We start from the raw sequence: 115,705 nt of genomic DNA on the forward strand, positions 1-115,705 counted from the left end.
AGAGCACAACACGTCCTTCACTCTTCGAGATCGAACATGTAGACATCATGCCTCCCCCTGATGTCAATATCTCCCCCTGATTGCTACAATCATGGGAGTTCGGATAACTTTCTCAATCCGATGCTCTTCACATGTTTCTCGAAGGTGGATTTTGGTAACGACTTAGTAAATAAGTCCGCTACATTATCCTCTTATCAGATTTGGTTCACTTCAGTATTTAGAAGTGCATGTTGTCATTTTGATAGAGGGGAGGAGGAGCACGGAAGGTGGCATTTTGCCTTGTGGGGTCCAATCCTACACTTCCGTCATCTCTTTTCTCTGTAGGGGTAGAACAAGCCCATATCAATCGTACCTCTCAAATATCGAAAGATTGTCTTTATACCATTCTAATGGAGTTGCGTTGGCGCGGGGCTATATCTAGCCAACAAGTTCATAATAATTGAGGTGTCCGGTCTTGTATTGTGCTAAGTACAATAATGCGCCTATTGTACATAAATAAGCACTTCTGCTATTAACACGTCTTCGTCATCATCCCTGGGACGAAACGGATCCCTTTTAGGGCCAAGACTACGGACGACCATGGGAGTGCATTTTTGACTTTATCAAAATACCTAAGCATCTATTGACACGGTATACAAGTTCTGAATCTAGACAAAACCGTGTTCTCCCAAGGTCATTCCTCTCAAACTCTGATTTCAGGTGTTCAGCGGTTTCCCTTAAACCTCAAGGGTTCCAATTATGTTTATCAACATAAACCGCGACAATTGCAAATCCGGAACTTGTCATGGAAACGCGTGGGCATAGTTCATCATATCCCTTCCCAATCAAGTAGTCATTTTAGTGAGCATTTCAACCTCGTTGCAAATACGCTCCGTGGTCTAGAGCCACTTGACTTGGGTTAATAAAGTCCATAAGAACCTTCATTATATTCCGTATCTAGATCCCCATAGAGATACGTAGTGACCACATTTGTAAGCTGCATGTTCAGTTATTTGGAAACTACCAAACTGACAAGGTAGTGGAGTGCAATGACATCCATTACGAGAGAATATGACTTCTCGTAGTCCATTCCAGGGCGTTGTGAGAAACCTTGCGGCATGAGGTGAGATTGCCATCTCTTTTTCTCATCACGCTATCTAACGAAGACCTATTAATGTCAATAGGTTTTATGTTAGGAGGTGTTGGCATCTCAGGCCCGAAATCATTCCTCCTCGTTAGTGAATCCAATTCAACCTGGATCGCATCTTTCCATTTAGGCCAAGTTTCTCTACGTTGGCATTCTTCAACGGAGTAAGGTTCGATGTCATTGGTCTCAATAATTCCACGTCTTCATGTACACTAGTGTAGTTCGTAGAGATCTCTATATTCTTAGGAATTGGTTCTAACATTGAGGCGTCCCCCAACGATGTCTCTTGGACATAACCACAATCCAAAATATTCTCATGAGACGGATTTTGAGTATCAATGATCAATGGATCAAGTTGTGCCAAACTCGCTCTCTTCTTAGGGCGAGAATCCATCGAACCTATGGGTCTCCTACTCTCTCTAGCGGAACCCATGGCCTATGACGCCATTATGCCACTTTTGTGGCGTCAGCATACTACCATCCATGGTAGTGGTGCAGTACACATCTTCTCTGGGTGGCACCATGTCCTCTTGTGGGGACATCAATCCTTGCAGGCATGTTTGCAGCAGGTGTATGTGATCTCGTCACTTTTAGGGGATCAAGATGAGACATAGTGGGGACAGATCACGACAATTCCTGTCGTTCCTGTTGAACATTGATGTTCTAATCTCCCCCTAACGACGGGAAGACTGTCTCATCAAAGTGACAATTCGCAAATCCATCGAAATAGAGATCGCTTGTCAAGGGTTCTACATAGCGGACTTATTGTTGGAGACTCATGTCCAACAAATATATATATGTATTCGTTGCAATGACTCATGTTGATGCACTGTGGCGACGCAATTGGCACATGAACTGCACACTCACATATGCATAAATACGAGATATTAAACTCGAACCCAGTCACTAGCTGTAACGCAAATAAAAGTTGAGTGGCTGCTATGAGTCGTAGACGAATTAGCATAGCTGCATGCGTTATTGCATAACCCAAGTGGAAATATTGGTGCGCATTACCAATGTCCGGGCTACCATTGTAGTCGTTTAATGGTGGCTTTTCCGCGAGACCAATTGGGTGTGTACATGGGAATATGATACTTGATATCAATACCCAATGATATGCAATAGTCATCGAAAACTGTCGATGTAAACTCTCTAGCATTATCAAGTCAAATTGACTGAATCGGATGATCTGGGTAGTGAGCCCGTAGCCATATGTTATGTGCTAGGAGTGTAGTATAAGCAGCATTTCGAGTGGATAATGGCACAACACGTGACTAGTGTGTTTGCGTATCAACCAACACCATAAAACATCTATATGGTTCGCAAGTTGGTTGATCAAATCCATAGAATTCCTTTAGATTCTTTGTGAGAATGGAATTATTTCCTCAATCTCCTTTGCATAGGATGGTCTCAATCCTAAATAACAGGCTTTACAGAACGAAATATGGGCTTTATAATCAACCAATGGAGGTTTTGGTTAAGCCATAATGTCACAATAGACTTGAGAAGTAGAGAGAGGAGTTTATGGCGTCAATGCCATGTATTTGCCGCAGGGGGTAGGCGGCACCGGCCATGTATTTGCCGCAGGGGGTAGGCGGCACCGGCCATGTATGGCCTGTCTTTGCACAATCATGGCGCCATGAGGCGCATGTGCAGCTCATCGAACCAATTCTTGGTTCTTACTTTTCTTCGTTCTGAAAATGGATGTCCGTGTAAAGTCTTTAATACACGGATCATCATGTCAAAGCCTATATGTGCCAAGATCCCATAAGTCGTTTCTCATGACATAGTTGGATTCAATAACTCAAATAGTGGTTGCATACAACCCACTAGAGCGACACATAAGTTTCTCTAATACTCGTTTATGTTCGTAGTCATTAGAGGTGATGCAAAGGAACTCTGTCCATTCTTGTAATGTGTTTCCACATGAAAATCATTGGCTTTTATATAATAAAGTTCGAATTAAGGTATGTCCAAGACATTAAAGAATAGACACTTTATTAATAGCCAATGATTACATCAAAGTTTCTTGATCAAATCTAATCCAAATAAAATGAAATGTAGACAAATTGTAGTCACTCAATCCTTTTGGTAATTCCAATCAAATATGACCAGGGAAGTAGAGAGAGATGTCGGTGGAGCGAGGCTCTCTCAAGTACCACTAATCTCAATTACTTTCCTAGACATCATATTCTAGTGAGAAAGAGTTCAAACCAAATGTCATTTATTCATTAAGGCACAATTGCCATTACATAATTCTTGGAAAATGAAAGACTATTTAATCAAAATCTACGGCATCAACATTGTTGTTTTCCTCGCCAGATTTGAAGTACGTAATGATGAGATTGACATCATTGTCATCTCCATCATCTCCTTCGGCTGCAAGATGAGCCTCATGCTTTCTCATATCTTTTATACACTTTGTATTATGCAGCTTTTGTTTTGTCACTCGCATTTTAGTGCTTAAACCAATGCTCTGAAGATCCATATCTATAGCATTACCTCACCCATTAATTGAGATGCACCTTGTGCATTTGGACATCCTCCATGGATCCCACGTTGGCCAATGTTGCCACGTGTCTACGTATCTCGAGGTTTTCCTTCCTTTGTAGGGCTGTTTGTATGGACCCACAAGTCCATTTTGTTATCCTCTAACTTTTAGGGTTCCGCTCCTTGCGCCCTTTTTTCGGTGCGCTATTATAATTCGCCTAGTGAACGCTCTTAGTTCCAACGGGCCTTTGAATTATGGTTTTTCACAAGTATGTTGTCAACTTACTCAGTAAATGACATAAGTTGATGAAACCTCGTAATCCATCTAGCATTGCACACAAGCCTAGTGCTGAGACGGGGAAGGTTGAGAGGATTTCTCAATTAATTCATAGTCTGTGAGCTCTACTCCACAGAATCTCATTAGTAGTGAGGTGATTCTTGACGTTATTTATCCATCGGTGATAACAAATGTCAATTGAATCCGGTTTAGTGAAGTCGGGTTTTTGCATGTTTGCATTCGACATTCAAAGATGAAGGAGAACAAATTAGTTTCGGAGTAAAAACTTCCACGACAACTAATATAAGGTTTCCGAGCCTTAATGCTACCAAGAAACCGATTTCCAAGAATATTTAGATTTTGATCGAAACATTGATGTTTTAATATGGTCACAGTTTGATGCTTACGGACGCTCTTAGTCCAAATATTATAAACACTCTTAGTTCATTGATTACGAACGCTCTTAGTTCGTTTTAGCGTGAATCCCCACAATTCCGCTTATCAATTAATCGAACCTATGTTCGTATTTTTCAAAACCTGCAGCAAATAATAGAATTTAAAAGACAAAAAATGTAGGAACTTTAATCGTAAAATCTTACTTGGCAATTTGAAGGTTTGCTTCACGATTCTTTATACACGCGCGTGTTGATGCAGGCGTGTAGCTAAATTTGGATTGCTGGAATATGGTCAGAAATTGGTGGTTGGTGGGCTGCCCTTCTCCCGCCTTTTTTCTTTTCTTTATTTATTTTCTTTCCGGGCCCAGCCCTTCTCCCCCTTTTTTCTTTCTTCCTTTTCTGTTTTTTTTTTTCGGCCAAGCCCTTCTCCCCCTCTTTTTTTTTCTCTGGGCCGGCCGGGTCCCCTTTTCTTTTCTTTCTTCTTTCTTTTTTTCTTCGGTCTTCTTCTTCTTTCTTTCTGAGTTTCTTCTGGTTCTTCTCCCTCTTTCCTTTTTTCTTCTTCTTTTCTTTCTTGTCTTCTTTTCTTCTTGTTTTCTGGTTCTTGCTTGTGCGCGTGTGGGCAGCACCGGCTGTGCGGGGCTGTGCTGCAAGGCGCGGAGGCTGGCTGGGGTAGCAGTTCTGCACGGGTAGGCTGCGCCGGTGGGCGGTGGGTTGTGGCTGGAGGGCGCTAGGCCGAAGCAACGACAGGATGGTGATCGATCGGGCTAAGCTAGGAGCGGCTGGGCAGCGCGGGCTTGCAAGTAGGCCGGTGGGCTGGTGTGCGGCAAGAGCAGCAGAAGGCTGCAGTGGTTTGCGGCAAGGAGGGCTGCAGTGGTTTGCGGCAAGGAGGGCTGCAGTGGTTTGCGGCAAGGAGGGCTGCAGCAGGTGGGCTGGAAGCTGCAGGGGAGGATTGCAAGCTCTGCAGGAGGCCGCTGCGGGGACGTTGCTGCTGCGGGGGAGCTGCTGCGCAGGAGGCTAGCACAGGCTAGGTGCAGGGCTGCAGGGGGCAGCAAAGCTGGGCGTAGTGCTAGGTGGACTGTATGGGTAGCAGCTGTGCGTTGGGGAGGCTAGGGTTTTCGGTAGGAGGCTGCAAAGCTTGCGGTAGATTTGGTTTTTAATATTTTTTTTTTCTTTTTTCTTTTGGGCTAGGTTAGAACTTGTGCTGATAACGTGTCGTAAGAGAATAGAATTGTGTGTTATCATTGATAATAGGAGCCCTTTAAATAGGGAGTTACAAGGTACCCAAAAGGTAATAGAATCCAATTACAATTAAATACCTAAAACACATTCCTATTACAACTCTAAACCCTAGTTTGTAGAGGCACACATTATGTCGATATCCTTCAACAGATTGGATGGAAATGCCGGTAACTTGCCAAAGTGGTATGCAATTGTTGTGGTAGTTTTCATCTGCACATATGTAGCAGGGTTTGCTCGGTCATGGGGTCCTCTAGGGTGGCTAGTCCCTAGTGAAATATTCCCCTTGGAAATCAGGTCAGCTGCTCAGAGTGTCAATGTCTCAGTCAACATGATCTTCACCTTCATTGTGGCTCAAGTCTTCTTGACAATGTTATGCCACATGAAATTCGGGCTCTTCATCTTCTTCGCATTCTTTGTGTGTCATGTCCGTTTTCGTGTACTTTTTCTTGCCCGAGACAAAGGGGATCCCAATTGAAGAGATGAGCAGGGTTTGGAAACAGCATTGGTACTGGAAGAGATTTGTTACCGATGAAGATTACCCCAACGATGGTTATGAGATGAGCAAGCCAACAATTGTCAACATTGTGTAATTGGTCATGGGCAAATATGCCTATTCATTTACTTGTTTAGTTTTCTTTCGTTCAAATTTGTTTTGTTTGTTTGTTTTTTTTTTTTTTTTTTAAACAAAAGAAAAAAGAGTCAGTCAACCTCTGCTTCAATAACCCAGAGTTTCGTTCAACCATAATGATCTAGGTAGGTATTAGTGATTGCTATTGCAGTTTCCCCTTTTTTCTGGTTTTGCTATTCAATTTTGTTGTTCGCTTGTTTGTTGGATTGATGGATATCAATATCGATACTGAGATGTATCTGCAAGGTGGAGAACCCTTGATGGTCTCCGTCGATTGGCGTAGCTACTTGATGCCAGAATCACGAGAAAGTATGTAATGGTTCTCTTTCAGTAATAGCTATATGTTCTATTCTTACTCTTTGGGTTGAAAATTGATTCTACCAAATGTATTGGTATGGTTAGACACATGTATGAACGTTTTTTTTTTTTTTTTTTCAATTTATTTTCCATTTAAAACCAGAAGCATGTTGGATAGAAGGATATGTGGGGAGATGCTCTTAGTTGGTGACATTCCGTAGCTTTTTGTCATGGTCTGGTATAGAGGCAATCCCAGCATTAGGTAGAGGAATAGCAGTGATTTCAACTATAAAGGCACTAATTGAAAGAATTTAGTCTTAGAGATGTGATGAATATAAAGACTGGTTTTAGCATGAAAGTGGATGGTTAATGTCTATCAAGCATATGAATATATGTTGGATGACTGAAGTTAACAAGCTTAGACACTATATATATATATATATATATATATATATAGGGGCGGGTTCTGAAGCGGACGTCCGCACTTGGCTAAAGTGCGGACGGCGACGCAGCGGCGGCGTTCCAGGCTGCGACGGCGGCTCGGGGCTTGGCGGACGGAGGCCGGAGGCTTGGTGGACGGTTCTGGGCAGCGTTCGAGGTCGGAGGAGGTCGGAGTTGCAGGTTTCTGGGCAGCGAGCTCACCTGCAACTGCAGGTTTCTGGCCAAGGCTGCAACCACGTCGCCGGCGACTCCACCGACTGCAGACCCGTCCGTCTGACCCGTGGTGTCCGTCCGACAAGCTCCGCTGCTCCGTCGCACCCCGAGCCGAGCTGCAGCAGCGCCGTCCGCACTTTAACGAAAGTGCGGACGTCCTCTTTCGAACGCGTCCGTATATATATATATATATATATATATACACACACACACACACACTAGCTCTGTGTGAATTCAAATCAATTTTGTATAATCTTTAGGAGATTTGAAAAAATGTCAGTTGATTTTAGTAAAGAAAAAATTAAATATAATACATGTAGTTTTTTCTAAGAGAATAATCTGCTCTGAGAATTCAGTGTTGCTGTGGATGTATTGAAGCTAAAGGCTTGAATGACATTGAACTCTTTTTGTCCAAGTTGATGTTGTTACAGTCGAATCATGCCATCTTAAACAATATCAGATATGGTCTAGTGATTGGTGAGGTTTGGTTCCATATCTGCTTGTTTTAAATACTGAAACTTCTTCAGCACATCTAAAAAATTGCAACTTTCCTTGTCAAATCTACTGATCGATTATTTTCTGTACTCTTTTGTGGTCAGTTTTATTTCTTTTTGGAAAATTTAGTCAATTTATGTTTAATCAGAAGTCACTTGACATGTATTGCATACAAAGAGCTAATACACTGAAACACGATACATTCATAATAATCCTGAATCCACTTCTAGTGTCCATATTTAGACCTCCATGCCTGAATGGTTATAATAGAAGTTATTATGTGTTGCATGTAAAGACTGGATACATTGAAGAGGCATCTTCCTTTCTCTGATCAAGAAGGATTACAGGAACTCCAGAAAATGGCTTTAAGGTTTGAGGAAAAGGTTTATACTGCTGCCACAAGCCAGGTACTTCCATGACTCTTGGTGTCCTAATTTTTTCATGGTTCATGTAAGCAACTTTGAATTCACATATATAATACATACAAATGGGTATTGATTGCTTGTCTATGTAATGATTGTAATCTAAATTTGGGTGGATCTCTGTTTGTAGTCGGATTATCTGCGGAAAATTTCTGTGAAAATGCTAACAATGGATAGATCAAGTCTCAGAACACAATGGCCAACTCCTTGCAATTCAACTCTGCTGGAAATAGCAACACAACCCCGATCCATGTAAAAACACCAACAAATGATGTTCTCCAATTTCATGCAACTCTAGACTGGAATTCTTTTGCTGTGTCTTGTATTTAGTTCTCAGGCAAAGGATTGAACACTTGGTCTTCTATCAACAAAACAGAAAGAAATATATGTATTGCCTGCTTAATTTCTAAACCCTACTAACAGAATAGAAATCAAATAAATTAACCTCGTTAGCAGCTTTTTCACCTCACACGAAATAGATGTGCAGACCACCAATTTTTTTTTTTTTTCCTGTTTTAGGATTAGAATCATGCCGTTATTTCAGAGAAGTCTAATCCATTTTATACTAGTAGAATCTAGGATATATATCTGTAATTATGGAAAAAGAAGTAAACTAAACTCAGAAGTTGGTAAAATCCAAGGTACAACTCTTGTTCAAGGCAAGCACTCGACTTTGTTTTGGTTGCTTACACCTCATATTTTTTTTTTCTGATGCCCAGTTCAGTCCATGGTGATCTAATCCTTTGGATGATCTGATTTTGGTCTTAATTCAAAAATTCTTGCACTTTCCACTTTTATCTGGTTTTGCAATTCAACTTTGTTGTTTTGTTGGATATTAGGATCTATAATGAGAGGCCTCCTCAACGTGGAGAACCCTCAATGCACAATGTCGATTGGAGAGTCAATTGCTGCCAGATTCACATGAAATAATAGCCAAAAGAATGTCAGTATGTCTGTCCTAAAAGAAAGAAAAGTTAGGAATTCATAAAGTGTACTGGTTGTCTCATCAGCAGAAGATTTTTGTTCTTACTGTTTGGTTCAAATATTGGTTTTCTCCAGATATTTTGGTTTGTGGTTTAGAAACTTGGTCTATTTAATTTTCTTTTCTGTTTAAACTCAGAGGCATGTTACTTGTTTCATGCCTTATATGGGTTTCTATGGAGGTGCCCAGTAATGATAGTAAGTGGCCTTGCTGTTCCTTGGACTTTTGTTATGGTCGAAAAAGGGCAATCTCAGCCTTAAGTATGCTAAATGAAACAATATAGTCTAATGGATATAAGAGGCTGGTTTTTAACATGAAGGTAGATTATTGATGTCTCACAGGTATACGTGCATATTAGTTTACATAAATGTAGCTCTTGCATGTTCATCTATGTGAATGCATATAGAAATGCCTGGGAATCTACTGAAGCTAACAAGCTTGAATACTATATAACCAAGTTTTAACGCTAGATAATACATGCATAATATATTACACATATGCAGGATCATGCGGATGTACTGAAGTTGCCAACCTTGATGATTTATAATTTCTGTGAATAGCAGTTGCCTTCTGGCCTAATACGGACACTAAAGCTATTCTATCTGCTGGTTTCATATTTTTCTTTCCGGACAATTTAGTTCATTGAAATCTGTTTTCTTCACTGTGTTTCTACTTTCTTAGTTAAGGAAATCCATCTCCATGCTTTCATGGTCTATTAGACTATAACTAACTAGCAACTAAAACATACTGCATGTAAAGAACTGAGACGTTTAAGAGGCATATATCTTCCCTTCTCGAATCTAGAGGGTTTACTTGAAATTAGGAGTGTGGCTGTAAGATTTGAGGAAAAGGTGTATGCTGCTGCATCAAGCCAGATACTTCCGTAACTCTTGGTGCCCTAATTGTCCATGATAGTTATATCTTGGGTTATTATCACAAATGGTACCTGAACAATACCTCAATTTTATCGATGGTACCTGAACTTCAATTTTGATCACAACCAGTACCCGAACTTTTCGATTTCATTTTAAATGGTACCTAGAGCCACCCCGGTCACTATTCTGACTAAAAATGGCATGGGAGGCGATCATAGTGATGATTTTTTATGATTTCAAGGGTTGCGATCATATATAGTAATGATTTTTTGGTAATAGACTTGCCTTGAACTTATTTTTTTATTTTTTATTTTTTTAGATTTGGGTTTTTTGGCCTGAATAGTGACCGAATGTGGCCTTAGGTACCATTTAAAATGAAATCAAAAAGTTCGGGTACTGGTTGTGATCAAAATTGAAGTTTAGGTACCATCAATAAAATAGAAGATAAGTTCAGGTAATATTTATGATAATAACCCTTATATCTTACTTGCACAGTGTGGTATTCTTTATTTTCCAACATCCTTTATATAGATTCTAGTTTCCTCTGTATCTCTTTTTCAGTAGGATTATTACGAAAAATATTTAGAAGTCATGGAAGAACTGTTCAGGTGGGTGTCAAAAGGAAAAAAGGAAACATTTGATTAAACAATGGAAATAAAAGCCCAGCCTATGCAGAAGCCCACTAGGGGTACAACAGAAAACAAAATACAACCTTTAATTAGTGCTAAATCCACAAGAAAAGTCCATGGTCCAGTTCTTTATACAAATGCGGGATTCGTCTGCAATTATAGAAATGAAGTAAAGGTGACCAAGAAGTTAGTAAAGTGCACAGCAGAGTTCTACTTCTTCATTTGAGTCAGTTAACCTGTGTCTTCCTCCACCTCTCTCAAGGTAATAATCATTTCAACAACCCAAAGTTTCTTTCAGTCTTGATGATCCAAGTATTGGGATGATTTGATGTAATCTTGGTTCTGACTATTGTTGCAGTTTTTATCTCGTTTTGCAATTCATCTTTGTTGTTTTGTTTGTTAGATTCAGTGATCAGAGGCCTCCACAGGGTGGAGAAGCCTTGAATGGCGCCCGCGATTGGAGAATCTACTTGATGCCAGATTCAAGGCAAAGAATTGTCAGAAGATGTAAGTATGTTTGGAAAGTAAGAATGTAAGAAATACATTGTTCGTTAAGAATTCAATGTTGCTGTTAAGAATCTCTATGCCCTTTGTGTCATTAACTTATTACATGTGATGATTGGATGTACTGATTAGGCATCTCAGTTTCTATGATACCAAGAGGAATTAGATGAAACTAGAGGAAATAGTTGTGAGGTTTGAGAAAAAGATTCATACTGCTGCTTCCTAAATTTTTCATGTTAAACATAAGAGTACTCTAATGTGCACATATACATTACACTTGTATATTGTTTCTTTTTTAATTTTCATCTCTCTATGTCAAGGATAATGGCAAACTAGGTTTTCAATGGATCTGTTATTCTAAAAGCATGTTACTTTGTTCATGCCATAAGTGTTTATCTGGGAAGTAACCAGTAATAGTAGAAGATCGATGGTTCCCTTTCAGTAGCTTTTTATATCAGAGACAGTTGCAGGGAAATCTCAATTGATTTCAATTAAAGAGGCACTAACTGAAAGAGTGCAGCTTGAGGGATATGATGGATATATAGCAGAAAATGAGTGGTTGTAGAACAAACTCAAATGATTCATATTCAAGTGGATGTATTGAAAATACCAACTGAAAGAGTGCAGCTTGAGGGATATGATGAATTATATATCAGTCATTGCCCTTTCTCTGAGTCTACAAATTGTTATCAACTGCTTATTCCTTCTGTTCTGCTATGGAAATTAAAGCTAAAAGAGGTCATGGTTATTATCTTCTCCATTCTGGTTTCCGTACTTTTCTTTTTAGACAATTTGGGCCATTGATGTCTATATTCTTCAGTCTAAATTTTTTGTTAAGAGGTCCATCTCCGTTGATTTGTATGGTCACTGACTTACTAAATATATTGCATGTAAAGAACTGATGTGTTGAAGAGGCATCTTCCCTTCTCTGGCCAAGGGGGGTTACTTGAACGGCAGAGAATTGCTACAAGGTTCGAGGATAAGTTGTATGCTACTGCATCAAGCCAGGTGCTTCCATAACTCTTGGGATCCTAATAATTGTATGCTACTTATATATGTATTTCACTTGCATAGTGTGCTACTGTTTGTTTTTCAACTCTCCCTGTATCGAAGATGTATTAGCTTCATATATAATCTTACTTTTGTGCGGATCTCTTTTTCCAGTCGGATTATCTACAAAAAATTTCTCTGAAGTTGCTTGCCATTGAGACCGCGGGAGTTGCAACAAGTCCCCCCTCCAACCTGAAACGGCATCGTGCCCTTGCTTTTGAAAGAGACTAATGCTAGTTCTGTAACTTGTCCTATTTGAAGTTGATAATATTTACTGTTCTTGTGAAATAAGAAGAAAACTCGGAGCTTCTGAAACTGGAGTGATTATTGTATAATAGCACAAAACAATTCCGTAGCGGTTTGTAATATCTCTGAATATTGAAGTACTTTAGAGCTACATGCAAACACGTACTTGTATCCTTATAGATATAAACTCCGATTGTTCATATTATGCCACTAAAAGCTGAGAATCATCAGAATTAACTGTGAGTATTGATGCATTGTACTGGAATTATGTATGCATTAACAGTAAGAGTGTAGGACTGTACAGATAGATTGCAGTCAAAGTGATCATGCTTTGCACTAGAACTACCGGTACTAGGAATGACTCAATTGTGACATTCCTCTTAGGCCTCTGTTTGTATCGAAACATAATAGAAATCTTAACACAAATTTTTTAATTTGTATTTTTACTCTGACTATAATTTTTGCCAGAATTAAATTACACTCTGTTCTTTAGTTGCTCTTGTGCAGCTCTGGGACCTTGTAACATGAGACTTTAGTGGTTGTCTTTGCAGTAGAGAAAATTGGTTTTTCCATGTTTTTTACTGGAAACTGAGACTCTTGGAGTCTTGGATCAAGTTTCATTTCTTTAACTTTGTGACCTAGAAGAAAGTTACTTGTTACCCTTCTAGTAGCTACTTATAGCAGAGATAGTTCTGTCACAACTTTGCATTTGGCTCTGCCGTAGTTTGTGATAACCTGAACGCCGAGATGTAGAAGGCACTAATTAGCAATGAGTTTGAATATGAAGGCGCCAATTGGAATTCAGAAGAATACGGTTTGAAAGATATGGTGGATATATTAACAGCGCATGTCTAAATGGAAATATTGTAGTTAAATTATGCCTTCTGGTCTGATATGGATGATGAAGTACTAGTGACTGCTGATGTCTGGTTACATTAGGTGGGAACTTTAACATTATTATAAGACAGTTTATTTCACTTTGAATTCACCTTCATGGTTAATATGTAACACAATTACTACGTCTGTTGCATATAAAGAATTGATGTGTCAAAGAGGATTCCCTCCCATAGTCATATGGGATTACCAGAACTCCAGAGAATCGCTGCAACGTTTGAGGAGAAAATATATGCTGTTGCCTCAAGCCAGGTACATCAAAAGCTCTGCTGCAAGTTCTAATATTTCTTCTGAGGAAAAGATACATTACAAATGCAACTGCCATACATAGAGATTGCTCACTTTTCCTTAACTCTCTTTGTATTATGGGGATATATGGCTATTACATCTAAGCTTTTTAGCATTTGCATCTCTTTTTCCAGTCGGATTATCTACGAAAAATTTCTCTCAAGATGCTCAACTGGAACACCAAACCTCATTCTCCCTCCAACCTGAAATGGCATTGTGTCCTTGCTTTTGGTATCTTGGAGCAATCTGCAAGTGATGTGCATAATGGATCAATTATATCAATTTCAAGTCCAAGGAAAAGAACATAACAAGGAACCAAGTATTTCAACTGAACTGCAAGCGATGTTGACATTACTACAGCTCTAATCGGGGGAAGGAAAGTTGTAACAAACCAATCATTATGATGCTATTACATATAAAATACAGTAAAGCAGAATGCATTTCTTCCATTATTTTGGACGATTTCATCTAAAAGTTCCTGGGAATAACTTTCCCGTAATAGTACTTCACTAAAGCTTCTCTGTACTTTACACAAGTTCTATATTTCAACCACATCTATCCCTGCTCAGTCCTAATGGTAAGTACAATCGGGAGATTACCATCACAAGCTCATATTTCCTCTTCTTTGAGGCTCGAGTGTCCTAAATCTTCCCGGCATCCATTAGAATAGTAGCAAATAGATGACATGAACTTTGCCTAAAGTTGATTAAATGCGAATAGTGAGCATATTGAAGATGTTAGGGTAGTATAAGGCAAAACTGATTGTGATGCAATCACCAATCATGTTTTGCAGTTATGAGTCATAACTCATAAGTGACAGATCTGTTGTAGGAGAATAGAATTGTGTGTTTATTATTGATAATAGGAGCCCTTATATAGGGAGTTACAAGGTATACAAAAGGTAAGAGAATCCGAATACAATTGAATACCTATAACACTTTTCTATTACAATTCTAAACCCTAGTTTGTAGAGGCACACTATGTCGACATCCTTCAACACTCCCCCTTGTGCCGCTCAAACTTGGTGATGATGCTTTGATTGTTGCCTCGTTAAAAACCTTGCCAGGTAACAAAAACCCTGTGGGACAAAAATAACCCTAGTCGAAGGACAAAAAGAGCACAACACGTCCTTCACTCTTCGAGATCGAACATGTAGACATCATGCCTCCCCTGATGTCAATATCTCCTCCTGATTGCTACAATCATGGGAGTTCGGATAACTTTCTCAATCCGATGCTCTTCACATGTTTCACGAAGGTGGATTTTGGTAACGACTTAGTAAATAAGTCCGCTACATTATCTTCTGATCGGATTTGGTTCACTTCAATATTTAGAAATGCTTGTTGTCATTTTGATGGAGGGGAGGAGGAGCACGGAAGGTGGCATTTTTCCTTGTGGGGTTCGATCCCACACTTCAGTCATCTCTTTTCTCTGTAGGGATAGAACAAGCTCATATCAATCGTACCTCTCAAATATCGAAAGATTGTCTTTATACCAATCTAATGGCGTTGCGTTGGCTCGGGGCTATGTCTAGCCAACAAGTTCATAATAATTGAGGTGTCCGGTCTTGTATTGTGCTAAGTACAATAATGCGCCTATTGTACATAAGTAAGCACTTCTGCTATTAACACGTCTTCGTCATCATCCCTGGGACGAAACGGATCCCTTTTAGGGCCAAGACTACTGATGACCATGGTGCATCTTTGACTTTATCAAAAATGTCTATTGACACGGTATACGAGTTCTGAATCTAGACAAAACCGTGTTCTCCCAAGGTCCTTCCTCTCAAACTCGGATTTCAGGTGTTCAGCGGTTTCTCTTAACTCTCAAGGGTTCCAATTATGTTTATCAACATAAACCGCGAAGATTGCAAATCTGGAACTTGTCATGGAAACACGTGGGCATAGTTCATCATATCCCTTCCCAATCAAGTAGTCATTTTAGTTAGCATTTCAACCTCGTTGCAAATACGCTCCGTGGTCTAGAGCCACTTAACTTGGGAAAATGAAGTCCACAAGAACCTTCATTATATTCCGTATCTAGATCCCCATAGAGATACGTAGTGACCACATTCATAAGCTGTATGTTCAGTTATTTGGAAACTACCAAACTGACAAGGTAGTGGAGTGCAATGACATCCATTACGAGAGAATATGTCTTCTCGTAGTCGATTCCAGGGCGTTGTGAGAAACCTTGCGCCATAAGGCGAGATTACCATATCTTTTTCTCATCACGCTATCTAACGAAGACCTATTAATGTCAATAGGTTTTATGTTAGGAGGTGTTGGCATCTCAGTCCCGAAATCCTTCCTCTTCGTTAGTGAATCCAATTCAACTTGGATCGCATCTTTCCATTTAGGCCAATTTTCTCTACATTGGCATTCTTCAACGGAGTAAGGTTCGATGTCATTGGTCTCAATAATTCCACGTCCTCATGTACACTAGTGTAGTTCGTAGAGATCTCTATATTTTCAGGAATTGGTTCTAACATTGAGGCATCCCCCAACGATGTCTCTTGGACATAACCACAATCCAAAATATTCTCATGAGACCGATTTTGAGTATCAATGATCAATGGATCAAGTTGTGCCAAACTCGCTCTCTTCCTTGGGCGAGAATCCATCGAACCTATGGGTCTCCTATGCTCTCTAGCAGAACCCATGGCCTATGACGCCATTATGCCACCTTTGTGGCGTCACCATATCACCATCCATGGTGGTGTTGCCGTACCCATCTTCTGGGTGGCACCATGTCCTCTTGTGGGGACATCAATCCTTGCAGGCATGTTTGCAGCAGGTATATGTGATCTCGTCACTTTTAGGGGATCAAGATGAGACATAGTGGGGACAGACCACGACAATTCCTGTCGTTCCTGTTGAACATTGACATTCTAATCTCCCCCTAACGACGGGAAGACTGTCTCATCAAAGTGACAATTCGCAAATCCAGCGAAATAGAGATCGCCTGGCAAGGGTTCTACATAGCGGACTTATAGTTGGAGACTCATGTCCAACAAATATATATATATATATATATATATATATATGCATTCGTTGCAATGACTCATGTTGATGCGCTGTGGCGGCGCAATTGGCACATGAACCGCACACTCAAATATGCATAAATACGAGATATTAGACTCGAACTCAGTCACTAGCTGTAACGCAAATAAAAGTTGAGTGGCTGCTATGAGTCATAGACGAATTAGCATAGCTACATGCAATATTGCATAACCCAAGCGGAAATATTGGTGCGCATTACCAATGTCCGGGCTACCATCGTAGTCATTTAATGGTGGCTTTTCCGCGAGACCAATTGGGTGTGTACATGGGAATATGATACTTGATATCAATACCCAATGATATGCAATAGTCATCAAAAATTGTCGATGTAAACTCTCTAGCATTATCAAGTCAAATTGACTGAATGGGATGATCTGGGTAGTGAGCCCGTAGCCATATGTTATGTGTTAGGAGTGTAGTATAAGCAGCATTACGAGTGGATAATGGCACAACACGTGACCAGCGTGTTTGCGTATCAACCAACACCATAAAACATCTATATGGTCCGCAAGTTGGTTGATCAAATCCATAGAATTCCCTTAGATTCTTTGTAAGAATGGAATTATTTCCTCAATCTCCTTTGCATAGGATGGTCTCAATCCTAAATAACAAGTTTTACAGAATGAAACATGGGCTTTATAATCAACCAATGAAGGTTTTGGTTAAGCCATAATGTCATAATAGACTTGAGAAGTAGAGAGAGGAGTTTGTGGCGTCAATGCCATGTATTTACCGCAGGGGGTAGGCGGTGTCGTCCATGTATGGCCGGTCTTTGCACAATCATGGCGCCATGAGGCGCATGTGCAGCTCTTCGAACCAATTCTTGGTTCTTACTTTTCTTCGTTCTGAAAATGGATGTCCGTGTAAAGTCTTTAATACACGGATCATCATGTCAAAGCCTATATATGTCAAAATCCCATAAGTCGTCTCTCATGACATGGTTGGATTCAATAACTCAAATAGTGGTTACATACAACCCACTAGAGCGACACATAAGTTTCTCTAATACTCGTTTATGTCCGTAGTCATTAGAGGTGATGCAAAAGAACTCTGTCCATTCTCATAATGTGTTTCCACATGAAAACCATTGGCTCTTATATAATAAAGTTCAAATTAAGGTATGTTCAAGACATTAAGTAAAAGAATTGACACTTTATTAATAGCCAATGATTACATCAAAGTTTCCAAAATCTAATCCAAATAAAATCAAAGTAAGACACATTGTAGTCACTCTATCCGTTTGGTAACTCCAATCAAATATGACCAGGAAGGTAGAGAGAGACGTTGGTGGAGCGAGGCTCTCTTAAGTACCAATAATCTCAATGACTTTCCTAGACATCACATTTTATTAGGTTCGCCACATAAGAAAGAGTTAATACAATTGTCATTTATTGACTAAGGCAAATTGCCATTACAAAAGTTCTTGGAAAATAAAAAGGACTAATCTAATCAAAGTTTGCTGCATCCTTGTGCAATTCATTTTCAGCTTTGAAGTCCTCTATGGTGAGATTGACATCTCCACCATCTTCTTCTTCTTCTGCAAGGTACACTTCTTGCTCTCTCAGTTCCCTATATGCCCTGTATCTTTCAGCTAGTTCCTCACTTGCCTTGCATTGCTTGAACCAATGCTCAATTGATCCACATCGATGACACTCATCATTGTGGTTGCCTCCCTTTAATTGAGGTGCACATTGTGCACGTTGCGGGCGTTCCCTAGGAGGGTTGGTGCCACCACCACGACCCATGGCGCCACCATTACGGCTAGGGATACCACTACCTCCTCTCCCACGTGTGGCATTACCACCACGTGTATCCACACCAAACTTGCGGTTTCCTTCCTAGTTAGGGCGGTTATATGGTCCCATACGTCCCTCATATCCCCCATTCTTAGGGTACCGCTCCTTGTGCCCTCCTTTGGGTGCATTATAATTCGCCTCATGAACGCTCTTAGTTCTAATGGGCCTTGAATTATAATTCCTCACGAGTATGTTATCATGTTTGTCAGCTACAGATATGACATTGATAAGCTGATGAAACCTCGTGATCCGTCCAGCATTGACTTCAGTACGGTATTGCTTTGATACCACAATGGCTGAAACGGGGAAGGTGGAGAGAGTCTTCTCAATTAACTCTTGCTCTGTGACAAGTTGTCCACAGAATCTCAACATGGATTGTAGGCGAAGAGCCTCTGAATTATATTCAGCAACAGACTTGAAGTCAGCAAAGCGCAAATTGTTCCATTGAACCTTCAAGTCAGGGAGGAGGGAATCTTGGACATTGCCAAAGCGCTCTTCTAGCGCTACCCATAGCTCTCTTGCATCCTTGATCGACATATACTCCAATCTGAGTGCCTTGTCCATATGGCGTCGCATCAAGATAACTGCTTGAGCATGCTTTGTAGATGTCCGGTTGAACACAAGATCCGGGTTAGGTGCCTGGATTATGGGTAATATTCCCTTTGAAGTGAGATGGTTCTCAACATCGGTTACCCAACTGTGGTAATCCGAGCCTGTTGAGTCAAGCATAGGAAAGTCGAGTCTAGGTTCATTCGACATCCTGAAAATAAGAAGAGAAAATATATTAGTTTCGGAGTTAAACTTCCACGAAAACTAAAATAATGAGATTTCCGAGCTATGCTACCAAGAAATCAATTTCCAAGAATCTCTTTTGGATTAGACCAAACAATGATATTTTTAATATGGTCACAATTTGATGCTTACGGACGCTCTTAGTCCAAGCATTGTGAACGCTCTTAGTTCACACGAACACTCTTAGTTCATTTAATTATGAACACTCTTAGTTCATACGAACACTCTTAGTTCGTTAAGCATGAATCCCCACAATTCCGCTTTGTTAAATAAAATAAAAAAAACATTTGGCAACATATATTCCAATATTTGCAGGAAATAAAAGAAATTTAAATATAAGAAAGCAGCAACCTTAATTATAAAAATTTACGTGATTTGGCTTGAGGACACGCGCGTGTTGGAGCAGGCGTGTTTTTTTTTTTTTTTTTTTTTTTTTTTTTTTTTTTTTTTTTCTCTCTGGGCTTTCCTCCTTTTTTTTTTCTGGCCGGCCGGGTCCCCTCTCTTTTTCTTCTTTTTTTTCTTTCTTTTTTTTTTCTTTGGCCGGGTCCCTTCTCTTTTTCTTTCGGTCTTCCTCTTTTTTTTTTCACGACTTCTTTCTTCCTCTGGTTCTTCTCCCTGCAGTTCACCGGTGTGCAGAGGGGGCTGGTGCGCGGGCTATGCGGAGGGAGGCTGATCGGAGGCCTGGGCTGCTGCTGCAGTTCGACGTGCTAGTGCTGCTGCAGATCGCGGCCTGGGCTGCTGGAAACTGTTGGTGCTGCTGCAGATCGCGGCCTAGTGAGGGCAGGGGGGCTGCAAGCTTGCGGGTAAGTGTGAGGGTTGCAGGCGGGTGCGCAAAGGCAGCAGTGGGTGGCGGTGTCTGGGCACGGGGGCGCTGGGGAGGAGGCCGCCCGGGCTGGGCTGCTGGGTTTGTAGGTACTGCTGGAGAGGTTCGGCCGGTGAGGTTTGGTCGGCCGATGAGGTGAGTCTGAGACCGGAGAGATTTTTTTTTTGTTTTGTTTTGGGTTAGTGGCAGAGAAGAAAAAGGTTTTTTTTTTCTTCTAGGGTTTTTTTTTTTTTTTTTTTTTTTTTTCTGAAGCTAGGGTTAGAACTCGTGCTGATAACGTGTTGTAGGAGAATAGAATTGTGTGTTTATTATTGATAATAGGAGCCCTTATATAGGGAGTTACAAGGTATACAAAAGGTAAGAGAATCCGAATACAATTGAATACCTATAACACTTTCCTATTACAATTCTAAACCCTAGGTTGTAGAGGCACACTATGTCGACATCCTTCAACAAGATCAATATTATTTTTGACCGAGGTATTCTGATCCCAAAGGACATGCATATTACTCCATGATTCAACCACTTTCTGAATTCAATAGATGACATAGATTGAGATTTATGAATAGTTCACCAAAACAAAGCAAAACCTTGCCACTAAAAACAAAGACAATAAAGGATACTGGATGCCAGAATGAAAATGAACAGCCAGTTCCTGTATAAATTTTGGATTAAGAGAAAATTGATTAAAAGCACAATGTATACTAAAACATATACTGCCAACTAGTAGCCATGATTGTTCAAATCACTTGAAAACATCAGCAACATTTCTGTATTGAATCACTGTTCAAAGCCTGTCTTTGAAAAAAGGAAAAAAAAAAAAAAACAAAAGGAAAACAAATTGTGACCTTGCAACAGCTGGGTATTAGGGTATAGTATACACTAGTCATGAACTGCATCCCTCATCTTTTGAATTGCTTGAGTTATAAAAACTGCCATGGATTGCTCAAGAACTATTAAAAAGCGGCAAAAATAATTCTTGACATCAGAAAAGAAGCTTTAGAAACAACAGTGGGAACATGAAGGCATACATAATACAACTACCACTAACAAAGGGAATTGTTCCAGCAAAAAACTGCACAGGGAATTATTACATTTTCCTAAAGGCATAGACAAAGGCGAACAAAAATGTTGGCTGACGTTTTCAATTCTGCAAACACGACAAATGAAGCAAAAGGTCATAAAAACATTCAACACAGCATGGAGGAACAGCGAACTGAAATTTGTTATTCTTTTATTGATTGTTGCCTTTGATGCAGGGAACAACAAGGTCTAATACCTCATTTTCCTTCGGTGGATCTTATTTCAATGGGAATTTGATGATAATAATAACATATGTAGAGTTGTAGACTAGTAACAGGTTAAGAATTTACTGAATGCCTCGCTGTCAACTATGTAGACTAGGATTGAACCTCCTGCTGTTAGGTAAGTGGGAGTACATATATACGATTAAAGAGGGAAGTTTTGTTACATACCCGGATTCAGACAAGACCCAAAATTGATATTTGAATATGCCTCTAAAAGGTCTCCATACAACTCCCAAAAAACCCTCCCATCCCTGTCAGGTTCAAGTTTACCAATCAAGCAAGCTTGCAGGTTGAGTTCTAAGAGTTAGCTTAAGCCAACTTGTTCAAACTTCTGAATTTACACAAATACATACCATCAATACCCTGAAATTTGTAAGCATTTATCAACAGAAAACTGCATCATATACGGAATAGAAACTAGCACTGCAGAAAACTGAGAAGCTGCTATAAAGCCTTCTTAAAACAGTAACAAGCAAGAAAAAAAGGTGGCTAGCTACCATGGCACGCCAAAAGAATCAAATGGAAATCATGATTTAAAGCCCAAATAACTGCAAGGTATAAGCTTTCTCTTCTGAGAAGCATATACTTAACTGCACAGTGGCTGCCTAGATTTAAGACCATTCAAAGAAATCTAAGGTCATAACTCGTAACTGTAGTTGCATATGCTAAGGCCAAGACCAATAACAAACTACGCAACTGGCAGGAGCAAATCCTAATCTGGCAGCACAGAGAGTCTAATTTCCAATCTATAATTCTAAATCTAATCAAGTGAAATAAAAACAGCAATTGAAATGGGAGCAGTGAAGAAATTGACATACCTGAGCTTAATAGAGTACAAATCAACTATATCATGAACCTTTAAACAGCGGCAGCAAAGATGGATCTACAATATCCTTAGACAATAAACCAACTATCAATTCCATAGTTGAAGCATCTGCAGAGAAACCCAACTCCACCATTTCTTGAATAAATTTCATGGCCCATGATGTTTTACTGTTATTTAACAACCCTCGAATAATGGTGTTATAGGTGCAACCATCTGGAGAACAGCCTTTCCCTCCCATTTCTCTCAGCAACTTTTCTGCTTCAATTACTAAGCCATGATGACAAAGTCCATGAATATAGTGTCTGCTCTCACATCTTGCACAAACCTTCAATAACAAGAGTGTAAACTACATTATCAAGTTCTATTTTGTTGGCTTCCATCTCTCTAAGGAATTCTACTGCTGTAGAAAGTTGCTGGTTGTTACACAGGCCATCAAGTATCACAGCATAAGTTTCAACATCTGGAAGCTGGCCACAACCTAGCATCTCAGAGAACAACTTTTCTGCTTCTTGTAGTCTCCCCGCTTTGCAAAAACCATCAATAAGAGTGCTATAAGTAATTGTATCTGGAACTAGTTCCATACGATGCATTTCCTTGAAAATCTTGTAAGCCTTATTGATATTTCTAGCCTTGCAATATCCATTTATCAATATCCTATAGCTCTGAACATCAACCATGGAGCCCTTGCTAATCATCAGATCAAAGACTTTGGCCGCCTTGTCCATTTCTCCCTCAAACAGTAACCGTCCATAAGTGAGTTGTAAGTAATGATGTCAGGCTGAATATGTCTTTGAATCATCATGTCAACCACACTTTCGGCTTCCACAACCATCCCTTCCTTACAGAATGTATCAACCAAGACATTGAAGGTGAAGACATTTGGAAAGATACCTTTACTCAACATTTCATTCAACAACCTCGTAGCTTTTTTCCAGTGGCCTATATTGCAATCTCCTTGAATCAAAGAGGTGTAAGTAACAACATCCGGAGCAATACCTCTACTAATCATTTCTGAGAAGAGGGTCAATGCTTCATCAATTAGTGTATCCTTGCAAAGACTGTGAATAATGATGGTGCTATAGGTAAATATGTCAGGCTCGCATCCTCTTTCTTCCATCTTCCCAATTAGTGTTGTTTCCTATCATGCAAAAGCCTTTTAGTAGTGTGGTGAAAGTAAACACATCCGGCTTACAATGACCTGCCTCCACCATTTTCCGGAACACTAGCGCAGCCTCATCCACTCTATTTTGGAGAACAAAGCCGTTGATCAGAGTGTTGAAGGTAAAGACATTTGGTTGAAGACCCCATTTGAAGAAACTACCCAGGACAGATAAGCTAAACCCCATCTGATTCAAACGGCAGTAGCAATTGATGATAATAGACAGAGTATAGTCATTAGGAACAATTCCACAGAGAAGCATTTGTTTAAACAGAGGGATATATGGGTGCGGAATAGTGTTTCAATTTGACAAGCTGACACAATATCTGATTGAAAGGGATAGCAGAAGGCAGAGGATGGGAGTGAAGCATTTCATGGAATTGCATGGAGGCATCCTCAACATTACTCACAATATTGGGTCGATTTCGTTGATGGGTTTGTCTCGAATGAAACAAAGCCATGAAAGTGTTGATGAGGGGAACAGCAACAAGATGAGTAGAGGGAAGACAAGAAAGTATACCTCTTTTGCGCATCATCTTCACATTCAAGAATTGAGCTTTGCTAGAGAAAGGTCGCTTTCAGCTTTGTTTTTGGTACAAAAGGCTGGCTCTGGTTTTGACTCTACTATTTCTCAGATGTTGTTGCCCTACTTCTGCTAACTAAACAGTTGCGCTGTTAGTCTCTAGCCGACGTGGCACCTTAATCTTCAGAACGAATAGGTCGTGTTAATTCTTGGATTTCTCATACTTTACACGCAAAATTTATGTGGGATTACCAGAACTCGAGAGAATCGCTGCAACGCTTGGGGAGGAGATATTGATATGCTGTTGCCTCAAGCCAAGTACATCATTGAGATATATATGTTGGGTTGTGGCTTTTAAATTATTAGGTTTTAGAAACTTTCAATCCAGTTTATCATTGTAAATCTTCTGCCTCGGATTGTAGTTGACTTTTTGATGGGTTTTGGATTGTATGTGAATCGCAAGCTTTGTATCTTGCACATGGGAATTGAGATTAGCTAACATATGCATGCATGGCAAGCTTTTTTGCTGCTTTAACTCTTGACTGTTCATATTGTGTCACCAAAAGCTGAGAATCATCTGAATTAACTGTAAGTAATGATGCATTGTCCTGGAATTATGTATGGATTAACAGTACGGATTAAAGGCCGGATTAAGAAGAACTGTGCCAGCCTCATCCTCCTGGTATATATTTAATTTACGGAGTTTACAATATAAAGTGGCTATCAAGTATCAACTATATACTAAAGACCTTGATTGCCCTGCATCGAGTGCATCCTATGCTTTTGCCTGCCAATTTCCATCTTCAAGTCCCCTCAAAGAACAGGTAATGTTTTCTTATTTATTCTACCTTGCTCATCAATTTTGATCTTTTTGATTCTGCAATTTCAGATTTAAGATTTTGGTACCTTTTGTTTTCCAAGTTTTCATCCTTTTGTTCCTCCGATGGTAGTCAATTTTTTTTTTTCAATTTTATGTGAATTGCAAGCTTTGTTTTTGCATATGGGAACTGAGGAATTGTGTACAGCATAAAGTCCTGCTTAAAATTGGCTTAATGATGATCATCATTCAAAGTTAATTAGCTGCTTGTGTACAAGATCTTTGCATTCTTTTTGCACTTTCCATTGAAACTTCTCAAACTCGTGTTGTTTTGTTACGCAGATTGTTGGGTTGGTTGATTTAATGGACCCCAATAATGAGAGGCCTCCTCAAGTCGGAGAACCCTTGTTGGACGCATTAGATTGGAGTCAATTTCCAGTAGATGCACGACCTAGAATTGTCAACAAGATGTGAGTATATATGGAGTGGAAAGATTAAACAAAAAATCTTGGACCATGTAACATGAGAGTTTACTGGTGTCTTTGCAGTAGAGAAAATTGGTTTTACCATGCATGTTTGTTACTGGAAACTTAGACACTTGGATCAAGTTTCATTTCTTTAACTTTGTGACCCAGAAGAAAGTTACTTCTTACCCTTCTAGTAGCTAGCTAGTTACTTATAGATAGTTTTGTCACAATGTTGCTTTTGGCTCTGTCATAGTTTGTGATAACCTGAACGCCGAGATGTAGAAGGGAGTAGTTAGCAATGAGTTTGAATATGAAGGCACCAATTGGATGAAGATGCTGCTAGCCTGGAACACCAAGCCTCGTTCCCCCTCCAACCTGAAACGGCATCGTGTCCTTGCTTTTGGTACAGATTAATGCTTACTCCCTATACTTATAGGGTTTTATTGTTTTAGTCTCTGACCTTCGAATTTTACTTAAAAAGTTCTTAAACTCTCAATTTCCTCCCAATTGGTCCCTGCCGTCAAAATTTTCTGTTAAAGTTGCTGAAATGTCTATTATGCCCTCACTTTTTTTTTTCTCTCTCTCTCTCTCTCTTTTTTTTTTTTTTCATTTCACCTCTTGAAGGTCAATGGATTAGAACCATCTTGATGAGAAGATGAACAGAAGGAGGCGAGAGAGCCGGAAGAAGAAGAGGTAAAAAAAAAAAAAAGAGGAAGATATATATTTTTTAAAGTAATTGAGGGTATAATAGACTTTTTGGGGGAAGACAAAGAAGTTTTTGACGGATACTTGACGGCAGGGACCAATTGGAAGGAAATTGAGAGTTCATAGACTTTTTAGGTGAAATTCGAAGGTCAGGGACTGAAACGATGAAACCTTATAAATATATAGAGTAAGCAACATTTAACCCTTAATATAATTTCTGTAACATGTCATGTAAAATAGAAAATATTATTGTACCTATGAAATGAGAAGAAAATTGTGAATTTCAGAAACACTGAGTGCAAGAAACAATTCCCAAGCTGTTGGAATATTTCTGAATGATTGATTCTCCATAGTTATTTATGTACACAATATTCGTATCCATGATCAGATCGATACAAACTCTGACTGCATATTACTGTAATGCACTCTATTAATTTCATGGTTCATCAGGATCAAAATTAATTACTTGCTCGGCATCAAATTTCGATAACTAAGGAGTTATAAATAAACAAGCAATTAGTTGACTGCTTTATACTAGTGGTATACCATTATTAATAAACAAGCAATTAGTGTCATACCATCATCAATAAACGAGAAATTAGTTGACTGCTTTGTTCTAATGGTATACCATTGCTCTAAAAGTACCATGACTAGGAATGACTCATATTGGAGCACCACGTACTGCTCGATCATCATCAACTCAACACAAGGAACATTTGATCTAACCACTGAGTAAATATTTTCCAAACCTACTTTTACCGCCACTGCAGACTTAGTTACTCTTGTGCAACTCTAGTTAGTCTAGGAAAAAACCAAAAAGGACAAAAATGGGGCAGAAGTGCGGCACTGTGTCAAGTCAACTCTGACTATTTAAGTCAGCTAGGAAACCCAAATATTATCTTGTTGCTTGAGTTCACAATAAAAATTGCTGTCAAACAAGAGAAGACTTGATTCATCTGCATCCTGTTCTTGTTTTCCATAGTTCCACTCAAAGAAAACGGTACTATTTTCTTATTTACTCAAGTCTTCTCGTCTATTTAATCATTGATATGTTGGGTTCTGCCTTTTAAATTATTAGATTTTGGAAACGTTCAATCCAGTTTATCATTGAAAATCTTGTGCCTCAGATTGTAGTAAAATTTTCTGGGTTTTGGATTGTATGTGAAGCAAGCTTTGATTTTGTATATTGGAATTGAGATTAGCTAACATATGACAATCTTTTTTGCTGCTTAAACAGTAGCTAAATCCTTAAACACAAGCTTAAAGGATACAAAACAACCCTTTATATCATCATTCAGTGGCAATCTGTGTACAATACTTTTTGGATTTTTAGTGTAATCAGTTTACATTTGAAATTGCTATCAATCTTGTGTTGTTTTGTTACACAGTTTGTTGAGAGTGTTAAGTTTGATGGATGCCAACTATTGGAGCCCTTCTCAAGGAGGAGAACAGTTTATGTATGTAGGTGATTGGAGGAGCCAATTGCTGCCAGATTTGCGGCAAGTGTTTCTTAATAAGATGTGAGTTTGTTGGATTAGCTGATTGATTTATTCACCCTGAATTGACTTTTGATGTTGAGAACTCTATGTCAATAAGATGTTGAATTTGAGTGGATTGATTTGTTCATCCTGAATTTCACTTTTGTTGTTGAAAAAATCCATGTCATTAACTTTTCAATGTGTTACATGTAAAGAATGGATACATTGAAGAGGCATCTGCCTTTCTCTGGTCCAGAGGGATTACTTGAACTCCAGAAAATTGCTGTAAGGTTTGAGGAAAAGGTTTATACTGCTGCCACAAGTCAGGTAATACTTGCTTGACTCTTTGGGATCCTAATTTATCATATAATTACATTTAAACAAGCTTATACTTTTATGGATTTACATATGGCTTACTTGTTATGTGGTTTAACTTTTGTGTGAATCTCCTTGTCAAGTCGGATTATGAACGAAAAATTTCTCTGAAGATGCTCACAATGGAGACCAAGTCGCAGAACACAAGGGGCAGCTCTATACAATTCAACTCAGCCAGCAATAGCAAGAGACTCCCCGATCCTGGTAAAAACCCCGATGAAAACCAAACGTGCTCATATTTATGCAAATTTACAACTTTCAGTTACATTTCCAACTAGTAGCTTCTTTCAGCTTTACAAATTCGATTTTGTTGTTTTTCTCACAGTAATGTGTGTTTGGTTGGATAGTTTTAATGAATACCAGTAACAATGGGTGGCCTCCTCAAGGTGGAGGACCATCTATGGACACATCAGATTGGAGTCAATTGCCGTCAGATGCACAACATGGATGGCAACAGGGAGCTCCCCAACAGCAACGGCAGCAAACCTCAAATTCTCAGCAGTACTATATTTACTCGCAGCAGTATATGTACCAGCAACAGTTACAACAACAACTCCTCCTTCAAAGTCATATTCAACTGCAACAAGAGCAGCAGCAGATTCCACTACAAAAAACTCAGTTGCAATCTTCTCAGCAATCAGCATCTGTTATGCAACCTTCGGTGGAGCCATTGCATCTCTCTGTGCAACCTTCTGAGCAATTGCCGCCAGATGCACGACATAGCATTGTCAACAAAATGTGAGTATATCAAAAGCTAGAATTAGATAGATCAAGTTTTATTATTCTTCCATTTCTTTAACTTTGTGATCCCAAAACAAGTTACTATACTAGCTTTTTTATCATATATGTCATAGTTTAATATAAACTGAATCTCAATGAATGTAGAGAACATTATTTTGGATTCTTGAGTTCCAATCTAGGGAAAGTCACTGAAAGAATACAAGTTTGAGATATATGGTGGATATATAACAAGCAGATTTTTATAGTTAAAGCATGTCTAAATGATTATCATCGGAGTTGAATTATGCAATCTGGTCCGATATGGATGATGTACTACTGACTGATGTTCTGGTCTTGTTCCATATTATTTGTACATTCTTACAGTTTCAGCATAGCTTAACCATGATTATATTCTGTTGGGATTAATCTTCATGGTCAATAACATATATGTATCGCTTGCACTTGAAGAACTAATGTGTTAAAGAGGAATCCGTCCTGTGGTCAAATTGGATTACCAGAACTCGAGAGAATCGCAGCAACACTTGAGGAGAAGATATATGCTGTTGCCTCAAGCCAGGTACTTTGATAATTGTTCGAGTTCTTCTAATCGTTCTTTCAGGAAAAGTTATAATACATTTGTTACATATAGATTGCTTACTTTTGACGAACATTAATAAAATCTAAGTTTGTTTTGTGTGTTCATCTCTTCTTTCCAGGCGGATTATCTGCATAAAGTAAGTCTGAAGATGCTCACCATGGAGACGCAAATCACAGCTCCCCCATCCAATGACAGTTTGGAATCATTATTTGCTTCCCTGGATTTGCAGGACTAGTTTGGTTGGATGCTAGCTTTCAAGTGCTTCACTTATTTTCTGTTCTGTATATGTCAGCACATTCTCATTATGCCAAATTGGCTTCTCTTTAATGAAATTATGTCGAGTGTGAGAGAAGTGATAGCCAAAAGAAAAGATCTGAAGGAAGCAATGCTATATATGACAGTATGACTCAAGAGTTTCTAAAGTATTATTGTGTAACACAAGTGATCACATTTTCAATTGTCATTATTTTTATACTGGGGAATCATTAAATTTAAAGCCAGAATGACAAAGTCCCTTCTGAATAGGGCAAACAAGTGACAGCCTCCTACTCCGAAGTACTGAACCCCCAAACCAAACCCAAAAGTTACATACCTCTTTTAAGGGCCACCCAACAAAGGGAAACTAAAACAAAGCCCAGAGTGAGTAGAAACAACGACTAGTTTTGGGCCCAAAATTGGGAACTCAATTAGCTCACAGGGCCCATTTTTTCTGTCACTGAAGCCGTCGATCCCACCGCCACTAGGGTGTTCGTAATGCTCTCCGTTGTCGATTTGTTGTGCATACTTGCTCATTGCTTAATCCAAACCTTCAACTCAATCTCCAAGGGAGATCTTGATTGATATAGACTCGACTAGGGATGCAAAACACGTAGCCACTAATAAGCATCCGAATCCAAAAATTACATATCTCAATTAAAAAACTACTTCTCGACCTAATTTTTGTGTTACCGACTCAAAAGCTACTAATGCATTTGTCGATTAATTTCTAGCAAAACTTAACCTAGTCTTAACTTTGTCATCCGGCAACCCTTCGACGCCAAACTTGAGAGGTTTCAGGATTCGCCGCTAATCGTCGGTTTGATCAACTTAATGACATTGTTCATGATTTTTTTTTTTTTTTGTCAAACGACATTGTTCATGATTAATAAAAAATAAAAATAAAAAAGTAAATAAATTAAAAAAAGGAAATTCATTTAAGAGTTTGAAAATGATTGAGGTGACCCATACATTGAACTTTTCACTTTTCAGGTTGCGAGGAAAACGCACGCATTTAGTACATCAGTGAGCAAAGCCAGTCTTCGAGCTTCTATATACACTACAGACGAGAATCGGTGATTTCCCGTCGTCTCCAATTTCCTGATCACTGTTTTAAAACCCTTCTCCCATCTTCACAATCCCTCAAAGAGAAAGGTAATGAAATTTTCAATCTTTTTTCTTCTCAGTTTTGTGAAGGTTCTGCCTTAATTTCTGGGTTATTCAATTTTGGTTTTGTGTATATACAATTTCATGATCATCAATTCTATTGCTCAGATCATCTTTAAAGTTTGTTGCTTTTTCGATTGAATGTGAGTTTCTTTTTTTTATTTTTTATTTTTTGCATAGTGAATTCGGTAATTGTATATTGAAATCCTGCTTAATATTGATCAAGAATGGATAGATCAAGAATCACTATGATCAATCAAAGTTAGCAACTTGTGTATATGATATTTCTCAATTTCTGAAAAATTATTTTATGGTCTGGATGGATCATGGTACACGTGGTGGTCTGGATCAATTTCATTGGTTCATATAACATGTATTTGTTGCTGATTGGTTTCCTTAATTTAATTTTTTTTTTTTACCTCCCTGCAATGGTCCCACTAAATTCGAGTGATATTATTGACTCGGACCAGCACGTTGTACTTGGTATTTAATGTTGTCTTGCATTGCTCAAACATGTTGTTGGGTTGGTTAGGTTTAATGGATAACAACAATGGCATTCCTCCTCAAGATGGACAGCCCTCAATGGAAGCAGGAGATTGGAGGAGCAGAATGCCCACGGATATGCGGCAAAGACTTATCAATAAGATGTTAGTATGTTGTATATTGATCTATTCATCCAGATTTCACTTTTGTTAAGAAATCTAGCTGCACTTCATTAACTTTTAAGTGTTGCATGCAAAGAATGTCTACATTGAAGGCGCATCGCCCCATTTCTGGTCAAGAGGGATTAGATGAACTCGAGGAAAATGCTGTAAGTTTGGAGGAAAAGATTTATGCTGCTGCCACTAGCCAGGTACATACTTTAATCTTGGGATCCTAATTAATTTTTCATGCTACATGTAAGCATATTTTGTTTCTGTAATCTAACTTTAATTTATGTTGATCTGTATTTCTAGTTGGACTATCTCTGGAAAATTATGCTCACAGTTGTGACCAAGCCACAGAATACAACATCCAATCCTCTAGAATCCAATGGCAAGGGACCTCTCGATTCAGGTAAAAACACCTCTGTTTCAGTTCGCGTTTATATGTTTATTTTGCATAATTACTGAGTAGGGTCTTCTGGCATGCAACCCCAAGTTGCTGATCAAGGACAATCAGTCTCAATGTCATTGCCAGCCAATCAGTCCCAAACAAGGCAACATTTCGTACCACAGAACATACAGAATAACATTCTGCCTGCCAGAGTTCAAAGTTATGCTGGGTTGTCATCTGGACTTTCTCCTACCATAAACTATCAAACAAGGGAACAATTTGTACCGCAAAATATTCAGAATAGCATTCTGACTGCTGGAGTTCAAAGTTCTGTTGGCTTATCATCTGCACTATCTCCTACCGGAAACTATCATCTGTATGGCCTCCAACCCCCTGCCCCTGGTCAAAATATTCCCGGCTTATCATATGCACTGCCTCCTCCACAGGGTCTGAATAAGTCTGCACTACTTGCCTCTATTCCGTCTGGCTTTTCTTCTGCTCCAGCATCTATTATGCGACCTTCCACACTGCAGTCATCTCTCCCTAGGCTTCAGCAGAATCAACAATCAACTATTCCCCACTCTTCACAATCCATGCTTCAGCAAACAGCAGTGCCACAACAGCAAATGTTGCCCCAACAGCATCAACAGCAACAGTTAACAGGTTCTAGACCACTCAGTTCCTATAAATTTCTTATCTCCTTCACTTGCTTGTTTTCATGTTATGTTTTGATGAGTATGGTGTGAATACAACAGTTTCATGTATTCTTTACTCCTTTACTCTTCAGGATTAGCTCAAAATTTATGTTGTCTAATGGCTTAAAAAAAATTGACTAAGAAGTTATTCAAAACAAAAAAGTAATTGTGGGAACCAGCCAACTTGTATCTATATTTTATCTGAAGTAGCTTTCATCCTTTTGGTTGTGTGACATTTATGGTTATTAATTCTTAAGTTTGATCAATTAGTTTAGAGATCAAGAATTTTCAGTGAATCTTTATGCTTATGCTGCTTCGAAGGTCTGGTTGTCATGTACTCTTTTTTGCCCATGGCTTTATTATCTATAATCTTGTGTATACCCTGTTTTCTTTTAGCCTGTGGAGTTTCTAGTGTGTGATTAGTTTTTTTAATTTGTTTAAAAAAAACATGCATTTTAAACTCTTTCTCTGTAGGATGGTTTTCCCTCTTTCTTGATCGATGTTCTGCAAGTAATGCATTCTCTCGAATTTTATCCTCAGTCATATGCAAATTTCTTATCGTTTTTATGCACTGAAATTCTGTGTCTTCTTTCTCAGGGTCTTCAACAGATCAGCAGAACAAGAAGAATCCATCGCAGTCGATTGCAGAGCTGTTAACCACAATAAAGAACTCACAGCAGCAGGTCCCTATGGGCTCTATTCAACAGACTCCGGTCAGTGCTCCCCAGCAAGCTAACATGAATGTACAGAGTGGGATTAACACATTGCACCCAAACGTTATTCCACTCAGTATTCTTCAGAACCAACAACAATATCAGAATCAACTTCAGCGACAATATCAAATCCAGCTACTACATCAACAGAGTCAACAGCTGCAGTTGATGCAGATGCAGCAGATAAATCAACAACTGCAACAGCAGCTGGCTAGACAGTCGCAGACACACCAAATGCCACAGCTCCACCAAATCAGAGTTGTTGACGCAAACATGAATGCCTCGTCATCACAGAGTGGGAGTAATATGCTGCAGGCAAACATTGTTTCTCCTCTGCCAAACTCTGGTATTGTTGATAACCAGCATCTGAAGCAAGAACAGGAGCAGAAAATGTTTAAGCATCAACCCCAGCAACCATATCAACAGCTACAGATCCAGATGCCGCAGATGCTTCAAGAAAAGCAACAGCAAAAGATACAGCAACTAGAGCAACAAGCAAAGCATCAGCTGTGTCATATTTATTTCATTTATCTCATCTTTCTCACCATTCTGATGGGTGCTCTCATCTTCGGGATAGGCCATTGATGTATTTAGGCCTTGTTCTCCCCGACCGTACTATCTGACTATCCTTTGATGAGCTTTTAAGTTGATCCTGATGTTTCACAGGGACAACTGGACTTTTTAGCTGAACGTAATTTTAATATCTCTTTTGAGGACTATTTATGCTGTTGGTTTATTCAGTCTACCTAATTCGTGCCTTCATGGTGTGCATTGAAGAGGAAAATGCAGTTCGCTTGTGATATATAGGTTTGAAAAGAATTCCCTGGAATTCACCAAAGAATAAAAATAACAAAGCGTGTTATTTATGGGTTACCCGCCCAAGCGTACCAAACGTGTATATATCTTTCTTGGAGACTTAGACTACCAGATTAAGCCAAGTCAGCCCACCCACATCAGAAAATATTAAATACATATATCTATATTTGCTGAAGGCAATTTCTGATTCTTACAGCTAATCGGTCGTTTTTAAAGGAAATCATGTTATTTGTTTTGGTCAAAGTTTCTAAATATATAACTTCATCGCAAGTTTTCTTCCTCAGATTGTTGGAAGTTTGCAAGGTCTTCATCGCAAGCCTCGATTTTTCATATGCAATGGATCAGCAGAACCAGAGGTATCAATCTCAAAGAGCCCTTCCGGAGAGTTCAACAAGTATGTATGTTTTTCTTTCTTTCTTTTTCTTGCAATCATGCAGGTCCCTACTTTCTGTTCCATTTCAAAATTCAAATAATACTGTTTATGTTGTTAAAAAATACATAATTTGTATGAGTCATAACAGTCCTTCAGGTGTCCAAAAGTAACATTTCACCTGGTTTGAAGGAGAAGTTGGGTATATACGAATACGAGAAGCAGATTATAAATTTCATTAATACAAATAGGCCCAGGAAGACTGTTTCTTCTCTACATCTTCCCCCACCTGAGATGCACAATGCACACCTGCTGCAACAACCCAAGATGGAGCAACAAGATTCAAATGGTAGCATTCCTTGATCAATGTTCTGCAAGTAATTACAAAACTTTTGTGTGTTTTGTGCACCTACTAATGTCCTTTTTTGTAGATCATGTAATATATCTTAATTTCTTATCCCCGACTACTGATACAAGTGGCACTGATTGGCAAGAGGAGGTCTATCAAAAGGTGATGTGCCTAATTCGTTTCCCATTAAATGGCATTTGTATATGATAGATTGATAGCGGATTATAAAGAAATTGAAGGCTCAGTTTTGGGGTTTGTTCCCTTATTTAGGGGTTCTTGGAACACATTGTACATATATGTTCTTAATTTGTGATTTTGTGATATAGGATTGAAAAGGAAATTGAAGGCATTGCTTTGGGTTTGGCCATTTGGATAAGGGTGCGGCTATTGCCACCCTACTATTTTCTTAGTTCACCCTACAAATATTTAAATTATTGAAAGACTATATTACCCAAATGCAAAATGACTAATAAGTACACTAATTTTCTAAAATCTAAATTTGTAAAGAAAACTAAATACATAATCAGTTAATTAAATACAAAGACTACTTAATTTCTCATTGGATAACATTAATCTTTTTCTTCTCCACCTAAATTTGAATTTATTACTCTCTTTTTTTTTGTCTTTTTGTTCTCTCCTCATGGTTAATTTGTTATTCAATTCACAAAACCATTAGTGTTAATTTCATCAAAATCTTTGCAATATTCTTCATGAACACTGAAAGTAAAAAATTAAAACACGAAAAAAAAAATCAATATTTTCTTCATTGCTCATAGTTGTTAACTTACTAATCTTTTTATATAGATTGAAATAGACGAACATTGAAATTGAAAGGAAAAAAAATGGAAGTAAATCAAATTATGATTATTAGAAAACTTTAATATATTTTAGTTTTGTTATTGGTATAAATTAAATGAGAGATTTTCGTTAAAAAAATTCTTTTTTAATTGGATATGTCATATAAGGATATTTCTAGAAAGAGAAATGAGTTAGATAAGTAAATTTAATAATTGAAATTAAAATGTAGGGTGTAATGAGCAAATAGGGTAAACAAAGTAAATGATAGGGTGGCAATAGCCGCACCCTTTGGATAATAGTGTTTATATTCAGGCATTAATTAGGAATGTGTTTAAGTATAATGTATTTGAGAGAGATTGATGAGAGAGATGTGTTCTTATTATTGAGAATAGGAGCCCTATATATAGGGATTACAAAGTGCTAGTTCTAATGTTACAAGGAATACCAATCCGTGTAGGATTGGGAAATCTAGAACCTTCTCTCCTATTGCTACTCCTAGTTTGATAAGGCACACTAAATCGATATTCCTTCAACACTCCCTCTTGTGCCGCTTCAAACTTGGCGGTGACGCTTCATCCGTTGCCTCGTTAAAAACCTTGCCAGGTAACAAAAACCCTGTGGGATAAAAATAACCCTGGTCGAAGGACAAAAAGAGCACAACACGTCCTTCACTCTTCGAGATCGAACATGTAGACATCATAACTCCCCCTGATGTCGATATCTCCCCCTGATTGCTATAATCGTGGGAGTTCGGATAACTTTCTCAATCCGATGCTCTTCACATGTTTCTCGAAGGTGGATTTAGGTAACGACTTAGTGAATAAGTCCGCTACATTATCCTCTGATCGGATTTGATTCACTTCAATCTTTAGAAGTGATTGTTGTTGCTGATTATAAAAGAACTTAGGCGATATATGCTTGGTGTTGTTGCCCTTGATGAAACCTAACTTCATTTGTTCAATACAAGCTGCATTATCCTCATAAATGCATGTAGGTTCATCTGTGGTAGACTTCAAACCACAACTTCCTCGGATATGTCTAATTATAGACCTTAGCCATATACATTCACGTACGGCTTCATGTAGAGCAATAATCTCTGCATAATTTGAGGAAGTAGCAACAAGGGTCTGTTTCGTAGACCTCCAAGATATCGTAGTGCTTCCCATGGTAAAGACATAACCAGTTTGGGAGCGACCTTTGTGAGGGTCAGAGAGGTACCCTGCATCAGCAAAACCCATCAAGACATCATTGTCGTTTTGATGGAGGGAGATAGGAGAACGCCGGCCACCATGAGCGGTGGCGGCGCCGGCGGCGGCAACATGGCCGGCGGCCATTCCATGGACGGGGGCGTTTTGCCTTTTGGGGTCCAATCCCAATTTTCCGTCATTCCTTTTCTCTCTGTAGGGATAGAATAGGCCCATATCAATCGTACCTCTTAGGTATCGAAAGATTGTCTTTATACCAATCCAATGGCGGCGTGTTGGCGCAGAGCTATGTCAAGCTAACAAGTTCACTGCGAATGAGATATCCGGTCTTGTGCATTGAGCTAAGTACAATAATGCGCCTATTGCACTCAAATAGGGCACCTCGGCCTCTAATGGTTCTTCGTCCTCATCCCTTGGACGAAACGGATCTTTTCCGGGCTCAAGACTACGGCCGATCATGGGAGTACTCGTAGGCTTTGCTTTATCTTCATTAAAGCGCCTTAGGATTTTCTGAGTATATGCAGACTGATGGATCAAGATTCCATCACTACGGTGCTCGAGTTCTAAACCGAGACAAAACCGTGTTTTCCCAAGATCTTTCATCTCAAATTCGGATTTCAAGTATTTAGCAGTTTCCTTCAACTCATCTAGAGTTCCAATTAGGTTCATGTCATCGACATAAACTGCTACGATTGCAAATCTGGAACTTGTTCTTTTAATGAACACGCATGGGCATATTTCATTGTTAATATATCCCTTCCCAATCAAGTAGTCACTTAGACGGTTATACCACATCCGTCCGGATTGTTTTAATCCATATAGTGAGCGTTTTAATCTTATTGAAAACGCGCTCCGTGGTTTAGAGCCACTTGATTTGGGTAATTGAAGTCCATCTGGAACCTTCATATATATCTCTGAATCTAGATCCCCATAGAGATATGCTGTAACCACATCCATAAGCTGCATGTCAAGTTTTTCGGAAACTACCAAACTGACAAGGTAGCGGAACGTTATAACGTCCATCACGGGAGAATATGTCTCCTCGTAGTCAATTCCAGGGCGTTGTGAGAAACCTTGCGCCACAAGGCGGGCTTTGTATCTAACAACCTCGTTTTTTCTCATTACGCTTTCTAACAAAGACCTATTTATGGCCAACAGGCTTTACACTTGGGGGTGTTTGCGTTACAGGCCCAAATACCTGTCTCTTTGTTAGTGAATCCAATTCAACCTGGATTGCATCTTTCCATTTAGGCCAATCCGCTCTTTGTTGACATTCTTCAACAGAGCGAGGTTCGATATCATCATATTCTATAATTCCTTTTGCAATATGATATGCAAATGCATCATCAATCGCCATAGAATTTCTATCCATCATCTCATGTACACTAGTGTAATTTATGGAGATCTCTCTATTCTCTGGAGTTGGTTCTGACATTAGAGCGTCCCCCAATGATGTCTCTTGGACATAACCATAATCCGGAATATTCTCATGAGATGGATTATTTACATCGATGATTAATGGATTATTTTGTGCCGAACTCGCTTTCTTTCTTGGGCGAGAATCCATCGAACCTATGGGCCTCCCGCGCTTCTTGGCGGGAGCCGTGGGCCTAGCCACAACGTCACCATCATTGAGAGATGGGACGTTGGCGCCATGCTCATGCATTCTTGAGTTGGCGTCATGTCCTCTACTTTTAGGGACATCAATCCTTGCAGGCACGTTTGCAGCAGGTATGTGTGATCTCGTCACTTTAGCGATATCAGAAAACGCATCAGGCATCGAATCTGCTACGTTCTGAAGATCGAGAATTCTCCGCACTTCAATTTCTGACTGTGCGGTTCGGGGATCAAGATGAGACAGAGTGGGGACAGACCACGACAATTCCTGTCGTTCCTGTTGAACATTGATGTTCTTATCTCCCCCTAACGACGGGAAGACTGTCTCATCGAAGTGACAATCCGCAAATCTAGCGGTAAAGAGATCGCCTGTCAAGGGTTCTATGTAGCGGATAATCGTTGGAGAATCATATCCAACATAAAGGCCTAATCGTCTTGAGGACCCATTTTGGTGCGCTGTGGCGGCGCAATAGGCACATAGACTGCACACCCAAATATGCGTAAGTGTGAGACATCAGGCTCATACCCAGTAACCATCTGGGACACAGAGAAGGGTTGAGTGGCAGTGGGCCTCAGACGAATAAGCACAGCTGCATGCAATATTGCATAGCCCCAAGCAGAAATAGGGAGATTGGTGCGCATCACCAATGCTCGAGCAACCATTTGTAGTCGTTTAATGGTGGCTTCTGCGAGACCATTTTGGGTATGAACATGAGGAACAGGATGTTCAACATCAATCCCAATGGACATGCAATAATCATCAAAAGTATTTGATGTAAACTCCCCAGCATTGTCTAATCTTATAGACTTAATGGGATGATCAGGGTGGTGAGCCCGTAACTTAATTATTTGTGCTAGGAGTTTAGCAAATGCAGCGTTCCTTGTGGACAATAGCATGACATGTGACCAGCGTGTCGATGCATCAACCAACACCACAAAATATCTAAATGGTCCGCATAGTGGTTGAATAGGTCCACAAATATCACCTTGGATTCTTTGCAAGAATGGTATATTTTCTTTGGTGTCCTTTGCATAGGATGGTCTCGATCCTAACTTTGCTAAAGAGCAGGCTTTGCAGAACGAATGATGGGCTCCAAAAATAACCAATGAGGATTTTGGTTGAGCCATGAAGTCACAATGGACTTTAGAAGTCGAAATTTGAGTCAGAGGAGCAGAGGTGGCGTCAAAGCCACCCTTGAGCCGCAGGGGGATGGCGGCGCCGGCTAGTGGTGGCCGGACTTGAAGGGGGAAGGCACCGTGAGGCGCAGGTGCTCCTCCTTGATCCAAATTTCGAGTTTTACTTCCTTTTGTTCTGAAAAAGGGATGTCCGTGTGAAGTCTTTAATATACGGATCATCATGTCACGACCTGGGTGTCCCAAACGGTCGTGCCAAAACCTATACGTGTCGGAATCCCATAAATCATCTCTCATGACATGGTTGGATTCAATGACTCGAATAGTGGTTGCATACAACCCACTAGAGCGACACATAAGTTTCTCTAATACTCGTTTATGTCCGTAGTCATTAGAGGTGATGCAAAGGAACTCTTGTCCATTCTCACAATGTGTTTCCATATGAAAACCATTGGCTCTTATATCTTTAAAATAATAAAGTTCGAAAAACATGTCTACGACATGAGATAAAATAAATCGATACTTTATTAATAATATCCAATGATGACACCAAAGTTTCGTGACCATAATCTAATCCAATATAAAAATCAAATTGATTTAAGGCATAATTGCCATGACATAATTCTTGGAAAAATAAAAGACTATAAATAAAAATCTGCGGTATTTTGTCTTCATCGCCAGATTTAAAGTCTTTGTGAACTCGAAGTCTTGATCACCATGATGCGACTACCTTCGTAGGTACATTGCAAATTCAGGTCCATTGATCAGACGTTCCATATCAGAAATAGACACCATAAAGAGGATTCTCCCTTGATTGAGGCGCATTGGCGCAATATGCATAGTCCCTAGGACTGGTGGCGTTGGAAAGTGGTGCCCATGGCCAACGTTGGTTCCATGGTTTCCAACCCTATTTCCCTCAAAATCACGCCTCCTACGGTCGTGGGATTGTCGCCTTGAGCGATTACCTTCTTGAGCATTTCGATCGTATGGATCATGACGTCGATGGCGACTTTCTCTAGCCATAGGACGATGCTCTTGATAGCTATCTTGAAGCCTATCAATTTCTCTTTTCACAAGTTCATTGCCATGTCTTTCAGCAGTGGCCATAGCTGCAATAAGCTGTTGGAAACTTGTGATCCGTCTTGCATTTACATGAGTCCGGAATAAGTCAGAGGACCTCATAGCATAGACGGGGAAGGTATTGAGGGTTTTCTCAATCAATTGGTCTTCTGTGATTGTTTTTCCACAGAGACGCATCATTGCTCTGATGCTGAGAGCTTCCGAATAAAATTGCATGACAGTGTCAAATTCAGAAAAGCGAAGATGTTTCCATTCTGCTTCTGTATTCGGAAGTATGGAGTCACGAACATTGCCATATCGTTCGCGAAGCGCATGCCAAAGCTTTATGGCGCTATCCTCATTTATGAACTCAAACTGTAGGTCACTATCCATGTGACGTTTCATGAAGGCAAGTGCCTTGGAATTATCTTTCTCAGTTTGAGGGTCTGGAGCTGTTTCTATAGGACAAAGCTCTTGGATTGTATGCAATAAATCAAGGGCAATGAGGTGGATCTCGACATCAGTGACCCAAATTAAGTACCTTTTGCCTGCATAATCCAATGGAACAAAATCGAGTTTGTTTGTGTTTGACATCCAGAAAGATGAAACAAAAACAAGTTAGTTTCGGAGTCAATGCTTCCACGAAAACTAAATAAGATTTCCGAGCTATGCTACCAAGAAATCGATTTCCAAGAATAATTGGATTAGACCGAAACAATGATGTTTATATGGTCGTTAATCGATGCTTACGGACGCTCTTAGTCCGAAGTCTTACGAACGCTCTTAGTTCGTTAATTGCGTGAATCCCCACGATTCCGCTTTTCAAGAATCGAACCCACGTTATAAGAAAGGTGGGATGTAGAAGAAGGGAGGTTTTCAAGTCCCCGAGAAAAGAAGAAATATTTAAATTTCGAATTATAGGAACTTCAAAACTTACTCTTTTGAATACTTACTTGGTGAAAATTCGGAGCAGATTCTGTTCTGAACAGCTTGTACCTCGATTGGTGTACAGATCTCAATATGACTCCGATAAGACTGAAATTCGGAGGTTAGATGGAAGAGACAGAGACGAACAACTTTGATGAAGAAAGTTTTTCGATCTGAGCTTCCGAACTAGACGTTTCGAGGCTTGCAAGAAGACGGATGTGCACAGGAACTGGAAAAAGATGCAGTGGGTGTGCGTTGGCTTGTTTGCGCAGCAGGGATGCTTCGGTGGCAGCAGGCTGGAACGCAGGGCTGCAGGGAGGGGGCAGCAGGGGCTGCTGTGCAAGGTTGCAAGCACACGGGTGCTCGGGCTGCAGCGAAGGCTCGGCTAGCTCGGGCTAGGGGCTGCTTTGTGAATGAGTTTTGGTTTTCTGTTTTGTGGTTAGAGTCGTGCTGATAACGTGTTTAAGTATAATGTATTTGAGAGAGATTGATGAGAGAGATGTGTTCTTATTATTGAGAATAGGAGCCCTATATATAGGGATTACAAAGTGCTAGTTCTAATGTTACAAGGAATACCAATCCGTGTAGGATTGGGAAATCTAGAACCTTCTCTCCTATTGCTACTCCTAGTTTGATAAGGCACACTAAATCGATATTCCTTCAACAGAATGCTAATAGCTGCTGGACTAACAGGACATAGTTGGTAATAACCCAGGGATGCTTAAATAATATTGGAAGAAATTCCATTTTTCTATCGTTGTCAGAAAATAGAAACAGACATGGAAGGAAGATTTCGCAGGTTTGGTTGAGATTGTATAAGGCCCTGTCAGTAGCTGCAGGACCAAAACTTGATATTGGTACTGAACTAGGAATAGTTGTGTGGTTGCATCGACAAAATCTTTTCTTTTGGCACTGTCCTTCAAACATTGAGCATGGGTTCAGTGAAATAATCAGTAAGGAAAAAAAAAAGCTTGTGGTACTAGTCTGTGAAAGCATGTAGGCGCAACAGATATCTTTTTAACCATCTTTGTCTTGTTCACTTTGATTTGCAGATCCAAGTCATGAAGGAGACTTACTTGCCTGAATTAAGTGAAATGTTTCAGAAAATTGATAATAAACTCCAGGAGGTATATCATCTCAATTTTTCTCATGTAATTTCTTGCTAAGTTTTAGTCATCAAGCAGTCTTTCTCTTCAAGGTTATGTTAGAGGCAATCTGTCATAGATTCCTCCCAATGAATAGTTCTCCTTTTCAATCACCAAAGCCATGTAGCCTGTGTACATGGCATTGTTATCAGAATACTTAGCTGGCTACAAGGTTTTGCTACGTTTTTTCGGCTGCTGTTATGTGTCTTACTCTCCTCTGCTGTTCTTTATGTTTGCTAGTACGAGTCTGTTCCGCCACAGTCAAATCCAGATAAGCTTGAGAAGCTGAAAGTGTTTAGGACCATGTTGGAGCACCTCATAACAGTCTTACAGGTTTCCAAAAGTAATATTTCACCTGGTTTGAAGGAGAAGTTGGGTTTATACGAGAAGCAGATCATAAATTTCATTAATACAAATAGACCCAGGAAGACTGTTTCTTCTCTACATCTTCCCCCACCTGATATGCACAATGCACACCTGCTGCAACAACCTAAGGTGGAGCAACAAGATCAGAGTGCATCTAACTTAATACCTACTCAAGGACAGCAGTCTCAACCTCATCCATCACAGCAACAATATCTTTCAAATATTCAATCTCAGCTTATACATATACAACAACGACAGTTGAGCATGCAACAACAGTTAATCCCACTACTGCAAGATATGCAGCAAAGGCACAAAGCATCGGGTCAGGTATCGGCAGCCATAATTCAACCACGAAATACAATGGAGCTGCAAAACCAGTTATATCAATCACATACAGCCATTCCGGAGACATCATCAAGTATATTGCTCTGCAGTTGTTCTTTTCCAATCGCTGTCTTACTTTTTTATTTGGGCCTGTTTGTCATATTGAGTTCTGATCAACATCATCATCATCATCATCATTATTTGAACTTATCTGGTTGTGAAATATAAGGAGCCTCCTTTTTTAATTTGTGAATTCTTATTGTGCTGCCATTTTGTTTCTACAACGTTGTGAAAATTTTGTATTCGTTTCTTGCCATTGAGCCTAATCTACGTAGCCATTTTTTGTTATTTTCTTCGATTGTTAATAAACATTTTTCTCATATCAAAAGTTTGTGGAAATACTCACCTGTAGTTCATTTTTTGTACCGTGTAGCATCTCTAGATTCACCTGCCCTGACTGGACATACAGACAAGAGGCCTATCAAAAGGTGATGTTCCTGATCATGTTTGCTCATTAAATGGGATTTACATATGATATAAGAAATTGAAGGCTCAGCTTTGGAGTTTAGACCATTAATCTGTAGGCTGTAGAGATTTTATACAAGTTTATTGGGAGTTTATTAGTAGCCGTAACAACATGAGATCAAATGGATAAGTTTTCAGAATCAATAGAGATCCATCAAAGTTAGCAAATTGTGTATGATTTTCTTGCTTGGATTGTCCATGAACTTTGTTGGGTTTTTGATTCCTGGTGAATTTCAGGCTTTGATTTTGTGTAATTGAATTTAGAAACTTATGTTGGGAAAGTTTAGCAACTTGTGTATCAGGCTTTCATTGAACTTTCTATTGAATGTCTATTGTTTTGTTTCACATTTTTGGTGGTTGGTAAGGTTCATGGATAACAACGATGGGAGTCCTCCTAATGGTGGAGAGCCTGCAATGGATGCAGGAGATTGGAGGAACAGACTGCAGGCGGATTCGCGGCAAAGAGTTGTCAATAAGATGTTAGTATGCTGAAATTTCGAGTGCATTGGTGTGTTCATCTTGAATTCGCTTTTGTTGCATGTTAATAATAGCTTTTGAATTTGTTGCATATGAAGAATGGATACATTGAAGAGGCATCTTCCTTTCTCCGGTCAAGAGGGATTGCATGAACTCAAGAAAATTGCTGTTAGGTTCGAGGAAAAGATTTATACTGCTGCCACAAGTCAGGTACTACAGACTATATAGTGACTTAGATATCTATTGTTTGTTGGTGTGCAGGTAGCAATATGATATAACTTTTGATTCGATCTCGGTTTGTAGTCAGATTATCTACGGAAAATTTCTCTGAAGATGCTCACTATGGAGACCAGGTCTCAGAAAACAATGGCCGATTCTTTACAATCCAACTCTGCTGGTAATACCTATGAAACATATGATAGTAATTCATGCAACTCCATCTTATTGTTTTTTATTTTTTCATTTTAATTTTTATAACTTTTTCTATTATGTGTTTATAACTTTTATATTACTCGAGTATTGAGTACGGTCTTCTGTTATGCAACCTCAAGTCACCAATCAAGGACAACTCTTATCAGAGAACATTCAAAGTAACAATCCGCCTGCTGGAGTTCAAAATTCTGCTGGCTTATCATCTGCACTACCCCCTACCTCTGTGCCCGGCTTATCATTTGTACTAGCTCCTACCCCGGCACTAAATACGTCTGCCTTACTATCTGCACTACCCCCTGCCCTGGTAGAAATATGCCTGCCAGCTTATCATCTGTGTTACCTTCTCCACAGGACATGAATATATCTAGTTCATCATTTGAACTATTTCCTATCTGCATTACTTTTTATTTGGGCCTGTTTTGAGTTCTGATCAACATCATCATCATCGGTATTTGAACTTACCTGGTCATGAAATATAAGGAGCCTTCTTTTGTAATTTGTGAATTCTTATTGTGCTACAGCTTTGTTTCCACAAGTTTGTCAAAATTTTATTTTTGTTTCTTGCCATTGAGCCTAATCTATGTAGCCATTTTTTGTCATTTTCTTTGATTGTTTTCTCATATCAAAAGTTTGTGGAAATACTCACCTCATAGTTTTTTTTTTATACTGTGTAGCATCTCTAGATTCACCTGCCCTGACTGGACATAGAGAGAAGAGGCCTATCAAAAGGTGATGTTCCTGACCATGTTTGCTCGTTAAATGGGATTTACATATGATATAAGATCATAAAGAAATTGAAGGCTCAGCTTTGGGGTTTGGACCATTAATCTGTAGGCTGTAGGGATTTAATACAAGCTTATTGGGAGTTCATTAGTTGCTGTAACAACATAAGAGCAAATGGATAAGTTTTCAGAATCAAAAATCTCTATGATCCATCAAAGTTAGCAACTTGTGTATGATTTTCTTTCTTGGATTGTCCATGAACTTTGTTGGGTATTCGATTCCATGTGAATTTCAGGCTTTGATTTTGCGTAATTGAATTTACAAACTTATGTTGGGAAAAGTTTAGCAGCTTGTGTATCAGGCTTTCATTGAACTTGCTATTGAATGTCTATTGTTTTGTTTGACATTTTGGTGGTTGGTAAGGTTCATGAAGTACAACGATGGGAGTCCTCCTCAAGGTGGAGAGCCTGCAATGGATGTAGGAGATTGGAGGAGCCAATTGCAGGCGGATTCGCGGCAAAGAATTGTCAATAAGCTGTTAGTATGCTGAATTTCGACTGCATTTGGGTCTTCATCTTGAATTCACTTTTGTTCTATGTTAAAAATGGCTTTTGAATTTGTTGCATGTCAAGTATGGATCTATTGAAGAGGCATCTTCCTTTCTCCAGTCAAGAGGGATTGGACGAACTGAAGAAAATTTCTGTTAGATTTGAGGAAAAGATTTATGGTGCTGCCACAAGTCAGGTACATAGTCTGTATATAGTTACTTAGATATCTATTGTTTATATAGTGACTTGGATATCTATTGTTTTTTGGTCTGTAGGTAGCAATATGATCTAACTTTTGTTCCGATCTCGGTTTGTAGTCAGATTATCTACGGAAAATTTCTCTGAAGATGATCACTATGGAGACCAAGTCTCAGAACACAATGGCCAATTCTTTACAATCCAACTCTGCTGGTAATACCTATGAAACATGTGATAGTAATTCATGCAACTCCATCTTATTGTTTTTTATTTTTTCATTTTAATTTTTATACCTTTTTCTATTATGCGTTTATAACTTTTATATTACTTGAGTACTGAGTACGGTCTTCTGGTATGCAACCTCAAGTCACCAATCAAGGACAACTCTTATCAGAGAACATTCAAAGTAACATTCCGCCTGCTGGAGTTCAAAATTCTGCTGGCTTATCATCTGCACTAACCCCTACCTCTGGGCCCGGCTTATCATCTGTACTAGCTCCTACCCCGGCACTAAATACGTCTGCCTTACTATCTGCACCCCCACCCCCCCGGGCCCCCGGTAGAAATATACCTGCTAGCTTATCATCTGCGTTACATTCTCCACATGAATATGTCTAGTTCATCATTTGAACTATTTCCTATCTGCATTACTTTTTATTTGGGCCTGTTTGTCATTTTGAGTTCTGATCAACATCATCATCATCATTATTTGAATTTGTCTGGTTGTGAAATATAAGGAGCCTTCTTTTTTAATTTGTGAATTCTTATTGTACTACCATTTTGATTCTAAAATTTTGTGAAAATTTTGTTTTCGTTTCTTGCCATTGAGCCTAATCTATGTAGCCATTTTTTGTTATTTTCTTTGATTGTTTTCTCATATCAAAAGTTTGTGGAAATACTCACCTGATAGTTCTTTTTTTATACTGTAGCATTTCTAGATTCCCCTGCCCTGACTGGACATACAGAGAAGAGGCCTATCAAAAGGTGATGTTCCTGACCATGTCTGCTCATTAAATGGGATTTACATATGATATAAGATCATAAAGAAATTGAATGCTCTGGGGTTTGGACCATTAATCTGTATGCTGTAGGGATTTCACACAAGCTTATTGGGAGTTTCTTAGTTGCTGTAACAACATGAGATAATGGTTCTGAATTAAGTATTAAAATATAAGAACTAATACATTGCTTTTTTGTGTCTGAATATAAGAGTACACTCAACACTGTTTAGTAGTAGAAGAAATGATAACATATATAGGAAGACATTGTTCACTAGAAAATGTCAGTCAGTTTTGATATAGGTATGAAAAGGATATGGAAGGCATTGCTTTGTGCCTGGCCATTTGGGAATAGAATGGAGATTACATGCAGATGCTAGTAGCTGCTGTAATAACATAGGCATGCATAATTACCAGAATAGATGAGAAAACTTTGGAATTCGCCATGTTATTTGTGAGTAGAAAATCAATCTCTGTGTTCTTTTCAAAAGAAAAGAAATTGAATTCACATTTTCAGATGCAAAAAGGTTGAAGAGAGGTTTGGGTCTTGGTGGGATTGCTATAACTCTTGAATTTATGCTTTCCGGATGCATGGTCATGTGGACAAGTTCTTTTTCTCTTGGCACTGTCAAGTATCAAACTCTATCTTTAATAGGTTATTGAAATAATGAGCAAGCTAGAAACAAAGAGATAGTAATCATAGACTACATTGATCCTTCTAATCTTTAATAGACCACTCTTTTAGAGATGCAACAAAATTTTCTCTAATCATCCTTGTCTTGCGCACTTTGATTTGTAGATCAAAGACATGAAGCAGTTATACTTTCCTGAACTAAGTGAAACGTACTGGAAGATAGCCACTAAACTTCAGCTGGCGGGTATGTAATCATATTTTCCTCATGTGACATATGTCTCCTCATATCTGGCATTGTTACCACAATTCCAACATCACTGGTTATAAGGGTCTTCTTTGCCTCACTCTTTTCGCTGTTCTTTCTGTTTGCTAGCAGGATTCTCATCTACAACAGCAAACATCCGACCAGCATCAGAAGCTGAGCATGTATAAGAACATGCTGGAGCGCCTCATAACTTTCTTACACTATTCCAAAACTGATATTTCACTTGGTTTGAAGGAGAAATTGGTTTCGTATGAGAAGCAGATAATAAATTTTATTAATACAAATAGACTCAGGTAGCCTGTAGCTCCCTCCACCTCATATTCACTCCATACAGGAGCAACAATCTCACGTTACTCGAGTGCAATCTCATGAAAATCAAATGAATCCCCGATAGCATATTTTGATGTTTTGTTTATTTGGTTTTTCTACAGCACGTACAGTTTTCTCTTGATAAGTTTATTCATAAGCAAAGTCTCATGGAAAGTTTTAGAAATTATTTTCTGGTGTGACTGATACAAGAATCCAACAGCACTAGGACGAACCGAGTATTATAATGCAAAGGGCAGATTTCTTGCTGCGTACGGAATAGGATGAGCACGTGCACGTGCACTATAGGGAGTAGACTTGCGTGAATTGTAATTGCCTATCTATTGTGATTTTGGAATGTTCAGCAAGACAGAAAAAGGAAAATAATGAGAAACAAAATCAACGTGCATGCAAGTACATATATAAGAAAAAGAAAATCTCTGAAGAAATTTTGGCAGAGTTACATAACTACACTCAGAAAAGGATGAGAAGAAGTATAGATAGTGTTTCTCGTGGCACAAAAGTTTGGTTAAATGAGCAAGTCTGGGCATAGTTTTATACAAACTTCACTTGTCATTTTTGTTAGGTTTAAAGCACGAAAGCAAAGCAATTGACGTGTGAAAACGACACCCATATTATTTTCTACAAAATATTGAAAGCAGTCTTGGACTTGGGCTATGCTAACAACTTGATGAACAAGCTTTCGACTTCGTCATAGAGCAGGGCAATCAAATTAACATCAACTATTTTAAGTTTATGACACGAACTTAAGAAATAGTGAATGGAGGTACAATCGATTTGAATAGAGCATGACTGTATTCACTAAAATCTAGATACATGTGAGTTGTGGTCAGTTAGTTATTTGTAAGATTAACATTGTGAAGGTCATAGTCATGAGTTCGATAACCAACACTCCTAGATGATATTCCATGTAATAGAAGAATACTCGCAATCTAAGAAACATTGGCGCTACTTGGAATAAAATTTATTTTGTTATTAATAATAGATTTGTAACAAATGAGATATAACAAAAAATAAACTTTTTTCATGATTTTTTTTACAAATACAAAACAGAATTGTTCACCTTAAAAAAAAAAATGAAAGGATATGGCAGGATTGTAATTTCAATCAAAAGTCAGGGGCAAAACCATATTTTCATATGAAGAGTGATAATGGCAAACAGTAAATCATGAAAAACAAAGGGCAAAACTGTCTTTTCATGCCCTTATGAACAGTGCCACGGGCTTTAGAATATTTAGAATATCAAAAAGAGAAGACTTAGTACCTTCATCTAAACAAGTCATGCCACCCATTGTCCATCCGATCAACGATAACTATTGATAGAGCCTAAAAACTTTCTCTTTTTTGGTTACATAAAATGGTGGCGGAGTAAGCTATCACTCTGGGGCCGAGAGCAACATGGGTATGATCTCTCCTCAAATGATGTTTTTCACAAGCTAAGGTTCGAACTAGAGATCTCCTATTACCATGAGAAGTCCTATAGCATCCGCTACACTTGCAGCCCAACATACTTTCACTAAACCGGCCCCAATAAGTCGAGCCTGAAAACTTTTACGATATCACTAATTTGGGCTAAAATAATTTCCTTTTTAGTTGTGCAAATTATTCACTAAAAGTTTTTTGGCTGACAGTGAAACGCACTCCAAATCCTCATATGGCAATATTTCACTCCTAAAACTGGAAAAGCCGAAAACGAAGGAAAATACAGAGCAAGTCTGTGCTTGTTGACGTGAACAATCTTGTCAGTTGACCTGAGCAAGCTTCTATATATATACTACAAACAAGACCCTCGTTGATTCCTACACACAGAGCATTCAGTAACTTCCGTGTCTTGTCCACTTTCCTGATCACTATCTTCAGTCCCTCGAACAAAACGGTAATGCTATTTTCAATCCTCTTAAAGTATTCGGTTTTGGTTTCACCATCGTTAATTTTCTTGCTCCGATTGTCCTCACACGTGGTGGAGTTTTCGATTGTATGTGAATTACAACCTTTGGTTCTGCGTAGTTGAATTCAGGAACTATATGTTTGACCAAAATTCTGCTTAAAATGTTAGCTTAAATGGACACAGTTTGTGTATCAAGAATCACTGTCATCGATCAAAGTTGTCAACTTTTCCTGCTCAGTTTTTCCTCCATATTTGTTGGGTTTGCGATTGTATGTGAGTTGCACGCCTTGTTTTTGCGGAGTTGAATTCAGGAATTGTATGTTGAGATCCTGCTTAAAGTTTAGATCAAGTGAAAACATATCATAAATCACTATGATCCATAAAAGTTAGCAACTTGTTTATGATCCATTAAAGTTTAGATCAAATGGATAAGTTTTCAAAATCAAAATCATCTATGATCCATCAAAGTTAGCAACTTGTGTGTGATTTTCTTGCTTGGATTGTCCATGAACTTTGTTGGGTTTTCAATTCCCAGTGAATTGCAGGCTTTGATTTTGCGTAATTGAATTTATGAACTTATGTTGGGAAAAATTTAGCAACTTGTGTATCAGGCTTTCATTGAATTTGCTATTGAATGTCTATTGATTTGTTTGACATTTTGGTGGTTGGCAATGGTAAGGTTCATGGATAACAATGATGGGAGTCCTCCTAACGGTGGAGAGCCTGCAATGGATGCAGGAGATTGGAGGAACAGACTGCAGGCGGATTTGCGGCAAAGAATTGTCAATAAGACGTTAGTATGCTGAAATTTCGAGTGCAGTGGTGTGTTCATCTTGAATTTGCTTTTGTTGCATGTTAATAATAGCTTTTGAATTTGTTGCATATGAAGAATGGATACATTGAAGAGGCGTCTTCCTTTCTCCGGTCAAGAGGGATTGCATGAACTCAAGAAAATTGCTGTTAGGTTCGAGGAAAAGATTTATACTGCTGCCACAAGTCAGGTACTACAGACTATATAGTGACTTAGATATCTATTGTTTGATGGTGTGCAGGTAGCAATAAGATCTAACTTTTGATTCGATCTCGGTTTGTAGTCAGATTATCTACAGAAAATTTCTCTGAAGATGCTCACTATGGAGACCAAGTCTCAGACCAAAATGGCCAATTCTTTACAATCCAACTCTGCTGGTAATACCTATGAAACATATGCTAGTAATTCATGCAACTCCATCTTATTGTTTTCCTTATTTAATTTTTTATTTTTTATGTGTTTTTAACTTTTATTTTACTTGACTATTGAGTAGGGTCTTCTGGTATGCAACCTCAAGTCACCAATCAAGGACAACTCTTATCAGAGAACATTCAAAGTAACATTCCACCTGCTGGAGTTCAAAATTCTGCTGGCTTATCATCTGCACTACCCCCTACCTCTGGGCTCAGCTTATCATCTGTACTAGCTCCTACCCCGGCACTAAATACGTCTGCCTTATTATCTGCGCTACCCCCTGCCCCTCGTAGAAATATGCCTGCCAGCTTATCATCTGCGTTACCTTCTCCACAGGACGTGAACATTTCTAGTTCATCATTTGAACTATTTCCTATCTGCGGTCTAGTTCCCTCGAAGAAGGACGCAGTCCAGTCAGATTGGAAGGCTCATAGCAAGATTTGCAGGGCTAGTGAGTATAGATGTGACTGTGGCACACTCTTTTCCAGGTAACCCCCTCTCTCTCCCATTTCGAAAAAATACTATTCTCTAAACCACTCATGTCACTAGTTCTTCTGTGTGAGTGAGACGATAATTTAATGTTAATTTCTTATTCTTCTTGCAATAAATGTTAAATTCCCTAGTTTAAGATTAATTTTGATTGATGGAGAATATACATTGAATGCACGCAATACCTGAATTTAATGTTGTATGAGTATGACTGAGTGAATTTTTTCCAAAACAGGAATGATAGCTTCATAACTCATAGAGCTTTCTGTGATGCATTGGCCGCTGAAGAAAGTGCAAGGTTTGGTTCAACTTCAACAGCCACCAACATTAATATTCCGAGCTTCATGTCGGACTCATCTTCTGCTTTACCTCCTGCCTTCAGTCAAGACTTATTGACTAATTATCATAGGCAAATGCAAGGACAGCAACAGCAGCAATCAGGGTATTCACAGCAGCGGATTTCTCAGCAACGGATACAACAAGAACTTATCCGAAATATCCAACAGCAACAAGAGCAGCAGCAGATGCTATTACAAAAAACACCATTGTCATCTTCTCAGCAATCTCATGTACAATCAGCATCTTCTGCAGTGGAATCTTTTCTCTGTAGGCTTCAGCAGAATCAACAATTAGCTATTTCCCAGTTGACACAACCCATGCTTCAGCAAACAGCAATGCCACAACAGCAAATATTGCCGCCACAGCATCAACAGCAGCAGTTAACAGGTTTATAAACCAGTCAATTCCTATAACTTTCTTTTCTCCTTTACTTTCTTATTTTCATATTAGGTATTTGATGACTAATGTTAATAATGCAACAGTTTTGCATATTTTTTACTCCTTCTCTCCTGATCATTAGCTTTGGGATTCATGTAAAAAAGTAATCATGGAATATTTTTGAAGCAAAAAAATAGTTGTGAAACTTATCTCATAACTGAGACTAGCCAACTTGGACGTATGTTTAATATGAACTAGCTTTCATCCTTTTGGTTGTGTGACATTATGGTTATTAATTCTCGAGTTAGAATAAGTGGTTAATAGATCAGAGTTTTTAGTGAAGCTTTATCCTTATGCTGCTTCAAGGGTATGGTTACCCATGGCTTACTATCAAAAATCTCATGCATACGCTGTTTTCTTTTAGCCTGTGGAGCTTCCACTGTGCGCTCAGTCATTTCATGTTTTGTTTAGGGAAGCTTTATCCTTATGCTGCTTCAAGGGTATGGTTACCCATGGCTTACTATCAAAAATCTCATGCATATGCTGTTTTCTTTTAGCCTGTGGAGCTTCCACTGTGCGCTCAGTCATTTCATGTTTTCTGAAATGTTTTTTTTTTCCCCTTTTTTTTAACCAAAAACATATTTGACCTATGTTCTGCAAGTAATGCTTTATTAAATAATACCTTCATATCAAATTTCTTATGGTCTTTATGCAAAGTTAACATCTATTTCTATATATTGCATAGCATCTCTGGATTCCACGGCCCAGATTCAAGATAAAAATGGAGCTGATTGGCAAGAGGAGGTCTATCAAAAGGTGAGGTGCCTGACTTGTAGGGACTATCCACGTTATATTCCAATGTAATTAGCTGTTGTGACAACCTGACATAATTTGATCGAAATATTAACAAATAAGCATACATTGTTGTAGTTGGAAACACTGTATAGCAGATGATACCATGGGGATACATTGTTCCAATACAACAGATAACTTTCTAATTATATTCCTCGCTTTGATTTGCAGATAAAAGTCATGAAGGAGACATACCTAACCACACTAAGAGAGATATACCAGAAAAATGCTACTAAACTTCAGCAGGTATGATATCACATTTGTCGTCATGTAGTTTATTGCTAGTCTTTACTTCTTAAGTAGCCTTTCCTTCAAGGTTATGGTGGTGGTATTTTGATAGATTCCTCTTATCTCCTTATTTACTAAAACCATGTAGCCAGTTTACATGGCATTATGATTGAAATGCTAACCTTGGTGGCAACAAAATCTTGTTACTTCCTTTTTTTCTTTGGCTTACTACTCTTCTTTCTGTTTGCTAGCTCGAATCTTTGCCACAACAGCCTAAGTCGTATCAGCTTGAGAAGCTGAAAATGCTTAAGACCATGCTGGAGCACCTCATAACAGTGTTACAGGTTTCCAAAAGTAACATTTCACCTGTTTTGAAGTGGAAGTTGGGTTTATACGAGAAGCAGATAATAGCTTTCATTAATACAAATAGACCCAAGAAGCTTGATTCTTCTCTGCAACAAGGGCACCTCCCTTCACCTCATTTGCACTCCATAGAGCACTCCCAATCCCAAATTACTCAAGTGCAATCTCATGAAAATCATATGAGTCCCCAACTGCATTCGATGAACTTACAAGGATCTGTGGCAACAATGCAGCAGAACAACGTGACAGGCTTGCAGCAAAACTATGTGTCTTCTTTGTCAGGGGTTTCAACTGCACAGCAGAACCCGATGAATCCATTGCAATCAAGTTCCAACACAGATCCAGGACAAGGAAACCCACTGTACTCATCACAGCAGGTCCCTGTTAGTTCTATCCAAGAAATCTGTGTCAGTGGTCCCCAACAAGCTAACAAGAATGCCTTGTCATCACAGAGTGGGATTAACATGCTGCAAGCAAACATTAATCCCCTTCAGTCAAATTCTGATTTTCTTCATAACCGATATCTGCAACAGGGACAGCAATTGAAACAGATTATTCTCGAAAAACTGAATGAACAGCGACAGCCGCAGGAGCAGTTGATGCAGAAGCAGCAGCAGCAGATATTTCAACAACAACAGCAGCTGCTGCCTGGACAGTTGGATCCCCAGCTTCACCAAATCAGTGTTGTTAATGACATGAACATGAATCCCTTGTCATCATCACAGAGTGGGAGTGATATGCTGCAGGGAAGCATTGATTCCCTCAAGTCAAATTCTGGTATGGTTGATAACCAGTGTCAGAAGCAAGAAACTTTCTCTGTGAACTTCAAGCAACTGTATCCACAGCTACAGATGCAGCAGCAATGGATGCAGAAACCGCAGATGCTTCAAGAAAAGCAACAGCAGCAGATACAGCAACTACAGCAACAAGCAAAGCAGCGGCTGCATCTTATTTATTTCATCTATCTCATCTTTCTCGTTATTCTATACATTGCTGCTGTTTTCGGGAAAGGCTATTGGATTTAATCAGGCCTTGTTCTCCCCTACCTACTATCTGCTCTTTGTAATTCTGTAGCTCGAAGCTTGTTGTGATATGATATTTCTCTGCGAGAACTTCTTTTAATTGTGATATTTCTTTTCAGAACTATTTGTATGTTCTACCTAAATGCCTTCATGGTCAGTTATTTGCTAGCTGTAAGCATTGAATATGAACCCCTCTTGGATGATGACATAGGACATAGTTCACAAGGTAATGCCGTTCAGTTGTGATATATAGTTTTGAAAAGGAAATTGAAGGCATTGCCTTGGGTTTGGCCATTTGGGTAGAGAGAGTAGAGATCATATTCTGGCTTTATTGCGAATGCTAGTAGCTGCTGTTATAACATTGGAGGGTATGCAACTTCATCGGCAAAGGGAACTAGAGCAGGTCATACAAATCCAAAGAGAAGCAAAACCTCTCACACCCCTAAAATTGGACCGACCGACACTACTAGGTGTACTATAGCCTCCATTTTCTTACTCGTTAGTCCAATTCCTCAACACCATAGTCTTTCATCACCTCAACACCGTTGACAGTGTAACAACATTTAACTGTTTATTTCTATTATTGATACAATGATACAGATAAACTGTCAACAACATTTAACTGTTTATTTCTATTATTGATACAAAAACGTGTTAGTATTGTGTTAATTTTTATACATCCACGAACTTACTTATTTTTTATTTTCCTTCTTCAAATTAGATACACGAGACGCGGAACTTTAATTCAATATTATCTAATTGGTTACTATGAGGGAACTTGTAACACACTAGGATTATCAACATCTGTGATCAAAACACTCAAGTGGAATCACAGTCATTGAAACTAAATCTAAAGGTGTGTAGCCACAAATTCTCCGTCACATAGTGACCATATAAATAAAGCCGAAAAAGCTTTAAAAAGTAAAAATAGATTACGTTAGTACCATATTTAAGCTAATCATAGAATATTTGGAAAATAATGTGAAACACTCTCACTTCTTTAGCAAGACTAGCAGTCGGTAAGTTTCATCTTCTCCAATCTTGCTGATCACTTTTTCAACCATTTTCTATCTTCAAATCCCTCCAAGAAAACGGTAGTGTTATTTTCAATCCTTCTGCTGATCGTCTTATTGTCACTGTTTGTAAGCTTCTAAAGTTTTAGATTATTCGATTTTGGTTTTGTGTATACGTTTCCATCATCACCGTTAATTTTCTTGCTCCGATCGTCCTCAAACTTTGTGTATTTTTCGATTCTATGTGGTTTCCCAGGTTTGGTTTTGCAGAGTTGATTTAAGCAACTGTATAAACTGAAGAGTCATTTTCATCGATCAAAGTTAGCAACTTGTGTACAATTTTGAATTTTGTTGCTCTGATTGTTCTTGAACTTTGTTGGGTTTTCGATTCCATGTGAATTGCTGGCTTTGTTTTGGATAATTGAATTCAGGGATTGGATTTTAGCTTAAATAGATATGTTTTCTGAAGGGGTAATTCCCGCATACCCAAAAATCCTTGGTATTTTTCCCAACTGCCCAACACTTTGGTATTTCACTATTGATGAAAGACAAAGACTAACAGGGATAGTTTTAACAAACAAATGCCATCTGTATCCTATGTTGACCTTAGATTCTTCTACCGTTCTATTCAGTCAAAAGGAAACAACAAAAAACATTAAAACAAAAACAAGACTAGCCTTCAACATGCCACATTTCGCCTAACGACTTCCTGTCTAAACGGCTACTCACAGGGCGGAATCACTGCTGCTTGTCCTAATTTTTCTGTTTTAAAACTGATTCTTTTGGCTGAACAGTAAGGCTTTAGAACTTTAGCTTTCCATGGGATACATGCATTCGAATGTTCAAGCTTTGACATAGTAAACTATGCATGATAAAGATGATTACAATATGTAAAGATAATGACATAAACATTTTATAAATTAAAGAAGTGGGTGAACATCCATCTGAATTTATTTATTCAAATATACATATAAAACTTTAAACAATCAGAGCCTCATTCTCAGGTAAACAGCAAAAGCTGTTTAGCTATCCATAAGAATGAGACCAGTTACTTACTTGTAATGGAAGCACACTACTTCACACCTAAACAGGAAAGGAAGCACACTTGCTATTCTATATTTTTTTTTTGAGAGGTTTTTCTGATCTAATTTTCGAATCTAGAATTGATATGGAAATTTTCGAATGCCTTCTAAGAGAAGCTGAAGCTCCTTATATAGGGAGCGGAACTCAAACTAGAATTCAAAATACAAAAATGTACAGGACAACTCCGTGACTTCTGCTTTTCGTAGTGCTCCTGCTGGTGGAGGTCGGTCAGGGAAAAGCAAAAGGAAAAAGTGAAATGTTTTTCACTTAACCTTTTCTTTTTGAAAAGGAAAAAGCAAAAGTAGCTTTAGAAAAGTCTAAAGTTCTACAGTTGCAATTTTGGTGCTGATTCTTCACCTGTAGCTTCACATGTTCTCGTCCGTTTCAGAATGGTGGCCAAAGACAAAGGAGTTGTTGTCTGCCTGGGCCATGCGAGTTGTTGTTGCATTATCCTCGACGTCTGTATCAACATACATCTTGTAGTGGTTGTCATTTTCAAGCTTTTCCACCCAACGCATGCATGCCATTGTCGAGTCTATCTCTTTTCTGGTTAGAGATAGGAATATATCGCTGCTGACTACGTCAGGATGATCGTAAGCAGTGATAATTGTCTTTTCTCCTGCTGCCAGGAATGTGTTGTTGATGTCTTCAGAGATGATCTTTTTGATGTAGTCAAGAGCCATGGCCTTCATCCAGGGAATACTAGAATTCGGTTGGCCGTTGTATGCTACACAGGCTGGTTGAAGATATCTTCTTTGAATAATTCTCACATAATGATATGGAGGAATATATTCAACTTCACCATCTGTCTTCTGGATCCATTCAGGAGGTGTGGATCTGAACTTCAGACGAAGCATACAGTTGTCTTTTCTGATGTTCTTGACCGTGTTGACAATAATAGGCGGCAAGCCTCTTAGATCATCATTAGTTTTAGTCCATAAATTATGGACAAAACCATTTTCAACAAGCCATAGCTTGTGTTCTTGAGGATGTTCACTCTGAACATTTACCAGGTATCTTCCAACATATGGTCCTGAGACAATAAAGAGGGTTGGAGGAACTAGGTTTTCAGGATTGTGCCTTCCTATCAGATTATGGAATTCATACCAGTCTGATTCATTGAGTGCTATGATAGGGACCCTAGCACTTTCTGGACTTTCAAGGAAGGATAGTTTTTCTTTCCTTACAGCACTCTGCTGTGTATGAAGCGTATGAAGCTCTTCACTTTGTGGTCTACCATTCTCGTAGAGTTCTTCAGCTAATGCAAACAGAGCTGGGAACATTAATCCACTGCTTCTTTCTTGAAAGGCAAATAAGAGATTGTCCAGGATTGCCTTCTGGTGATACGCTAGTCTCCTGCCAGTTCTGAACACAGGAGTATCAAAAGTTCTTAATTCGTAATTAAAAACATTTATAACTCCACTAGGAGTTGGTCTGCTTTTTGGCAAAGCAGCAGCCGTCAACGGTCTTGATGTGCCTTTACCGTCTGCCGTTTGAGACGGGCTAGCCAATCCTTTACCCTGGGATTGATCAGTTGAGACCAAGCCTTTTGAGCTTAGCAGAAACCTTTTAAGGATTTTCTCCTTGGTTTCTTTTGGATCTTCTTCAGATTCCTGTTCTTTCCCAGTCCTTCTGCTTCTGGGATTACGACCTTCGTCGTCTTCTCTTTGGCTGAACATTGCCAGTTCTCTGGTCAATGCGTCTGGAAGATAGTTCTTGTTTCCTGCAATTAATTCAACAGTATAATCATATTGGTTAAGAAACAATTGCCAGTTGGCTAATCTTCCTCTATCAGCAGCTTTGTCAAGTTTAAAATTTTTAAAATTCTTTACTCTAGCACAATCGGTGCGGACAGTAAAGGGTTTTCCGAGAAAGGCTGGAGAATTTAAAATTGTTTTTTTGACAGCTAAAATTTCCTTTTCCCCTGTGGGATAATTTAGTTCTGCAGGGCTGAACTTGCCACTACAAAATTTGCAGATTTTTTCAATGTTGGTTCCAGGCGCTTTCGCCAAAACAACACCGGACCAGTAATTGTCGCTCGCATCTGTCTGGAGGATGATTTCATCATTCTCTTCTGGTTGTAGGAGAGGAGGGAGGTTCTTGCAGAGATTTTTTATCTGCTTTACGATCTTTTCATCATCTTCTGTGAAGTTCCATTTTTTTGGAACTTGTCTTGGGGGATAACATTGCTGTTAACCCTGAGATTCTAGGGATGAAATCTCTCCCATAATTTACGACACCAAGGAATCTCTCTAGACTCTTAGCATCAGGAATCTTATCTGGGAACTTCCAGATTTTTTCAAGAATGTGAGGTTGGAGCTTTATGACTCCATTCTTGATGTTTATCCCTAGGAAATCAACTTCATCAAGGATAAAGAAGATTTTCTTCTCACCTAGGATGATTCCATGCTGAACTATCAGCTTTGTTACCTCATGGAGGTGCTTCATGTGTTCTTCTCTGTTTTTGGAGAAGACTAGGATATCATCTATGTAGACGACGCAGAACTCCGCTACATGTTTGAAGATGTTGTCCATCTTTCTTTGAAAGATTGAGGGAGCTTGCTTAAGACCAAAAGGCATTACTAGCCACTCGTAATGACCTTGTGGTGTTCCAAATGCAGTGAGAGGTACACTCTCAGGATGCATCTTGACCTGCCAGAAACCCGACTTTGCATCGAATTTCGAAAAGACTTTAGCTCCTCTGAGCTGGTTGATCAATACTCTGACTTGAGCGATCTGATATCCGTCTTTGACAGTCTTCTTATTGACATCTCTATAGTCAATAACCATTCTAGCTTTTCCTCTTAGATTCTCTGCATGATTTCTCACGTAGAATGCTGGAGCATGATGAGGGCTAGTGGAAGGTTGAATTAATCTCTTCTTCAGGAGATCTTCAATATCACTTCTGAATTCTTTCTGATCTTCCTCTTTGTACTGAGGAATGGCTTTGACATGGCAGATAGCATTCATGTCATGCAATCTCAATTCACAGACCACTGGGTCTTTTTCCCAAAACTTCTGAGGATTTGTATCCACATTCTGCTCGAGTAGTTTCTTGATTTTGTCAAGAGTGGGAGTTTGTTGAGACTCAAGCTTGTTCTGAAAGTGCTTGAGGTTGTGCTCATGGATGAAACTAGCTTCTTCATCTTCGCTAGCTTCTTCTTCTTCTTCTGAAGATTCTTCAACAAGCAGTTCTTCTTGTTGTTTGATTTGGAGTATGGGTTGAAATTTGGGTTTGGGTTTGTAGGGGGTAAGATCACCACTATTCTGTTGCGATCTCTGATACTGAGTAGTAAAACCGGGACCGGCCACACTGAATGCCTGTGTGAGGCGGTCAGCCCAGAACACCCGTTCTCCTTTTCTGAAGCCTATCGCTTCTTCATCCTGAATGAATCGTTGTTGGAGAATAAAATCATTGCCCAACAAGAAATCAGATCCTTGGCCTTCAGATTGCCAAACATTCTGGATGATAAATGTTCCTCCACCAATGGTGATATGAACATTTTTTGCTACTTTCTTCATGGTGAGATGGCTTCCATCGAATGTAACACCAGTAGCTGACTTTTTCTTGTCTTCGTTCCAGAGTTCGTCTGGAATTGCAAATCTCTTTGCAACAGTAAAACCTGATCCATTATCTACAAAAGCATGTAGATGATATTTCCTGTGATCAGGGAACTTGAGTCCGATCTCTATGTAGTTGCTGTATCTACTTGTAGAGACGGCTTTCGATTGGTGAAGCTCATTTTCTTGAGCTTGTTCCGTTGGAATGAATGGTTTGCATTCTTTTGGAACATTTTCCTGAGTGGGTGATTTGTCATCATCATCCCAATCTGTAGGAGTTATCTCTTTGCTGTCTGGATTACTGAACCAGGGGGAGGATCATATCTGACTTTGTAATCAAACTTGCCGGAAGGTTGGCCAAGTAGATCCCATGTATCAGTATCCGCAGCTATCTCTTGTCTTTCTAAGAGATGAACCTTTTCTGGTATTTCAACCAGTTCAATATCTTCATCGATTGTTTCCTCACCGATGATTTCTTCCTTTATTTCTGAGGAAGATGGTTGTTCCATAGTCGTTTCTTGGACTATAGTTGTTGCAACATTCTTTGTTTGTTCCATGGTTTCCTGGAACAGAGTTTCAACTTCTTTCGCTTTCTTCTCAGCGAAATACTCTTCATATTCTTGCTCAACCCATTGGCTGACAAGACCATTCTTGGTTTTTCTTCTTGCTTCAGCTATGAAGCATTCTTTGTGATACGTCTTTTTAGACTCTTCACAGAACATAGGGAGACCATTCTTCTCGTGACATAAGCAGTAGTCACAGACGAATGAACCAGGGTTGACCTGATAAGAAGACATGAAGGATTCTGTCTTGCTTTCTTCCCAGTTTTTGACTTTCAAAACGTTCATTTGTCTGGATTCGAAGTACTCTACTTCAGAATCTATCTCAGACTCTTCTGATGAACTTTCTTCTTCTTCAGACCAGGCAGAATAGACTGACCTGTCGTCATCTTCATCATCAGAATAGGCTATTTCGTAGCCTTTCATGTTTGCTACCTCTACTATTTGCTCATATTCTTCAAAGAGAGCTTTAGTAGATCTGTTACCCTTTTCCGGGCATTCATTGGCATAGTGCCCTTCAGCTTTACACAACCAACATCTGCAAGCTTTCTTGCTAGGTTGTTTATGCTGCTGAGTATTCTTCTTTTTTTTGAAGAATTTCTTTTTTGGATCTTCATCCTGTTGCTTCTTGTAATTGGAGCTTTTCTTGAATCTCCAATTCTTTCTCTGATTACTCTTTCTGAATTTTTTCGAGTAATATTTTTCTTTTTTCTTCTTTCTGTGGAATTTGGATTCATGACATCCCCAGTTTGTGGGCATATCCAGTATTCCGTAACAGAAATTTTCAACTCCTTTGAGTTGCTTCTTAGCCATCTTAGCTCTAAGATTGGCTTTGCATTGCTCCTTCAGTAGTTGCCGGATTCTGTCGGCAATTCCTCCAACTGAAAATCTTTCAATTGGTTTTTCAGCTATGCTTTCTCTCACAGCTGTTCTCCATGGTTCAGGGAGCTTTCTGTGCAACAGATTAACTAGATCAGTATTCTCTAGTTCACCAATTGTACAGTAATATTCCTGAAATTCATTCAGGTATTCTTCGAAATATCTCATGTCACAGATCTTGAGAGCATAGATATTCGATTTTGCCGTTTCTTTGGCTTTCTCACTCAGATTTGAGAGATCTCCACAGAATTGATCGTACAGGGGTACTGCAAAATCATACGGAGACTTTGAATTTTTTATCTCTTCAAGCCAGTCTCTTCCTCTGGTAGTTTCTTTGAAAGATAGGTAGTACTTTTTTGCCACTCCGGTGAGAGTAGTCTCATAGTACACCTGCAAATCTGGTGCTTCAAATTTTCCAAGGGTCAGTGCAGAAGCCATCATCAGGCTATCTACCCATTGGTCAATAGTTTTTCTTTTGTCTAGACTCTTGTCTAGATTCAACCAGATGCCATAGTTCGTGATCGGAACTCTTGGTAGATTGTCCTCGGGGACGAATCTTTGAGAATTTCTTTCTCCTTTTTTACCCGTGGGGGCTTTCTGAACTGGGAGTTTCATTTCCCTTGTTTCTTTTTTTATGAAAGTTCTGGAGCTTCCTCCTTCTTCCATTTCAACATCTTGGTAAGGAAAGACTTTTCTTGTCTTTCTGCATTTGAATTCTTTCATTTCCTCGATTAGTTTTTCTAATCGTTCAGGACTTTCGCAATTCTCAGCTTCTTTGTAAAGATCATAGAGCTTCTCAGCTCTGAGCATATGGGCTGGTCTGCATAGCTCAGCTTCCAGATCTTCTTCTGATATTGGTTCTTCAATAGTGGGTTTTGTACCACTGACACCTGCTTCTCTGGTGCTGTAGCTTCTTCTCAGAAGATTGTTGTTTATCCTGATGTTTTCAGGACAGACATCACTTTTCCTGTGATCTTCAAAGTTGAGGCTGATTTCTCCAGTGCGTCTACTCTCGTAGATTTTTGCTTTTGCTCTTTCCGGCAGCTTTTTTGGACCGGACAGTTTCCATTCAAGAGGAAAAGTTACTTCATTCCAAGCAACCTTGTGAATCTGCTGTGAATGGTTCTTCTGGTTGGTGAGGAATCCAGTAGTGAGACCAGGGATGTTGGAGATCCTTGTCTTTGGTTCCACTGTGGTGCTCATCAGTTTATAGTACACTCTGTATACTATTGCCAATTCTTGCATTTCTTCTTTCATTGAGATCCCGTCTGTCTTGACTCTCAGTCTGAGGCAGTGGGCTGCATCCTTCAAGCTGGTTGAAAAGTTGGGGAAGCAGTTGAAATATGCTACCTGGTTGCATAATGATGCTTCTAAAGTTCCAAACAGACTAGCTTGGAAGTCTGTCAGTCTGTTGTCTTGCAGGACACATAGAACTGAACAGTTGATGCCTTCTCTTGCCAATAGTTTTATGCCGACTTGGACTGCTCCAATGTGCATAAATTGGTATTGCTTTGCTTGTGCTCTGGCAACTTCAGCAGGGGTGATCATCAAGAGATCTGTTTCTCCTGTTGTTGAGGGGGTTGTGAATTCAAGTATTTTGAAATGATGGCTGTCCATCAGGTCAAATGTTCCCCGTCGGTAGATCTGTTTGAAATCTAGCTTTGGAATTGAGGAGTTTTTTACCTCATGCTCGATTTCATTGTATTCAAATTCTTCAGAATTTAGGAGTTGAACTCCTTTCTTTTTTCCAAAGATGCTTAACATCTTCATTTCTCTTTTTTCTGTATTTCCCGGGTTTTCATACCGGATACTAGACTGACTAGTAGATGGTTCCAGAAAAATCATGTTAGGAACACGATTTGAGTCTGGTTTCTCTAATGGTTTGAACCCATTAGTCTTCTTTTTTACTGTAGGCAATTTCTTGTCCTTCAGTATGGATTCCAGCGTTTTTTGCTGTTCTTTGATTTTTCTACTGACACTTGTCAGTCTTTCTTCTTCCGTTTTTGGAAGATCTTTGATATAATCCAGTTTGTTTTCCAATCTTTCTAATTGGTGGATTATAGCAGGTATTGTTTCTAGTGTCGACTGACATCTAGATATTTCTAGTAACATCTTCTGATATTTTTCATCAGAAGCTTTGAGTAGAGAATTTATTTTCTCTAGTAACAATTCTGACATTGTCCCCATTAAGGAGGGGTTCTCCTTTGAGCCTTTTACAAGCTCTGATACCAGTGATGTGCGGATCTAACCAATGCTCAAATAATTCAGAGGTTTTTGTTCCTCTTCCAGAACATATAGGAGATTTTCTATCTCTTCTTCTATCTTATAGATTCTAGTCTGAAGTCTATAAATAATATCCCAATAATTGGGAGATTCTCTATCAAGGCTGTCCCGATAGGTTTTTAATTTTCTCAGTTTTTCTCTCTCTTTCTGCAGTTCTTTAGTAGTATGTTTGCATATAGCAACAAGCTCAAGTCTGTCTACTATTGAAATTATGAATAGTAATTTGTACTGTTTACCTTTCGAATTAGAGGATGACTGTCAGCTTCATATATATATTCAAATGAAACAAACTCTGATGGGCCCACCACGTTTCTAAAACAACATATATATATAAATTTATGAAAGAGACATATGCAGATGCAGACTCTAACAAACCAAAATAACAAAGGGGTACTAATGGTAGAGATTTTGAAAAGACGGGTAGGTAGGAAAGAAAGTGAGAAAAAGTTGTGTAAAAGAGAACAAAAATAATACACTGGGGTGTATGAGAAGTATTTTCCCAAATTTGGGGTGTATGAGCATTAACCCTTTTCTGAATGAAGAATCACTTTTATGAATCAAAGTTAGCAACTTGTGTAGAATATTTTGGCTTTTTTTGGCAGGCTTTCGTTGTACTTGGTATTCGATATTCTTTTGTTTTCTTTGACATTTTGTGGGTTGGTTATTTAGGTTTGATGGATAACAACAATGGGAGTCCTCCTCAAGGTGGAGAGCCTGCAATGGATGCAGGAGATTGGAGGTGCCAATTGCAGGTGGATTCGCGGCAAAGAATTGTCATTAAGATGTTAGTATGCTGAAATTTCGAGTTCATTGGTGGCTTCATCTTCAATTCGCTTTTGTTGTATGTTAATAATGGCTTTTGAATTTGTTGCATGTGAAGAATGGATATATTGAAGAGGCATATTCCTTACTCTGGTGAAGATGAACTCAAGAAAATTGCTGTTAGGTTTGAGGAAAAGATTTATGTTGCTGCCACAAGTCAGGTACATATATTCTGTATGTAGTGACTTAGATATCTATTGTCTGTTGGTGTGTAGGTAGCAATGTGATCTAACTTCTGTTTCGATCTCGGTTTCTAGTCAGATTATCTATCGAAAATTTCTCTAAAGATGCTCTCTATGGAGACCAAGTCTCAGAACACAATGGCCAATTCTTTACAATCCAACTCTGCTGGTAATACCTATGAAATATATGCTAGTAATTCATGCAACCCCAATCTTATTGTTTTCCATTTTTAATTTTTATTTTAATACCTTTTTCTATTAGGTGTTTATAACTTTTATTTTACTTGACTATTGAGTAGGGTCTTCTGGTATGCAACCTCAAGTCACCAGTCAAGGACAACTCTTATCAGAGAACATTCAAAGTAACATTCCACCTGCTGGAGTTCAAAATTCTGCTGGCTTATCATCTGCACTACCTCCTACCTCCGGGCCACAACAGCAAATATTGCCCCCACAGCAACAATTAATAGGTTCGTAGACCTCTCAATTCCTATAACTTTCTTTTCTCCTTCACTTTCTTATTTTCATGTTAGTTTGTTGATGACAATTAATAGGTTTGTACTGTTAACAAATACAACATTTTCACTTATTCTTTATTCTTTTTCTCTTGATAATTAGCTCTGAATTTATTTTAAAAAGTTTAATATATCTTTTAAAACAAAAAATAGTTATTGAACTTATCTCGTAACTAGGACTAAGCCAACTTGGTTGTGTGACATTATGGTTAGTAATTCTATTATTGATCAAGAGTTTTCAGTGAAGCTTTATCCTTCTGTTGCTTCAACGGTATGATTGTCTTTATATGCACATTGTTGCCAATGGCTTCACTATCTACAATCTTGTGAATACCCTGTTTTCTTTTAGACTGTGGAGCTTCCAGTGTGTGCTTAGTCATTTCATCATTTTCATGTTGTGTGGGATGCCTTTTTTTCCTTTTGACAAAAAGTATATTTGACCAGTGTTCTTCAAGTAATGCTTCAGCTCAAACATTATCCTCATAGCAAACTTCTTATGGTGTTTATGCAAAACTAACATCTATTTCTACATAAAAAAATGTGTAGCATCTTTGGATTCCACAGTCCAGACTGGGAATACAAATGGAGCTGATTGGCAAGAGGAGGGCTATCAAAAGGTGAGGTTCCTGACTTGTAGGGATTATCTGCAGGCATATTAGGATGTAACTAGCTGCAATAACAAGCTGAGATAGTGTTACTGAAGTGTTAGTATTTAAACATACATGGTTGTAAAAGAAATCACTATGTAGTGGGTGATACCATGGGGATACATTGTTCTGATACAACAGAAAGCTTTTTAATTATATTCCCCTCTTTGATTTGCAGATCAAAGTCATGAAGGATATGTACTACCCCGAACTAAGTGAAATGTACCAAAAAATTGCTACTAAACTTCATCGGGTATGTCTTCCCATTTTCCTTCTTGGTATTTTTTACTCTTTAAGCAGCTGATAATAATGCCTTTGTACATGGCATTATTATCAACATGCTGACATTAGTGGGTACAAGGTCTTTGGCTTACCACTCTTCTTTCTCTTTGCTAGCACGACTCCCTTCCACAACAGCCAAAGTCAGATCAGCTTGAGAAGCTGAAGATGTTTAAGACCATGCTGGAGCGCCTGATAACAGTCTTACAAATTTCCAAAAATAACATAACACCTGGTTTGAAGGAGAAGTTGGGTTTATACGAGAAGCAGATAATAAATTTTATTAATACAAATAGAGCCAGGAAGCCTGTTTCTTCTCTGCCGCCAGGGCAGCTCCCCCCACCGCATATGCAGTCCATGCAGCAGTCACAATCCCAGATTACTCAAGTGCAATCTCATGAAAATCAGATGAACCCACAATTGCAATCCCTGAACTTGCAAGGTTCTGTGCCAACAATGCAGCAGAACAATATGACGGGCTTGCAGCAAAATTCTATGTCCTCTCTATCCGGGGTTTCAACAGCACAGCAAAACATGATGAATCCGTTGCAGCCAAGTTCCAATATGGATCCAGGACAAAGAACTGCACTGAACTCACTGCAGCAGGTCCCTGTGGGCTCTATCCAACAGACCCCTGTCAGTGCTCCCCAACAAGCTAACATGAATGCCTTATCATCACAGAACGGGATTAACATGCTGCAGACCAACATTAATCCCCTTCAGTCAAATTCTGGTATGCTTCATAGCCAACATCTGAAACAGCAGGAACAGCAATTGTATCAGAATCAACTCAAGCAACAATATCAACAACGACAGATGCAGCAGCAGCAGTTGATGCAGAAGCAGCAGATATTTCAACAACAACAACAGCAAGAGCTACAGCAGCTGCTGCCTGGACAGTTGGAACCCCAGCTTCACCAAATCAGTGTTGTTAATGACATGAACATGAATCACTTGTCATCATCAAAGAGTGGGAGTAATATGCTGCAGGAAAGCACTGATTCCCTCAAGTCAAACTCTGGTATGCTTGATAACCAGCGTCAGAAGCAAGAAACTTCCTCTGTGAACCTCAAGCAACTGTATCAACAGCTACAGATGCAGCAGCAATGGATGCAGAAACTGCAGATGCTTCAAGAAAAGCAACAGCAGCAGATACAGCAACTACAGCAGCAAGCAAAGCAGCGGCTGCATTTTATTTATTTCATCTGTCTCATCTTTCTCATCATTCTATTCAGTGCTGCTCTTTTCGGGGAAGGTTATTGGATTTAATCAGGCTTTGTTCTCCTCTACCTACTATCTGTTCTTTGTAATTCTGTAGCTCTAAGCTTGTGATATTTCTCCGCGAGAACTTTTTTTAATTATGGTATTTCTTTTCAGGACTATTTATATGTTGGTTTATTCTGTGTACCTAAATGCCTTCATGGTCATTGTTTGCTAGCTGTATGCATTGAAGATGAACCACTCTTGGATGATGGGACACAGTTCACAAGGAAATGCTGTTCAGTACTGATGTATAGGTTTGAAAAGGAAATTGAAGGCATTGCCTTGGGTTTGGCCATTTGGGTAGAGAGTAGAGATCATATTCTGGCTTTATTGCGAATGCTAGTAGCTGCTGTTATAACATTGGAGGGTAAGCAACTTCATCGGCAAAGGGAACTAGAGCAGGTCATACAAATCCAAAGAATAGCAAAACCTCTCACACCTCTAGAGTTGAACCGACCAACACTATTAGGTACTATAGCCTCCATTTTCTTACTCGTTAGTCCAATTCCTCAACACTACAGTCTTTCATCACCTCAGAGATTTTCGTCTTATTGCTCGATAAACAAAGAGAAGCAACCTCTCACACCTCTAAAGTTAAAGACTTAAAACCGACCCAAATATCGTTCCAAAATCCAAATCAATAAAAGGAGATAGATAATTGCTAGATCTGCTCGCTTTCAATGTCAAAGGTACAATAATGGAAAAGAAGAATTCTAACAACAAACCGTGACTTTTGTTTCAACAATTAATGCAATCATACCACTAATCGTCTACCTTTGACCAACAGTGACCACTAATCAGACCATGAAAATTTACGATATTTACGTAAATCTGAAATGACGTGAGTGCATGCCACGCACCTCAGCCAATATCAAGACAAAAGAAAACACACACAGTTCACATTATCTGAAGAAAAGCAGAAACAGAGCAAGTCTCCCCTGCTGTATATACTAGAAACAACAAGACTAGCAGTCAGTAAGTTTCATCTTCTCCAATCTTGCTGATCACTATTTTCTATCTTCGAATCCCTCCAAGAAAACGGTATTGTTATGATCGTCTTGTCGTCACTGTTTGTAATTTACGCTTCTGAGTAATTTTGGTTTTGTGTAAACATTTCCATCATCATCGTTTATTTTCTTTCTCCGATCGTCCTCAAACTTCGTGGAGTTTTCGATTCCATGTTTTGTTTTGATTTTCATGGCTTCCAAACCAAACCCTAATATTGGTTTTCCTATCAGTTAAATTCAAACTTCATCGTTTTTCATACTCACAAAACTGACTTGATTCCTACGCATCATCCAAAACCCGTTTTCCAGACTTAATACCCTCAATTTCAATCTGATCCCAGTTTGGGAATTTCCGTTTTCACCATCAAAGTTCCAATCTTTAAAGGTAAATTTTTGCGGTAAATTTTGATGAGTTGGGTCCTTTTGTGAGTACTCGATTAGGGGTTTGTGTGAATCTTCATCACCATGAGTTTTGTTCATCAGATTGTTGAGAATTTTGTTAGGGTTAGGGTTGTATGTGAATTGCAAAGCTTCGATTTTTGCATGCTTGAAATTTAGGAATTGCGTGTTTGAATTGGCTAGATCAATGGATACGATTTTAGAATCACTATCATGGTTCAAATTTAGCAACTTGTGTGTGAATTTTGTGCCTTGGACTTGGTGTTTAATCAGTTTTGTGTTGAATTTTCAGTTTGTTGGGGAAGGTTTGGTTCCGATGGACGCGAATGGTGCTGATTGGCAAGAGGAGGTCTATCAAAAGGTGAGGTCCCTGAGTTCTAGGGATTATCCACAGGCTTATTGGGGTGTTATTAGCTGCCTGCTATAACAACCTGAATTCATGTATGTAGCGGGTGATACCATAGGGTCACATTGTTCAGAACAAAATTATGTCCACCTGTGATATAGTTTTTGAAAGGCAGCAAAGACATTGCTTTAGATTTAGCCATTTGGGTGGAGATAACATGATATAGCGATGCTAACCTGGGATTGCGAATACATCAACTAGATTATAAATGGGTAGAAAATCAATTTTCCTGTTGTACCAGAAGAAATTTGACATTCACATATCCCATATGATGGAACTTGTGGGAAGGTTTGGCAGTTTTGGTAGGGGTTGTATTAAGGCTCTATTATGTCTCTGCCGACATCAACAAGTGATGTTGGCAGTAGACTAGGTTTCCCATCCTATCAGTAGGGAAAACTTACTATTATTCCCAGAAGAAAAGATTCCAAGAGTAAAGAAAACAACTTTGTATTTTTCATAATAGTTAACTAAATAAACTTCCAAGGTTCCTCAAACGCAAACAAAATATTAATCAAAGAGAGATCTTATAGAATCTGCATTATGTGGATACAACAAATATTTTACTAATTATCTGCTTGTTTTGATTTGCAGATCAAAGTCATGAAGGAGATGTACTACCCCGAACTAAGTGAAATGTACCAAAAAATTGCTACTAAACTTCATCAGGTATGTTTTCCTATTTTCCTTCTTGGTATTTTTTACTCTTTAAGCAGCTGATAATAATGCCTTTCTACATGGCAATATTATCAACATGCTAACATCAGTGGGTACAAGGTCTTCGGCTTACCACTCTTCTTTCTCTTTGCTAGTACGAGTCCCTTCCACAACTGCCAATGTCAGATCCGCTTGAGAAGCTGAAGATGTTTAAGACCATGCTGGAGCGCCTGATAACAGTCTTACAAATTTCCAAAACTAACATATCACCTGGTTTGAAGGAGAAGTTGGATTTATATGAGAAGCAGATGATAAATTTTATTAATGTAAATAGACCCAGGATTACTCAAGTGCAATCTCATGAAAATCAGATGATCCTACAATTGCAATCCCTGAACTTGCAAGGTTCCGTGCCAACAATGCAGCAGAACAATATGATGGGCTTGCAGCAAAATTCTATGTCTTCTTTATCTGGGGTTTCAACAGCACAGCAAAACATGATAAATCGATTGCAGCCAAGTTCCAATATTTATCCAGGACAAGGAACCGCACTGAACTCACTGCAGCAGGTTCCTGTGGGCTCTGTCCAACAAGCTTCTGTCAGTGCTCCCCAACAAGTTGACATGAATGCCTTACCATCACAGAATGGGATTAACATGTGAACCTCGAGCAACTGTATCAACAGCTACAGATGCAGAAACCGCAGATCCTTCAAGAAAAGCAACAGCAGCAACTACAGCAACAAGCAAAGCAGCGGCTGCATCTTATTTATTTCATCTATCTCATCTTTCTCGTTATTCTATACATTGCTGCTGTTTTCGGGAAAGGCTATTGGATTTAATCAGGCTTTGTTCTCCCCTACCTACTATCTGCTCTGTGTAATTCTGTAGCTCTAAGCTTGTTGTGATATGATATTTCTCTGCGAGAACTTCTTTTAATTGTGATATTTCTTTTCAGAACTATTTGTATGTTCTACCTAAATGCCTTCATGGTCAGTTATTTGCTAGCTGTAAGCATTGAATATGAACCCCTCTTGGATGATAACATAGGACATAGTTCACAAGGAAATGCCGTTCAGTTGTGATATATAGTTCTGAAAAGGAAATTGAAGGCATTGCGTTGGGTTTGGCCATTTCGTAGACAGTAGAGATCATTTTTTGAGGTAAAAAAAAAAGAGATCATATTCTGCCTTTATTTGAATGCGAGTAGCTGCTGTTATAACATTGGAGGCTAAAACAACTTCATCGGCAAAGGGAACTAGAGCAGGTCATACAAATCCAACATTGACTCTAAAAACATAAACGAAAGAGAAGCAAAACCTCTCACGCCTCTAAAAGTTGAACCGACCGACACTAGTGAGTGGTGGCCTCCAATTTTGTACTCTTTAGTCCAATTCTTCAACACCATAGTCTTTTCATCACCTCAAAATCTCAAAGAGAATTTCGTCCTATTGCTCGATAAACAAAGAAAATTAAGCAACCTCTCACACCTCTAAAGTTAAACCGACCCAAATATCCTTCCAAATCAATAAAAGGAGATAATTGCTAGATCTACTCGCTTTCAATATCAAAGGTACAATAACACGTAGAATATCAAATTTACCATACTTGCGTATATCTCACGTAGTTTCGCACCAACTTCGGTCATCTTTAACGTCCACTTAAAAATTTAGAGTCCTAAATTAAATTAAATAGTTATATAAAAAGTAACGTGAGTGCATGCTACCTCAGAAAAAAGTATAACAAATTACTTTCTTTTTTTTTTTAATTTTCTAAAAAAAGTAAACGCACACAGTTCACAGTGTACTGGAAAAGCAGAAACAGAGCAAGTCTCCCCTGCTACATGTACTAGAAACAAGACTAGCAGTCAGGAAGTTTCATCTTCTCCAATCTTGCTGATCACTATCTCAACCATTTTATATCTTCAAATCCCTCCAAGAAAACGGTATTGTTATTTTCAATCTTTTTGCTGATCGTCTTCTCGTCACTGTTTGTAAGCTTCTGAATAATTTTGGTTTTCTGTAAACATTTCCATCATCATCGTTAATTTTCTTGCTCCGATCATCCTCAGACTTTGTGGAGTTTTCGATTCTATGTTGTTTCCCAGCGTTAGTTTTGCAGAGTTGAATTCAGGAACTGTATAAATAAGATCTATCAAAGTTAGCAACTTTTGAATTTTGTTGCTCTGCTTGTTCTTGAACTTTGTTGGGTTTTCGATTCCATGTGAATTGCAGGCTTTTTCTTTGGATAATTGAATTCATGGAATGGATTCTAGCTTAAATAGATATGTTTTCTGAATGAAGAATCACTTTTTATCAACCAAACTTAGCAACTTGTGTAGAATATTTTAGCTCTTTTAATTGACAGGGTTTCTTTGAACTTGGTATTCGATATTCTATTGTTTTCTTTGACATTTTTTGGGTTGGTTAGGATTGATGGATAACAACAATGGGAGTCCTCCTCAAGGTGGAGAGCCTGCAATGGATGCAGGAGATTGGAGGTGCCAATTGCAGGTGGATTCGCGGCAAAGAATTGTCATTAAGATGTTAGTATGCTGAAATTTCGAGTTCATTGGTGGCTTCATCTTCAATTCGCTTTTGTTGTATGTTAATAATGGCTTTTGAATTTGTTGTATGTGAAGAATGGATACATTGAAGAGGCATCTTCCTTACTCCAGTGAAGATGAACTCAAGAAAATTGCTGTTACGTTTGAGGAAAAGATTTATGTGGCTGCCACAAGTCAGGTACATATTCTGTATGCAGTGACTTAGATATCTATTGTTTGTTGGTGTGCAGGTAGCAATGTGATCTAACTTTTGTTTCGATCTCTCGGTTTCTAGTCAGATTATCTACGGACAATATCTCTAAAGATGCTCACTATGGAGACCAAGTCTCAGAACAGAATGGCCAATTCTTTACAATCCAACTGTGCTGGTAATACCTATGAAACATATGCTAGTAATTCATGCAACCCCATGCATCTTATTGTTTTCCTTTTATATATATATATATATATATATATTTGTTTTTATACCTTTTTCTATTATGTGTTTGTAAGTTTTTTACTTGTGTATTGAGTAGGGTCTTCTGGTATACAACTCCCATCAGAGAACATTCAGAATAACATTCCACCTGCTGGAATTCAAAGTTCTACTGGCTTGCCATCCGTGCTACCCCATGACTCTGGGCCACAACAGCAAACATTGCCCCCACAGCATCAACAGCAACAATTTATAGGTTCGTAGACCTCCCAATTCCTATGACTTTCTTTTCGCCTTCACTTCATTATTTTCATTTTAGGTTGTTGATGACTAAAGTTAATAAATACAAGAGTTTCACTAATGTTGATTCTGTTGCTGATCAAGAGTTTTCAGTCAAGCTTTATCCTTATGTTGCTTCAAGGGTATGATTATCTTTTGGTGCACATTGTTGCCAATGGCTTCACTATCTACAATCTTGTGAATACCCTGTTTTCTTTGAGACTGTGGACCTTCCAGTGTGCGCTTAGTCATTTCATCATTTTCATGTTGTGTGAAATGTTTTTTTTTTCTTTTGACATAAATTATATTTGACCAACGTTCTTCAAGTAATGCTTTATCTCATAATGTTGTTCTTCTTGAACATTTGTTGGGTTTTCGATTCCATGTAAATTGCAGGCTTTGTTTTTGGATAATTGAATTCAGGGATTGGATATTAGCTTAAATAGATATGTTTTCTGAATGAAGAATCACTTTATCAATCAAAGTTAGCAACCTGTGTATAATATTTTGGCTTTTCTAGCAGGCTTTCGTTGTACTTGGTATTCGATATTTTATTGTTTTGTTTGATATTTTGTGGGTTGGTTAATTAGGTCTGATGGATAACAACAATGGGATTCATCCTCAAGGTGGAGAGCCTGCAATGGATGCAGGAGATTGGAGGAGCCAATTGCAGGTGGATTCGCGGCAAAGAATTGTCAATAAGATGTTAGTATGCTGAATTTCAACTGCATTGTTGTCTTCATCTTGAATTCTCTTTTGTTGTATATTAACAATGGCTTTTGAATTTGTTGCATGTGAAGGGTGGATACATTGAAGAGGCATCTTCCTTTCTCCGGTCAAGAGGGATTGGATGAACTCAAGAAAATTGCTGTTAGATTTGAGGAAAAGATTTATGTTGCTGCCACAAGTCAGGTACATAGTCTGTATATAGTGACTTAGATATCTATTGTATGTTGGTGTCTAGGTAGCAATATAATCCAACTATTGCTTCGATCTTGGTTTGTAGTCAGATTATCTACGGAAAATTTCTCTAAAGATGCTCAATATGGACACCAAGTCTCAGAACACAATGGCCAAGTCTTTACAATCCAACTCTGCTGGTAATACCCTATGAAACATATGCTAGTGATTCATGCAACCCCACCTTATTGTTTTCCCTTTTTGGTTTTTATTTTTATACATTTTTCTATTATGTGTTTATAACTTTTTTTTTTTTTACTTGAGTATTCAGTAGGGTCTTCTGGTATGCAACCCCAAGTCACCAATCAAGGACAACTCTTATCAGAGAACATTCAAAGTAACATTCCACCTCCTGGAGTTCAAAATTCTGCTGGCTTATCATCTGCACTACCTCCTACCTCCGTGCCACAACAGCAAATATTGCCCCCACAGCATCAACCGCAACAATTAATAGGTTCGTAGACATCTCAATTCCTATAACTTTCTTTTCTCCTTCACTTTCTTATTTTCATATTAGGTTGTTGATAACAATTAATAGGTTTGTACTGTTAATAAATACAACAGTTTCACATATTCTCTACTCCTTTTCTCTTGATAATTGGCTCTGAATTTATGTAAAAAAGTTTAAGGAATCTTTTTAAAACAAAAAATAGTTGTCGAACTTTGTCGTAACTTGGACTAGCCTACTTGGAGCTCTATTTTATCTGAAGCAGTTCTCATCCTTTTGGCTGTGACATTATGGTTAGTAATTCTATTATTGATCAAGAGTTTTCAGTGAAGCTTTATCCTTGTGTTGCTTCAAGGATATAGTTGTTTTTTAGTGCACATCGTTGACAGTAGCTTCACTATCTACAATCTTGTGAATACCCTGTTTTCTTTTAGACTGTGGAGCTTCCAGTGGGTGCTTAGTCATTTCATCATTTTCATGTTGTGTGAAAAAAAAAATTTCTTTTTTCTTTTGACAAAAAGTATATTTGACCAATGTTCTTCAAGTAATGCTTTATCACAAACGTTACCCTCATAGCAAATTTCTTATGGTGTTTATGCAAAACTAACATCTATTTCTACAAAAAAAATGTGTAGCATCTTTGGATTCCACAGCCCAGACTGGGAATACAAATGGAGCTGATTGGAAAGAGGAGGTCTATCAAAAGTATCAAAAGAAGATGCAGAAGTTGTATATATTTCAACATGATGTACAACGACAGAAAGAGCAGCAGCAGCAGCTGCCTGGACAATTGCAGCCCGAGCTACACCAAATCAGTGTTGTTAACGACGTCAATACAAATGCCTTGTCATCATCACAGAGTGGGATTAACATGTTGCAGGCAAACGTTATTCCACCCAGTATTCTTCAGAAACCACAAGTATATCAGAATGAACTCCGAATCCAGCTACTACATCAGCGACAGATGCAGCTGCAGTTGATGGAGAAGCAGCAGAGAATTCAGCAACAGCAACAGCAGCAAGCAAAGCAGCAGGTGCCTGGACTGTCACAGGCACACCAACTACCACAGCTTCACCAAATCAGTGTTGTTAAAGACGTTAACGTGGATGCCTCGTCATCACCAACTGGGAGTAGTATGCTGCAGGCAAACATTGATCCCCCTCACCCAAATTCTATTACTGTTGATAACAAGCATCTGAAGCAAGATCAGGAGCAGAAAATGTTTCAGAATCAACTAAAGCAACCATATCAGAAGCAATGGACGCAGAAGCAGCAGATGCTTCAAGAAATGCAACAGCTGCAGATACAAAAACTACAACAGCAAGCAAAGCAGCAGCTGCATCATATTTATGTTATATATCTCATCTTTCTCACCATTCTGTTGGGTGCCGCCTTTTTCGGGACTGGCTATTGATGGATTCGGGCTTTGTTCTCCCCAACCGTACTATCCATTTGTGCTTACCATGGACAGCTTTTTTAGCTGAACGTAATTGTGATATTTCTTTTGATGAAATTTTAGTGTGAATAAACACTCTACCTCAGCATGCCTTCATGGTCTCTAGCTTGCTGAACCCCTCTCGGGATTGTTCACAAGAAAATGCTGTACACTTATTTTATATAGCTCTGAAAAGGTTTCGCTTTCTGGCCATTGGTAGAGAATGACAATCATATATATTCATTAGTAGCCTGCAATTATAACATGACAGTGGTAAAAGCTCCCTCCACCTCATTTGCATTCATGCTACTCAAGTGCAATCTCATGAACCTACAACTGTAATCACTGAACTTATTGCGAGTTTCTATGGCAACAATCCAGCAGATTTCCCTGTTTTCTTTTTTCGCAGGTTCAATGCTGTAGTTTTCTCTTGATAAGTTTATTCATCAAGCTAAGCCCCATGTAAAGTTTTCCTTTGCATTTTGTGAACAAAGAGACTCAACTTAAGAAAATTGTTGTTCTTGCAGAAAGGATAACAAGGTGTCTGAATGTGCAGAAATTTTTAGTCGAACAAAGAAAGTTTCCATATACATGTACTCCATTGCAGCCACGTACTTGTCGTATATGTAAGAATCATCTGTTTGATAATGAAGTCTTGCTCATCCATCAAACGCTAGGTCACACATTTGCTAATCCTGATCTGTCTAATGAGTGATGATACGGACGCTTGCAAGCTTCTATCAGTGACGACAAGTGGTTTTATTGTGTACGATTTTGACTTCGAGTGTGGCAACTTTCAGTCTTTCATAGGGCAAAGAGCTTGGGGGACCAAACATTGTTTGTGGTGGGCATTAGCTAGTGATTTCAAAGAATTACAAGGAGACTGCACTAAATCTGATTGTGGGTTAAACCATTAATTTAGAGAATCTCCAACAGATTTCTCATAGATTATTATAGAAACTTAAAAACTTTTTTTTTTTTTTTTTTTTAAGAAAGAGGATCAAAGGATTTTACTTCTACCCCCATGGTGACTCGAACCCATAAAAACTTAAAATCTCTATAAATTTTTCTTCCATAATTCTAACAGATTATTCATCACATTCTCTATAATTTATTATTCACAATTAAATATGGTAATAGTTTTTAAATTTTATATAATTAATGATGGGTTAGAGAGAACATACAAGCGTGTGAAAACTTCCTAAAAGATGATTCCCTATAATTTTAGAGTTTAATGTAAATTTAGAGATTTTTATTTTGGCAAAAAAGAATGTATTATTTGAAAGGGTTATTATCACAAATAGTACCTAAACTTATCCTCTATTTTATCTATGATACTTAAACTTTAATTTTGATCACAACCAGTACCTGAACTTTTCGATTTCATTTCAAATGGTACATATTACTAACTTCCATTAATATTTTGTTAAAAACTTACATGTGACTCATTTTTCAAGGATAAATTTGTAAATGTTTTAGGGAATCAGAAACTGAGAGAAATTTACTGTGTATTCTCATTGATAATAGGGGCCTCTTTATATAGAGGATTACAATGCATAGAGTTAGAATCATACAAGGAAATATAATCTCTAGATTCTTCTAATTGAACCCTATTACCACTAGGTCAAGTAACCTAGAGTTTGGATTAAACACAAATAGAGATATCCTTAAACAGTAAAGTTATTATTATTATTATTATTTTGTAATATCACTTATTTTCACTTATATTGTGGCTATAAAAAATGAGACTACAAAAAAGAAAAGCTTTCAACTTCAATAAAAATATGAATGACAGGGGGAAAAAATAACAAAAAGACTTACGAAAGTTTTGATAAGGTTTCTGTTTTAAATTTATAGTTTGTCCAAAAAAAAAAGTTTTTGTTTAAGGAAAACCAAAATTGGGAGAGAATTGAGTCGTGCTTTCATTGATAATAGGGGCCTTTTATATAGAGGATTACAAGACATAGAATCAGAGTTGTACAAGGAAAGATAATCATACAATTAATCGGATATCTATGAATATCTCCGAGAATATCTCTAATTCTAAACCCTATTACAACTTGGTCAAGTAACCTAGAGTTTGGGTCAGACACATATTCTGGATTTACTTGAACACTCTCTTGTGTCGCCCAAAAATAGTGCTCCTCTCGTTGCCTCATTAAAAACCTTGCCAAGTAACAAAAACCCTATGGGACAAAAATAACCTCTGTTGAAGGGGAAAAAGAGCACAACACACCCTTCATGTTTCCAGACCATACATGTAGACATCTCCCCCTGATGTCTGCATCTCCCCCTAATGACAACGGTCATGGAAGTTCGGATAAATTCTGTAAACGATACTACCAATATGTTTCTCAAAAGGGGAATTTAGGCAATGACTTAGTGAGCAAGCCTGCCACACTATCCTCAGATTGAACCTAGTTCATTTTGATCTTGAGGAGAGTTTGTTGTTGCTGATTATGCTTGGTGTTGTCACTTTTGATGTAGCCTTGCTTCATTTGTTCAAAACAAGCAGCATTATCCTAAATGCTCGTAGGCTCATTTGTGGTAGACTTCAAACCACAATTGTTCGAACATGCGTAATTATGGATCCAATCCATGTACATTCATAAACCACTTGATGAAGAGCAATAATCTCTGCATTGTTCTAAGATATAGTGAATAGGGTCTGCTCTGTAGACCTCCAAGATATCACGGTCTTTATCCATGGTGAACACTTAACCAGTTTGGGAATGACCTTTGTGTGGGTTAGAGAGATACCCAACATCAGCAAAACCTTCCAAAACACTTATGTCGTTTTGGGATGGGGATAGAGGACGCATGCCAGTGTTGGCGGTGTTCCTAGTGTGTGATGGGTCCTAATCCATCATCTCTCTATAGAGATAAATCATGCCCATATCAGTCGTACATCTTTAGTATCGAAATATATCTTTTACACTAATCCAATGACGTCGCGTTGGCGCAGAGCTATATATTAGCTAACAAGTTCATTGCAAATGAGATGTCCGGTCTTGTGCATTGAGCTAAGTACAACAATGCGCCTATTATACTCAAGTAAGGTACTCCTGCCTCTAGCACATCTTCGTCATCATTCTTTGGATGAAGATGATGCTTTTCAGGAAAAAGACTACGGACGATCATGGGGTGCTTGAAGGTTTGACCTTGTCAAAATGCCTAAGCATCTATCAACAGGATGCTCAAGTTCCAAACTGAGACATAATCGTGTTCTCCTAAAATCTTTCATCTCAAACTCGAATTTCAAGTGTTCAGCGGTTTTCCTTAACTCTTTAAAGACTTCCAATGAAGATCATGTCTAACATGAACCGCGATAGAATCCGAAACTTGTTATGGAAACACGCGGGCATATTCCTTCCCAATCAAGTAATCACTTTAGTGAGCTTTTCAGTCTTATTGTAAACGCGCTCTGTGATCTAGAGCCACTTGACTTTGGTAAATGAAGTTCACCATGAACCTTCATGTATATTCTGTATCTAGATCCCCATATAGATACGTAGTGACCACATTTGTAAGCTGAATGTTCAGTTATTCGAAAACTACCAAACTGATAGGGTAATGGAGTGCAATGACATCCATTACAAGAGAATATGTCTCATCGTGGTTGATTCCAGGGCGTTTTGTGAGAAGCTTTGCGCCATAAGGCAAGATTTCCATCTCTTTTTCTCATCACGCTTTCTAACGAAGACCCATTAGTCAATAGGTTTTATGTTAGGAGGTGTTGACATCACTGGCTCAAAAACCTTCCTCTTCGTCAGAGAATCCATCTTAACCGGATCACGTCTTTCCATTTAGGCCAAATTTCTCTACGTTGGCATTCATTCATTAACGGAGCGTGGTTCGATATCATCGGACTCAACAAACTCATGCGCAAGAAATGCGCAACTACATCATCAATTATGATGGAGTTTCTATCCCATATCTCTTGTACACTAGTGTAATTTTCATAGAACTTTATATTCTCAGGAATAGGTTCTGACGTTGAGGCGTCCCTCAATGATAACCATAATCCAGAAGATACTCATGAGATGGATTTTGAGTTTTGATGATTCAAGGATTGAGTTGTGCCAAAGTATCCTTCGAACTCATGGGCGTCCCACGCATCTTAGCTGGGGCCATGACCTATAACGCCAGAGTGCCACTCTCTTTGGCGTTGGCGCCATGCCTACCTCCGTGTAGAGTGGCGCTACGTTCTCTCGTAGGGACGTCCTTCCTTGCAGGCATATTTGTAGCAGATGTGTTTGATCTCGTCATTTTAATAAGGATCGAGATGAGACATAGTGGGGACAGGCCACGATAATTCCTGTCGTTCTTGCTGAACATTCGTGTTCTTATCTCCCCCTAACGACGGGAAGACTGTCTCATCAAAGTGACATCCGCAAATCTAGCGGTAAAAAGATCGCCAAACAAGGGCATTAAGTGACGGACAATTGTTGTAATCTCAAATCCAACGTAGTTGCCTATTCGTTTGTAAGGACCCATCATAGAGTGCTGTGGCGGCGCAATTGGCACATAAATGGCATACTCAAATTTGCGTAAGTACGATACTTGTACCCAGTCACTAGCTGTAACGCAGAGGTAGATTGAGTGGCGGTGGGTAGTGGACGAATTAGCATCACTGCATGCGACATTGCATCACCACAAGCGGATATAAGGAGATTGAAGAGCATTATAAATGTCCTGACTACCATCGTAGTCATTTTCGTGAGACCATTTGGATGTGTTCATGAGAATATGATGTCCAACATCAGTCCCATTGCAATATCCATCGAAAGTCTTCGATGTAAACTCTCTAGAATAGTCAAATTCAATTGACTGAATAGGATGATTCGGGGAGTGAGCCCATTGTCATATGATATATGCTAGGAGTATAGCATAAGCAGCATTACAAGTGGACAATGGCACAACACATGACCAACGTGTTTACATGTCAACCAACATCATGAGATATTTAAACGTCCTCAAGTTGGTTGAATCAGTCCATAGAATCCCCATGGATTCTATGTAAGAACAGAATGAGTATGTTCATTTCTTTTGCATAGGACGATCTCAATCCTAATTTCCCTAAGGAACAGGCTTTGTAAATTGAGTGATAGGCCTTAGAAGCGACCAATAAGGATTGTGGTTGGGCCTGAGCGTCTGAAACGCTATTGGAAGCAAAGTTGGTGATTGCAGCATCACCTAGGGTGTCATCACCATGATGGACGCCATTGATAGGAGCATAATGTGCAACATTTATATTAATATTTCCTTGCATTTTGTCACGCTATTTCTCTTAATCGAAAGTATTAATGTTTGTTTTATTATTTTAGGATTCTTGTGGAGTAAAGGAGAGAATAAAGGAGAAAAGACGCATGAAAGGTGAAATTGGGAAATTTTCCTGTGCAGATCAGTCAACTTCGACTAAGCACTGAGAGTAGCTCAGAACGAACCAGATAATGATCTTTATATTTTTGGAAAGCTTCAGATGTCTAGTTTCCATAGATTTTTGGAAACTAGACATCTAAAGCTTCATATTTTTGGAAAGCTTCAGATGTCTACTTAGCATGCAATCCTTTTTATTTGATGGGAATTTATATTTACATGAAGATTCCAGAGTCTATGACATCCAAAGGCTTTCCCAATCATACTTGGATACAAATCGGAGATGATGACTCAATCTTGATGACATGGAATTATTTTATTGGCTCGAAAGTAATTAAATTGTACACCAATCAAAGGAAACCTCAAGCAAATTACAAGCAGAGTTGAATAAGGAAACTAGGATTGTGTATCTCCTATATAAAGAGCCTCTGCTACACAATGAAAAGGAGCTGCACCCTCCACCTTCTCTTCTACCTCTCTTTCTTTTTCCTCCGCCACCATCTGTTTCTTTTTCTCTATTTTTATGTAACATAAATTACTTTTGTTAGGGACGAGGTTTGAAGCCCTAAGATATGTTTTTGACATTGTTTTGATTCTTAGTTTTGAAACTACTTTGTTATAAATTTGTTTATTTGGTTTTGGTTTACAGATAACTCTTGCATGTTTATGTTTTATGAATGCGCACATAAAATATTATGATCATGTGAGTGGGGCTAGAAATAGGTATTTTAATCTCCTAAACGGTTAATAATGCTTATTTCAATGGTAGTAAAACCTATAGGACAATAGGTAAAACCAAATAAAAAGGATTGCATGCTAAGTAGGCATTCCACACTAGTTTTGCATACTTGTTTCGATCAAACTTTCACATATGCTTAATGCTTAGAATAAATTATTGATAGGATAGCGTTCTATACCTTGATTGTTTATTCTAAAGGCTTAGCAATGGTGTGTTCATCTTGCTTAAGTAATCTAGGGAAGTAATAAGAACTTATGCAGTGCGTTCACGGTTTGTTCTTGATTGAAACCTTTTTCATGACTTGGTAATTGAAACTAGGATAACAAATCTGTCTTGAGCATGTTTTGGTGGTGGATTTCTGAATCTCTAACATCTTCATTCATATAATTGTAAATCCCGCATTGTTTTAATGTTTTACTTTAATTTTCTGCGTTACAAAACTCAAAACCCCCCTTTTTATAATTTCATGTTCACTCATTCTTTCATTATTTTCATATATATATTCATACTTTGATTCTTTATGTAATTACTTGTGTACCCTCAATCCCCGGCTTGAACGATCCTTACTTATTCTATACTAACAACTACATTTTGCAGGGTTAAGTTGAGTGTCTATTTTGGGCGTATCAGCCATCCATGGCGTCATGGATAGGGATTGTTTCAGCCTTAGGCTGGTGGTGGATGGCGGCGGTGCAAGAGGCAGCGGCGGCGGTTGCCCTTAGTCTAGAAATCAACTTTTGATTCATGCTTCGTTTCGCTCGAGAGAAAGGATGTCCGTGTGAATTCTTTAGTAGACGGATCATCATATCATGACTAGGATGACCTATCTTGTCGTGACAAAGTAAATATGTGTCTAAATCCAAGAGATCTTCTCTCATAACTTTATTGGATTTAATAGCTCGAATAGTGACATAGAGTCCACTAGAGAGACACATAAACTTCTCTAAGATGCGCTCAAGGGCTGAAAAATCGAAACTTTCGGTGAAATTTCGTCTAAAATTTCATTTTTCAGACGAAATTTTGGAAATTTTCCAATATATTCGATATATCGCCGATATTAGCGATATTTCCGAAACTTCCGTAATTTCTCATGTCAACCCTCCATTCTTGCATGAATTCTCTTATTCTCTCACATGCAAGGTCAACTTTGACCTACCATTCTGCCACAAGACTCACATGCACGTCCACCACTCTTCTTTCAAAGTTCAAACTGATGGCCCACGGCCCACCACGTGGTGGGATAATCAGTTGGCCTTAAATTCACTTTAAAAAGCATGCATTGGCTGAATTTCAAATGAAAAAACTCAACTAAGTCACCAAGGCTCAAACCTTAGTCACTCCATTGCTCTTTGAGAGCCTTGGCCAACTCTGCTGCACATACATTAATGATGCTATTTTTGCACTATTCTAATATATATTCAATTAGCCTACGAATCTGAAAACTTAGGTACATGTCAAATTAATAACTAACATAGAGCCAAATTTTATTTACCAAATTTTCAAAAAATTTACAACAACATTTCAATTTTGAACTTCTATAAATCCTTGTAAAGGTTTCCACCATTCCTTACACCGAAAGAACAAAGTTTCTTTCTTCTTTCTTCTTTCTTCTTTCTTCTTTCTTCTTTCTTTTACTACTTCTTCACTCTATAATTTTGGTAAGTAATAAGTTAATATTATTAACCTAACCATTTAGTTCTTATTGTTTATTTTATTGTTCTAATTAGTTGACATTTACTACTTTTAATATTTGGTATCTTAATACATTCCTTAATTTACTTAATTGGGTTTAGGGTTTAACTTTATTTGCATACCTAATTGCATATCAAATTATCAATACTTAATTGCATACCTTATTTGGGTTTAGGGTTTAACTTTACTTAATTTACGTGCTGAAATTTTGATAAGAAAATACAATGGCTAGTGGCGGAAATAGACATGATCCTGCATGGGAGCATGGAGAACAAATCCATGATAACAAAAATGGCAGCATATGCAAATATTGTGGGGTTACGATGAAAAGTGGTGGAGTGACACGTCTTAAATACTATCTCAGTGGACTTGATCCAGGAAACAATGTGCAACGATGTGAGGCCGTTCCAACAGAAGTGAAGAATTTCATCAAAACCTTATTGATGAATAAATAAAAAATATATCACAAAAAGCATAGACAATGGAAGAGATTCGAGCAGAGCTTCGTGGAGACATAATTGGCTCACAAGATGATAGCGATGATGAGGTGTATGATGATGATGACATGGGTCCTGAGGAACGAGCAGGATTCCGACAAGCAATTTGTAACTCCAAACAAGCACAATGGGAAAGGAAACACCTCCACAAAGTTCCTAACAGAGGACAATCTTCTGGGTCTAGTAGAGGTACACATATGCAACGAGCATCAAGTTCCAGAGAATCACAACCAATGCAACCGTTGGCACCAAATCTTAGCAAATCATTCCAAGCCCGCCAAAAGAGTATTAAAAATCTCTTTTCAAAAGGTTTAGTAAAGGAGGTAATGGGTCATTTGATTGCAAAGTTTTTCAACCACGGTAATATTCCTGCAGAGAAAGCAGCATTTCCTCATTATCAAAATATGGTGATCAGAATCCAAAGAGCATGAGAAGAAGTTCAACCCCCCACACCTTATGAGATAAGGAACAAGTATTTGGATATGGAGTTCAAAGACATTTCTGAATATGTAAACACCTTGAGGGCAACATGGGAGACTTATGAATGCACGATCATGTGCGATGGATGGTCAGGGCCAACTAGATTGTCTATCATAAATTTCATGGTCTACTCCAAAGGTACCACTGTTTTTCTCAAGTCAGTTGATTCTTCTGGTGAGAAAAAAGAGCATCACTATATATACAAACTCTTGAAGGAAGTTGTCAGAGAGGTTGGAGAGCACAATGTGGTTCAAGTGGTGACTGACAATGCTGCTAATTATGTTAAAGCTGGTAAGAAGTTGATGAAACACCATAATATTTATTGGACTTTTTGTGCAGCTCACTTCATTGATCTCATGTTCGAAGAAATGGGGAAGCAAGAACAAATTGCAAAGGTGATTGACAAAGGTAAAATTATTTCAAAATACATTTACAATCATAATTTGTTGTTGAGCAAGATGAGGGATTTTTGTAAAGGAGAAATTATTCGTGCCGCACCAACTCGATTCGTAGCCAACTTCATTTCATTGGAAAGCTTGGTCAAGAAGAAGTCAAGATTGAAGCAATTGTTTTCAAGTGATTGGTGGACCAACAGTAATTTTAGTCGCACTGATCATGGTCGCATTGTTGAAGATATTATATTTGATCAAGCATTTTGGAATCAAGCAGAAAATGTGTGTCAAATTTCTGAGCCCCTTTATAAAGTATTACGTGTTGTCGACATAGAAGTCTATCCAACCATGGGTGCTGTTTATGAGTTGATGCGTGTAATGAAGCAAGAGTTAGAAAGAAAGCATGGAGCAAAATGGGTAGTAAAAATTATCAATGATCGGTGGTTCAAAACATTATGGTACGATTTGCAATCAGCAAGTACATACTACACCTATTATTTAGCAAACTATAATTATTAAATGTAGATGTAATTTACTAATTGTTATATACATTTCTTTAATATAGGTTATTACTTGAATCCTCGATATAATTATAGACCAGGCGTCGGAGATGATTGTATGCTTATTGAAGCTGTGCATAAAGTTTTTTCTAAATTGGACCCCAACTCTCCAACAATAGGTCAATTCGGAAAAGAAGTTTGATTCCCACCGTCTAAAGATATTTACAATTCTGTTATTATTTAGGTTGTTATTTGTTAGTTTGTTTTAAGAGTCAAAAAATTTTTGGGTGAAAACTTATCTTTCACTAGGCTCATCTTAGTATGATGCGATGTCTAGGATTGGTTTGGATGCGAGAAGTGTTTACAAGTGAGCATAGCTCCACCAAAATCGCTCCTCTCCTAACCTGGTCGTATCCGAAAGGAGTTACCTAAAGAAGATGAGAATAACCTAAGTCCAAAAATATTGCATCTATACTTGATGTTTGCTGCCTTTATTGCTCCGTATAAGCTCCATTGATTATGATAAATTTTAATTTTTTTTGTGTGTGATGTTCAGCTTACCTATTTTAAAGATGCAAAACTAAATTTTGGCACGCCAACAGCAATTGCAGCCAGAACAGAGATGTCTCCTAGTGAGTATATATTAAAATATTTCATATTTTCATATGAGTCCACATAATTACTATGCTAAGATGTCTAACTTATGCAAATGAATTTTTATGATAGCCGATTGGTGGGTTATGTATGGAAGTAGTGCACCTACTGTGAGAAAGTTAGCTATTAAAGTATTATCACAAACAGCATAGGCATCTGCCTGTGAAAGGAATTGGAGCACATTTGCACTAATTCATACTAAGCAAAGAAGCTGCGCATTCTCAGGTGGAACAAAAAGATCCATTGGATGTCTTTGATATTGGTACTAAGTTTGATGATGAAGAGAGTGATCAACTTTATGAATGGATCAGGCCACTTCATTTGGATGATGATGAACGCAATCCATCTCCCAGAGTTGCTGAACAAGCACGTGTAGAAGGAATAAATGTAGAGCAAGTAATTCAAGAAGAGGTTATAGGACCTGATAGAGAATCTATTGAAGCGTTAGTGTGCCGATCTAATCTTTTACCTCGATCCTCTCGCAGATAGTCTCATGGCTCACATATTCCTTCAAGGACAAATGATAGCTCTAGCACAAGATCAGGAGGCTCATCAAGCATCAGAGGTGGAGATAGTGGAAGTTACAGCGGAGGTGGAGGTGATGATAGAGTTGGAGGTTATAATGGAAGTCAAATTGGTCATATGAGCCCATTTACTGGTGAGCCAAACTTCACACATGCAATACAAGATGAAGATCATAGGAGTAGGAGAGCAGGATTAGGTATTGGTGCTATAGGAAAACACTATACACCAAGGGAAAGAGGTCAAGGAAGCATGTTAAGGCATGAAGATGATTCTTTATCTCCCACTTTTGACTCATTTGGTGTGGGAGGAAGCAATTATGGACCTTACTCTTATGGGCAAAACTTGGCAATGCCTTACCCAGCATACATGACGCCTTATGGGATGCAATTAGGTGACAACTCATGGACACAATCTGAAGGACAATCTTCAAATGATTATGGTTATGGCCAAAGTCGAGCAATGCATGATCCCTACTATAACTACTAGCACCGAAACTCGCAGCCAATCACCCAGGACCCATATGGTTAGTATGTAAGTCAATACATGCAAAACTATAGCAGGGATGTATCATTTCATGAATATTCTTCACAATACACTCAAGACTCTACATATAGAGATGATGAAGATAGTGAAGATTTTGTACCTCATCGGTCTTCTACGTGGTTCTAAGTTACTCATGTAATTCAAGGTGTAATGTATGATATGTATAAAGAATGTATATAAGGCGTGATGGCCTAGCCTCCCATTGGGTTTCCAGCCATAAAAAAAAAATTAGATGTTTATTTCAAAAAACTTCAGAGTTGTTGGCGATTCAGTGTTTACAGTTTTATGTTAAATTATAACAAATTACTATATAACAATGTTTATTCAAGGTTTTCTTTTCATATATAGTAGACAACTGATAAAACAAACATATCCAAAAGTTTCACTTAAAATTTCCATATTTTTCTTCAAATTTCCATCATTTTTCTTGATTTTTTATCGAAATCGATATATCCTCGAAATTTCCGTTTTCGGAATCATCGATATTTCCTCGAAACTTGATATTTTAGTCCTTGGATGCGCTTTTGTTCGCAATCATTAGAGGTATTGCAAAGGAACTCATTTCAGTTCTCTACGCATGGAATCTGTTGGCTATCTATAGGTGTGCTTTGCCCTAGGAGCGTAAAGAGTTTATGTGACAATAATCAAGGTGCCATTTGGCAGGGGGAACTTAGGCTATTCCATGTCCTTGAATTAATATTGATGGCCCAGCCATCGTAGTTACAAAAGTATATGCTCAGAATCAAAATGGAGTCATAATGAAAAGAACTTGAAATTTTATTCATAAGCCAACAGAGTACATCATTGTCTCTTAACCATTAGGAGAATCTAATCCAAATGCTAGCTAATGCAAAACAAAGGTAGTTATTGAACTTCTTTCGGTAACTCCAAAATAAATATGACCAGGTGAGTAAAGGGATGTCGGTGGAGCAAAGCTCGCTTAAGTACCACTTATCTCAAAACCTTCCTAAACATTATACTTATTTTGGATGAGCCTATGTGAAGAAAAACTAAACCAATGACATTTACTACAAAGTATATGGCAATTGCCTATTACATCTCTTGGAAAAATAAAGACTTAAACAGAATTGGCGATCTATTGATCCCAGCCAGATTTGTAGTCTTTAACCCTTCACTCTAGGTCATCTTCTTGATCTTCTTGTTCCACATAATGAGCTTCTCTTGCTTCACAATATGCTTTGTAGGGGGTGACAATTTCTTCACGAACTCTACAAATGTGTGCCCAATGACCGGATACTCCACATCGAGAACATGCATCTCTTCGCTCAGACTCCATTGATTAAGGCGCTTTGAAAGCATCATTTAGATGGCTCCTAGTGTTGGTGGCTCCACCAACATGGCTAGAGGTGTTGCCTCCTTCTCTCTTTCTACGTTGACCTCTTTGGTTTCGTGTTCACCTATTTTGGCGGTTACCTTCCCAAGTAGAGCGATTATATGGACCAGAAGGTCTAGAAGTATCCCTAAGATTAGGGTTTCGTTCTTGGCTCCCTCTCTTGGGAGAATGACTATAATTGGATTTCGGAATACACTCTGTTTCTACGGATCTCTAATTATAGTTCTTCACAAGGATATTGTCATGCTTTTCAGTGACATTCATAGCTCCAATAAGCTCATGAAACCTTATGATCCATCCTGCAGTAACATCGATTTGATAGTTCTTAGCAACCACCAATGCAGAGACAGAGAAGGTAGAGAGAGTCTTCTCAATCAACATCTCATTTGTGATCTCTTTACCACAGAATTCCATTAAAGATTTAATGCGAAGTGCTTCCGAGTTGTAGTCAAGAACTGACTTGAAATCACAGAAGCAGAGGCTATGTCATCTCACTTCTAGGTCAAGAAGCAGGGAGTCACGGACGTTACCAAATCTTTCTTCAAATAAGACCCACAGCCTTCTGGGGTCTTCTTCATTCATACACTTATACTGGAGCGAATCATTGATGTGCTCATATTATCCTATATTTCTATGCCTCGTAATCTTGATTTTTATGTTTAGTTCTCCTTATTTATGATTCATGTACATCTTTTAGTGTTTTTGTAGGTTTGTTCCATAGAAAGAAGAAAAGAAGCTAAATTGAGCTAACTAGGATTGAAAGGCGATTGCAATACCATATTTGAGAATCTGTCTGTGCAGAACACCCAACTTCGCCAAATTATTGGGAAATTCTCGGATCTAATTAGACAATGATCCTTATATTCATGGAAAGGTACGGATGTCTACTTTCTGTAGAATTTTACGGATCTCAATTTCAATACTTTTAGAGAAAGTTATGATTGTTTAAGTGAAGATAGGTCAGAACAGAAAATCTGCTCGGGAATTTACAACCATTCGTGGAGAACTCAAGTTTCATGGCACAAGATCATCAATCCTAATGTTTCAAGGAAGTTAATTCAGATGAAGATTAAATGATGAATTTATTCCTACTTCTACAAGAGATATTTCAAGGTTTTCCCATTCCAAATGAAGAAAGAAATCTAAACCCAAGTTTTACAAGGAAACATGAAGCCAAAGATGAGCAAAAATCTTCCCTTTATAAGGGAGAGCACGAATTTACATGAGGATGGGAGTCTCGGGAGCACAATGTAGACGCCTAAGGAGTAGAGATGACTCATCCATCTTCCCTTCTTTTTCCCTTCCATTCTTTTTATGTTTTTTCTATGTTTTATATAGTTATCTTTTGCTAAACCTTTTTCTAGAGTTAGGATGAGGCCCTATCATGATTGTTTATGTGCTTTGATATTATATTGATGGATTTATAGTTTCTTTATGGTGAATTCTTAGTCACCATTTGAATTGATGTTTATGTTTAAGTTCTTTGATTGATCACCTTAGGGCTTTGCATCTAGTAATTAGAAGATGAATTTGAGGCGTACTTGCAATATAATTCAAATTAGCTTCTTGTGATTAAGAGTTGTGAATTAGATTATTGTCATACCTGAAGTAATGGTTTGCATGATTCTCTTGTTTTTTAGAACGTAATGAGTCCTATGTGTTAACTGTATGCCATACCTGGATAAACTACATGTTAGGATATACAACCTCTGCCGTACCTAGAGAGAATCATACACTTAAGGAAAACTATGGTCTAAGTGCCATACCTGGACTTAGATATAGGAATTGTCATCAAAAGAAACAAAAGAATTTGTTAATTGTATCGAAACATAAATAAGATTGTTAGTGGTTGATTCCAAAACCCTAGGTTTTATCATCTTTGCTTTTCAACTTATAAACTTTATTTTGTTTGTTTGTTTGTTTCACATTATTTCTTTATTCGAAAATCTAAAAACAATACTTTCTTTATCTTAAATGTTTATTGTGTTTTTGTGATTTTGTGTTTGGATTAATTGAGTTAGGGTTTAAATAAATTATCAATCCTCAGTTGGAACGACCTCGTACTTGCACACTATACTATATAATGACGATTCGTGCGCTTGCGAGTTTTAATTAAAATTTCACAACAATCATCCATATGACGAGTCATTAGGATGATGACTTTTGCCTTATTTGCCTCTAAGGCTGCTCTATTTGCTTCCAAAGCTTGAGCTTGCTCAACAGTTAACACGTCCTGGCTAGGCTCGAGAATCGTATCCAAGATTTCATCGGCCCTGAGATGCTGGTGGACATCACGAACCCACCTGTGATATCCAGAGCCAATTGTTCCCAATGGAGCAAAGTCCAATTTGTTTATGTTACTCATCCTGAAAGAGAACAAGAAAAAGGGTTAGTTTCGGAGCAGAAAAAGCTACCACGAAAACATATAAAATTTCTGAGCGTAATCGCTTCCAATAAATTCAATTCCAAGAAGTATTGTATTAGATCGAAACAATGACATAAGTGGTCGATCATAAATTCTCTACAAACTCTAAGTTTGGAGATCTCAACAAGCTCCAAGCTTGGAGTGAGCACGAACCCCCACAGTTCGGCTTAATTAGGTCTCCTCTATGATGAAGAAAGGGGGGTAGAAGAAGGGATGTTACAAGTCCTCGAGAAAAAGAAGAGAAATTGAATTTAAAAACTCTAAAAAAAAGGGGAACTTTTAGAAAAAGAAAATACCTCGAAATAGGTCATCGGAAAATTTGACCTGAAAAAGTGCCTGGAAAAGTTGACCAAAAACGGTCAACTGGCGTTGACTAGAGTTAACTAGCGTTGACATGTGCTGACGTGGCAGTGGGCCGCGTTAGTGGGCCTGCATCAGTGGGCTTCTGGGCTGCCTTCTTTCCCTTTTTTTCCCTTTCTTCTGCCGATTTTTCTGCAGGCCGGTTCTGCAGTTTTTAGACTGGTTTTTTTAGTTTTGTTTTCGGTTCCTGGATCCTAGGATGGAGGTGCTGTTGGTGGAAAAATTTGGTAGCAATCGGAGGTCCGAGAGGTGGTGAACCAATGCAGGGATCCCTTTTTTTCTTCTGAGAGGGCTGGTTCGATACTTCCGGTGGCCGGTTCTGGTGGTTCCACAGCCGGTTCTGGAATCCTAGGATTGAGAACTTCGATATATGAGGCGGTGGTTGCTCGGGTTTGAAGGCTACGAATTTTGGGTTTCAGGGTTAAGGCTTCGTGTTGATAACGTGTTTAAGGAAAACCAAAATTGGGAGAAAATTGAGTCGTGCTTTCATTGATAATAGGGGTCTCTTTATATAGAGGATTACAAGACATAGAATCAGAGTTGTACAAGGAAAGATAATCGTACAATTAATCGGATATCTATGAATATCTCTGAGAATATCTCTAATTCTAAACCCTATTACAACTAGGTCATGTAACCTAGGGTTTGGGTTAGAGACATATTCTGGATTTACTTGAACAGTTTTATAGTTTTGTTTGAAATGTTTTGTCTGTATCTATAAAACAAATTAATTTTTGTTGAGATCTTGTTTTTAAATTTTATTTTCATAAGAGGGTAGAGATACATTTTAATTTCTATTTTTAATTGAACTTCTATAATTTAAATGGGTATTTTCGTGAAATCGAAAAGTTCAGGTACTGGTTGTGATCAAAATTGAAGTTCAGGTACCATCGATAAGATAGAAGATAAATTCATGTACCATTTGTGATAATAACCCTATTTGAAAATTAGAGGGAATCATCTTTTAGGAAGTTTTCACACTCTTCTATGTTCTCTTTCAAATAATATTTATTCCCATCATTAAATATGTGATTATATTTTCCAAATGTAAAAACTATTACCATATTTAATTGTGAGTAATAAATTATAGAGAATGTGATAGAGAATCTGTTGGAATTATGGAAGAAAAATTATAGAGTAAAATGTCGCTATAATAGAGATTTTATAAGGAAATTGTTGGAGATGCTTTAAATGTAGAGATGTAGTTGTCACTCCATACACCCAAATAACACGAAAAGCTCTTTTGAAACTGATGGCACATACCTCTACGTCAATATGGTTTGTAGAATAATTCCAAAGTCGCACAGGGATCTCATTGTGCCAGAATAAACCAAGACCACGGCAATCATCACTGTAAGGGGAACAAATGATGGCATCAAAGCCTAGACTCCTCCTTACACCAATTAAAAGGTCGAGAGAGGCTATGGTTTCAAATAGAAAAACAATGCTAAGGTTCGTTGTAGCACAATACTGACAAGAGTATCATGTATTTCGGTGTTGTTGAGACTCTAACAGTTCCAGACTAGCTAGGATCTTAAACGGCAGCATGGGGTACATATGACGAGAAGAGTCGTCAGAGAGTGCAGATCAACGGGTTGCCGATCTAGGGTTTTGCTAGGGGTTTTATCTCTAAAGTCATACTAAGTTATAGAGAAACTGTTGGAGATGCTCTTATGCATGTAATATGAATAACATGACATAAATGGATGTGTACTTATTAGATTATCAAATTGTCTATTATATAGTTGGTCTGGAAAATAGGTCAACCTTTTCATATGTTAACAGTAACTTCGGCTTTATACCTAGTTGATCTAGTTTATATTCAAGCCTAATCCCAAAAATTCATCCATTAAAATTAAAACACTTAACACAACGAGAAATTATTGTTTGTAACATGATAACCAAATAGACGAGATAGAAGATTGCTGAAGCACAAGAACTTTGTTTAACTTTTCTCTCCAAACCTCGGCAAGGAGAAAATTTAAGTTTTCTTTATTTTTCTGAACTTTGCCTAATTACTATGCTTTATTTAAAAATATCATATTAACGCCGTAGTATTTTGTTAAAAAATTCTCTCTCTCTGAGAAAACCCTAAGGCGGCTTCCGAACCTTGCAAAAATTCTCGTCCGGCGGAGTCCGGTCGCCGGGGTGGTCTCCAGCCACACCGCCACCATGGGTTTGCTGCCGGACGGGAGATCTAAATGCTCATGGGATTGTCGGAGGGAATTTGCTCGGGTTTTGTCAACAATTCGGCTGGGTTTGTTCGATGGGGTGTTCGTGGGTTTACGGATCCAGTCGTCGATCCTCACTGCTGGATTCTCGGATCGCCGGTGCCCTTGATTTCGATTCGACGGTGGGGTACGGTCACGGACCTGGAACAGCGTTGGGTATCTGTGCTGGTTGCATCTCGTGGCGGCGTTAGCTTGGGACGGCTTGGAGGCAAGGCGGAGAGGGCGACGCGGGTCGGGCGATGTGGGTCAACCGGAGCGAGGTCCGGTCGGTGGAGGTCCGAAGGGATGGTGGGAGGCAAGGTGGACTGGCCCGAACCAGAGTGATGGGCCTGGAGCAAGTTTTTCTTGGTGGACTTCCTATTGGGCCGCTCACTGTTGGGCTGGGGTTTTGCCCTAGTCCATTGCTATTTTGGGCTGGGGTTTAGGCTCTTGGCCCAAACCTATGTTTTTAGCTTTTGTCTAATTACAATAAGTTTCTTGTATTAGAAACCTAACGAGTGTAGTTTGGCTTGTCTATTCGCTATGTTTCCATAGCTTTTAGGCTCGCTTTTAAAGTGAGCGATTAGTTCGAATATAGTTGGTCTATCCTATGTATTACTGTGGCTCCTCCACGAAACCTTGATCTGGCCATTGTTATGTGTCAGCGGGTGAGTATGTAATGACTTTCTTGGCATGCGCTATTATCAATGGAATTACCATTCAATTCAAAAAAAAAAAAATTACTATGCTTTATTTTCATAGTTTTTAGGCTCGCCTTGATTAATAAGTGAGCACTGGTTGCCTAATGGGTGATGCTAGCATACCACATCCTAAACTTGCCCTAGAGTTGGTAAGGGAAGGTATGTATTTGTGCCATTATGGCTTGAGATAATGAAATTGATTAGTTTGATTCAAAAAAAAAAAAAAACAAGTCATTAATAAATTTCTAAGTTATAGTGTAATGATATTTAACTGTTTATTTCTATTATTTATGCAAACATAACAAATGTGTTCGTGCTGTGTTATCGTGTATAATTTTACGGATCTCTATGAACTCACTTACTTTTTACTTTCCTTCTTCAAATTAGATATATGAGACCTAGAGCTTTTAGTAATGTTTAGTTGGTCACCATGAGAGAACTTGTATCATACTAGGATTATCAAGAGCTGTGATTAAAACACATAAATTAAATATATGCGATCGTGGTCATTAAAACTAGATCCAATGATGTAACCACAAATTCTCGCAACATAGGAAACGTGTAAATGTCACTGAAAAATCATTAAAAGTAAGAATTTTACATCAGTAATAAGTTCGTATCATGTCACCCTGAATAATTTTACAGATCCCAACTAACTTCCATTTTTCCTCCTCCTTTTTCTTGTCCAAATCTCTAGCACTACTTGCAATGTCACTTGGATTATAGTTCTTGACTGTTGGATATAGCTCCGGTCAAAAGTCTTCCAAGCCGATCGCATTATCCGAGTCAACCCGACCCGAATATTAGAAAAACACGTCTATAAATATAAATATAAATATTCTTCTTCTTCTTCTTCGTTTTAGCCAGAGCTTTTTGTTTTGATTTTCATGGCTTCCAAACCAAACCCAAATATTGGTTTTCCTATCAGTTAAATTCGAAACTCATCGTTTTTCATACTCACAAAACCGACTTGATTCCTACGCATCATCCAAAACCCGTTCCCCTGATTTGAGCTTAATACCCTCAATTTCAATCTGATCCCAGTTTGGGAATTTCGGTTTCACCTTCAAGGTTTCAATCTTTAAAGGTAAAGGTAACTTTTTTATGTAATTTTTGCGGTCAATTTTCATGGGTTCGACACTCTTGGATTATTCGAATATGGGTTTATGTGTAAAATTTAATCACCATGGGTTTTGTTCATCAGATTGTTGAGGATTTTGTTAGGGTTAGGGTTGTAAGTGGATTGCAAAGCTTGGATTTTTGCATGCTTGAAATTTAGGAATTGCGTGTTTGAGTTGGCTAAATCAATGGATACGATTTTGTGGCACAAAGTTTTGTAGAATCACTATCATGGTTCAAATTTAGCAACTAGTGTATGAATTTTGTGCCTTGGAGTTGGTGCTTAATCTGTTTTGTGTTGAATTTTCAGTTTTTTGGGGCTGGTTAGGTTCCGATGGACACGAATAATTGGAGGCCTCCTCAAGGTGGAGAGCCTGCGATGGATGCAGGAGATTGGAGGAGCCAATTACAGCAGGATTCGCGGCAGAGAATCGTCAATAAGATGTTAGTATGCCGAAATTTTCGAGTGCATTGGTGTGTTTATCTTGAATTTGTTTTTGTTGTGTGGTAATAATGGCTTTTGAATTTGTTGTATGTGAAGAATGGATACATTGAAGAGGCATCTTCCCTTCTCCGGTCAAGAGGGATTGCATGAACTCAAGAAAATTGCTGTTAGGTTTGAGGAAAAGATTTATACTGCTGCTACAAGCCAGGTACTTTTGGTGTCCTAATCATCTATGGTACATGTAAACATTCTGTGTGTATTGTAATGTAATGACTTAGATATATACTGTTTCTTTGCGTGTAGCTAGCAATTTGATCTAGTTTCTGTCTTTTTTTGTAGTCGGATTATCTACGGAAAATTTCTCTGAAAATGCTCACTATGGAGACCAAGTCTCAGAACACAATTGGCACTTCTTTACCAAGCAACTCTGCTGGTAATAGTAACAGGCCCCCTGATCCAGGTAAAAACACGATGGAAAACATGCTCTTATTTAGTGCACTCTAAACTGGAATTCTTTTGATATAAACTTCTTGTTTAACTTTTCTTGCAAAGGATGGAGTCATGAGGCTTCCCAAAAATTAGAAGGATTGTGTCATGTAAACCATATTGAATACAAAATCGTTTCTCCTTCTCTTCACCCATTTATTGTCTGGAAATGTTACTTCGACCTAGCTTTTTTCTTTTCTTTTTTGGTTATATGAAGCATAGTTTTAAACCGTTACAGCTTTACTTGATTCTCTTTGAGACTTTCGTTTCAACTATTGATGGCATTTTTGTCTAAAAAGCTAACTATGTTTAGCATTAATTTCTTTTCATTTGGTGTTTTTTGCTGTATTTTGCTTGAGTAGGATCTTTCGGTATGCAAGCCCAAGTCCCCAATTGTTTAGCATTAATTTGTTTTCATTTGTTGTTTATTTGTTGTATCTTGCTTGAGTAGGATCTTTCATGCAACCCCAAGTTCCCAATCAAGGACAGTCACTCCCTATGCCAGTGCCAGCCAATCAATCTCAACCACGCCAACAACTCTTATCACAGAACATTCAGAATAACATTCCGCCCAATTCTGCTGGCTTATCATCTGCATTATCTCCTGCATCTGGGCTCACCCAGACTCCTGTACCGAGTATTGTTGGAAATGCAAACTTGCAAAGTATGTCGGGGACATCACAGAATTCATTGGGGAACTCCATCGGCCAGGGGGTAACTTCAAATATGTTTGCTAATTCCCAAAGGCAAATGCCAGGACGACAACAGGTAGTTCCGCAGCAGCAACAGCAGCAAACCCAGAATTCACAGCAGTATATGTACCAGCAACAGTTACAACAACAGCTCATGAAGCCAAAATTTCAGCAGCAGGGAAACATCCAACTTGTGCCAAATCATATGCAACAGCAACAACAGCAGCAGCAGAACTTACTGCAATCACCTCAGTTGCAATCTTCTCAGCAATCTGTTATGCAACCTCCTGCAGTGCAGTCGTCTCTCTCTAGTCTTCAGCAGAATCAACAATCTGCTATGCAACACTCTTCACAAGCCATGCTTCAGCAGCATCCTCAATCTGTTCTGCGGCAGCAACAGCAGCCTCAACAGTCTTCTGTTGTTCATCAGCAGCAAACACCAATCCCACAGCAGCCAATACTGCCCCCACAGCAGCAGCAGCAACAGCCACAGCTTATGGTGCAACAGCCAAATTCAACAAACTTGCCGCAGAATCAGCTTATTGGACAACAAAACAATGTAGGGGACATGCAGCAACAGCAACAGCAACAGCAACAGCAAAGGTTACTAAGCCAGCAGAATAATATGTTAAACTTGCAACAGCAGCAGCAGCAACAACAACACCAATTAATGGCTCAGCAAAACAACCTCTCAAATATGCATCAGCAACAGTTGGGCACTCAGAGTAATGTTACTGGATTACAGCAACAGCAGCACCTTGGTACTCAAACTGGTAACTCAAGCATGCAAACTAATCAGCACTCTGCACACATGCTGCAATCCAAGGTTCAGCAACAACATCAGAGTCCAGCATTACAAGGACATCAGTCCCAACCTCAGGTGTCACAGCAACAATTATTATCACAGATTCAATCTCAGCCTGCACAGATACAACAACAGATGGGTATGCAACAGCAATCAAACCCGCTACAACGAGATATGCAGCAAAGGATCCAAGCATCAGGTCAGGTATCAGGATCCATGCTTCAACCACCAAATGTAATGGATCCGCAAAAGCAGTTATATCAAGCTCAAAGAGCCCTTCCTGAGACGTCATCAAGTATGTTGTCTGCAATTATGCAGTTTCCTACTCTGTTTCACTTTCTATTAGCTTGTTTTTGCCCATGATCAATGTTCTGCTAGCATTGCTTTTTCTAATTATAAGGTTTTGCAAATATTGATGTTTGTGTATGTATATTGTGTAGCGTCTCTAGATTCCACAGCCCAGACTGGACATACAAATGGTGCTGATTGGCAAGAGGAGGTCTATCAAAAGGTGAGGTCCCTGAGTTCTAGGGATTATCCACAGGCTTATTGGGGTGTTATTAGCTGCTGTAACAACCTGAAATAATGGTACTGAAGTATGAACATAGTAGAAAACAGTATGTAGCGGGTGATACCCTAGGGTCACATGGTTCAGAACAAAATTATGTCCACTTGTGATATAGTATTTGAAAGGCAGCAAAGACATTGCTTTAGATTTAGCCATTTGGGTGGAGATAACATGACATCGTGGTGCTAACCTGGGAATACATCAACTAGATTATAAATGGGTAGAAAATCAATTTTCCTGTTGTACCAGAAGAAATTTGACATTCACATATCCCATATGATGGAACTTCTAGGAAGGTTTGGCAGTTTTGGTAGGGGTTGTATTAAGGCTCTATTAGGTCTCTGCCGACATCAACAAGTGATGTCAGCAGTAAACTAGGTTTCCCATCCTGGCAGTACGGAAAACTTACTATTATTCCCAGATGAAAAGATTCCAAGAGTAAAGCAAACAATGCTTTACAGATTTTCTTTGTATTTTTCATAATAGTTAACTAAATAAATTCCTAAGGTTCCTCAAATGCAAATACTTTTGAAGATTTTTAACAAGTAATAATCAAAGAGATCTTGTGATCTTATAAAATCTGCATTATGTGGATACAACAAATATTTTACTAACTATATGCTTGTTTTGATTTGCAGATCAAAGTCATGAAGGATATGTACTACCCCGAACTAAGTGAAATGTACCAAAAAATTGCTTCTAAACTTCATCAGGTGTGTCTTCCCATTTTCCTTCTTGGTATTTTTTACTCTTTAAGCAGCTGATAATAATGCCTTTGTACATGGCATTATTATCAACATGCTGACATTAGTGGGTACAAGGTCTTTGGCTTACCACTCTTCTTTCTCTTTGCTAGCACGACTCCCTTCCACAACAGCCAAAGTCAGATCAGCTTGAGAAGCTGAAGATGTTTAAGACCATGCTGGAGCGCCTGATAACAGTCTTACAAATTTCCAAAACTAGCATAACACCTGGTTTGAAGGAGAAGTTGGGTTTATACGAGAAGCAGATAATAAATTTTATTAATACAAATAGACCCAGGAAGCCTGTTTCTTCTCTGCCGCCAGGGCAGCTCCCCCCACCGCATATGCAGTCCATGCAGCAGTCACAATCCCAGATTACTCAAGTGCAATCTCATGAAAATCAGATGAACCCACAATTGCAATCCCTGAACTTGCAAGGTTCTGTGCCAACAATGCAGCAGAACAATATGACAGGCTTGCAGCAAAATTCTATGTCTTCTTTATCTGGGGTTTCAACAGCACAGCAAAACATGATGAATCCGTTGCAGCCAAGTTCCAATATGGATCCAGGACAAGGAACCACACTGAACTCACTGCAGCAGGTCCCTGTGGGCTCTATCCAACAGACTCCTGTCAGTGCTCCCCAACAAGCTAACATGAATGCCTTATCATCACAGAATGGGATTAACATGCTGCAGAGCAACATTAATCCCCTTCAGTCAAATTCTGGTATGCTTCATAGCCAACATCTGAAACAGCAGGAACAGCAATTGTATCAGAATCAACTCAAGCAACAACAATTTCAACAACGACAGATGCAGCAGCAGCAGTTGATGCAGAAGCAGATAATTCAACAACAACAGCAGCAGCAACAGCAACAGCAACAACAGCTACAACAGCAAGCAAAGCAGCAGCTGCCTGGACAGTTGCAGGCACACCAAATGTCACAGCTTCACCAAATCAGTGATGTTAATGATGTGAAAATAAGGCCGGGGATGGGTGTTAAGCCAGGGGCCTTTCAGCAACAAATGTCTGTAGGCCAGCGTGCTTATCCTCATTCACAATTAAAACCGGGATCTCCATATCCTATCACATCAAGCAACCAACTCCTTCAGGCTCAATCTCCTCAACTGTCACAGCATTCTTCTCCACAAATTGACCAGCAGTTGTTAGTCCCAAAAGCTCAAAATGCTAGTTCACCATTTGTCATCCCATCTCCTTCAACTCCCATAGCTCCATCACCTATGCCAGGAGATTCAGAGAAACCTTCCTCACTCGCAAATGCTGGGAATGTTGGACATCAACAAACAACTGTTGTCGGAGCTCAGGTCCAGTCCCTTGCCATCGGCACCCCTGGGATATCAGCCTCTCCTTTGCTTGCTGAATTTATTGGTCCAGATGGCACTCATGCTAATGCTTTGTCAGCTATATCTGGCAAGTCAAGTGTTACAGAGCAACCTCTTGAACGCTTGATTAAAGCGGTTAGTAATGCCAGTTCTTTTCACATCCTCCTATTTTCTAGTACTTGGTTTTAACATCCATTTTTCACTTCTCAGTAGCGTTTGACTAAAGGTAACCATAATTTTCAGGTCAAGTCAATATCGCCAAAGGCATTAAGTGCATCTGTCAGTGACATAGGCTCAGTAGTGAGTATGATTGATAGGATAGCAGGTTCAGCACCAGGTAATGGATCTAGAGCTGCAGTTGGTGAGGATCTGGTTGCTATGACAAAATGTCGTCTACAGGCGAGAAACTTCATCACTCATGATGGAACAACAAATGGGACAAGGAAAATGAGGCGATACACCAGTGCCATGCCCTTAAATGTTGTGTCATCAGGTGGCAGCATGAATGATAGTTTCAAGCAGTTGACCTGTTCAGAGACATCTGACCTGGAGTCAACTGCAACGTCTCGTATCAAAAGGCCTAGGATTGAGGTATTAATCTTCTTTCCTTGTCATAATAACAAAATATGTGATTGATGCACACATAATAGCTATATTACATACATAAATAACAATATCACCAAGACTGAGGATAGTTTCTTGATCCCTCTCAAAATATAAAAGAGGACTGCAGCTAGGTTTACTTCTGCACCTATGCATACACTTTTATGTGCCTGAAGTGCTGACACAATCTGAGATTAGACACTTAAACCTGGGAGTTGTTTGCTTTTGTTTTGTATTGTGGAAGATGGAATTAGTAGTTAAATTCCTATGTTTAAAAGATGTTACATTGTTGCAGATCATAACTAAGTGTTCTTTGCTGAGGAACTTCCTGTTTTGGTGTATTCTTCAATTTATGGTTAAAAGGGCAGCTGCTTCTTTGAAATGGTTATGTGACCTATCTGATCTTTGCAGGCTAATCATGCTCTTATGGAAGAAATAAGAGAAATAAATCGGCGGCTTATAGATACAGTTGTTGATATCAGTGATGAAGATGTTGATCCAAGTGCGGCTGCTGCTGAAGGGGGTGAAGGAACCATCGTCAAGTGCTCTTTTGATGCTGTGGCTCTCAGTCCCAACTTGAAATCGCAGTATGCTTCAGCACAAATGGTTGGTCCTTAGACATTACTGCTTTGATTTGTTACCTGTATGCAAATATTGATTTGATAACCAAATTAATTGATGTATGCATTTACTACAATGTGGTGCAGTCTCCGATTCAGCCATTAAGACTGCTTGTTCCGACAAATTATCCCAACTGCTCTCCAATACTGTTAGACAAGTTTCCGGTTGAAGTCAGGTGAGGAAATAAAGTTTTGGAAATTCTTGACATGTTGCTATTGCTTCTGTTACATGAACCTAATAGATTTTGCATCCACTATTGCAAAGTATCCGCCCATATGGCGGTGTCCTTTTTCTTCTCCCCATTTAGGTGTCCTTTCTTTTTGTTATTGACTCCAATGTTCTATTTTGACAGTAAGGAGTATGAAGATCTTTCTGTGAAGGCAAAATCAAGGTTTAGCATCTCTTTACGAAGCATTTCGCAGCCCATGTCCCTTGGGGAGATAGCAAGGGCTTGGGATAATTGTGCACGTACAGTTATTTCTGAGCATGCACAGCGAAGTGGTGGAGGCAGCTTCAGCTCAAAGTATGGGACATGGGAGAACTGCCTGAGTGCCGCTTGATTGTCATGCAGACGTAAACAAAGCTATTTTCTATGGGTGTAATAGCCCTTCTGCATATTTTATACCCACCGTTGTGCCGTGATGATTGAAGCAGTTTTGGATACCTGGTAGGCAGATGCGGTGATAGGAAGGAACTTGCAATATTTATGTATGATTAAACTTTCCGAAGGGGGGACAAAGTTTGTCCCAGGTTATCCCTGGGTGATATAGTTGATACTGTAAATAATGTCAAGTGTCTTTGAGAATGGAGATGCGGTATTCTGCTCGGTCCGTCTGTCTGTCTGTAACAATACTGTGCTTGAGCCTTTCCTAAGGTTGTTCTATAGCTTTCGATTTGCTTATTATGATTAGTGTGGGCATTTTTAGCAATGCGGTTAGTTCCAATGTTCCATACTCCATTGGCAGATGTTATGCTAGCACATGAATTTTGGAGAAAATAAAAAGTACAATAATTCTTAGAGATTCTTTGCTCGAGTTCCAAGGAAGTGTTATGATCCAAACTTCTATCCGAAAGTACAAACACAAAGAAACTACTTTTACTGTCGATGACGTCATCAACAAAGGCATGTCACGATCATTTTCTTCAACATACACCCTAATTTGTAAAGGAATTCATACTTTTTTTTTTTTTTTTTTGGTTGAGATTCTGATAAAAATACACTTTAATTTATTAAAAAAAAAATATAGAGCGTAGATGGTAAAACGGAAAGTCTGAATTTCACATTTCACTATCTTTTTTTAGACCAATTCTTTTATCTAAAAACCTTGACCACAAATTCTAAATAGTAATATTTTCATGTATTATAACACGAATTTTGATTTTTTGCTTGAGCAAGGGTAGATAAACTTGGTTGATCGTGGAGTTATGTCTCTTGCAGACATATCCATGGATATAACTAAGCTAGTTCAGACGATTGGTATTTCTCTTGTTTCATTTTGAGATATTGACACTAGAAGAACTATGACAAAGTCTTGATGCCATGAAAAAGCTGTTGTAAATTGCTTCTATATCGTAATACTAAACGGAGTACTCATCAATTTCACCCATATACTTGATTGGGGTAAGTATGTTATTAAAGTGTTCTAAAGAGACTATATTTTATCCCAGATTCCCAGGAAGCTTCAAACGTATTTAGGAATTTTATTCAATCAAATCCTCATGAACCAAAAAAAAAAAAAAACACAAATTTAATAAGTTATAATTCTAAGATTGTAAAGATAAGAGTAGCGTGGAGTAGGGCTGTCAATTCCGACACGACCAGATAACACGACTCGAAACCCGCATGAAATAAAGCGGGTTGAACCTGCACGATTAAAAAGCGGGTCAACTGTGGGTCAACCCGCCATGACCCATTTAATAAATGGGTCGGCTACGGGTTAACCCGCCAACACGAAGTGAACGAAATTTTGGACGTTGGGAGTATTTAATCATAGGATTAGACAATTTGAAATATTTTGCTTTATAATTATTGGATTTAATTATTTATGAATATATATAATTATTTATATTCTTAGTCTTGTGGAGTTTTTAGTGAATTTAATCAATTTATGCATTTTTTTTAGTTAAATAGGTCGCATTGTTGACCCTTAAATGAGTTATTTTGTCTAACACGACGCGACCTATTTCTTAAATGGGTTAAGCGTGTTGGAAATGGATAACCAGTTTAATAAATAGGTTGGGTTTGTGTTTAAATTTTTGACACGATTATTAAATTGATTGAGTTTGGGTTTGTCTATTGCGACACGACAAATACTTTGACCCGACACGACCCATTGACAGCCCTAGCGTGGGGGTGGGCTAAAGTTATTTATTATTATTATTATTATTATTATTTTAAAGAAGGAGTTTTAACGACGTTTTAGGTCATAATGTTTTGTTAGCTGTTTGCAAAATTATGTAATTACGGTTGAAAACTCCATTACAGTCGTTAACAAGCGTTTGTTTACAGACTGCTTAAACCCTGACTCAGAATTCAGGTTTTGAGTTTTGAACACTATAAATAGACTCCCTCCGTCTTCTTTCTCTCCCTTATTAGGGTTTGCGCCGAAGCCTTATTCTCTCAAGTCAGAACAGAAGCCGCTCTCCTTCTCAGACGAAACTTGTGCAGGTAATCAACTCTCTCTTGCTCCAATTTCGATGCCTGTTCCTCTAATTAAGAAAAAGATTGAAACTTTAGCCATTTAGAAACACAATGCTGTGTGAAAGCCTTTAACTTCAACTCGCATTGTTGGTGTTTGTGATGCCTGTTTCTCTAGTTTGTTTCATAAACAAAGAAAAAGATGGAAACTTTAGCCATGTAGAAGCGGAATGTTGTGTATTCCTTGCCTGTTTCTCTAATTTGATTCGCAAACAAAGAAAAAGACCGAAACTTTAACAATGTAGAAACACCGTGTTGTCTGAAAGCCTTGAATTTTAAGTCAGATTGTTAGAGTTTGTGCTGTTCTGAGATCATATCTATTTATCTAGCCTAGGTGAACAAGATTACTATCCGACTTTATTCTGAGATGAGCCTGTATAACTTTGTCTCTCTGCAAATTGCAGCAATTTACTGAAAACCGGAGCAATGTCAGACTATCTTCCTCAGGAAGTCATAACCAATATATTACTTAGACTACCCAGTAAATCTTTGGTCATATGCACCTCAGTCTGCAAGTTATGGAGGTCCATGATTAAAGACTCGAGCTTTATTGGCGCCCACCTCAGCCGCATGATCAATTTTAACAACCACCATGGCACTCACCTCCTACTACTTCACAGGTTTTCTAGCATCAGGGACCACGTGAGTTCAGTCCACGGGGTAAAAGAGGAGGTTTACTCTTTGCATTATGATAACAATGCTTTTGATGATTGCTGTGAGACAGGATTTCAATCTCCAATTGCTGATACGGAAATGCATAATGAGTGTTTCCGCGTGGTTGGTGTTTGTAATGGGCTGGTGTGCCTCGCAGATGATTTACAATGCTATGGCTACAACTTCTTGATATGGAATCCCTCTATAAGAAAGTTAGTAACCCTTCCCAAGCCTGGCCTTACCTTTCAGACTGTTGGTGGGTATGATGCTTATCACGGGTTCGCGTTTGATGCTATTACCAATGACTATAAGGTTGTGAGGCTTGTCGAGGATCAATATGGATGGAATGACGAACAAACTGAGAATCGAACTTTTGTGGAGATTTATTCCCTAACTGCAGGCTCATGGAGTAGTCCTAGGTTTGTTGATCCCCGACCTTCGTTACTTGGAGAACGCTCAGCCCAGGCTTTTGTTAATGGGGCTCTTCATTGGGATGCATACGGTTTGGGAAGTAAGCTACATTATATATTGGCATTTGATGTGGGCAGTGAGTTATTCCGGGAGATAATGATGCCAAAGAGTTTGGATTGGGATTCATTTAAGTCATGGCATGGAGACTTGTCATTGCGATTGTCTGTTTCGGGAGATGGAAAATCCCTTGCTCTGTTCATGAGGTATGATGATGGTTATATAAATCCCAATTCTTTACTGGATGTATGGGTAATGAAAGAGTATTGTGTGGAGGAGTCGTGGACCAAATTGGTAACTCTCCGGCCACAAGGTCCACAAAGAAGTTTACCTAGAGCTTTATGTTTTAGGAAGAGCGGTGAAGTAGTAATGGTACGTAATCTTAAGCAGCATTATGGAGGAGAAGAAGCTATAAATGAATTAGTTTCGCTAGATCTTGTGAGTGGACAATTCAAGAATCTTGGGATTTGTGGATATAAATATTACACCATTGATCCTTATGAAGAAAGCATTGTCTTACTTAACAAGAATGAAGCAGTTTCTTGCTGAGGAATAGAAGAGGTAAGTTGATTATGTGGAGAGCTGTTTTTCCATATATTTCTATGGTCTTGATTTTGTTAGCATATATGATCATTAGATTTTGTAATCGCAACGATGTTTCATATTTCATATTTGTGGAGAGCTGTTTTTCCATATATTTCTATGGTCTTGATTTTGTTAGCATATATGATCATTAGATTTTGTAATCGCAACGATGTTTCATATTTCGTATTTGTAATACCTTTTCTGTCATTTATTCAGGATGAGTGTGAGTGTCTTTTAACTTTTAAGTGTTTGCAAAACAGTGCACTGGAACATTTGGTCACATGGCAAAGTTTGTGGATTGATATAGGCAGTTTTATTTGCTTAATGGTTCATGCAATGATTGCTTTCTTTCCAATACAGTTCATGTAATGGATTGATAAATGCAATTTTATTTGCTTGCTCAGAACTATCCATAGCTCATTTCCCAATTTCTCTTTAGATTTACCACGAAGAAGCTAAGTTCAGTGATGAGGAAGTAATCAAATTAGTATATGTGACTACAGATATCTATCATAAAACTCCGCATTGACTAACATTGTGCTCTTTCGATTTATGTTTTGTTGCAGATTCGTAGTGCCAGTACATAACGACAATCTTTTGCTTTAAGTGCTATTGTATCTTCTTTGGATGCAAGTTCTAATCCAAGTGCCTTTGTATTTTCTTGAGTAGTTTTCTTCTGCTATTGTAAACTTAACTTTGAGAGAACAGTTCGGAAATATGAACTATTGAGGAACTGCTTTTGCAATTGTACGTTACTTATTTCCCTGAGGTCATTAATCATCTATATTTATTATGCCAACCAAGTATAGGCTGTAAAAAATGTGAACTGCAATTATTTATTATGTAAAAAATGTTATGGTTTAACCGTTTAATCATCTGTCCTTGAGAGAACTGTGAACAAAGATTATTGTAGTTGGTTTTAGTATTTTACAATTATTCTCTTCCATAGGAAAATTAGGGGTTTTGATTAGAGGTTTGTAACCACCACAAGCATGAAAATAATAACTTTGTTTTAGTCTGAACTATTTTGTCTTCCCCTTGTTGGACAAGGGGAATTTATATTTGTAATCTAAGTATCAAACTTCCCTTTTTCTTTATCTAGTCCTCCAGTCTTCCTACCATCAGGAGACTACCATTCCTTGTATAGAATACCTTTTGTGCTTTGTGAGATGTCTCGAGTTGATTATGCTCTCTAGTCTCTACTCATATTTGAGCAAATGCAGTTTGGTTGTGGACAAAGATGATGGTGATTTATAGTTTCCACATAATGCATGATCACGCTGATCCTCTTCAGATAAGAGAATATATCATGCCATAAGAATATGATTCCTTCTGTAACACCTATCCAAAGGAATCCTCAGCCGTCCAATTTTGCGAATACAATACCAGTCAGATCAAGAATACGAATCTGGTAATGCACAAAAGCATGGTGCCTTTTTGTTGCAAGAATATGCTTTAGAAGTACAATGCATATTTCAAATTGCACTAAATAGTCAATGAGGACTGAGAGCAGGCGAGGATAACACAATTTTGGTTGAAGTTGTCTGCAACGCTCGGTTTTGTAAAACAGAGTTACAAAGGCATGACAATAAATGTATATCTGCTCAATAATCCACTACTGCCAACAACTAAATAAATTTGTATCACATGTTACTAACACGACAAGAATAATCTACAAATTTCTCATTGCACATCAAGTGTTGATAGGATACACAGAGCCACCAAACAGATCTTACACTCTTCTAGATATACAGAAAAAATTGGAAAAATAAATCACTAGTGATTCAAATGATATTAATTAAGATACAAGGAATTAGCATACCTTAGGAGTAGAAAGAGGCACTCAAAACCAACTGGTAAAGAATAATGCACTTGCAGTTCAGATTAAGCTGCAGGTGCAAATAAATAAATGAAAACTGCTGGGGAATAACAGGCTTTCTACACAACTTTATCCTTGGGTTCATCCAGAACAAATTCCACGTATAAATCCTTGAGAGCAATCACAACCGTGGTTATGAGAGGGCCCATAATTGCACCCTGAGAAAGGACGAGCATCAGTACTGTGTCATGAAATCAAGGGATTCAAGTATTCACTGTATACTATAACAGAAGGGAATAGCATCATGTTTCCGTGCCATTAGATGATGTTATAAATTTAGCTTAACAATGTAATAATCAAGGTGATATGACCAAGTGCTTCCCAGAGCAATGAAGTTTATTTTAACCTTTTAGCTTCAAAATCAGTAAACAAGACGGGCTTTGATTATACAAAGAAAATGATGAGTCTGATTAAGATATACGAGTTGAAAGCTGAAGCTATTTCAACTCTTTAATTAACTTCATTTGATGTGAACAAGCACCTGCATCAGCACTATACCTCCATATTGGACATGGATTTGGAAAGAAAAATAAAATAAAACAAAGATTGGGTTGAGTATAAAAAACAGTATATGTTATGATGAAACTAGAAAAGTAAAAAAGTTTACCTCCAATGCAGATGGAAACAATGTCATTCCACCAATGATGCTAAGTCCTGTGAGATATTCACTATGACCCGGTATATCCTCCTGAATTTCAGATGAACCATAATCCATAAGCACAAGATGACTACTGGACAAGATGATGGCTACTATGTATCTACCTTCCAACAGCAGTTGAAGAGCTGCTGGAATAGTTGCAAACCAAGATGGGAATATTGGCAGCACAGAGCTGAAGATGGCAAGAACAGTGGACATGTACAAGAAGTGTATCTTAAATAGTCTGAATAAAAGCCATGTAAGACATCCTTGAAAAATGGCAATCTCTGCTGTTGCCAAAAGAACACCAGATATGGCATTATCAAGAACTTCAACGCATCTAACCCTTGCAGACTTTGAAATTGGAAGCATACTCATTGCTTGTTCAGTCACTCCCCCAGACTCGGATGTGATCAGATAATACAATACCCAGAAGAATACCATCAACTGAGACACGAAATTGAAGACCTCAGCTGCTCCGGACACAATAGAACTCCCAATGGAAAACATAATTTTTGCACTGCCTCCAACAACTGATCTACTACTGGCAAGCACGCGCTGTGACACATCCATTCCTCGCATGGCAAACCCTTTTGCCTTCTCAACCAAATCCTCCCTGGTGATTACTAATTCATTGACAATTGCATGAACCTCTGTGTAAATATTTCCCCATTCCCTTTTACTGATCCGATTCCTCAAACTCACAAGCTTTTCTGTGTATGGTGATGGAGTAGCTAAAGCATTTGAAGGCTCGGAAGAATTAACAGACTGTTTTAGTGCAAAATGCTTAATCCCGGTTGCAAATTCTGTCATATTATACTGCATTGCCAAACTATCTAGCTGCTCAGACACTGTCTCATACAACTTGGAACTGTACCTATCCATCATTCCAGGAACATCATTCTCATCCATCCACTGCTTAATACCCATCCTCTCAGTATAATTACTCTCTTCCACATGCAACTTCAACGAAATCACCGCGTCCTTACTCTCAACTCCAATCTTATATGAAAAAAACGTGACACCAACCAAAAACCCCACAATCATAGCAAAAATCAACCCAATTGCCACAATGGTCTTCAATCTAATCAACACCCTCCTAGTGAAATAAGCACTAATGGGGCTGCGCCGAAAGCTACTACACCTCAAAGAGGACACAGTCCGCATTGTCGAATCCACACCCTTAGCATTAAAAACAAAGCCTAATCCAACAATCCCCAAAGACCCAACACCACCAATCCTCTCATAAGCAAGTATAAGTATCCAAAACGACACCAACCACCTCAACAGCTTAGAAAACTCACTCTGGTGCCTCCTCCGGTGCTCCGATTTCGGCTTCCGGAGGAACACCCTCAAACAAATCTCCCTAACCTCCACAAGGGTACCCACAAAAACCCGGAAAATCGCAACAGGAACAGCCAAAACAGTCTCAGTCAGCCCAAGCCTCAATGGCTCAGACCAAAACCCCACAAGGGCTTGCTGAATACCTCTCAAAGGAATTGAACACAACACAGCCCACTGAATAGGCCTCAAGTACTCCTCTAAAAGCTTACCCACAGCATAGAATATAAAAATGGTGAAGGCCAGACCAGCATGCGCCATGGTTATGTACAGGGCTAGCCGTACCTGGGGATCGCCGGTCGGGCCAGTTTTGTGATCTGGGCCGGCCGGTTTCGGCGGGTCCGGAGCCGGCGACGGCGGCGCGTGAGGCACGTGAGGGTCCGGTGTAGATTTCCGGTTTGAAGCTGATCGGAACATGTCCTGCCATGCAGGGTTGGATGAGTCCGGCTCCGAATTCGGGTCGGAATATGGAACTAACGACATGGGTTGATGCAGAAAGTGTTAAAGGTTGAATCTTTACTGAGGGAGAGTATGAAAGTTTGAATCTTTAGTGAGGGAGAATATGAAAGTTTGAATCTTTGGGAGGTTTAGTGAATTGGGTTTATTGGGTTTTTGGTGTTGAGCTGAATTGGCAAGAAATCAGAACAGAGAGATGGGGGGTGGACCCAATTGGGAAACTGAATAGTTCAGTTGATGCTGAAATGTTGTGGAATATTGACCATAAATGGGGAAGAAGAAGATGATGATGATGGTGATGTGTGAAACAGTGATTCTGCTCTGGCAGGGTTTTTTCTTCAATCTTTACAAAGTCGAGTCTTTCTTTGACGAATTGGGAGGGGGGGTCTTTTATGTAGTCGGCAAGACGTGATTGCGCAGTGACCAAATGGCTGGAATCACTTTTTTTCCACTCGTTTTCTTCTTCTTGTTAATTTGTTTTGTCATGTGCCACTTGTCTGCTGAAATTTTGCCTTGATGTGATTTTGTTCCATAACACTGAATTTCATTCTAATTAGGGGCTAAGCAAGAGGTTAATTGATTCTAATTAGCGGCTAATTAAGTGGGTAATTGATTGCAATTGATCATTAAAAGTTAAATCGGCTTACGAAGGCTGATGATAAGAAGCTCAACATTATCCTCATCAAAACTTCATGTACACAGAAATACATATGGCTTTATCTCTTATTCATAAATTCATGTACATGAATTTGGAAGACGTACGCTTGTGGAGCACACATTCGTACTACTTGGGACAAATTACAAGCTTCACCAATACCAGAAGTTCCTCCAAAATCTGATATTGGAAAACATATATAGAGCTTTCATGCATACTTTAATGGAATTTACATTCACATATTGCTTACGCTAATTCTCTTCCGAAGGCAAAAGTAAGCACAGATTCTGTAACATATAGCCATTGCCAGCAAAACCCAGACTTCTTTCATGCCACCATCCAAGTTCACCATCTCAAATGTTGGTGAACTCTGCAGAGGTCTGCACCCTCCTATGCTCTCACACTCGTACAAGTCATCTCCAGAATACTGGACTTTGAGTAGAAGCCTGAAGCCGTACCACATAAACGATAAGTACTTCAACCACTGCATGAATTTCGGTATGTGCTGCAACCAAAACAACATTCTGTATCAGTTAGGAAAGCAACTAAGTACAACTAATGCGCGCTGCAAATTGGATTGGACTGGAATAGATTGGTTGCTGTATAGCAGTACTAGTACTATATATAAAGTCGGTGTAGCAGTTCTAGTTACCTGTACATAATAGCCTCCAGTTAGAAGAAACAGCATTAGTATCAATGAGGCAACCATTCCAGCCCTTTTAATACTTAAAATTAGAGCTCCAAAAAGCTCTCCTGCTCCCTAATTAGGAAAAGAGGCCAGGGAAATGTATTAACTTTTAGTTAAACCATCAGATTGAAATTTCTTTTAAATGTGTTGGAATTGTGTCGACTTACTTGGCTTGTGATAGCTACCAATAAAATGGCAAACAATGTGAGGAAGAAGCAAGGAACTGTGTTCTTGAATCCAGCCATGAAGTAAAGAATCAACATGAAAAATGTGGGGTAGAATACATGTGCTATCATATCACACAGGGTGCTGCACACATAGTACACACTCAATCGATACATGTCTGCTTTCCTTTCTTTGACCAAGAAGATTTGTTCAAATGGAAACACGTATACTGCTCCAAAAATTGATGAAGATGTCCAGAAAATGCAGATGTAGAACATTAAGCCAACCTGCATAAAGAGGACACATATTTTAGGATGTTTCTATTGTAATTTGTTTCATTTTTTTTGTAATCATGGTCGAAGAAATTTTACCTGATCTCGGAGATGAGCCTCAGTGTCAGTCTTTGATTTCCACCAAAGAAGTCCCAATAAGATAGCAACTCCGACCGCTTGAACCAATCTTAGCTTATCAAAATAGTCCCTGCACCTTTCTCTAAATGTTCTCTTGAACAATATCAGGAACTGTTCACCCCAAGAGATTGTCCAATCTTTCTTAACCTGAACAGCTAGTCGAAGATGTTCTGGTGCCTTTCTCCCTCGATGATTCTCTTCCTTTTCTTTCGTCTCCAGCTGGCTTTTGTACTTGAGTTGTAGGTACTAACATAATGTAAAGCAGATGCTGAGAACAATACTATACAAAGAGTTTAGTTAGTACTCTAAATTTGAACTAGTAGTCTTACTTTGATCACAGCCTTCTCGGATTCTAGTGTTCCTTGCCCTTGAGGTAATAGTAGATCTTGTGGAACGGTAATGTCATTAATTTGTCCAGTGGCTAAATCAAGCAAAAACTCTGCAGGGTTCATAGGTATTTGCGGTATGAATCTCAAAGTCGAAAAATACTCCAAAGACTCTCCGGCTTTTCCATAGTACACCGGGTATCCTTCTGCTATCAGCAAAAGTTTGTCAAACATATGAAACATTCTGCTTGACGGCTGGTGAATAGTTGTGATTATTGTTCTTCCACCCTGTAGACCATGAAACTTTGATTTTGTTAGCACTTCTTCACCATATGATTTGAAATGTTAGCTATCTTACCTTCGCAAGTCCTTGAAGAATCATAAGGAGCCTATTGGCTGCGGTAGAATCAAGGCCTGAAGTTGGTTCATCAAGCAACAACAATGAAGGATCTACAAGAATTTCATAACCGATACTGGTTCTTTTCCTTTCTCCTCCTGATATCCCTTTAACAAATCCTCCCCCTATTCTTGTGTGACGACATCTACGGTTACATGCATGACAGATAATTTAGCAAAGTTTACTTGAAATAAAACACTCTGAATATACTTCTCAGTACATTGTACATATGTACCTTTCGAGACCAAGCTCCTTCATAATCGTCTCCACTCTTGCATACTTTTCTTGTCGGCTCATGCTGCCTGGAAGCCGTAAAAATGCAGAGAAAACCAAGGTTTCTTCCACTGTTAATTGTGGGAACAGCACATCATCTTGTGTCACAAATCCAATCCTGTTCAGGTAAAAAAAAGAAAGAGTTAATTAACTGGTACAAACACCACCACATCAACTGCAACGTAACAAACATAGGGTAAGCTAACCTCCTCTTGAGAACTGGATTATATGGAATGTCATTATAGGTTACTTTGCCTTTGACATTGTCTAGTAATCTTCCTCCTATCACTTTCAATAATGTTGTCTTCCCACTACCAGAAGGACCCATCAAGGCAAGAATTTCACCCGGTCCAATGCTTCCTGTTATCCCCTTCAATATCTGCTTGTAATTACTTTCTATGTGCAGCTGCGACGCTACTTTTGATACCATTGCCTTCACCATGTTGCTAGAAGCTTTGCTGTTTCTTACCTTAAACTCCACATCTTCAAACTGCACAACATGCACATGAAGATCATAAGCAAATAGAAAACATGTCATAATAAAGCTGCTAATTTAGATAAAGAGCCATGTTATATACCTTGAGAAAAATGGGAAGAGGGCCATCTTTGCTGGCAATGGAAGTCTCATCTTCTATATCTATCTCAGAGTACCTATTCCTAACATAAGCTTGAGACATGAAGTCCATGTTGTGACCAAAGCTACTGCCCCCTGCAATTTGCATAGACCCAATTGTTGGGGGTGACATTGACATGTCCTCCCCAATTTCATCCTGTTTTCTAGTTTCCATCTTCTTTGACCAGCTTAGCTAGTTAGAAGCTGGAAGTGTTTTAATGGGGATGAATCAACTGTAACAGACCAAAGCCTGCATATATAGTTTTGAGGCAGAGGGTTGTTTGGTGAGCCACATGCTTTCAATGCCTAGTTTTGGGCTTAATGAAAAGCTTGTTTTCAGCTGCTGCTCTTTATTCCAAACCAAATTGACTTGCTTGGTAAACATGCCAAGGACATGACTAGGTTTTAGCACTTTTATGGCACCCTATGGGAGCTCATTCCATTCTTAGGCCTCTGTTACCCTAAGCCAAAATAACTAGTCAAAATATGGACATATATGTCACTACCTTTCACGTGTATTCTTTTTTAGATCAATAAACATTAAGAAAAATAATTAGTTAGATCTTACAAGTGGGTCTTGATTAATTCAATCATGAAAGCCGTTGAGGATCTACTTCCACAAACATACACATTGGAAAAATCTAATGCATATTACCACATAGCTCTAATGCTGTAATGTCTCTAAATCTTTAAGTTTTTTCTCAATAAAAATCTTAATTTTTATTTCCTAATTAGAAACTAAAAGTCTATCGAATTTTAAATTAGTATTTAAATTAATTTATCAAGAACTCGGTTAGATTGAAATTCAATCAATAAGTAGATAGTTTATCTATTAATTTTTGTTGAAATGATATAGTTATTATCTTATTTGTTCAAAGCAAAGTCCAGGTCACTTTGACAAACATATTTACAAGACAAAGTTAAGACCTACGGTTAAACAATATTGGAGAAAACAAGGCAATCATCTGTTATCATGTATTTCTCTCAACGTAATAACAGCAACCGAATGAATGCTATTTTCCAGGATACATAATCTTCTTTCTAAACGCGTGAACATTGAATATTTATGACAGCTAAACTAGAGTTTTCTACTCTTATCTC

General features: G+C 38.6%; 8 protein-coding genes, 2 long non-coding RNA genes and 1 pseudogene across 12 annotated transcripts; 8 read left to right on the top strand and 3 right to left on the bottom strand.

Annotated features, from left to right (window-relative positions):
* Window positions 1–6,301: 6,301 nt before the first annotated feature.
* On the top strand, window positions 6,302–8,414 carry LOC112202542. The gene is made up of 3 exons (XR_002937415.2): window positions 6,302–6,464; window positions 7,897–8,008; window positions 8,154–8,414. It is a non-coding gene; the product is annotated as an uncharacterized LOC112202542 (long non-coding RNA).
* Window positions 8,415–10,614: 2,200 nt separating this feature from the next.
* On the top strand, window positions 10,615–12,514 carry LOC112167290. Its single transcript, XR_002923690.2, has 4 exons — window positions 10,615–10,771; window positions 10,913–11,016; window positions 11,910–12,021; window positions 12,178–12,514. It is a non-coding gene; the product is annotated as an uncharacterized LOC112167290 (long non-coding RNA).
* Window positions 12,515–22,405: 9,891 nt separating this feature from the next.
* LOC112164222 lies at window positions 22,406–23,214 on the bottom strand (annotated as a pseudogene).
* A 3,436-nt stretch (window positions 23,215–26,650) lies between these two features.
* Window positions 26,651–29,413, top strand: LOC112165236 (mediator of RNA polymerase II transcription subunit 15a). Its single transcript, XM_024301696.2, has 7 exons — window positions 26,651–26,768; window positions 27,157–27,288; window positions 27,462–27,573; window positions 27,705–27,825; window positions 27,969–28,359; window positions 28,810–28,918; window positions 29,058–29,413. The coding sequence occupies exons 2-7, from the start codon at window positions 27,179–27,181 to the stop codon at window positions 29,172–29,174; spliced, it is 960 nt and encodes a 319-aa protein (XP_024157464.1). The 5' UTR covers window positions 26,651–26,768; window positions 27,157–27,178; the 3' UTR covers window positions 29,175–29,413.
* Window positions 29,414–30,166: 753 nt separating this feature from the next.
* Window positions 30,167–33,523, top strand: LOC112165234 (mediator of RNA polymerase II transcription subunit 15a). Its single transcript, XM_024301694.2, has 6 exons — window positions 30,167–30,349; window positions 30,894–31,008; window positions 31,103–31,214; window positions 31,318–31,417; window positions 31,502–32,059; window positions 32,689–33,523. The coding sequence occupies exons 2-6, from the start codon at window positions 30,899–30,901 to the stop codon at window positions 33,387–33,389; spliced, it is 1,581 nt and encodes a 526-aa protein (XP_024157462.1). The 5' UTR covers window positions 30,167–30,349; window positions 30,894–30,898; the 3' UTR covers window positions 33,390–33,523.
* Window positions 33,524–33,889: 366 nt separating this feature from the next.
* On the top strand, window positions 33,890–71,401 carry LOC112165232 (mediator of RNA polymerase II transcription subunit 15a). Of its 2 annotated transcripts, XM_040506408.1 has the most exons (19): window positions 33,890–34,014; window positions 34,142–34,339; window positions 34,422–34,501; window positions 42,132–42,206; window positions 42,465–43,008; window positions 43,348–43,402; window positions 43,805–43,918; window positions 44,015–44,126; window positions 44,220–44,313; window positions 45,023–45,077; window positions 45,495–45,608; window positions 50,819–50,930; window positions 51,024–51,117; window positions 51,234–51,642; window positions 51,879–52,369; window positions 53,106–53,176; window positions 66,549–66,623; window positions 66,767–67,810; window positions 71,112–71,401. In XM_040506408.1, exons 1-19 carry the CDS (start codon window positions 33,957–33,959, stop codon window positions 71,217–71,219), a joined length of 3,903 nt encoding a protein of 1,300 aa, XP_040362342.1. In that variant the 5' UTR covers window positions 33,890–33,956; the 3' UTR covers window positions 71,220–71,401. The 2 variants fall into 2 exon arrangements, with proteins under 2 accessions (XP_040362342.1, XP_040362341.1); XM_040506407.1 differs by lacking the exons at window positions 66,549–66,623; window positions 66,767–67,810; window positions 71,112–71,401 and adding exons at window positions 53,384–53,458; window positions 53,692–54,993 and having other exon boundaries at window positions 33,894–34,014; window positions 51,024–51,141; window positions 51,231–51,642.
* LOC112165233 (mediator of RNA polymerase II transcription subunit 15a) lies at window positions 68,942–76,695 on the top strand. Its single transcript, XM_040506409.1, has 10 exons — window positions 68,942–68,953; window positions 72,808–72,922; window positions 73,019–73,121; window positions 73,218–73,311; window positions 73,459–73,614; window positions 74,228–74,342; window positions 74,438–74,549; window positions 74,644–74,737; window positions 74,869–75,051; window positions 75,681–76,695. Exons 2-10 carry the CDS (start codon window positions 72,813–72,815, stop codon window positions 76,457–76,459), a joined length of 1,746 nt encoding a protein of 581 aa, XP_040362343.1. The 5' UTR covers window positions 68,942–68,953; window positions 72,808–72,812; the 3' UTR covers window positions 76,460–76,695.
* A 19,076-nt stretch (window positions 76,696–95,771) lies between these two features.
* LOC112165230 (mediator of RNA polymerase II transcription subunit 15a) lies at window positions 95,772–103,296 on the top strand. Of its 2 annotated transcripts, none has more exons than XM_024301679.2 (12): window positions 95,772–96,018; window positions 96,361–96,494; window positions 96,592–96,703; window positions 96,835–96,955; window positions 97,433–98,773; window positions 98,919–98,989; window positions 99,685–99,759; window positions 99,903–101,270; window positions 101,379–101,726; window positions 102,150–102,344; window positions 102,446–102,534; window positions 102,712–103,296. In XM_024301679.2, exons 2-12 carry the CDS (start codon window positions 96,385–96,387, stop codon window positions 102,917–102,919), a joined length of 4,038 nt encoding a protein of 1,345 aa, XP_024157447.1. In that variant the 5' UTR covers window positions 95,772–96,018; window positions 96,361–96,384; the 3' UTR covers window positions 102,920–103,296. The 2 variants fall into 2 exon arrangements, with proteins under 2 accessions (XP_024157447.1, XP_024157449.1); XM_024301681.2 differs by having other exon boundaries at window positions 98,928–98,989.
* A 1,573-nt stretch (window positions 103,297–104,869) lies between these two features.
* Window positions 104,870–107,636, top strand: LOC112165235 (F-box protein CPR1). The gene is made up of 3 exons (XM_024301695.2): window positions 104,870–105,027; window positions 105,462–106,740; window positions 107,331–107,636. The coding sequence occupies exon 2, from the start codon at window positions 105,484–105,486 to the stop codon at window positions 106,726–106,728; it is 1,245 nt and encodes a 414-aa protein (XP_024157463.1). The 5' UTR covers window positions 104,870–105,027; window positions 105,462–105,483; the 3' UTR covers window positions 106,729–106,740; window positions 107,331–107,636.
* A 757-nt stretch (window positions 107,637–108,393) lies between these two features.
* LOC112165276 lies at window positions 108,394–111,468 on the bottom strand. The gene is made up of 2 exons (XM_024301759.2): window positions 109,251–111,468; window positions 108,394–108,801 (listed from the first exon to the last, which is right to left on the bottom strand). The coding sequence occupies exons 1-2, from the start codon at window positions 111,102–111,104 to the stop codon at window positions 108,703–108,705; spliced, it is 1,953 nt and encodes a 650-aa protein (XP_024157527.1). The 5' UTR covers window positions 111,105–111,468; the 3' UTR covers window positions 108,394–108,702.
* Window positions 111,469–111,772: 304 nt separating this feature from the next.
* On the bottom strand, window positions 111,773–114,861 carry LOC112168118 (ABC transporter G family member 26). Its single transcript, XM_024305239.2, has 9 exons — window positions 114,570–114,861; window positions 114,198–114,481; window positions 113,954–114,109; window positions 113,680–113,863; window positions 113,325–113,609; window positions 112,957–113,241; window positions 112,588–112,872; window positions 112,385–112,492; window positions 111,773–112,237 (listed from the first exon to the last, which is right to left on the bottom strand). Exons 1-9 carry the CDS (start codon window positions 114,777–114,779, stop codon window positions 111,968–111,970), a joined length of 2,067 nt encoding a protein of 688 aa, XP_024161007.1. The 5' UTR covers window positions 114,780–114,861; the 3' UTR covers window positions 111,773–111,967.
* Window positions 114,862–115,705: the final 844 nt, after the last annotated feature.

The sequence above is a fragment of the Rosa chinensis genome, chromosome 5 (genome assembly GCF_002994745.2).
Source record: "Rosa chinensis cultivar Old Blush chromosome 5, RchiOBHm-V2, whole genome shotgun sequence".
NCBI classification, from domain to species: domain Eukaryota; kingdom Viridiplantae; phylum Streptophyta; class Magnoliopsida; order Rosales; family Rosaceae; genus Rosa; species Rosa chinensis.

Excerpts from the sequence above, each read along its gene's own strand:
- LOC112165230 (XM_024301679.2), top strand. The coding sequence starts at position 96,385 with ATGGACACGAATAATTGGAGGCCTCCTCAAGGTGGAGAGCCTGCGATG. Across the intron at positions 101,727-102,149 it reads TCAAAAGGCCTAGGATTGAG|GCTAATCATGCTCTTATGGA; the intron begins GTATTAATCTTC and ends TGATCTTTGCAG. Across the intron at positions 102,345-102,445 it reads AGTATGCTTCAGCACAAATG|TCTCCGATTCAGCCATTAAG; the intron begins GTTGGTCCTTAG and ends AATGTGGTGCAG.
- LOC112165233 (XM_040506409.1), top strand. The coding sequence starts at position 72,813 with ATGGATAACAACAATGGGAGTCCTCCTCAAGGTGGAGAGCCTGCAATG. Across the intron at positions 74,343-74,437 it reads CAAAGAATTGTCAATAAGAT|GGTGGATACATTGAAGAGGC; the intron begins GTTAGTATGCTG and ends TTGCATGTGAAG. Across the intron at positions 74,550-74,643 it reads ATGTTGCTGCCACAAGTCAG|TCAGATTATCTACGGAAAAT; the intron begins GTACATAGTCTG and ends CTTGGTTTGTAG.
- LOC112165276 (XM_024301759.2), bottom strand. The coding sequence starts at position 111,104 with ATGTCGTTAGTTCCATATTCCGACCCGAATTCGGAGCCGGACTCATCC. Across the intron at positions 108,802-109,250 it reads TGTTTCCATCTGCATTGGAG|GGTGCAATTATGGGCCCTCT; the intron begins GTAAACTTTTTT and ends GTCCTTTCTCAG.
- LOC112165232 (XM_040506407.1), top strand. The coding sequence starts at position 33,957 with ATGGATCAGCAGAACCAGAGGTATCAATCTCAAAGAGCCCTTCCGGAG. Across the intron at positions 50,931-51,023 it reads ATACTGCTGCCACAAGTCAG|TCAGATTATCTACAGAAAAT; the intron begins GTACTACAGACT and ends CTCGGTTTGTAG. Across the intron at positions 53,177-53,383 it reads AAGAGGAGGTCTATCAAAAG|ATAAAAGTCATGAAGGAGAC; the intron begins GTGAGGTGCCTG and ends TTTGATTTGCAG.
- LOC112168118 (XM_024305239.2), bottom strand. The coding sequence starts at position 114,779 with ATGGAAACTAGAAAACAGGATGAAATTGGGGAGGACATGTCAATGTCA. Across the intron at positions 113,610-113,679 it reads TTCTTCAAGGACTTGCGAAG|GGTGGAAGAACAATAATCAC; the intron begins GTAAGATAGCTA and ends CATGGTCTACAG. Across the intron at positions 112,238-112,384 it reads CTGGAGGCTATTATGTACAG|CACATACCGAAATTCATGCA; the intron begins GTAACTAGAACT and ends TTTTGGTTGCAG.
- LOC112165235 (XM_024301695.2), top strand. The coding sequence starts at position 105,484 with ATGTCAGACTATCTTCCTCAGGAAGTCATAACCAATATATTACTTAGA.
- LOC112165236 (XM_024301696.2), top strand. The coding sequence starts at position 27,179 with ATGGATGCCAACTATTGGAGCCCTTCTCAAGGAGGAGAACAGTTTATG. Across the intron at positions 27,826-27,968 it reads CAAGAGACTCCCCGATCCTG|TTTTAATGAATACCAGTAAC; the intron begins GTAAAAACCCCG and ends TTGGTTGGATAG. Across the intron at positions 28,919-29,057 it reads ATGCTGTTGCCTCAAGCCAG|GCGGATTATCTGCATAAAGT; the intron begins GTACTTTGATAA and ends TCTTCTTTCCAG.
- LOC112165234 (XM_024301694.2), top strand. The coding sequence starts at position 30,899 with ATGGATAACAACAATGGCATTCCTCCTCAAGATGGACAGCCCTCAATG. Across the intron at positions 31,418-31,501 it reads CAAGGGACCTCTCGATTCAG|TTGCTGATCAAGGACAATCA; the intron begins GTAAAAACACCT and ends TGCAACCCCAAG. Across the intron at positions 32,060-32,688 it reads TCAACAGCAACAGTTAACAG|GGTCTTCAACAGATCAGCAG; the intron begins GTTCTAGACCAC and ends CTTCTTTCTCAG.